Source organism: Triturus cristatus, chromosome 12 (assembly GCF_964204655.1).
Source record: "Triturus cristatus chromosome 12, aTriCri1.1, whole genome shotgun sequence".
NCBI lineage: Eukaryota > Metazoa > Chordata > Amphibia > Caudata > Salamandridae > Triturus > Triturus cristatus.
Window position 1 is genome coordinate 121,454,804 of NC_140595.1, and position 144,179 is coordinate 121,598,982.

At 46.6% G+C, this 144,179-nt stretch overlaps 1 protein-coding gene across 2 annotated transcripts; it reads left to right on the top strand.

Annotated features, from left to right (window-relative positions):
* Nucleotides 1-4,520: 4,520 nt before the first annotated feature.
* AQP10 (aquaporin 10) lies at nt 4,521-111,008 on the top strand. 2 transcript variants are annotated; one of them, XM_085637816.1, is made up of 8 exons: nt 4,620-4,755; nt 43,936-44,323; nt 44,577-44,702; nt 68,350-68,476; nt 68,917-69,054; nt 82,758-82,876; nt 106,467-106,684; nt 106,886-111,008. In XM_085637816.1, the coding sequence occupies exons 4-8, from the start codon at nt 68,416-68,418 to the stop codon at nt 107,157-107,159; spliced, it is 810 nt and encodes a 269-aa protein (XP_085493942.1). In that variant the 5' UTR covers nt 4,620-4,755; nt 43,936-44,323; nt 44,577-44,702; nt 68,350-68,415; the 3' UTR covers nt 107,160-111,008. The 2 variants fall into 2 exon arrangements, with proteins under 2 accessions (XP_085493941.1, XP_085493942.1); XM_085637815.1 differs by lacking the exons at nt 43,936-44,323; nt 44,577-44,702 and having other exon boundaries at nt 4,521-4,755; nt 106,886-111,007.
* The last annotated feature ends 33,171 nt before the right edge of the window (nt 111,009-144,179 follow it).

Genomic DNA, 144,179 nt, shown 5'->3' on the forward strand with positions numbered 1-144,179 from the left:
CCCCTCTGCTGAGCTAACTCTGGAACATCAAGACCAAAGTGGGTATTCCAAGGTATCGAACAGCTTGTTACATTAAGTCTGACTTGATTCTCAGGTTGAAATTAATGTAACAGGTTGGCACATGCAATCTTAGCAAAGTTGCCACTTTGTTGCCTTCAGTCCCCTGTGCCCAAACTGGTTGCACACATTATCCGTAGCCGAGACAGCTTTCTGCACTCCTGAGAAGACATGCTAATGACTTCCATGAAAGGATACAATAGGGGCCTGCTCTCGAAGGAGGTGTCACCTCTCTCCTGCAGGAATCCACATGGGAGTTGGCCCATAAGGCGAGATTCAAAGTAGAACTTGTGAGAGTGGCTGCTCCATTGTTCAGGCAGAACGGCTGGCACTTGGGACCGGAGACGGGAAACCAGTTGCCAGACCAGGTTTTTAGGGCCATGTTGCCCCTTTGGTAGCCACACCTCTGGGTTGGGCTTGGGAGCTCCACACCCATGGAGAGGGCTAATATCATATTGGAAATAGGCAGAATTGTGCATCCTGGGATGCCCAGATGCCACACTTTGCAGGAAGCGGTCATCAGGTGAGAGGGAACCTGGTAGCCCATTAGCTACCAACCGCATCCTGCCCTGAGAGCATTTTCTGAGCATAGGTAAGGCACCCTTGGTACCTCGTAGTACTCAGATCTGGACTGGAAGAAGACCGAAGAAGGACGGCCTACTGCCCCGTGAAACCAGTAAAGAGAGGCTGCACCGGTGTGGACTGCACCTGCTGAACCATTGGTTAGCAAAGGAGAGGGACTGTGCCTACTGTGTTCTGCTGGAGTAGAAGTTGTCCCTAGAACCCATTAAAAACCAAAAGACTCCAAGGGTCAGTGAGTTGACCTCCTCTTCACAGCACAGGGACACAACAGCTGAGAGCCTGCCGGGGCAAGTTGGTAGCCCAAATCCTCCATGCAGCACCAGTGGCCGGGACCCAACGCACAAAGTTGCACCCATGTTCCCTAACACCAAGAGTGCAGTCAGAGTGCAACTGGGACCCCCTGTGTACAAGTTATCGACCCAGGAAGGATTGGCCTGTGATTGCAATACTGGGTGACTGGTAGTGCAGTAGTAACTGGACCTCCCCCCACGCCGAGACAACTTTGAGGGATGTCACCCCTGTGACCAGGACTGCCCTTAACCCCTTTGTAGACAAAGAAATAGTCGCAGCAAGATCCCCGTCGATCACACCACCTCCACAACATCCTTGGAGCATTTTCAGAATCCTTCATCCCTTGCATCAGGACCACTTTCACAGGACAGCCCTACAAAGACTAAAAGTGCCGGAAACTGACTGACGACTGTTTCACCTGCTGAGGTAACTTTTTCTGAGAACCTTGCTGACCCCATGACTGGCTCCCTACTGGAGTTTGTTGCCTAAGGTGACTCTAGGTGACCACATTCCAACTAGCCCGAAATTTTGGGTGAAAAAGTTTCGAAGTGTCAAATTTGTTGAATTTGTCAATGCTTGTCTTTGGTTAAGTGAAATAATCTTATTTACTATACCTTGTAAATTCTATATCTCTGGAAACCTCCGGTGGATCTTTTTCATTGTGGTGTCTAAAAATACAGTTTTTTTTAAACTGGTATCCAACTTCTTTGGTGTCTTGTCGATTTCGTCTTCAATTGTTTTGGTGCCGTTTAGATGCTTTACACTTGTTCCTTTGTGTAAGCCTTGCTGCTCCGAGCAACATCTACCCAGGGTGGAGCGGAAGGTTTGACAAACGAAACCTAAGGGTCCAACAGGGGTTGCTTAATCACACCATATAATATATCCGATTTCCTCACAGTTTAGGTTTGTAGTTTTTTATCAATCGTCTCATATGTATTAATGCAGCTGCATAACTTTAGTACTTAGTTGGGAAGCCCTGAGCCTCCCTAAGCAATTGTCAGTTTTAGAAACCTCAAAGTCCTCCTTAAACTGCTGATCGCTAAGGGTGAGGATATTTTTTAATTAGTGTTTGGGTAAAGGGTTTGAGTTAGAGGTAATTTTGACTTGTGTTAGGTTTAGAGGTCTGGATAGTTTGGGCGTTGAAGTGTATTCTGGGTAGGGGTGGGCGAAATTTGCGAAAGTGACTTTCGCAAATTATCGCGAAAATGTTAAAAATCTCCGCAAACACGCGGAAATATCGCGAAGATGCGGAAGTTTTTTTCCCGCCCGTTCGCGGTATTTTCTTCGTGGTCGCGGCTCGCCAACTTAACCATGCGGTTGCTCGCGGGCGCCGCCATCTTGTTTTCACTCTTCTCGCGGTGCATGATCGCGAGAAGAAAGACGTGATCACGCGACCAATGACATTACTGCGGGCGCGAACTGTCAAGAGACAGCGCAAATGGCTACCAACAATCCAACATCTCGTGGAGAACGCGACCGGATCGGGAAAACTTGTCGGCGAACGCGGGGATTCAGGTAAGGCGATCGCGCGCGCGAGAGAATGTATTATTTTACAGCGCGAGCAAGAAACAAATTATCCCTAAGCTGCGGAATGCGGAAGTTTTGACATTTTCGCGCTCTCGGCGGAACGCGAAAATGTCAAATTATCGCAATTTCCACGAGCGGAACGGAATTTTCGCCCAGGCCTAATTCTGGGTTAGGCTTTCACAGAGACTTTAAAAAGTGGCTGGTGTTGCCTGTCGGGCTACCTGTTGTCCGTGATTCTCTTTCTTTGAATATTCTCTATATTGTCCCTTCAACTTCGTCATTGGTGCTTCATAACCGATTCTTCATTAAGATATTTCTTCAGTCTCCTATCCATCCATTGTGTGTTATATATTTATAATACTTTATATTTCCAGCAGTGTTTGATTTGTGGCTGTGGTTTCGGGTAGTGGACACCAGCACTCATATGTTGGGGCTGAGACTTATTTTTCACCATCCAGATTTTATCTAGAGCAAGAGGGACACAAGCAGCAACGTGAGAAAAACATGAGCAAGAAAACAGCAACAGAGGCACAAAGGGGTGATGAAGAACTACAAAAGTAATATAAAGAGACATGAAGTGTAGGGTGATTGACTCAAACCCAGAAAAGTCCCAAAGGAAAATGTGGGTTGCTGCACTCATTTGTGTATTGATGTATTAAGCATTGATTTAAAGGTGTAGGGCTGAAGGCAGCTACAATTTCCTGGTTCATTTTCAAGATGTTACAGGTTTTGGCTGTGCTGTAAATATCGTAGGTAGTGAACTGTGAAAGCATAAGAAACTGTTGGAAGACATGACAAGTGAAATGCTAGAGACAGTCGGGACATCAGAAGCGGAGGCAGTATGTCAGGGGGACAATGAGACGTCATCACAAACTGAGCAGATTGGGGACAAAGCTTCGTGCTTCATGAATCGCATGAGTAGTTGTGTTTGGAGGATGACCAGGTAATATGGGTTCAGGAGCTCAGAATGCTGAACTTGTGGACACTGTAAACAAAAGGTAGACTTTGTTTCAATCCATAGTTGTTACGTATGGAGATTATGTATTAGGAAAGATGTGCTATCAGTTCCAAGTCCAGTTCAGCTTTGCCAAGCTAATCGTTTCCAGTATCAGTTGCACCTTGAGAGATGGCCCTGCTATCTCTGCTTGTCAGGCCACGTCCCTTCCTTCCTCCACCCTGCATTTCCGTTGACTCTCCCAGCTTCCCTCGTACCTGCCCATCCTCGAAGATCACCCCCCGTCCAGCTTCTTTATATTATTCTTTTTTTTTAGATCCCATCCCTTCCGCCATGAGAATGACCCTGTCTGTCCCTTGTGTAAATAAACAATTTCTACATTGATTTACCATAACAAAGGCTCTATATTATCTGCTATGATTACATCACCAAGCGGTACAGACGTAGTTATTAGCAGCATCGTTGTACTATACTCCTCCCTGGTCTCTTTTGCAACCCATCATTTTGTTTTTTAACAATTTAGATCATTTAACTATCCCAGGTCCCGCCAAAAGCAGCGGTATTTGTTGTCACTTTTTCCCGCCATGGAAAGGGTATTTTGGTAGACTATCGTATATCCGCCGCAGAGAAAACCGCTCGCTCGAGGCCTTCGCCAGGGCCACCAGTGGACCCTCCCTGCTCGGGCCAGACCGACCGGGCCACAGCCAGTCCGACGGGACCACGCGCGCCTCCCCGCTCGGGACAGTCAGACGGGGGCACGCGCGCCTCCCCGCTCGGGACAGTCAGACGGGGGCACGCGCGCCTCCCCGACAGTCCGACGGGGCCACGCGCGCCTCCCCGACAGTCCGACGGGTCCACGCGCGGCTCTCCTCTCAAGCCAGTCCGACGGGGCCACGCGCGCCTCCCCGTTCGGGACAGTCAGACGGGGGCACGCGCGCCTCCCCGACAGTCCGACGGGGCCACGCGCGCCTCCCCGTTCGGGACAGTCCAACGGGGCCACGCGCGCATCATCTCTCGGGGACGGGGCCACGCGCGGCCTACCGTGCCCTTGTGCAGCATTACGCGCAAAGCTGCTTGGCGGCGACTCGGCCGGTTATTAATAAACATCTTTACAGTGGAGGCCGGGCCTGTTATCGGCACTCCGCCTCTGGCATCGATTGCGGGTTATAAAGGCACCCCCTCTGCCCTCGGTTCGATTCCTTCCAAGGGTCGCCCTCCTTCCTGTCTAGCCTTCACCTGGCGTCATGGCGCGCGCCTTAGGCAGGATCAGGGCCCTGCTGCGCATAGAGCACCCCCTGGCCCGGGAGTGCATGGCCGAGTTCCTGGGGGTCTTCGTCCTGATTGTAAGTAAAGGAGGAGAGGTGAGAACTGTGCACGAGGGGTGCTTTCTAAGCCGGGAAACGTACCTCCGCGTGATAAAGTGCTTGCTAAGAGGTCGCGTTATAGGCTCTAATCCCAGCACAGACTTTAATATTTGGGATGCAGATGAAATCGAGTTGGGTATTATTTACACGTGTAGTTTAGTATCAACAAACAATTCACTTTGTATTGTGTGTTGTGTAAATGGTCCATATTGTCGTTTTGCTTGAGGAGCACTTTGACGTCCCAGGACTAGAATCTCACGAGTGAGGTGCATTGACAGAGCTGTGCCCAGTGTTCATGGACTTGATCGGCATCATGCCATTATCTCTCGATCTTTACTTCCTGTGATATTACCTAACAGGTAGAGACCTCAGGAGTGTTTACAGCGCATGTAGGTTTTTAGATGTTTTACATTTTAGACTTTTACGTCGCTAGTAGACACATATATGTGGCTATGTAAATGTATTTTTGCACAGGTATACATATATATGTGTGAATATATATATATTATAAATATAAATATATATATATATATATACACACACATACACATTTAAAAACAACCACAGATATAATGATAAGGAAAGGAAAGATGACTTTATACATATTTGAAAAGTTATATATTTGAATTAATGTATTTACAAATCATTTGGAAATTGATTTAGTGTATATTTAAAATAATGTTTTCATTCAAGTTAAAGTAAGTTATTCCTAAAATAATGTATAACGTAAAAACATGTCATGTTAAATAATAATGATAATATTACAGTATTTAATATATGGTATATCTTTTTTACAAATGTAAATATTAACTTAAAAAATGAAAGTATGGTTTTAATGGTGGCGATGGGATTTTAGGGAATAGGGGTGGTTAGGATTTTTTATTGTTCAGTAATAGGTAGTTTTTAGTAATGGTTACACATTTTTAGAGTTGGTGGATGAGTAGTTTTTAGAGGCAGTAAGGTGGTTTTATGGTTTAGGAGGAGTGTTGTGCAGGGGTAGAGAGGAGTGTGTAGGGCTCAGGGGCGGTGACTGTATAGAGGTAGATAGACTTTTTAGAGTTCAGGGCTGGGTAGTGTTTAGGGTTAGTAAGGACATCTGAAGTAGCAGGGATGGGTAATATAATGTTAATTTATAATATTACAATTTGTAAAAATTACTTAGTAATGTACCCTAAAAACATTATAATTGAATATATTTAAAATTTGTTTTTGAATTTTTACATATAATATACATTTACATATAGATTAGACTTATATAAATATGTATATATCATTTATATACAACAAACTTTCGCCCAACAATGGAAAGGACCACACAGGTGAGTAGATCTGCCTTCTTTAATGATAGCGGTTGCGGCATGGGTACAACTGGACCCTCACATTCAAATTAAAAGTCAATCCCGACGCGTTTCATGATATCTCAGCACTTCATCATGGGCAAAGGCTTTCTCGCTGCTAAACAACCATGGCAGTTTAAAGGCACCATTATATAATTACAGTCCCCGCCCTTATGGGCGTGGCCACACCGTGGCCTTATGGTAGTTGTGGTACCTTCCATCCTACTTCTGTGAGTCACCGCGTTGTAGCCGAGTTTTCAAACAATATTACCACAGTGGGTTATGTGTCACAGTCCCACCACAAACCACACCTTGCTCACGCCATCACAGCCCATGCCGCAACCGCTATCATTAAAGAAGGCAGATCTACTCACCTGTGTGGGCCTTTCCATTGTTGGGCGATCATTTATATACATGTAAACATATACAAAATGTAATTTAAATTATGAGAAGTTAAAAATAATACTTACTTACCAACCTACGATATGAACACACTCCTGATTAAAAATCATGCGTTGTAAAGGTATTTCTGATGTAATGTCTGCAATGCAACAACTCCTTATGTAACAACCGGTATCTTGCTGCAGAGTAATAAGACATTTATTTTTACCTAATTTAATGAGTTTCAATGATGGTTAATTTATAAATGTTCTTCATTTGCTGGTTAATCTACCATCAGCTGAACAATCTGATGATTTCAGCAAAAAATTAATCTATATAAAGTGTGCTGCATACAGTATGAAACACAGAGTATGACACTTTGTAAAAGTGAGCTGGTCATCTTTCAGCTCTAGCTTGATGTTCCTAAGTGCTAAAGAGGTGAGAATATTGCCTAATAACTGTTACTACACCCACTTGGACTGGGAAAGGTGTTTGTATTCCAGGGGAGTCAATCTAATATTCCCTTGAATGTAATTCCGTTTGGGATGAAACAATGAGTAATAAAATGAAAAAAATGTAAAAGAACTTTTTTGTAAAATAAGAAAAAGCAACATCTATCAAAAACAAAAAAACACAATGAGTCCTTGTCCAGAAAATGTTTTGCAAAATTGTGCTACATTAAGGACACTGCTCAACGCAGCAGTTATTTAAGGAAGGCACGTCAAAGAATCAGAAATATCCTCCAATCCCTCCTAATGTCCACATGTTCGATTCTTAGACGGCCACTCAGTGAGATAGGTAAATGGGAAATAAGAAATGTACAATCCTGTTCCTCAAGACTGTTTCATGCTGGAAAAGCGTGCTTGCAGATGTGCTCTATTGTGAAAGTATAGTAAACCCAACACTAAAAGCAAGTTTTCAAACATAACTGGAATGCATAGGACAATAGAAGAGCACTTTACATTACAAGAAGTTTTTACACATAGACGGGTTCTGCTTTTATTGATTGCAACAATGTATATGCTTTACACAAATTATTTTACTCTTAGAAAGCCACTTAATAAAAATGTCCCAGCTCCTGCATATCTGCATAAGACACAATTCATGTTAAATAGGAATATACTAGAGGTATATTTCTTTAGAAACCTATGTAGATTGTTTTAGGTTGAAACCAGCTTGCTAGCTATATCTTGGGGACATTCAGATAGCTTCCTTGGGAATGCATTCCTCCCGTTGCTTACCATTGGCTTTGTAGTTTGTTACTTACATTTCCTGGCTTTCCATTTGCTGGCTTTGTTTTTAGGTGTCCAAGGTGAGTTTGTCCCTCCCAAGGAGCAAAGTCTTTTTACACCAACACCCCTTGTATTCTTCCACAGTGCTCCTTACTGTAAACAGGCCTGTAAATCTTATTCTTATCTTGTCACATTTGCTGTGCATTCAAAGACAGAGGTCAACTGTCAGGCTGTTTCAGCTGAGGGAGCTTGCTGTTTACTTTTCTTTCTCTGACTTAAAAGTGAGAAGATCGGAGGTAACTGGGAAATCGAGTGTGCTCTCCTTTCTTTGGGGCCCAGGAAGAAAGACGTGGGGCTCTGGTACAGGAAAATGTTGGAAGCAGAGGAAGTGCAGTCCCCTCCACTAAATCGGGTTTGGAATTCTACGAGGCTGGAGGCTGACTCAGTTACTCTATATGATCACTCTCTTAAAATACTTTATAAATATGTTAGGACTGTGTCCCTTAAAAAGAATCACTTTTTCACTATAAACAGGTTATACTACACACCAAAAAAACTAGCGAAGTTCGTAAACCCATCCCCTTTCTGCCCAAGATGTGGGCTCATAGAAGCGGATGATATCCATATTTTCTATGATTGTTCGGCAATTGGCCCCTTCTGGGGTAGAGTGGAGAGGGCTATTGAGAGCATTTTTAAAATAAAGCTATGTTTGAACTTAGCTAGAGTCATGTTTGGTCTGGATGCAGAACTCATTGTTGAATTGAGGGAGACACAAGTCGCATTATTTTTTTGTTTTATTTTGATTGCTCGAAGAGAAATATGTAAGATCTGGAAGGATTCCAGCGCTCCACTATATGAAAACTGGCTCCGAGCTACACTTAGAATTGCACTATTAGAATCACTTTTAACTCACAATGTAAATAGCACTGTGTGGAAACCCTTTATTGAATGGGGAATAGCAATGAGGCTGTAATAACGCAAGGTCCAATGATTAACACCATGCCTTGGTATAAAAAGGCAGGCCAGGCTGGCCCCAGGCGAAAGCAAGAACTCTGGCCCGGGGCGCCCAGGATAAGATTGGGCCATAGGAGATAATTTGCATTCATTAGTGGTGAGATGAGGATAAAAAAAAAAGAAAAGGGAGAAGATTTATGTGATAATCTTGCTGAATACTGGGGATAAGAAAATTATTTATTCTGGCACACAACAATATTTAAATGAACTGTGCAAGAATTTAAGAATATATCAGAATTAGGAACACACACATGAAGCACATTTTTTGTTAATTCTGAAGTGTGTTGAAAACAAATACTTTAATATGATCAAAGCAACACAATACACTAGGTGATGGCATTTCCAAACATTATCGTTTGTGTCCTGCATAGTTTTATCAGTAAAACTGTATGTCTATGCAAATGTAAAGGTCATTTCAATTGAAAATGTTTTGTCTGTAATGGCAGTGTGCTACCACATCATGCATACTCCACTCTATGCCACTCCACTTTACTCTGCATCACTCCACATCACTGCACTTCACTCTGCGCCACTCCATTTTACACAACTCCACGTTACTGCACCCTGACCCACTTCATTCTAAGCCTCTCTACTTTACTCTGTACCACTCTACTCTATACCAATGCACTCTATACCACTCTCCTCTACACAACTGCTCTCTTCACACCCCAGTCTAGGGCACTCCAATCTTCTCTGCACAACTCCACTCTACGCCACTCTGCAACGCTGCAGCCTGCATCACTCCACTCTGTGGCAATACACTCTATAATAATAAGAAATATTTCCCGTGGATTGACTCACCAACTCTGATCAGCATTCAATCATCTGTCACACAAGCTTCTTCTCTAAATTATATACTGTCGATAACCCCACATATAATTATAAAAATACATACATTTATAGAAAAATCACACAATTTTTATTCAATTTACATTAATATCGGCCAATAGTTCAAAAGGTTATTTAAAAAAACAGAAAAACACTTCATAATTCATAAAAATGTTTCATATAGTAAATTCATTAAAAACACCAAGAGACAACAAGTGACATACTAAAAATCATCAAAAATATTGTTAATTCGATAGAATCTATATTGTAGTCATGTCACATGGAATATCCTTAGACTCAATAGTTCCTCGAATTTAACACCCCAGAAGCGTCGACGCGTTTTGGTGTGCAAACAGCTTTAGCACCACCTTCATCATGACTTTATAATGATTGTCTCTTTGTAGAAAGTAGCACAAAAATCATGTGTGCCTTGAAATTGGGGTTGGGAACGGAGCTTAATATCTGTTTGCTTATTATTATTAGCTCTTGTTGATAGAAATTGAATTATCTGAATCAATGGGTCATAGCCGCCATGATACCATGCGTAATGGAACGGGCCAAACTGGACAACACGAGGACCTATTTTTTCATGAGGACCATGCTGTATTTCTCCTTAAACACGATATATTTTTTCAAGAATCGTTTCTCAGTGATTGCTAAATGTTCTCAGGCTTTTTAAAATCTTTATATAATATTCATGCAGCAGAAGAAGAAGGTCTTCCATTTGGAGTCAGGTATAAGTCCTTCGCCCTAGGGCCCTATACTCTGCACCACTACACTCTATGCCACTGCACTCTACACCACTTTACTCTACGCCAGTCCACTCTGTGCCACTCTACTCTACGCCACTGCACCCTACCCTGCACCGCTACACTGTATGCTACTTCCCTCTACTCTGAAACAATCTACTCTATGCCACAGAACTCCACACCACTGCATTTTGCGCCACTACACTCTATGCCACTACCCTCTATACCAGTCAGCTCTACTCCAATGCACTCTACACACCTGCACTCTATGTCACAGCACTATGCCGCTGCATGCTACTCTGCACCACTGTACTCTACGCCACTATATGCCAATGCACTCAACAACAGTCTATTCTGCATGTTGGACCTGTCAGCCTTAGGACGGTCTCCCCCTACATTGTCCTTTCTGCCTCCCACTTGACCTCACATTTTTGTTGGACTTAGGATTCTGGGCACCTTACCACTGCTAAACAGTGCTAAGGTGCAGGTGCTCTCCCCTAAAAACATGGTGACACTGGCATACCTGCCACATGCCCCTGCTACCACAGTGAGACCTGCCCCGCCATAAACTAACATTGGGAACCCCTCTTATGGGATAACTTCTGACTGAAACCTAATAGGTATGTCATGTTTCGTATAGTTAGAATCATGGCGGGGAACCCTTTCTAATGATATATGGGGTTTGGGCACTACTACTTTAGAAAATCCACTTTTAGAAAGTGGACATTTTCCTGCCTGCTCTTAGTTTGTGCACTGCAGACTCCCCCTCCCTTCTGCATGCTGATAGCCTTCCTGAGTGGTGATTCACACCTTTACACATGAATAGGCGGGGCCCGGATGCCCCACAATAGGCTTAACAACCCTGCCTTTGTCACTGTAGACAGCCATGAGCCAGGTCAGGGAAGGCAGAGAACACCCCAGAAACCCCTAGAACTTTCCAGAAGCTTTTACCCCCTTCTAGTGACTGGGCGCCAGGGTATAATAGGGAGGGTCCTGGCCACACATCTCTGTTACACTACTGGACCATGAGGAAACTCTGCTGGAGTGAACACTGCTACACAAGGAGGATGGCCACTATCTACTGAGGCTGACTGCTCCCAGGAACTGCTGCCCCAAGCTAGCTGAGTTGCCCTGCCTGCCTGCTGACCTTGCTCTGTCAGAGGAGAGCTAAAGACATCTCCAGAGTGTCTCCACAAAGAAGATTGACTGATATCCTGGATACTAGGGGATCACAAAAGTCACAAGGACTGCAAGGACTGTCCCCCTGCCTGGTGGGGGATTCCTGAGGGCAACAAAGTTTTATTCCCCTCACTAACGGCCTCCACAGCGCTGGGTGTGTGAAGCTAATTTTTATCCTCCCCCTGCAATCACCGCTGCCACCCGGGGCTTGAATGCGCTGTGTAGCGCTGTGCAAGAACTGAAGCGCTGTGTGCCGGTGAAGTCACCGCCGCCGCCCAAGGCTTGAATGCGCTGTGTAGCGCTGTGCAAGAACTGAAGTGCTGTGTGCCCGTGAAGTCAGCACCACCGCCCGGGACGTGAACGTGCTGTGACATGCTGTGCCAGAGGAGCGCTGTGGCAGAAAAGCACTGTTTGCCCAAGGATCACCGCTGCAGGCCCGGGCACCCAACCGCGTCACTAACAAAGGAACTGGTTGCCCAAAAATCACTTCCCCCGGCCCGGGAGCCTCAAGCAGCACCTTGAGGAATTCCCAGCGACGTCAGGAGAGTGCCGCGCTGAGATTGGTGCTAGCGGGAGGCATTGCCTAGCAACTAGGACTTTGCCAAAGGCGCGCCCCCGTCGACATGCGAACCGCCCAGCGAGACGGCGCGTTACAGCGAGGAGAAGAGCTGCGCCTGACTCTGAAAGAGCCCTCCTGCTCCCCCGTGCAGCCGCGTCGAGGTTCGAGTGCCCCGAGGAACAGAGGAGCTCCACGCTGATGCCTGCCTCGCTCCCCAATGCCAGGTAAGGCTTAGCAGTGGGCGCTAAGTCACTGTGGGAGTCCTCATACCGGACGGGTAGTCATTCTGAAGAGCGGGCTGCCGGGGACTACACTGTAGTACTGGCGGGCCGGGGACCATTGTGGGGGCGCTTATCTGCCAGCAGGACTTCCTTCCTCTTCCCCGGCGTCGATCAAGGCCCGAACCCCCTTATAGAGGCATTGCAGTATTTGAAAGTGCACTAACTCTGTCAAGGGGTTAAGGGCCACATTCCTTCTCCACATTCCTCCACCAGGGGGTCCTGCCCTCAGTTAAAAGATTCCTTGACTGGTAACACGCAGCGGAGCGCGTGGTGGGCACAGAAAAGCAGAGGCACCGTCGCCCTACCTCTGCACTCACGGAGCCCCATAAAGTCCCTGCGCACGTTGTTTTTTATTTTTATATATACAGACCTAAGACTGAACTGGGGATTTTTATGAACAATGTTCCAAAAAGACTCTCAGAGCCTGAAGAGACAACTACTTATGTATGGATGCATGTTGTTCTGAGCTTACCTAAGACCTGGATTTATCTTATTAATGATCTTGCCTAAAACATAGATAAAGATATTTTTATAACCAACTGGTGTAGTGTCTATTTGTGGGGTTTCACTGAGTTGTGGTGGGTGAGTGTTACACAAATACTTTACACATTGCCTCTTGAGTTAAACCTACCTGCTCTGCGCCAAGCTACCAGGAGGGTGGTCTAGGGCAGTGGTTCCCAAACTGGGGTCCGGGGACCCCTGGGGGTCCCTGAAGCCTCCTCAGGGGGTCCGCGACTACTTTGAAAATTGAATAATAATAACAGATCAATAAAGTGTAGATATATAAAGAGGCTAAATGTACAATTGAACATTTTAAAACTTACTGTAAATGTGAAGGAATTTGAAACTGGAGGCTAAAAATTAAATTGCTATCCTCAAATTGATTTGTGGGAACATTGCAAGTGCATCAAACTGAATATAGTATGGATGATGAGTGGCCTCAATTGAATTTAGAAAAGCTCCAACAATTCTATTAAAATTACATTTTGATTTCTATTTTAATTATATGTTTTCTAATTAAATAAAATGTGTTATTTGTGTATTTGTTTGAATGCTTTTTTTGTATTTTTGTGTATTGTTTTGTGGTTCAAATCATAAACATTGCTTAGGCCGGGGTCCCTGACTTCCAGTAATGACTCGTGGGGGATCCCCGGATTCGAATAATGATTCAGTTGGGGTCCCCGGGTTCCAGTAATGATTAAGTGGGGGTCCCCAGAAGTCAAAAGTTTGGGAACCACTGGTCTAGGGTATTTTGAGACTCACTCTGTCGGAACCGGTGGTCCCTACTTGGTCAAGGGTACATACCCCTGCCAACTAGAGACCCCGTTTCTTAACACTGCAACACCACTGAATTCTATACTGCTGCTCTCTTCACCACTGCACTCTTTGACACTCTACTCTGCAACACTGTACTCTATGCTACTAAACTCTATGCCACGCTACTCTGAACTACTGCTTTCTATGCCAGTACACTCTATGCCACTCTACTCTGCATCACTCCACTCTACACTACTGTAATCTGTGCCACTACATTCTACAATGCTGCATTGTATGCCACTGAATTCTATGCTACTGCACTCTAAACCACTGAACTCTACACCATTATACTGTGCAACACTCTTTTCCAGTGCACTCTTCACCAGTCCACTCTACTCTACACCACATCTCTGTACCCCACTCTATGAGATTCCACTTGATGCCACTACGATGCACAATACTCTTTGCCACTCCACTCTAGAACCCTCAGCTGCACTCTTCGTCATTCCACTCTATGACACTCCAAGCCACTAACTTTTAGCAATGCTGAACAGCAGCCACATTGGTTGTAGGGCATGGCTAAAACACATTAGCAAAGCCAATAGCTTTTGCATAGGCGAGGCCTATTGGCTTTGCCAATGCTTGTCTAGTGTTGATGTGGTATGTATACAACTTGGTTACAATATTAGAATAGCTAAAAAATCTCATCAAATATGCCACATAACTTACCTTTAAGCGGATAATATACCACACAATTTGCCTCTCCTTTGCTGCATAGTTTGCCTTTATTTCGCCTCATAAGTTAATCAGTGCTGCTGCATAATTTAGTCGATGCAGCACCTGGATACCCTGTTGGGTGATTAGCTGCTCTTTATAAATCCACTGATGGACTGATTGATTGACATCATTTGGGTATTCATTGCCCTTAGTTTCAGTGGCTCTAGGCCTAGCGCCATAATAACAGGAGGTGATGTAGGGTGTAGTGGCAGGTTCTTGGTCAATGTTCTGACCTAGGTAAAATTATTGCCAAAATTGAGGTGCATTGAGAGAGCAGTTCATGAAAAAGATCAGTGTAAGGTGCTGCAAATCTATCTAGATGTGCATTGCTAGATATGTGTGGTGCAGATACTGCCGTTGGTCTGGGTAGTCTTGTGTCTGCACTGGCAGAGCGCTGTCTGGTTTCAGTTAGTGCATTATCAATGGTGGATCTGGCCTGGCTTGGACCAAAGATTGAATGTCTTCGTTGGGGGGCATGAAGGTGCATGAGTGAGACATGAGGATGAAAGGGGGAAGCCAGCACAGGGATTCAGAAGATCTATGTTTTTAAACACTCGGAAAATCAGTGTTAGATATGGGATTTCTGGTTGGCTAAGGCTTGCGCCAAAGCCAGGCAGAGACCACCACTCTAAGTCAGGGCTGGGGAGTTACACGCCAAAGATAACCCCTGCTCACCCCCTTGGTAGCTTGGCACGAGCAGTCAGGCTTCTCCCGGAGGCAATGTGTAAAGCGTTTGCGCGCGCACACAGCAACAACACCCTAGGCCCACCACAAAAGAAACTCCACACAAGGTTATATATAAAAAATAGCCTTTGTATTATAATAAACACATTAGATGATCATCGCATAATTTACACTGTGCCAACTGGCACTGGGCAGAATTTTACAGGGGACCATTTACACAAGACAGGGCCACATGGGCCACTGTCAGAATTAGCTAGAGGTATAAAACACAGGGTGCGCAAAACATACTGCACACGGTACATTTCCTAACACCCAACGCATTAAACAACTTCCTATGCAGAAATCATATCTAGAGGTATAAAACACAGGGTGCGCAAAACATACTACACACGGTACATTTCCTAACACCCAACGCATTAAAAAACCTCCTATGCAGAAATCATATCTAGAGGTATAAAACACAGGGTGCGCAAAACATACTACACACGGTAAATTTCCTAACACCCAACGCATTAAACAACCTCCTATGCAGGAATCCTATCTAGAGGTATAAAACACAGGGTGCACAAAACATACTACACACGGTACATTTCCTAACACCGAACGCATTAACCCCTTCAGTGCCCATGACGAGCTGGACTCGTCATGGGCTGCGGTGGCGCTGTGCCCATGACGAGTCCAGCTCGTCATGAACTCCGCCCGCTAATAAAAAGCGCGGCACTGGGCGGGGAAAGGGGCGGGCATGCAAGGGGTTAAACAACCTCCTATGCACCCAAAGCATTAGCATATAAATCACATTAGGGTCCAGGTTGCGGCAGAACCTAAACGTAGCAGCTGCCCACTACTTGCTGGGCAGCTGGGGACAAGAAAAGGGCCTAAACACTGCAGCTGGAACTAAGTGCTGCGCAGCTGTGGAAGGCCAAAGTAGGGGTGAAGGAGTGCGTCCCACTCCTGAGCAAGTCCCTAGGAAGGAAGACCTAAATGGTGCAGCTGCCCACTACTTGCTGGGCAGCTGTGAAGTCCAACTGTGGCAGGGGCTCTCACTAGCCCCCCAGAACAAACTGCGCCAATCATTGGTGCCCTCTAGGCTCTAGAACAATCATGATGTCCCCTAATGAACTGTGGGGGTGAAGGACGAAGGGGGCCCTGGCACAACGATGACCTCTGGGCCCTGTTGGGGGCTCTTTAAAATAAATAGCCAGCATATAGAAGCACAAGCCCTTCTGACGCCCGGGGCCCCCACTGGGGCCCTTAAAACCAATAGCCCCTCTGGGAGCGCACGGGAGCTTTACACAAATCATGCCCCCAATGTTGGAGCCTCACGGGCTCTGAAAACAAACATGTCCCCTTCGGTGGAGCCCCTCGGGGCTCTAGAACAGCAATGCCACGTTGGCCCAGAAATGAGGTGCTCGTCGTTGGAGCGGCCCACTGCACACACGGGAACGCTCTGACTCTGCGCCTCGGACGGACGCCTTAACTACCTGCTCCCTCGAGGAGGGGGAGCGACCGGCCCATGTCCCCTGCCCAGCCCTAACTCACCGGGCTCCGGCGCAGGGGATTCCTCGGGTCGGGCGGCCGCCACGCTTCACCCGGTCCCCCGTCTCGGGACGGGACTTAAGGCATGGAGCCCTCGCGGCTCCTGCACAGGCTCCTTTTCCAGGGCTCCCTCCAGCGAATGGGAGCCCCGCAACATTCGCGCTCCTTCCTTCTTCGCCGACCCAGCCGCAGGCCCCGCCCCTGTCACAGACAACCTTGCCTGACTTCCGGGCGGCCGCGGCTGGGCGGCAGCGGACGTGATATCGGGCAGAAAATGAGGGGTAGGCTCCCTCGGCATTGGGCCACATAGCAGGGTGGGCTCCTGCGATTGAAAATACCAAAAATAAAAGTAGGGCGGCCATGTGGGGTGGGCGCCCGCTAATCCATTGAAAGGATACGCCACGACGCAGGGTGGGCACCTGCATATAATTAAAGTGAACGCAGCGGGGTGGGCACCCACGATGAAACCAGGGACAGCGTGGGAATCCCTACCTCGGGATTCCCTCGAGGAACGATCGCAGCCTGGCGCTGCAGGGAACAAGGCACAGAAGCTACCTCTCAAATCAAAGGGGGCCAATTAAGTTAAAGCGCTCCAAGGCGCTAGAAAGAATGCAAAGGTCCTGGGGCAAAGAAAATAAATCCAAAAAGGTCCCAGAAGTCCATCAGGCATCCAGGGGCTGGGCAGGGCCCAGGGAGGCAAGCCTTCCCCTGGGCCCCAGCAGCAGCACGCCCCTCGCAGATTCGAGTCCAAGAACAAGAACATTTTCATGGGGTCACAGTCCCTCTTTTATACACAAAATCCTTTGTCTCCAAAGGTGCAGGGAAGGGGCGAACCAGATGCAACTGGTTCCTGAGCACTTTGTTTTGCTCAGCCCCTCTCCCTATTCACAGGACAGGCCAGGGACATCAGACGCACCACAGGGGGTGGAGCCAGCATTGTGGCGGGAAAGCCCAGCCCTATTCAGGTCCCAGGTGTACTCCTCCCTGCCATCAACATGCAGATCTCTCCATTCACCACCGGGGCAGACCCATCCTGACTCCTGGAGCCAGGCACACCAGCCAATCACAAGCCAGACAGTCACTTCACATTTATTACACAGACATGCCAGCTGCTAGAAGTGGCACTTCTACACTAGACACAGTAACGCCGCACACATCATCGTGCAGCATTCAATCTCACGAGTTCGCACATACCAAACTCAACCCTGCACTCCTCTCACATCAGGACTTAAAACGGTCACTCAGATCCCCCATGCATTCCTATGAGAGGGCTGGTCAGTCTCACTAAAACATACACAGAGCGCACGCACTTTCCACTGGGACACAGTGTAAAAGCGCCTAGAGGCCTAAAACCACTAATACAACATAGGAAAAGGCTAGGGTAAATGCAAAAAGTTTTTAGGGGTGAACTTGCCAGAAGGGACAAGTCCAACAATCAGTTAAATTTTGAGCCTCCTTTTGGAAGACTTCTGTAGCTTTACTAACGTTGGTTGCAATCTATACCATGATTTTGCTGCAAAATCACTTACACACAGTTCAAGCTCCTCACACATACAAATCACTACACAACACAGGTCCAGCCTACTTGAACGACCTCATGCAGTTCCACCAACCCTCTAGGCACCTATGCTCAGCCAGATTCCCACTAGTACACGTGCCGTGCACACACAAAAGTAGATCAGGAGGTCCTGCTTTCTCAAACATTGCTCCTAAAGCATGGAATGACCTCCTACATCACATCAGAGCCTCCCCATCACTTCTTTGGTTCCACAAGAAGCTGAAGATCGTTTTCTCCAGTAAAGCCCCTTGAGGCAATCCACAAAGACCTGCATAGTTCCAGGATACGGTCATGGGTGGGGCGCTATAGAAATCAACATAAGATGACACATTTGTAGGAGAGTAGGATCTGCACTTATGTTGCCCCCACTTTTTTTCTGATGTATACACTGGTTTCTGGCTATAGTCTGGCTGGGTCCCTGCTAATCAGGGCCCCAGTCTCACTGATCTCTCTAAACAACTTGGTGTGCATTTTAGATGCACTAGTGATTGGATACTGTGGTACCTTATGAGCCCCTAGTATATGGTACCTTAGGTACCTAGGGCATTGGTACTTCACAGGCCTACCAGGGGCTGCAGCATGTATTATGCCACCCCTGGGAAGTATTCTCAATCTGACACCACAGGCCTGCTACTGCAGCCTGTGTGAGGTAGTGTTAGCACTCCTCGCTGAGGTATAGGTTCCTATTTCTCACCATACCCACACATATAAACCTATCAGCCACCCCTATTGCAGGCCCTATCAATCCTGAGGGCAGGGTGCTTGGTTTACTATGTGAGGGGGTGCTTCTGCATGAGCAGGACCCCTCTGCAGCTGGCAGAGTCTATTCTCCGCTGCTGTTTGTGGATGTGGTTAAACCATATACTCTTAAGTGCATTATAACCTCGCGGTAAATGCTAACTTTGGAATGACTGCATCAACATTTCGTGTTTGGTGTCAAACAACTTGGAATCATACCCCCACACCAGTAACTGGTGTGGGCGTATGATCCCACCCTTCTAGAGGGGATGACATGTACCCACTGTACTAAACGGTAGAAATCTCCTAGAGCCCTGGCATCAAAAAATGGATGCAACCAGCACAGACACTGGGCTGCCCTCCTGCTGCTGACCGAAACTCACAGTGGAGGAAGCCCAACAAAAGGTATCCTGTCACAGGGAGGTGTCACCACCTCCCAGTCAGGATTTAGTGTATTGGAGCTGGATGGGTGCACTCTTAGAGTGCGTTGAAGTCCTGCACTGGGGGAGCAGTAGGCTCCTCTGTGCATATGCCAGCTCAAACCGGTTCAGGGGCTACCTGCCCCTGCTCTGGCACGAAACTGGACAAAGGGAAGTGGATGTAACCACCCACTTCCCTGACCCTCCTCGAGGAGTGCTCATAGAGCTAGTCCCTCCCCTATCTTCACTATAAGATAGCAAGCATTGCCAATGCAATTCAGATTACCCTGGACGACGCTCTACAAAGAAGAATTCTGGCCCTTCGACATTCCACTATCTCTTGAAGACTGAAGAATCTCCCTTGGAGTCAAGGAGTGACTCCCCTGCTTGGCAGGCACCTATAACCTCAATCAACGGTTGCAAACTTCACCGCTCCTGCCGGAGTCCGAAGTCGCTGCGGCCCCAGAAGTGGATTTCCTGACCTCTCGACGGCCATTTCGAGTACCCAGCGAAGCTGTGGCATCTGGACCCCACGAGTGACGAGGAACAGCAATACCTGGGAACCGTGCACTGATTTCGAGTGCAAACCCTAAACAACGTTCTACGAACTTGTGCTGTAGACCATTTGTGGCCCAAGTCCCTAGCAGGTCTTGTTCCAAAAATCAGCGGCCTATCCCGTCCCGAGTGACCGTGGGCTCCTGTGAAACTTTTCCTGTGAAGGCATCTTTGCGGTTTCTTCCCTGTTGGCTAGTGACTCTCCCGAAGACTTTCTAACCAAGTTCAAGGGCTCTCCTGGTTGCTCCGGGCCTGCCCTCACTTACCCTTGCTGGGTAAGTCCATCAGACCTTGCTGGTCTGCATCACCGACTATCTTCAGTTCACACGAGACTTGCAGTTGCCAAGGCTTGTTGGCTCCAATCCGGTTGCCGACACCGTCATCAGCTGCAGACGTCGTGGGACACTCCGAATCCAGCTGCTGGTCATCGCCGATCCCTCCTGGACCTCGTGAGCGAAGAGACAAATCACCATCGACAACCTGAAACGACGCGACATCTGTGGTCATCCATCCTGCTGGCCACCGGTCACTGGCAAGTGACTTTGAACACTGTCCCCTCAATTTTCAGGTCCTCTTCATCTTCAATCCACCTTCGGATTCCAGCGGACACCTCTTCAGTCGTCTCAAGCAGCAAGTCTTCATTGGTCTCCATTGAAAACAGCATCGCGACCTGACACCTAAAGACACCTATGCACCCGGCTTCCCTGGGTGAGGTAACTTGGAACTCCGTGCCCAAGTGTGTGTTGGCCCTCGAAATACTTACCCTGTAAGTGGCTTGTTTGTTGACTTCTTCGAAGTGCCCTAAAACTTTAAAATACAAACCGCGACTTGCTCCATTGTAACCTATAGGAATCCCGCGGCTGTGTTTAGACACTGCACGCGTCTCCCATGGGCTTGTTACTTACCTGCTAACACTGCAGTAGTGAAGCCTCAGTGATTCCCAAGGCCCTAGGCTTTGTCATTTTGCATGTCGACTTTGTTAAACCATTTTCTTAGTATATGGTCTGGTACGCCCCTAGGGCTCCAGCCATATTTGTGCTTAATTTATTGAGAACTGTTGACATTTGAATGTGTATCTGGGTTCTAATCTCATAAAGAGATTAGTAGAGTGTATCTAGAAATAAATACATATATATTTGATATATATACCTGTGTGGTTTCCTTTTCATTTGGTAATTCATGAGATTATAAGGTAAAACAAGCTGCTTTACAGTCCTCAGAGACTTAGCCTGAAGGCTGCTCTCCACAGCTACCACTAGGATAGCTTTCTTTAAAAGGTGGTCTTAAACCTATCTACCATAAGAGTCGAATTGGACTGGTGCAAGGTGGCCACTATAACTAGTGACCAGCATATGCCAGGCCAACTTCTCACATTGGTGGGCAGCGTGTGGGATTCCAGCTTGCCATTGTTTTACCAGAAAATCTCTATTTGAATTACTAACTGAAAACCACTAAAGGTTCTCAAGGTACATATAAAGTCAAGCAAGTATCAATAAGTTCTACTGAACTTAGAGCGGTTTGCGAAGGGATAAGCACACCCTTGCTACAGCTCAAGCTAGGTTCAGTAGGCCTCAACTAGTGTAGGTAGTACAACACTGCACAACACTAGTATGTCTCACCAAGGTGGAGCCAGTGGGTCCACCCCATCTCAGTACAAATACATAGCCTACACTGACCTGAAGGCCTTATGCTTTGAAAGACAACTGAGGGTGGGCAGGAGTCCCTCCTCACAACACCTGATAGATCTGTTAGTAGCAGATGATCTGAAACTGGCTCTAGGAGCTAGTGGGTCTGCATCAGGGAGTGGGTCAACCATAGTCTCTGGGTCTGATGATGAAAATCAAGATGAACTGGAGTCTGTGATTGAAGGGCCAGACTCAGAAGGGTCTGAACGGAACAGAGGAATTCTCCTTAAGTGAGCTGTCAAAGTGGGAGAAATGCCTAGGTCCCCCTCAAGGGACTCTGACCATTCATACCACTCTGGAAGAGAATCTGTTCCACAGAGGAACTCACACTATACCAGAAGGTTCAAGATGCTCCAGTATGAGGAAGCTAGGCTTGCCCTCAGAACCAAGCAATTGGCCTTAGATAGGGAAGCCTTTGAGCTCCAAAGAGCTTCTAAGAAGGAGGGGTTAGATACCCCTGGTGGCAGCAACAGTGTCCCTAGAGGCAGAGATTACATTCCAGACCATAGGAACCTGTCCAAGGTTGTTCCTCCCTACCAGAGTGGGGATGATATCCACAAATGGATAACTGCTATGGAGAGGGCCTGTAGAGTTCAACAGGTCCCCCAGACACAGTGGGCAGCAATTTTGTGGCTCTCATTTTCAGATAAAGGTAGAGACAAGCTCCTCACTGTTAGAGAAGAGGATGCTAATGATTATGAAGCCCTGAATAGTGCTTTGATAGATGGGTTTGGCTTAACCACTGAACAGTACAGGTTGAAGTTCAGAGACACCCAGAAAGCACATACTCAGGATTGGACTGACTTTGTTGATTGTGCAACCAAGGCTCTAGAAGGTTGGCTGGTTGGTAGTAGAGTAACTGACTTTAAAGGATTGTATAATCTTATAATGAGAGAACAGATCCTTAATAATTGCCAGAACCAGTTGTTGCATCAGTACCTGGTGGACTCTGATCTGAACTCTCCCCAAGAATTGGGAAAGAAGGCAGACAAATGGGTCAGAACCAGGTTGAGGCAGAAAAACCAGAACCAAGGTGGTGACACTAAGAAGCAAGATCCTAAAGGCTCAGATAAAGGTGGGGATAAATCTAAAGACCAGAAGTCTTCACAAGGGCCCCACAAATCTGCATCTGGTGGGGAGTCACAATCTGCAAAGGGAAAAGGCCAAAAGAAGCCCTGGTGCAAATTCTGTAAACAGAAAGGGCACTGGACTTCTGATTGTACCAAGTCCAAAGACCAAACCACCACCACTCCAGCCCCTAAGGCAACTGTTCCCCCTAGTGCAGTCATTGGTGGAGGTAATACTCAGAATAAGGGTGTAGTAGGGTTGACTCTGGGTTCTGATGTGGACTCTGGCCTAGTCAGAGTACCAACACAGGCATTGCTAGTTTGTGAGGGAAACCTTGATATGTCCTTCCTAGTGAGCCCCAGTAATCTGGGCAAGTACAAACAGCAGCCTATCATAAATGGCAAACAGGCTTTGGCATTCAGGGACACAGGTGCTAGTGTCACCATGGTGGCAGAGGATCTAGTGGACCCTGCACAGATCATCCTGGGTGAAATGTACCAGGTAACCAATGCAAGCAACACCAGGACCACCCATAGCCTGGCAGTTGTGAATTTCTCCTGGGGAGGGGTAACTGGCCTCAAAAAGGTAGTAGTCAGTGCAGACCTCCCTGTCGAATGTTTGTTGGGCAATATCTGGAGACTTCAGCCTGGTCTGAAGTAGAATTATGGACTCATGCTGAGATGTTGGGCATACCTGCAGAGGTATTTGCTGTGACCAGGTCACAAGCCAAACTGCATAAAGCTGAACCAGCTCTGGATCCTGAAACTATGGACCAGATGCTACCCAAGAGGAGGAGCAGTAGGGTTAAGGCTGGGCCTTCCCCTCTGTCTCAGATCTCAGATTTCCCTCCTGAGGGAGGAGAAGCAGATCCCGAAGAAGGAACTGCCCCAGAGGAACTTGAGCCTGGTCAGGTTGAGTTCTTGGGGGCAGGGGGACCTTCCAGGGAAGATCTGAGCAAAGAGCAACAGTGCTGCCCCACTCTTGAACCCCTCAGACAGCAGGCTGCTGCTGAGGCTGCTGGGAGTGCTAGTGGGTCCCATAAGGTTTATTGGGATGAGGGGCTCCTATATTCTGAGGCTAGAGATCCTACCCCTGGAGCCACCAGGAGGTTGGTAATTCCTCAGAAGTTTAGGGGGTTCCTCTTGACCCTAGCACATGACATCCCATTAGCAGGACACTTGGGCCAAAACAAGACCTGGGACAGGCTTGTACCACATTTTCATTGGCCACACATGTCTGAGGACACCAAGGAGTTTTGTCGCTCCTGTGTCACTTGCCAAGCCAGTGGCAAGACAGGTGGCACAACAAAGGCCCCCCTGATACCACTACCTGTGGTGGGGGTTCCCTTTGAAAGGGTAGGGATTGACATTGTTGGTCCCCTTGACCCACCAACTGCAGCTGGGCACAGATTTATACTGGTGGTAGTGGATCATGCCACCAGGTATCCAGAAGCTATACCCCTAAGGACTACCACAGTTCCTGTGGTAGCAAGAGCCCTCATTGGAGTTTTCTCCAGAGTGGGTTTCCCTAAGGAGGTCATCTCTGACAGAGGTTCTAACTTTATGTCAGGATATCTAACTGCAATGTGGAAGGAGTGTGGTGTCAACTACAAATTTACTACTCCCTATCACCCACAATGCAATGGGTTAGTTGAGAGATTCAACAAAACCCTAAAGGGAATGATTAAAGGCCTCCCAGAAAAGCTTAGGCGAAAATGGGACCTTTTACTTCCCTGCCTTCTGTTTGCATACAGGGAGGTTCCACAGAAGAGGGTTGGCTACAGCCCTTTTGAACTTCTGTTTGGGCACCCTGTTAGAGGACCATTATGTCTGGTGAAGGAGGGATGGTAGTTACCTCTCAAACCCCCCAACCAGGATGTGATGGACTATGTACTTGGTCTCCGCTCCAGGATGGCAGAGTATATGAAGAAGGCCACTAAAAACCTTGAGGCAAGCCAAGAATTACAAAAAGCTTGGCATGACCAAAAGGCTGCCCTGACTGTTTACCAGCCAGGCCAGAGAGTGTGGGTGTTGGAGCCTGTGGCCCCAGCAGCTCTCCAGGACAAATGGAGTGGCCCCCATACAATTGTTGAGAAAAAGGGAGAGGTCACCTACTTGGTAGATCTTGGCACTCCCAGGAGCCCCCTTAGGGTGCTCCATGTCAACAGACTTAAGGCATATATGGACAGGGCTGACATGAGCTTGCTCATGGCAACTGATGAGGACCAGGAGGAGGAGAGTGACCCTCTCCCTGACCTGCTCTCACAGAACCCTGATGATGGATCAGTTGATGGTGTTGCTTTGGCAAGGAGCCTCACTGAACATCAACAAACTGAATGTAGACAAGTGCTACATCAGTTTAGACATATGTTTAGCCTGACCCCAAGTCAGACTTCCTGGTGCACCCATGAGGTGGACACTGGAGACAGTCTGCCTGTAAAGAGTAAAATCTACAGGCAACCTGACCATGTCAGGGATTGTATCAGGACTGAAGTCCAGAAAATGTTGGAGCTAGGTGTTATTGAGCCCTCAGATAGCCCTTGGGCTAGCCCAGTAGTCCTTGTGCCAAAACCTCACACCCAGGGTGGTAAGAAAGAGATGAGGTTTTGTGTTGACTACAGAGGCCTCAATGCAGTCACCAGGACTGATGCCTACCCAATACCAAGGGCAGATGAACTAATAGACACTTTGGCCTCAGCCAAGTATCTCAGTACATTTGACCTTACAGCTGGCTATTGGCAAATCCAAGTTAGCTGATGATGCCAAGGCTAAAACAGCATTTTCGACCCCTGGTGGGCACTATCACTTTGTGGTAATGCCCTTTGGTTTGAAGAATGCACCTGCCACATTTCAGAGGTTGGTGAATAAAGTTCTGACTGGTATGGAAACCTATTGCTCAGCTTATCTTGATGATATTGCTGTCTTTAGTTCCACCTGGCAGGATCAGCTGGTCCACCTCAGGAATGTTCTGGAGGCCCTGCAGAAAGCAGGCCTCACTATCAAGGCCACTAAGTGCCAGATAGGGCAGAGTCAGGTTGTGTACCTGGGCCACCTTGTAGGTGGAGGCCAGGTTCACCCATTGCAGAGCAAGATCCAGACCATAATGGAATGGGTAGCTCCAACCACCCAGACACAGGTGAGAGCCTTCTTGGGCCTGACTGGGTATTACAGGAGGTTTGTTAAGGGATATGGATCTATAGTGACCCCCTTAAATGATCTGACCTCCAAGAAAATGCCAAAACAGGTTCAGTGGACAGCTAGCTGTCAAAAGGCATTTGATGACCTCAAGCAGGCAATGTGCACTGCCCCCATCTTACAGAGTCCAGATTACAAAGAGAAGTTCATTGTCCAAACAGATGCTTCAGAGCTGGTTGTGGGAGCTGTACTGTCTCAACTTAATGATGAAGGTCAAGACCAGCCAGTAGCTTTCATAAGCAGAAGGCTGACCCCTAGAGAGAAACGTTGGTCAGCTATTGAGAGGGAGGCCATTGCTGTGGTGTGGGCCCTGAAGAAGCTGAGGCCATACTTGTTTGGCACTCACTTCATAGTTCAGACTGACCATAAGCCCCTCCTATGGCTCAAACAGATGAAAGGTGAAAATCCTAAACTGCTCAGGTGGTCCATTTCCCTACAGGGGATGGACTATACAGTGGAACATAGACCTGGGACCCAACATGCCAATGCAGATGAACTCTCAAGGTATTTCCACTTAGAACATGAAGACTCAACTGGTCAAGGTTAGTTTAATGTCCCTGCGTTTGGGGGGGGGGGGTTGTGTAGGAGAGTAGGATCTGCACTTATGTTGCCCCCACTTTTTTCTGATGTATACAGTGGTTTCTGGCTATAGTCTGGCTGGGTCCCTGCTAATCAGGGCCCCAGTCTCACTGATCTCTCTAAACAACTTGGTGTGCATATTAGATGCACTAGTGATTGGATACTGTGGTACCTTATGAGCCCCTAGTATATGGTACCTTAGGTACCTAGGGCATTGGTAATTCACAGGCTACCAGGGGCTGCAGCATGTATTATGCCACCCCTGGGAAGCATTCTCAATCTGACACCACAGGCCTGCTACTACAGCCTGTGTGAGGTAGTGTTAGCACTCCTCGCTGAGGTATAGGTTCCTATATCTCACCATACACACACATATAAACCTATCAGCCACCCCTATTGCAGGCCCTATCAATCCTGAGGGCAGGGTGCTTGGTTTACTATGTGAGGGGGAGCTTCTGCATGAGCAGGACTCCTCTGCAGCTGGCAGAGTCTATTCTCTGCTGCTGTTTGTGGATGCGGTTAAACCATATACTCTTAAATGCTAACTTTGGAATGACTGCATCAAAACATGTCGTGTTTGGTGTTAAACAACTTGGAATCATAACCCCACACCAGTAACTGGTGTGTGAGTATGATTCCACCCTTCTAGAGGGGATGACATGTACCCACTGTACTAAACGGTAGAAATCTCCTAGAGCCCTGGCATCACAAAACGGATGCCACCAGCACAGACACTGGGCTGCCCTCCTGCTGCTGACCGAAACTCGCAGTGGAGGAAGCCCAACAAAAGGTATCCTGTCACAGGGAGGTGTCACCACCTCCCAGACAGGATTTAGTGTATTGGAGCTGGGTGGATGCACTCTTAGAGTGCTTTGAAGTCCTGCACTGGGGGAGCAGTAGGCTCCTCTGTGCATATGCCAGCTCAAACCGGTTCAGGGGCTACCTGCCCCTGCTCTGGCACGAAACTGGACAAAGGGAAGTGGGTGTAACCACCCACTACCCTGACCCTCCTAGAGGAGTGGTAATAGAGCTAGTCCCTCCCCTATCTTCACTATAAGATAGCAAGCATTGCCAATGCAATTCAGATTACCCTGGACGATGCTCTACAAAGAAGAAACCTGGCCCTTCGACGTTCCACTATCTCTGGAAGACTGAAGAATCTCCCTTGGAGTCAAGGAGTGACTCCCCTGCTTGGCAGGCACCTATAACCTCAATCAACGGTTGCAAACTTCACCGCTCCCGCCAGAGTCCGAAGTCCCTGCGGCCCCAGAAGTGGATTTCCTGACCTCTCGACGGCCATTTTGAGTCCCCAGCGAAGCTGTGGCATCTGGACCCCACGAGTGACGAGGAACAGCAATACCTGGGAACCGTGCACTGATTTCGAGTGCAAACCCTAAACAACGTTCTACGAACTTGTGCTTTGGACCATTTGTGGCCCGAGTCCCTAGCAGGTCTTGTTCCAAAAATCAGCGGCCTACCCCATCCCGTGAAACTTTTCCTGTGAAGGCGTCTTCGCGGTTACTTGCCCGTTGGCTAGTGACTCTCCCGAAGACTTTCTAACCGACTTCAAGGGCTCTCCTGGTTGCTCCGGGCCAGCCCTCACTTACCCTCGCTGGGTAAGTCCATTAGACCTTGCTGGTCTGCATCACCGACTATCTTCAGTTCACATGAGACTTGCAGTTGCCAAGGCTTGTTGGCTCCAATCCAGTTGGCGACACCGTCATCAGCTGCAGACGTCGTGGGACACTCCGAATCCAGCTGCTGGTCATCGTTGATCCCTCCTGGACCTCGTGAGCGAAGAGACAAATCACCATCGACGACCTGAAACGACGCAACATCTGTGGTCATCCATCCTGCTGGCCACCGGTCACTGGCAAGTGACTTTGAACACTGTCCCCTCAATTTTCAGGTCCTCTTCATCTTCAATCCACCTTCGGATTCCAACAGACACCTCTTCAGTCGTCTCAAGCAGCAAGTCTTCATTGGTCTCCATTGAAAACAGCACCGCGACCCGACACCAAAAGACACCTATGCAACCGGCTTCCCTGGGTGAGGTAACTCGTGCACTCCGGTGCCCAAGTGTGTGTTGGCCCTCAAAATACTTACCCTGTAAGTGGCTTACTTGTTGACTTCTTTGACGTGCCCTAAAACTTTAAAATACAAACCGCGACTTGCTCCATTGTAACCTATAGGAAACCCGCGGCTGTGTTTAGACACTGCACGCGTCTCCCGTGGGCTTGTTACTGACCTGCTAACACTGCAGTAGTGAAGCCCCAGCGATTCCCAAGGCTCTAGGCTTTGTTATTTTGCAAGTTGACTTTGTTAAACCATTTTCTTAGTATATGGTCTGGTACGCCCCTGGGGCGCCAGCCATATGTGTGCTTAATATATTGAGAACTGTTGACATTTGAATGTGTATGTGGGTTCTAATCTCATAAATAGATCAGTAGAGTGTATCTAGAAATAAATACATATATATTTGATATATATACCTGTGTGGTGTCCTTTTCATTTGGTAATTCAAGAGATTATAAGGTAAAACAAGCTGCTTTACATTCCTCAGAGACTTAGCCTGAAGGCTTCTCTCCACAGCTACCACTAGGATAGCTTTCTTTAAAAGGTTGCCTTAAACCTATCTACCATAAGAATAAAATTGGACCGGTGCAAGGTGGCCACTATAACTAGTGACTAGCATATGCCAGGCCAACTTCTCACAACATTTGACACAAATTGGCTGTCAGGCTGCTGCCTCTGAACGTTTCCAAGCTGCCACAACATTGGGCGATAGCTCTGGGCACAGGGCATTGTTCAATGTCGTACTCTGTCACCAGTATCTGCTGGGCACATCCATGTCTGGCTTTTAAAAGTGGAACCATGGAATGACTCCAGGACACCAAAGAATGCTCTGTGCCCAGCATCAACGGGCAAAAGGTTGTCTTCTTTAGGGTTTTGGGTCTTAATGTCCCTTCAAGCAAAGTTTTTCCCGAGAATATTAAAGAGGGGCAAAGGTTCCACCTGGGACACACATTTACTCCACTGCCCGGGTTTAATATGCCTTATAGAAGTTGAAGAGTAACTGCAATATTGAAAGTTTGGTTGGTGTTCATCTACTTTGCAGGGAATTCCAGTCCCTGGGAGCAATTGTGATCAGATATAATATTACATATACAGGTATAATTAAATAATATGAGTGCCTTAATTGGTTCCCAGGTGTAATTTAACGCTGTTATCATGTTATGTTCTCAAAAACTCCAGGTTGCAATTTGTGAAGCCAGTTTTCATTTGGATTACTAGCAGTTTAAAAATAAAAGGACTTTGGAGTTAGTGCTCTTTGCTGAACTCAAAGATTTCCTTGATCTGATCTGTCAATTAATACTTGGACCCAAATAAGATCTTCGCAAAACACACTCGGCCATAAACTGATTTATAAATGACTGGAAATTGATTTTTTTATTGAAGTTTTATGGAATCTTATCAGACCTTCTGTAAACTGGAATATCCACAGCGAGTCTCTGGCAATCCACGTTTACTTCCTGCCACTATGGAGAACATTACTTAAAGGGCAATTCACAAATTTCCTTGCTGAATTAATCTTCAGCAATTCCTATGCTCAAAAAGGTTTACTGCGAGTATCAAAAAGATTTTGCTCTGAGCATATCTCACCGCTGGCTTAGAGCAACATCTTTGTGAATCGTCTCGAAATGTTTTTTCTCAGAGAAAATCCTTCTAATTAGAACATGTTTACCTAAAAAAAAAAATATATATATATATATATATAACTGCTCACAATTGCGGCTGCTACGGTGGCAGCCGCCATTTAATTTTCTTTGCCCAACGATATTCTACAGAATTCCAAAAGAAAACAAGAAGCGGCACACTGGGAGATTTTCCACAAATTTTATTGTGCACTACAAACAAGACTACACGTTTCAGCGTTTAGCCTTTTTCGAGTACCACACTTCTGCAAAATTCCCATAGAAATAAGTTCCAAGCTCATAGAAAGTGAAAAAACATTAAAATCCATGGTCATTGCAATTTCGTATCGTGCTGCGCAATCATGCCACATAGTAATTTTATGATACTCAATTTCGGCATTGGTCCTCATATGGTGACAAATCATGAATTTATTGCATCACCTAATATTTCATTGCAACCTTATTTCTTTAGGATACTGTTGAGAGGCAGAGGCCAGGGGCACGGACTCTGAAAATTGAAGGCAGGTAGGAGGGTGCAGAGGCAACAATTTGACCACACTGGGCAGGCAGGAAGGGCAGTGGCAGTACAACAGACTATGGAGGGCAGTGGAAAGGGGGGCAGGGGCAACAAACCATCAATACAGGACTGGCAAGAGAGGCTGTGGCAATATAATTGACCATTGTGGGCAGAAGGAAGAGGCAGTGGTAGTACAACCATACATGCCAACAGACCCGATTCAGCCAGGAAACGTCCAATGTTTTTAAGCTCAAATGGGCTTTATTTGATCTGTCCCCTGTCTACAATCTCCTCTTTTTCAATGTAACTCAAAGGGGAAAATCGATACCCCAGTTTTTTTCAAAATCTCCCTCTTACCAAGTTCAAAATGTTCGCAAGTATGGTATATTGGTTCATGGAAGACAGGAGGAATTGGGGTAGGGAAATGGACTCGGATAACAGAGGACAGGAGGGACATGGAGGGGTGCACCAAACTGACCCTACAGGGCAGGCATCCGGGTTTGCAGCAGCACAATACACCACACAGGGCATACGAGACGGGAGTGCAGCACAACAATCCATAGAAAGCAATAGGGAGGGGACAGGACCATGCACATGGACAACAGAGAACAGAGGAGAAAGAAGCAATGGTAGCTAGCTGACCATAATGGACAGACAGGAGAGAAAGCTGCAGCATAACAGACCATAAAGGGCAGGAGGGACGGATCAGGGGCATTACAATTGAACAGACAAGCCAGGAGGGAGGGAATAGGGGTCTGCACATGGAACAAGAGGGCTGGGGGCAAGGGGCAGGGCAGGAGCAGCAAGATGACCATGGAGGTCAGGCAGGATGGGCACTAGAAACAAGACACACCATGGAGAGCAACAGTGAGACTATGATGGCATACACACAGACCATGGAGGGAAGGTGGAAGGAGGTCAGGGGCAGCTAGCTGACCACACAGGGAAGGTGGGAGGGGCCATGGCAGCACAGAAGACCATGCATGGCAAGCGGGAGTGTTAGTGGCAGCACAATGGCTATGATGGGCAAGAAGGAGGGTGCAGGGGCATGCACAAAGGACCATGGAGGATAGAAGGGAGGGTCAGGACCTGGGCACAGACAAGAGAGTTCAGGGGAAGGGGCCTCACAACAGACTGCGTGGGGCAGGCAGGAGGAGCAGTTGCAGCACAACAGACCAGGGAGGGCAGAAGGGTGTGGCAGTAAAATGGACCATGGAGGACAGGAGGAAGGGGATAGAGGCATGGCATGTGGACAGGCAGGGTGGAGGTGGCAGGGACAGGGTACAGTCATCTGACAATGCTAGGCAGGTGGGAGGGGAGTGGCAGCTCAACAGAACACTCAGAGTAGATAGGAGTAGCAGGTCCATGGAACATGGTGGGCAAAAAGGATGGAGCAGGGGCATGCACAAAGACATCGGAGGGCAGGGGGAAGGAGAATAGGGGCAGTAAGCTAAGCACAGAGGCTAAGCAGGAGGTCAATGATGGGGCATAGAATTGGGCAATGAAGGGCAGGAGGAGTGGACTGGTACATCATGCTAAATGGAGGGCAGTGGCAGCACATCAGACCATGCATGGCAGGAGGGAGGAGGCTAGTCCATGGATTCAGACAACAGAGGATAGGGAGGAGGTGGATGGGGCAGCAAGCTAACTGTTCAGAGAAGGTGGGTATTAGGAACTTTATTGTTATTAAAATGTGTGTCTGTGCGAACTACTTAAAATATGAACAAGTATGCAGCATAATCTCACTTTTATTTAGGAAGAAGAGGACGTTTGTGACTGTGACTCCGGGCTCACTTGGCAGAAACACCCCCTGACCCTCCACCCCCCATCGCAAAATGTAATGCCCGTGAAAAGGGTAGCTGAACGCAGTGTTATATAGAACATAGTCCTGAGAGCACGATTGAAAATGAAAACTAGATATAGTGTATGGTATAAACTATGCACCAATAAGTGTGATATAAGATGAACCGGGGCATGAAATATAATATGCAATACATTGTGCGCAATGACAGATTCATTGGAGAGCGCGAGATAGCACAGGCACTAGCGCGTGCTATGCGATATGCGCCTTGGAGTGTAATATGCACAGGGCAGTGTTGTGTAACCTAACTAGTCTCTAAAGTTGTAATATAAAATATGTGCTGGGGAGTGTAACGTTACATATGCACTGTGACAAAGATATGGATCCCAGATTGTAATATGTATGGCATAGCGCTGCACGTTATAACATAGGCATCGAGGAAGGCACGTTAGATGGGGCAATATAACCCGTGCGAAGGCAAGTGTGGCATGACATATTCACGGGGTGGTGTTACAGTGCACATGGGCTAGAGAGTGTCATAGCATATGCACTAGCTGGTGGAATACAACACAGAGGTGTGTGGCACTCGGCGGGCACTGGTGGGTTAAACACAGCATTGGGCTCAGCCAGGAGCGCGCTGTGACTCTCTAGTGAGGTTTGTCTCCTTTCCAGAGAGTAAAATAAAAAGTATTGCACATCCGGCGGTGGATGTGTGTTTTATTAACCGTGAGGGGGGTTTCTTGCATAGTTTTGGTTGAATTTTTGTCAAATCCCCTTTGAATGTCTTGGTGTGCGTGTGTATTAAATGTGCCCGTCAATAGCTACCCATGTTTGTATAAATAAATGACAAGGGTGTCTACTTGGAGAGTACCCACCGGCGGGGGCGCCGGGATTAGGCACGGTAGGGCGTCAGACACGTCAGAGCTTCACTAGCGGTGTAAATACATTCCACGTGGATTCATTATATGCATAGTCGCCTTTTAATGAATTTCACGCCAATCGTCATGGTGATAGGTACATGCGGTTTGTCCAGCATGTCCTAGGTGTTTCTATAAATATATATTTATATATATTGAAGAAGTTTATTCTGTTAAGTTCCAAAACTTAACAGAATAAACTTCTTCAATTGAGAAGTTGCTGGGGACTGGAAATTTAATTACACAGTCCAAAAAGCACCAGAGTTCACTTACCTGTATCTTTTGATGATTATTCACCTTAAACAAAAGCTACAGAACGACGAACGATTTGACATATACGTATCAATTGTATTCTATAATTCTTGAATCTTTGGAAATACCATTCAGGGGTCAACTGTTAAATTTATGATAGTCCTGAAGATGGACTCATGGACTAATGCATAGAGACTGAAATATCGACATTCACACTCTCTTCTGGAAAATAATGTACAATGAGAAGAAGTGTTTACAATAGTGACATTGAAGGATTATACAATTGTATTTATTTTCCTCTTATTACATTGTTTGTATAACTGTGTAGTACCCTTGATAAATTTAAAAAGATAAAACCTTTTTCTATATATACCCGTGTTTTGAATATTTATTGTTTTGTGATTGGTTCATTGGTTCTTATGTCCTCACAAGGAACAAAAATATTTCTTAGTTCAGTTCAGTTCAGTTCATAAGGCTTTATTCGGAGCTTAACACAAAGTCCATAAAAGCACATACATTACATTTTAAAAAACATCATTTAAATTCAAACAAAAAAGATAGACCCTAAAAAAACATTCCTTTATGCAACATGGTCAAACAAGCAATTAAAATACAGTTGAATGACAATTAAAAAATAATACTAGGCCTTGCCTTAATGGCTTGGAGAAGAAATGTAGCAGTAAAAAAGCAGACATCGGGTGAGGGGTTAAATAACAATTTCATGGTGTCTTTAACTGTCCTAACTCCATATTTCTTAATAACTGGTTTTAAAAAGGCTATACGAAAGTTGCCATAGAGTGAGCAGAACAATAGAAGGTGCAAAGTGCTTTGTACAGTAGTATAATCACAAGGGCAAGGGCCAATCGGGTGCTTTTTGATACTTGGGAACGCCACTAAATGGTGAACGATCCCAAAACGTAATCTGGTCAGAACGAACCGATGGGAAGGTCTAGTTACAAAGCTCAAATACGGTTGATAACCTATTGAATCGCAACAACTTCCGTAGAGCATACAAGTAGTAAGGTTACTACTGGCCCTCTCACGTCGCTCAGACTTTTGGGTCATAAAAACAGATTTCATCTCGCTTTTGGTCAAACTAGAGGCGGCATGACTATCCTCAGATAGGTTAAGACCATAAATCTCCATAAAACTACTCGTGACAAAATTAACCCATGGAATCTTTAGATGGTTATCAGTCGTAAAACAATCCTTAATAATATCTCTGTTTAAGGAGGTCTCTTCCTTTATCCAAATTGCACGCCACAACAGAAGTGGTCTAAGGGCAGCAGAATCTGAGAGATGTTGGATTCCGAACTCCCTGTGCACCAAATCCGTGGAAGCTGAAATGGGTAAACATAATAATCTTTTTAGGAAGAGATTTTCCTCCACCTGTAGACTCCCAGTCGAAACGTGCCCCCAAACACCTGCTCCATAAAGGGCAATTGAAAGACACCTCATCTGGTAGATTTTCAACATATCTCTAAGCCGCTTATCCCCAATTTTGGAAGCGAACGTAAACACCCCGTGGGCACATTTCGCCATTCTAGCCCTAACATGGGTGATTTCACTGGACCAACTACCTGTCTTGGAAAAGGTTATACCTAGGTAGTTAAAAGTGTCAACCGTTTGGACCTTATGCCCTTCGATAAAGTAAGAATGCGGTTTTTTGCGGCTCTTCCCACATTCCATAACGAAGGTTTTTGATTTGTTAATCATCAGCTTCCTTTCCTTAATGAACAGAGAAAACCTGTCCATAAGGCGTTGTAGGCCGATGGGGGTCCTAGAAAGAAGAACGGCATCGTCCGCATAAAGTAAAACTGGAGCATGAAAATCAAGAATTTTTGGTGCGTCTGCCACAACAGTCTTTAAAACAGAGTCAACCTCATTAATAAAAAGTGTAAAAAGTAGGGGGCGAGCACACACCCCTGTCTGATACCACGCCTAATGAGAAACTTTGGGGTGCGCTCCCCTCCAGGGCCGTATCGAACACTTTAGCTAAGGTTAGCATATAACCTAGCCAGAAAATAAACAATGCCCTCCGGTGCCCCCATTTCAAGTAATTTCTCCCATAGGATCTTGTGGTTTACCATATCGAAGGCACTGCTTAGATCTGCAAAGCAGAGAAAAAGGGAGCCTTTCTTGGCCTTCGTATATTTCCCTATGAGTAGTTCTAGGTTGAGGCACTGTTCTACTGTCCCTCGTCCCTTCCTAAAACCGTATTGGGAATTTGCCAGAATGTTGTTCGATTCGGCCCATTCTTCTAATCTGACAAGAAGCACCCGGCTCATAATTTTCACGGAGGAATCTAGGAGGGAGATCGGACGGTAATTCTTAGCATCCCTTCTCTCCCCCTTCTTATAAATAGGAATAATAATAGATTCCTCCCAGGTATGCGGGACACCATAACAGACAGCTGCATTAAATACTTTGGTTAATAGCGGGCCCCATATTTCAGGTTCTTTTTTGTAGACGTCTATGGGCACCCCATCAGGTCCCTGGGCCTTCCCTCCTTTACTAGTAGAGATACAATCCTGAACTTCAGATAAGGATATATCTAAGGAAATGATTGGCCAAATACCTCCCCCTGCCTCCAAAGGTGTAGCTGAATCAAAAATCAGGAAAAAGTGAGAGACCCAACTCTCCGCGCTAACGTTTGCCGTCAATACAGGTATCTCCTCGTTCTTTAAGAAGGGACAATTGACTGTCGCCCAAAATAGAGAGGAATCTGATGTTTCAGCAGCCTGATCAAGCTTGTCCCATGCCTCTTGTCGTAGTTCAACCTTTCTGTTGGTAACTGCAGCCTGGTAGGTGGCTCTAAGCTCCCTGATCAGGATTTTGTCCCTTGGTTTGGCTGCCAGAGCCTCTTTTAGGCCCTTGAGGGCGATGGTGCTAGCATGATCAAACCACCCCCTTTGCCGGCATGACTTACCCTTAAGAGGCTTGGTAAGTTTAGCTTCAATACTAAGATTAATTTTAATAAACTTGTGCATGATTGCATCAGTTAAATCTCTGCTCTCTATAATAAAAACAATTTCGTTAACACAATTGGTAATAATGGAGTTGGACAGGATATCCGCCTTATTCCCCTTCCACCTGATTCTGGTTCCATTGGGTCGATGTGGTTGGATATTAGCTACTATATTAGGTTTAGGGCCGTATTTTGCCTTCCAGAGGACGGCCTCCATAGTCAGGCAGTTGTGATCACTAATTAGATTATCAACTACCAGGGGGACTGTACACCATGGGTTGAGGCTAGAAGAAATACAAATGAAGTCAATAACAGTGTTAGCATTTCGGCCCGTAAAAGTAGGGACGATTTCGCCAATAGCGCCTTTCTTATTACCCAACATCTCCATGTCATAGGTCATCAGAATTTTATTTAATGATTCACCATAGGGATTATGGGGAAAATGAGGGACGCCCTCCCCCCTACAGTTTACAAAACCACAGACCCTATTTGCAGAAAATGGACAAACAGAAGTATTAAAATCCCCTAGCCAGATAAAATCAAAGACAATATCATTTCCAGTGACAATGTTTGCCAGAGCAGACTCTAAGGCGAACACTACCTGTTGCCTAGTATTATCAAATACATTATTATAAAAATTGATTAAAAGGATATTTCTATCCGGCTCCTGACAAAGCCATAGGATCTGGGAATGGGCCCCAATCAAAACATATTTCTTTACAATAAGTGGTACTTCCACTGAGATCAATGTCAAGAGTCCCCCCTTGGCTCTTCCCGAGTTGGAAGCCACGGCCAGCAAATGGTAAGAAACAAAACCATTATAATTGATGGGGTCCACACTCCAGGTTTCCTGAAAACATATAATGTTAAAAAGATTGATAAAATCAAACCAACCTAAACAAGCGTCCTTATGTAAGAGTCCCGCAACATTCCAGCAGGCAATTGAGCACGGGCCACAGTTGGCTGGAGGGGTGAGCTTATTTAGTACTGACCAATCCCTATCATCGGAGACCTGACTTTCGGACTCACAATCCACTGGGGAATCAATAGGACTACCACAAATACCTATAATACTAATAGGGTCGACAGGATCAGGAACCCCAGGGACCAGACTACGCCTCCCCTTCCCCAGGGAAGCGTCCTCGAATCCAGTATCAGCTAAAAGGGGAACCAGTCAGTCGTTACAATCAAGCCCGCTCAGGGGCTCGAATCTATTGAACATAGGGATAGTGGGGCCGGCACAGAAGTTCCGGTCGCTTTGCCTCCACCGGTGACACTCGGCATCAGATTGAGTAACATGATCTCTATAAAAATAACCAAGAGGGCGTAGAGAGATACCTTGGTCACTTGTAGGGAGAGATGCGGCTTTAATCAAAACAGTGGAGGTAAGTTGTGGGTTCCGGAAATTAATGACAATACAGTCTCCATCACAAGTCTTACGGGATTTGCCAACCCAATTGGTTCTTCTAGTGCTTAAGATATCCCTTGATAGGGCTACAGGGAAGCCACACCGTCGATGAAGCCAGTCCACAGTCTTATTCTTTAATGACGAGTGAGATTCGCCAAAGCCATAATTACTACCGGACTCTCTAACTGGGGGAACGTTTGTCAAAACTGCCACGAAAGGTGAACATGTCGGTGGCAAATCCGGTTGAGGGCTACTAAGACTGTTAGCGTTTACATTGGGGCCCAACTGCTTTCCTATTACTAGATCAAAGGGTGGATTAATGGGACCCGGCCGCTGAGGGGGAGTATTGGGGACAGCGGATGGGACTTCACAAACATTCCCAGTACAAAAATTAGAATTTCTGCTACCTGCCGTTAAAGGAATTGAGTTAGTAGTAATAGGGATTACCTCTGCCGGTCCTTGTTCATTAACATTAGTTTTTGCTTCAGTACCAGCCTTAATAAGTGAGTCCAATAAACCTCCCAATCTGCCTACTTCATCTGTAAGTATAGCGAGTTTAGTCAAAAGGGGTTTAACCAATAAATCAAGCTTGACATCTATGGCGTTAATCATGAAGTCAAGTTGCTCATTATCTAAAGTGATCTTAGTACCATCCAATGATGCTGATTGATCTCGTTGAATATTGGATATTATGGGGTCAGCTCTCTTAGTGGGGCGGTTCCCTCCTCGTTTAGGCTGTGTAATTTTACTATAGTTCCTGCATGAACGTAATAATCTTTGTGGCCTTGGGGCCGTCAAGCAAGGAGTAGGTGAGACAGCTTGGCCAGAATCCGCATCATTAGAAGGGCCAGGGGTATCACTAGCCACGCTTGTGATATCCTTTGGAACACCCAGTATCGAACAATCTATAGGATCTGGAGAAATAATAACGTCTTGGTTGGTACTAGACTGAAGGACCAGTTGGTTGAGCGGGGGGGGGGGCTCGTGCATTGTGGCCCTGAGCGTCCTAGAGACTTCCTACGTTCATGGTTGATTTTGTCAACCATCTTGACCAAATAATTATCCAGAGTGGTGGACACAGCAGCAGGTTTAGTTTTAAACATTGTGACTGGGCCTGGCCTATAACAAATCCTCACAGCAAACTGATTCCGCAGAAAGCGGGAAAATATTGACTTACTCTGAGTGTAGCTGCCTATCCCAATTAATAAATCACATAGTACTGCCAAGCACCTTATTGACCGATCCTAAAAACAGTACTGTCTGATCGGGTCCAACAGCTAACTAAGCGAAAGATTAACTTACAATAGACCAGTATGCGGCCCCCTCCTTCCCCCTCCTGTCCCGGACTGTCTCAGACTGTCCGCCCTTTGTCCGGGCTTCGTCCGGCGCGCGTACCGCGTAGCGGTTATCAGTGAGACTTTAATAAGATGAGTGGGCGGGGAAGCACAGGTGTTGCGCCGCAGGGGCTGGTGGGTGACTGAGTCCCGTAAGGCTTTCCTTTCCTTTCCCCTCTCTACTCGCTCCTCACTGGCAGTGATAAGGGCCCCTCCTGGGGCGACAAGCTGCAGGCAAAAGACAGCGTCCTTGGGTGAAGCAACGAAGCGGGACACGCGGCAGCGGGTTCCGCGAGCTGTTATATGCAGTAGATGGGAGGGGATGCACAGGTGTTGCGCCGCAAGGGCTGGTGGGTGACTGAGTCCCGTAAGGCTTTCCTTTCCTTTCCCCTCTCTACTCGCTCCTCACTGGCGGTGATAAGGGCCCCTCCTGGGGCGACAAGCTGCAGGCAAAAGACAGCGTCCTTGGGTGAAGCAACGAAGCGGGACCCGCGGCAGCGGGTTCCGCGAGCTGTTATATGCAGTAGATGGGCGGGGAAGCACAGGTGTTGCGCCGCAGGGGGTGGTGGGTGACTGAGTCCCGTAAGGCTTTCCTTTCCTTTCCCCTCTCTACTCGCTCCTCACTGGCGGTGATAAGGGCCCCTCCTGGGGCGACAAGCTGCAGGCAAAAGACAGCGTCCTTGGGTGAAGCAACGAAGCGGGAAATACATTTGAATAATATCTCTCTGGCGAGTTTATCAATAATTCTTGCAGTTAAAAATATATATCAAAAGCAATAGAATAGAGTATTTCGAATAAATCCCTTGAAGGCGCCTTTTACCCGTTCATGCATGTAACCCAGCTGCATGAAGGCCACAGTTGCATACACCATTGTGCGCTGTCAGATGATCACACACCTATATGTCACACAGGTCTTGTCTCTCACAGTCACATCTCAGATGTGATGCTGACCCTCTGAATCATGGACACCCCAGTTGTACGTAATAACAAGCCACACCCTAATGACACCCTAATGACACAGAGGTAGACACCTGAGGGCACATGTCACTAAGCACAACCTGTTATTTGATACACAGGAGTGGGATTACAGAGTCTTTCTAAATGCCCTTGAGGAGCCATGACTGGCCAGGTCTACATGAAACAGTGTTTGGCCCTGGACAGTAGTCAGGTGGCTAAGCAAGTGTGACATACTTGATATACATACCCCTGAGGACCCAAAATTGGAGTCCCCTGCTGCATGGGTTTGTTTGGAATACCCCAGCCACATGTGGCGAGTCAGACCAGCAATTGGAACACATCTCAAGGGCATACACAGATCACATGTCAGATCTCAAGCATTGGGTAAACAATTGACCCATCCATGAAACACACCCCAGAGTCACGGGAACAGATGCCGTCCTGTAGATGAAGCATAGCTGACTGCAGGGACACAGTGCCCTAGTGACACAAGCAACAGACTGTTGGGGCCACACCTGTGGAATAGATGAAGAGGGAGCATCACACAATTGAGGGACCTGAGTATTGGACTACAAGACCTACGTAATGTGGAAGTGTGACCAGGCCAAAAGACTGCAATTGGCATGTCAGACATAGTACACAGATTAGGCATGGACTTACCCCCTTCCTGCTGCTGTCTGGCCTTCAGCTGCCTATTCAGGTCTGGGAAGACCACTGCCAGTATCCGGAGCATATGGGGGGTCAGGGTCCGGTGTCCGCCCCTCCTGCACGGAGGTGACAGCTTCACCTGGACTCTAGCTATCCTCCGGGTCCAGCCCCAAAGGTCCTGCCACCTCTTCTGGCAGTTGCGGATCCGGCGCTTGTAGAGCCCCACTGAACGAACAGCCCAGGCGATGGTCAGCCATATCTCCTGCTTCTGGTGGGCATCAACCTGTGAGGATGACAAAGTGAAAAGTACATTAACACACATGCCCCAGATTTGTGCAGCACACTTTTGTATATACATGTCATCATTACAAAGGGAAATGAGTTACACAGGTAGTGCAACCATGGGGAAGGAAAAATCACCTGCATGTCTGACATGTTAACAATGCCTGGATAGTTTAAGCTTGCACTAATGCACTTTAGCAGCAGGACACCTGTTCATTACATGTACCTACACACTTTGGGTCATGAAAGTAGTCAGTGAGAATGCTTGTCACTGCTGAACACACTGCTAGTCCTGCTAGTCAAACAACATGCATAATTAGGCAGTGGACTGCACACACACCTGCTCCCCTGGTTTCCCATATAGCTTGCTGTACTGTGGAAAGAGCCTGTCCAGCAGGGCCTGGTTCTCCTCAGTGAAGGCTGGGGCCCTCTCCAGAGTACGTGCCATAGCAGGAGCCAGAGGATGCAGAGACAGAAGCAGTGGTAGCAGGGATGTGGTCCAGTAGCATGTAGTGCAGGCAAGTGAGCTCCCTGGGGGCCAGCCAGCCTTATATTTGTGCTGCAGAGGCAGAATCTGTGCCATGTGTCTAAAGTGATAGGTCCAACACGGTTGCATTCTATGAATCTGGCCAACCCATTTAAATGTAAGACTCGTTCACGCCTTCCGCATCGTTCAAATCTTCACCTTCATGAAACACTTGAAATTGCAACATTGTTGTAGGCATCCAACTGAATTTCCAGTGCACAACTCATACAAGTTTTGAATCCGCATCCGTCTCCATGACAGTCCGGAGCCAATGGGTGCGCCCGGCTCGTTCAACTGACTGTACAACGCGTATTTTGGAAATACACATCACCCGTCTCCATACGATTCAATGGCCAAGGCGTACGCCTGTCTCGGACCATGCCTGCCCGACTCGTATGCATGATAGTCAACCGCGTCGGACCTCATTGCATTCAATGACAAAGCGTATGCACGGCTCGGTCCTGAACCGTGTAAGGCGTACGCATTGTCACCCGCGTCGGACCTCATTGCATTCAATGACAAAGCGTACGCACGGCTCGGTCATGAACCGTGCAATGCGTACGCATTGTCACCAGTGTCGGACCTCATTGGTGTGACTATTCTACGGATGCAACACACATTTACTGGCCAGGGACACCTGTGCACACCTCCCACACTACAGCATTGGCCACACAGTGTCCCATGGCATGTAAGGCTGCATTCCCTGGGTGTTTGGGGGGGCACATATGGTTTGTTGGGTGGCATTTTTGTGCAGCCACTCCCAGGCTGTGCACGTGTACATGGGGGCAGAATCATTTGTGTGTTGTGCTCATTGCCACTGCGATGTGCAATTGTACAGTAATGGGCATGAGTCACGGACACAGTTTCATGTTGGATATGTTTGGGGCATGTCACATACACCCTGATTCCAGGGAATGATGGCATGTACGTCACAGTGAGACCTGTAGCCACAATACTGATGTGCATCCACAGTCTGTGTGCATGTTGTGTCTCAGATGTGTCTGATCAAATGTGCCCAATGGGTGCCAGTCTCCACATCCATGTGGTATATGCATCAACCTTGATGGTGTGTGTGTGTCTAAGAGACGTACATGTAGGGCCAGCAGTAACAAAAGTGGCCACTACCTGTGGGACTTACGCTTGCCTTGTGGTGTGTACGTGATACGCTATGTCCATGCCAGTGTCGATGTGGCAATACAGGGACCCTGGGTTTCTGCATGGCAAAGATCTGTGTTGCCTGGGAGACATCAGGCCTCACTAGTCACTGTGGTGTGTGTTTGGAACGTTGCAGCAGTACATAGGTTGGGTGACACAGCCAGATGATTGGCCATTGCACTACATGGGACTCATGTGGACATGTGGAATTGATATGTGAGGTGGTGGTCATGTAGGTGACATATGTGTCCATGCACAACAGCACACACCACAGTACATTGTGTAATGTCATGATCTAACATGTGCGATTGAGCCTGGTCATGGCCACATGGGTGGATGAACGGACAATCTTCCTTCGTGCATCTCTGTACTGCAGGGCACCAGCTGTCCATCAACCGTTCCCAGACCTTGCAACCATGCAGGAACGCGACTGCATCAGACCGTATCGCTTCACCAGGCCACTGATTGAGGAGCTGGCGGAGCAGTTGGCGCCACATCTGCTACCTGGCCAGACATACCCTACAGCACTGACCCCAGAGGTGAAGGTGATGGCAGCCCTGCACTTCTTTTCTACCGGTACCCTCCAGTACACTGTGGCTACTGCTGGTGGTATGTCGCAAACGATGTTTAGTCGGGTGCTACGCGATGTCTTAGGGGTATGTTGCATTTCCTAGACGTTTACATCAAGTTCCCTAGCCCAGCTGAACTCCCTGAGATAAAGGATGCCTTTTATACACTGGGGAGGATGCCGAACGTCATTGAATCTATTGATGGGACACGTGTAGCCCTGATACCACCACAGACACAGGAGCAGGCACACCGGAACAGGAAGCACTACCACTCCATCAATGCTCTGGTGGTATGTCTTGCTGACATGTCAATCACACATGTGTGTGCACGGTTCCTTGGTTCAGCGCACAATGCCTACATTATGAGGAGTAGTCGCATTGCAACGCTGATGTCACAGATGCCAGCTCAGCATGCCTGGCTTGTCAGTGTGTACTGACTGTTTCTCATTGTGTGTGTTTGTCAATGTTGTATTCCGCACTCCTACAAAACTCAGCTACTTGTTCATTTTTGTGTGTGTAGGTGACTCCGGATACCCCAACATGCCGTGGTTGCTGACACCCTTCAGGAACCCTGTGACACCAGCCGAGCTGCGCTACAATGAGGCACATGGTCGGAGCAGAAGGGTGATTGAGCGGACATTTGGCCTACTTAAAAGCATCTTTCGCTGCCTGGACAAGACCGGAGGGGTTCTCCCGTATGAGCCTGCAAAGGTGTGCAAAATAATCCTTGTATGCTGCATGCTACACAACATGGCAGTGCGGAAGGAGGTGCCTCTCATCCAGGATGACGATGACGATGACCAACCGCCGGCACCTGTGGAGGATCCCGGGCTGGGCCAAGATGCCAGTGATGATGAGGATGAGGGTGACGTCCGCTCACAGCTCATCAACAACTTCTTCAGCTGAATGTGAGTTTCAAGTGTTGTTATGTGAATGTATGGAGGTAGTCTGGAATGTGTTGTGGCAGCTCTGTTGCCGTCTGAGTGTGCCACTTGACTGCGTGCAGTGATGTGTCCATTCAGGTGGTGTGTACTCCACAATAGGGTAGTACTGCTAACTTGTTTTTGTGTAGGTTTCTTGCGACATGTTTTGTGCATGTGTATTGCATTTCTCTCCTGTTCTGCTGTGCTTTTGACTGTGTCTTGTGTCTGTCCTTCTCAGGGTACTTTGCCTGTTGTTTGGTCAACACTGACCCCCAACACCCAGAAGCCAACACCAGTGTCGAAGTTGTCAATTCCCATCAACTGCTGTACCACACATCCCTGGACTTCAATTCTCCAACACTTTGTGAGCGTGTGTCCACTGTTACGTAGTATTACCGTGCAACTATTGTGGAATAAACGTGTTGCTGATGTGTAATGAACCTGTGCTACGCTTTGTTATGTGCGTTGTCTGTCTTCCCACATCTGAGTGACATCTGCTTACCTCACCTGTGAACTTGATACCACTGACTGGGGTTGGTGTTGTGTCTGTGCATGCCAATGTGTTTCAGGTCAACATCATTGTGTGGGATGAGTAACATGGCCATGGTGAGTATTGTGGTGCCATAGTGGTGTGTCTCCCTCACATGTGTCACATCACCATGACTCACCTTACGTTGGTCACATTGTTGCAGTATTTGGCATGCACTGTGTTGTGTAGCAGATCGACATCTCCCTGAACATGACAAGTTGGAATCACAACAGAGGCAAGTATTGTGTACTGGTGAGTTTATTTTCAAACATGTGTGAGGGAAGTGCACAGGATGGCGGGTGCTGTACATTGTTTTTGGAATCCAAAGTTCACATTAGAGTTGGAAGTGCTGGTAGATGAAATGTCCAGAGTAAAGTCCACAGTCATCTGCTACATTGGCCCAACATGAACCCCCCATGTCATGTGGGCGAGTTGTGTGCGATTGGACAAGGTGAACGGGTTGCGCACAAAGAACATTGTCCAGAACAGGTTTAGAATCCCTGGAGGATGTGCTGAGACATCTGCCTCTCACATGTCCTTCTTCGGACGACCCCTCTTCTTCCGGGGGGGGGGGGATCCTCTGGTGCAGGCCTCTGCGGTGCAGTGGACTCTCCGCCAGAGTCCTCCTCCCTCCCTGTGGCACTGGCAGATGGTGTTGCGACAGATGTTGTGACCACACTGGGAGGTGTGGACAGGTTGGTGTTGATCTGGCGGAGGCATTGGAGTATGTCCCGATGCACCGCAGTAAGGGCATCCCACTTGGCCTCCATGCGGGCATGGTGGGCGACATGCTCGTGTTGCATGTCCTTAGGGATCCCCACTACCTGGCCAAATCCTCCGGTGCTATCCTGGTACGCATCTACGATGCGTGCCAGGTGGGGGTCATCATGCAGTCCAGACCCCTCTGCAAGACGCGCCCTCTGCCTCCCACCCCTCCCAGCACCCCTATCCACACTGGCAGGACCAGCAGCGGGACGCACAGGTGACACTGGGACCCCTTGGGTGGTGTTGCTGGTGGTGTTTGCTGTAGCTTCCTGGGGGTCCTGTGTCCCTGTGCTGTGGGTGCTCATTGGCCTTGGTCTGTCCGTGTTGGCGGGGGCTGCCCTGTCGGTGTCCAGATGCTGGAGGCGTGGGTACAGGCGGTGCAGATGGTGGTGCTGCATGATGGCTCACACCGGAGGGGCCAGGTTGGTCGTCGTCATCCGAAGAGGACAGAGAGAGAGTCAGACCAGAGAGCTCAGTGTCCGCCAGAGTCTGGGCCGGGGAATCCTCATCATTTGGTGCTGGGTGCCCAGCACCACCTGTGATTGGAAGAGACACACAATGTGAGTTATGTTTCTACATGCATTGATGGTTCACAAACATGACATTTTCTACTTTTCGAACAGATGCCTGCCTGTACACTGCTTTTTCCCAGCTTGTCATGGACAGAGTTTGATATTGTTGTTGGCCATTTCCCTGCATGACCTTGTGCTCCCCACAACAGAGCCCAGTGTCAGACATCTTGCCAGTCCCTTCCCACTCCCTGTGAGGCGAGTATGGTTCAGTGTGAGCTTGCTGGGCCATGTGGGTGGGTGTAGATTGTCTGTGACTGTGACTCCCATCATACTCTTGGCTACACCCCCCTTCCCAGCATGCACATACATCCTTCCTCTTGACTCTGCTTCCCTATGAGGGGGTGTGACAGCAATGGCAAGATGTCTGACTGTGCAGTCCTGGTGTTTGTGGTTGGCCATTTTCCAGCATGGCCTTGTGCTCCCCACAACAGAGCCCAGTGTCAGACATCTTGACAGCCTCTTCCCACTCCCTGTGAGGCAAGTATGGTTCAGTGTGAGCTTGCTGGGCCATGTGGGGGGGTGTAGATTGTCTGTGACTGCAACTCCCATCATACTCTGGGCTACACCCCCCTTCCCAGCATGCACATATTTCCTTCCTCTTGCTTCCCTGTGAGGGGGTGTGACAGCAATGGCAAGATGGCTGACTGTGAAATCCTGGTGTTTGTTTGGCTACAAGTCCAAAGAGAGCCCCTGTGCTTAACACAGCATCACCCAGTATGGGGTATCTTTTGCTGATATTTCAATGAGGTGTGTGTCAATGCATTCTACCCGGTGAGTTGTGTGGGGTTTATGTTGAGGGGGGGGTGTCTCCACATGCTGGTAAGTATGGTCAGGGCTGTCAGTCCTCCTTCCCATCATGAAATGTGCTTCCATTGCAGGGCGTGCAAGTTGTCTTTCAGGATGTCAGTCAGTGGTGTCCTGCTTCTGATTTGCACACAACCCCTAGCAGGGCCTTGTGCTCCTCACAGCAGGACCCAGTGTCAGCCATCTTGTCAGTCATTTCCCACTCCCTGTGATGTGGGCATGTTTCAGTGAGGTCTTGATGGGCCAATCAGGAGGGGAGCATTCTCTGTGACTACAGGCCCCATCATCCTTTTGCATACACTCACTTCGCCTGCATCCCCACAATTCCTTCCTGTCAGTCAGCTGCACTGTGAGGTAGTGTGTTTATGGTGGCAAACTGTCTGGCAGTGTCTATTTAGCTTTGTGCCACTGGCTTGCTCTATTTGTTTGTAGGTTGGTGCATGTCATGACACAGTTCCAAGTCACTATGAGATGGCAGGTATTGTGTTTGTCTGACTAGCATACACATCTTGGGATGATTATCTATTGGTTACTGTAGCTTTGCTTGCGGTGCATGGTTTCACTGTCCCCTTGCCACACAATCTTGGGTATGTTGTTTGTGTACTCACCAGGCCCTGGTATGTCTGTTAGCCCATGGACGCTCTCTGGTGGTAGGATGTCCCACACCTTCTCCTCCCAGGTCCTGAAGTAGACTGGTTTGGCAGGAGGGCCACCGCCGGTGCACTGGCTCAGGGCATGATCTTTTCCGATGAGTTTCTTGACCCTCCTGCGCGCGTCATGCCACCTGTTCTGGATATCGTCCTTTGTGCGCCTTGCTGGTGCTTGAGCGTTCACCTTGTCAACAATCCTCGCCCAAATCTTGGTTTTCTGTGACATGGGGGTCCTTTGGACCAATGTACCAAACAAATGTGGCTCTACCCTGACGATCCCGTCTACCAGCACTTCTAACTCACTATCTGTGAACTTTGGATTCTTCTTTGGGGGCATGGTGATGGGTGGTGGTGGTGAGGGATGTGTGTGTGAGGGTGCAAGTGAGGGTGGGTTGGTGTTGGTTTTGCTGGCTGTATGTGTGTGTGCTTTTGGATGAGGTGCTGATAGTGTGTGGGTTGTGAGTGTGCCTGTGGTTGCTGTGTAATGGTGTTTGCTGCTGGCTGTGTCTCCTGTTTGCAAGGGATGATGGTAGTGATTGTAGTCCTTTATATAGTTGGAGTTGTGGGTGTGTCTTTGTCCCATGTTTTTTTATTTGGTATTTATTGGCTTTGTCATTGCTTGTTTGGTCCTTTTTTTGTCTTTTTTCCTTTGGGTTTTGTAGGCATGTAGGAGACGTTCATGTGATGGAAACGGACGCTGCTGTTGTCTCGTGCGGCCTTCTCTGCCTCATTCGCGCTGCCTATCTTCTGTGTTTGATACACGTCGGTCGCGAAGGTCTCTATTGCTTGTGTGCCCAGTTTTCTGTGTGTGTCGGTCGTGCGGATCGGACATCGCGGGTATGGGTCGATCGGGTTCATTCCGGGTTCGTGCCGGTCGGTGAAATTCGCGTCGGTTTTCCGGCCGGATCACTATTTTCCCTACGGCTCGGTCGTACGGCTTGTACTCCGTACGTGTCGGTTGTAATTCACTCGCGTTGCATCGTACTGCACGGTTCATACGGCACTGGTCCGTGTCGGTCGGTATTCGGTCCGAGTCCGTGCTGGTCTGTTCGTTTTGCGGCAGGTATCGGAATCGGCCCCAGAGTGATAACCAGCAGTTTCAGCATTTTCTTAATTACAAATAATCTTTATGAATTTTACAGGAAAGTTCAAACCAAAAGAGCTATCACAGTAGCAGGTAAGAGTGGGAAGGAGCTTGACTATATCAGGACAAACATTCTACATTGTGCATCAAGTATATTTTAGTGAAGGAAAGCGCCAGGAAGCAGGTATCTATCAAAGGTTGCAGGAGCCAGGAAGCGATTTGTCCATAAAAGCTGTTACACAGTATGTTTTGCAAAATACAAATTCCACTCCTAGAAAAGGTTTAAGAGAAGATAAAAACAAGTGAAAAGGAGTGAGATAAGAAAGGAGTGAGTGTGAAGGGTATATGGTAGTAAGGTTGGCGTAGGAACAGGTCGCTAAAGCTATTGTAGGCAAGTACAGGATTATAATAGTGTAAGATTGTAGACTTTATAGGGTCTACCAGCTTGCTTATTAATATTTTGGCGAGGCATAGTCCCAAAATGTTTTCCTTTTTAGGTCTCGCCTGAGCCAGCGCATGCGCTGCTATGCGATACATTTAGTAAGTGGGCTTTTAAAAGTGCTACCATATGTTTTTGCTAGCTTAGCGCTTGCAGATACGCGCACAGTCGCCAGCTTTCAGCGCCCGATCAGGCACCAACTGGCTTTCCTCTCGCTTGCTCTCTCAACGCTCCTCCACCCCTCACCCGCCGTGTCTCGCGTTCATTGGAAACATATTTGCAAACGCACTGCTATCACTTTCGCTGCAGCGGGCGCTCACGCACGCACCACTTTCGAAGCCGGGCTTGTCTTGTTATAGTTAGGTAATGCCTATTCCATTGTCACTCCAAATTCTATTTCATTGCCACATCCTCACGCACACACGCACCACTGGCGTGCTTGTTTTCTTTTACTTACGCAGCCGCGTCACTTTCAGGCCGCGTGGTCGCTTGCTGGATTGTGATTGCTCAGTACCTCTCCTCCATTTTAAATTCCAGCTCGTGCTAGTACCTCAGTCAGCACGTCTCATGCCGACACCTGGGCGAGACAGCGTTGGTCTGAAGCGGTGACTCCTAAAGCGCGGTCTCGGGGTGCTGCGAGTGTCAAATTCCTGCACCGAGCCTCCCAGGCAGCATGCCTCTGACTGAGAGCTCCACTTGCTGCGCGCGTGGAGAGCAGCAAAACATCGTGCACCACTTTCCGTTCTGGATACAGTAACATTTTGTAAGGGGCGAGCAACAACATGATAACTTAATGTTTCGATGTGTACTTCCTCGGCGCCTGGGCACTGTTAAAAAAACGGGCAGACCTCACTATTATTATCTGTAAGTAAGGCACACTGTGGCCTCGCTTGTCTTATATATCCCGTGCCTCTGTTCGACACATTCCACGTCATTTGCTTGTCAGAACCATCCGGAGTGAAGCATCATTCGTCAAGTGAACTGCGCTGAGATGCAGCCAGGCGCAAAAATGTAAATATGAGAGGAAACACTCAATGGAACAACTGTATTCAGCGTAACTTCTGAAACCCAGATGTTTCTCGCCGCACACGGAGTTTCTCACTAACAAAGCGCTGGGTTTATAGTGCGGCGTGCACTGAATCATTTATGGTGTGTCACTTTAAGAGGAAGTAATCAACAGCCCAGACACACTGAAACAAGCGTGTTGTAAAAACCTGCCACAGTTAAGGGTTACAACAGGGCAGTGGCCTTAGCATTCAGACTGGTTATTGGCGCATGTTGGGATCAAGATTTATATTCATTTATTTTCTGACAAATGGTGGTCAAATTGCATTGGTATGCTTAAAAATAATATGTTTCTTTCCCTCTATAACCTTACATCTTCTTTAATTGGGTGTTCTAAACTTGGGTTGCGCACTCTGACACAACTGCAAGTGATATTCTTACTGCACTTTCTTTTCTTCATCTATTACATGTTCTCACAGCTTTGGGACGTGCATTTCAAACTTTTTTCCATGAACTTTGCTGCTTATTTCTCCTCTATGTTGGTTTGTGCTGCCACTTAAAGACGGTTACAGGAAAAGCTATTTTTGTGCTTTCCTTTTTTTTGTTTTTGTCTCAAGAAACTGCTTTGTTTTTTTTTTAAAGAATGCAAGCCATTTTCTTCCCGTGGTTTTAGAGCAGAGATGTTTATATAGGCTCTGACTGCCCCATGAACAGTTTGCCTTTTGACTGAATCAAAATGTTGGACACATGCCTTTGGATGTAATAACACACTCTGTGCTAATTTTGTACTAGCCAATTTAGCCCGGGATGGTATACATTTGAGTTTTTGTTTAGTAATTTCGAAGGCTGAGTAAAATGTATTTTCAGTCTCTAATTTTAAGACACAAGAAATGGCACTGGGGGGCCAGGGGAGGTGAGGAAGGATTCTTTCTGTGACGCATCTTAAAAGAGGTCACACATCTAATTAGAACCAAGCGAAAGTAACAAGTATCTGAATTGCTGGGTTGAAAGTGCATTGAAAATCAAAGTGTGGGATTTGGTCATCTTTTATTTTAGATTGTGGAATTTCATATATTTCTAATGTAAGGCACACATAATCTAAAACTGATTTCCCATGGCTACAGGTTAGTAATTTATTCATCCTACGATGCTATCCTACCACCAACATTGTCTGTGCTGGTCCAGTCCCTCCCAATATAAGCACAGCACCATCTCAACAGCGCTGGGATGCCTATGGGTAGCCATGCACTTTATAAATGCTACTTAATTCATTCAACATCAGCACAGCACCACCTCCTCATCAGTGCACCACCAAATCAGCATTAGCGCAACGCCATGTCTGCAGCATCACCTCTGCACCAGTGCATCAACTTTTCACTAACGCAGCACCAACTCAGCATCACTGGGCACCACTCAACACTACCTCAGTATCATTCAGCATCACCTCTGCACCAGTGCATCAACTTTTCACTAACGCAGCACCAACTCAGCATCACTGGGCACCACTCAACACTACCTGAGCACCACCACATTATCACTTGGCATCATCTCCGCACCAACACACCACCACTCAACACTACCTCAGTATCATTCAGCATCACCTCTGCACCAGCACACCACTACTTCAGCATCACTCCGCACCACCTCAGCCTGCCCTCGGAATCTGGCATCTGTTGATTCTCTCCTAGTGTCCATCTGCTGCTCGTGTTGTAATTTAGGTACTATTTCCCAACCTCCACCCTCCCAATGTTTATATTTCCCCCGCCCCCCACATAACAAAAATTAGTTAAAACAGGCATTAGAAACGGCAGGAAGACGTTGGCAGCATTGGAAAGAAGAAGAAAAAATGACATTTTTTATGTTCAATCTTTTTTTAATAGGGTCATTTAGTCGTACATAATGTCTTCTGTGTTATATCTACTGTAACAAAAATACTTATAACACTTTTTTATTGCAACTTTATAACATGCTGCACAGCAGCCACACTGCTCTACAACAAATCTGTGGCTAAACACTTATGAGGACCTAAACACGAGACCTATTGGCTATGCCAATGCTTGTTTAAAATATGTTGTCAAATTACAAATGCATATTTTGTGCATATTTTTAAGCTAAAGTTAGTCTTTAGAACAAATTTAGAGCAATGATAAAATTGCTCTAAGACTGTATGGCAAAATTATGTTATTGTAAAAGATGCTTTTGTAAAGTCATTATTATAAAATATGTGTAAAACACGCCAACTGGATTGGGACCTCGGCTTCCTACATGAAGCTTCTAGTTTCCTGTTTTCAAAAGTTTTTCCCCAAAAAAGGGCATGATTTAGAGTTGGGCGGATGCAGGACATTCCTCAAAAAATGCTTGATGTCGAATCTGCAGAATTCAGAATACATTGCCACTGTATAAATTACTGACGAGATATGCACAACTTTTTTTTGGAAGTGCCCCTCTCCAACAAATCTATAAGGCCTAAAGTATTATTTTCCTTCTTTAAAAGCAGGGCCACTGGAAATAGGCGATTCTGCTTCTGCAACATGTTTAGCTTAGTTATAGATTTGCCGCATTTGCCACATAATCCATCATCTGTTCAATGATCTGCCGATTTTAACAAAAACGACTTTTGTTTATAGCTCAAACCTTTCCATTGCTTATTACTATATTTGGGTATTAATCAAGTACTAATTAAGGTGCAACAAATAGCCAGAAAGTGTTAACAAGTGTAAACATGACAAAATAATGGCATAATTAGTCTTTCCTTGCCGCATATTTTACTCAAACATACAAGAAAGTTTGGTCCTCCACTGCCGCGTAATTCCCGTGACCCTGATTAGAAGGCACCCTGCTTTGAAGGACATGGCACTCTTCCATTGAGTCAAAGTGCTGCATAAAAAATATGCATATTTACTGTTTGAGATAAAAAACTAACCCGGGCTCCTCTAAAGTGAACAGCCTGGTTTCCAAAGAAGGCTTTGCTAACTTGAAGGCATTGCAGAAGGGCCAATTTCCTTTATAAGTGCTAGTGAAACTTAACATGCCATCGTTTATTCTAAGGACTCCATCTCGGTGTCTTCTTGGTTCTGATATCTATAATAGATATTCAGTTAGTCTTCCATGAATGTCACTCTGATCGCTTGCATGCATGGACATAACATAAAATAACACATATTTGTGAAGCGCATGTTCACCCAAGGGTATCTCGGCGCTGAATAAAAGATGTCTTTTGTTGCCCAACTCAATAGTGCTCATTTTATCGACCTCAGAAGGATGAAATGACCTGCTGGGATTTGAACCTGTGACCATGAGGGCAAACGCACGCCCCTACAGTGGGAACATTAGTCCACTAGGCCAACAGACCCAGCTACATGCTCATTTCATTTTCTGTTTGAGTGGCAACACAAGGGCATGGTTTTAGTTTTTGCAAGAATTAAACCTGGCCATATCTCTCCGGTAAGGACAATTTGCATTCCTACCTGTCCCCTTATCTTGATGGTTTGGTCCTTGTGAGCCAGACTGGACTGTTGTTACAAAGTTCCTCTGCGTTTTTATGACATGGCAGAGGTACTCCTGAGATACAAGAGAGCAGAACAAGGTTGAGCTAGCCCATAAGGAAAACTGTTGATTGCACCAAGGTCAGGTTATGCCTCCCATAGGCCAGTAGGGCTGGGGAAAAGCCAGTAACATATTTCAACGCTTCTCCGGGAGTAATACATGCTGTATAAAAGCAATTTATAAAAACCTATATCTCGCTACTTAATATAGCCAGGGCCACTTGAATTATGCGGCAGTGGGGACAAAATTATGTGGATGGGATTACAAAATCATGCTGGAAGAACAAGGCAAATTGTGCAGCATAACACCATGCAACCTGCATCAGCATTATATCATTATTTTGTCATTTGTAAATACTATCTGGGCAAAGTTGCAGCTCCTTAGCACTAGTCTAACACCCGAGTACAGCAATCAGCAACTCATAGGTGATATGTTAAACTTTGCGAATAATTTGCCACTGCACTGAACAATGTGTGGCGCTCTTTGTTTAGTAACTTTTTTATCTGGTTGGGCCACAAAACACATTTCTGTTTGGTAAAATCTGCAAATTATGCAGCAGAACATGGATCAGGTGGCAAATTCATGATTACACGTAAATCGCAGGCTCTACAGAATCGCATACATCCAGTGTCCCCAAATACAGGCCAGCATTCTCTGTCTCCTCTACTTTTTAGGGCTATTGTGGCTGATTTTAGATTATCCCAAGTGAAGCAACACCTGTCTGCTCTATTTACTCTTGTTCACCTTACCTGTTTGATTCGAAGTAGTGGTGTATTTGCATTCCCACTGTTCGTGAGATGTCTGTCCTTGTGACTGTTGTCTGCAGTGTGCTGTTTGTTCCAGTGGATGTGTGTATTCATTTACATGGGTTTCTATAGAGTGAACCACAAAGGTGGGTGCCTGTGTTGATTGTCAAGTTCCACCACATGGCTGTAGAATGTTATGCGGGTCTGTGTTCAGTGAGAGGGATTAGTTCTCACCATGAATGTCAATGTGTAATTCATTCCCAGGATGGTGTGCTATCTAACTTGGGGACTGTTTTGCAAAAATATGTACCTGCTCTCTGCTTGCAGATTATGAAAAAGGCTCATTTGTTAATGTACAAATTCACAGATATGTAGTTATGTATTTCTAGGGGGCCTGTATACTCTGAATGCAGCTTAATATACCGAATTACAGATGGGTAGTTGTAAATTACCAAATTCACCAAGGGTTTCTGAATGACATCAAATAGACAATAAGAGTGAAGCTCAATGTGAAACTTTACGTTATTCAAAGTTTAGACATCTATCATTTTATGTTGTATATGGCCGCCCAAAATCAACTAGCCTGACTTCAGACATGTAAGGTGTAATGAGGGAATCATATATTATATTTACAAAAAAGTTTGATTAAAAAGCCTGGCCAACCGCCCTTCACTCCCACCACTTCACATATACTCTCCCCCAAATTAAAAAATAAATAGCTGGCCTCCTGCCAAATACCCTGCCCCAAACATCTCCAAATATAAAAAAAAACCTATCCTCCTGCCACCCATTCACAACACCCTCTGCATATGCCATCTCCGACACACCCTCACCATCCAAACTGGACCAAATCAATACATGGCCTCCAGCAACCTATCCCCACTACCCTCTGCAAAACTCTTCTCTTCCCCCGCCCACCTGGAAAAATAATTATCTGGCCACTCCTGCCCCACAGCCATCTCCCTATGCATTCCCACCCCTGAGCTGCCTGGATCTTTGTCCTCTGCTCTCACTTTGAGCTGGCACCACACTGACAGCGAGCAGCTTGTCAATGCGTGGTTTTCTCTCCTCCATAAACACCTGCGGTCACTGGGAGAAGGCGGTTGGTGCAGAGACAGCGAAGCCCACGTTCTCCCATCTTGGAGACCAAGGAGAGGCGTAAAAAGCCAAGTGAGACCTCCAACCGCCACTCCACCATCGCACTTGGGTCTCCGGAGACCTGGGCAATTTTGTTTGATTCAGCCGTTCACTATAAAGGGTTGCAGTGGAAGCCATATCCTACATATATAATTATAGGTCGGTTAAAATGAATTAGGGGGTTATTTTTCACCGAGGGGTTCTGATTGCCATCAAATAGACAACCAGAGTGAACCTCGAACTGTCTGATTTCATTCAGGACTCTGAGGTGAAAAACGTCTCCCTACTTTTTGCATATCTGTAATTTTTAGTTATTCGTGGCCCCTATAATCATCTGCCCATCTTTCCAACTCCACTCCGGGACAGAGGAGTAATGGGGCAGCCATACATAACATGGCCTTCCCTCCCTAACTTAAATGTGCAAAATAAAACCACACCTGCCATCCTTACGCAGTCCCCACCGCGTTCCCATCTTTCCTTCCCCCTCCTGCAACTGTCCTTTCTGCTTTCCCTCAAAGCAGCCAAGCAGTGCTGCGCTGACAGCCTCTCACGGAGCCCTGTCAGCCTGAAGGCCTTCCCGACATAGCAACAGCAGGCAACAGGTTTTGTTATTAACTGTTGCTACATCATGGCAGTGAGTTATCAGATGTAGAGACTGAGATAAATAATGGAGGCTGTCTACCAGAGCCATACCTAACACATGTAGTCTCAGATCGGTGATTAGGTTCAGGAGCTGCAATATTTGTGTAGGCTTGTCCCCGGGCTCTGCAGGACTCCTGGCCGAGGCCCTTGAACCTTGAAGCACTGGGTAAGACCAGCCGCCCTCTCCGCCAAAGCACCATAGAACAGGGGAGGACCAGTGCTTCATCAACACGCGTTGAGGTCTGGTGGCTCTGCAATGGCTTGCTGCAGATGATCTTCCACATTTAAAACCATATGCTTGTCACCGTCTCTGCTCTCATAATAGAAGCCTTCTCATCTTTATTTAGTGCTAGGGGACTTCCTGAAATGTCATTTTAATCGGGGAAAATAGGGAACATGGTAAAATTGACATTGTATCTCTTAATTCTTCCCAGTTGTTCTCTTTAGCAGAATGACCCTGGCATTCAGACATACATGTGGAAAGTGTGCATCTGTTTAACCTCTTTTAGGTTCTTACAAATCCATCCTGCTGCATGATGGAAGGCCTTATTAGGTCTTGCATACGACAGTGCATGGCTTAGATAGACCTAGAGCCCATTATTTACCATTGGTTGGCTTCATAGTCACTCTCACTTGCTCGCTTGTCATTCGTTAGCATGTGTGGGCTTTCCTTCTCCCTCTTCTGTTTCCCCTCGAGCAGGGCTGAAGTATTTTATTCTACCACAGCTTTTTTTGGAGACTTTGTTGTGATCAAGCATTCCAGGAGACAGTATTTGCTTTCCAGTGGTCTCCCCTGTGGACTCTTCTCCCCTCAGCGTCATTCTCTATCACCTTTGTGCTTCTTATCCCACCGCACTCATGTTGCTCTTTCCCGCCCATGTGCTGCAGCCCTGCTTGCCTCAAGTTGCTTTAGTTTGTGCACTCATGTTGCACTTGCTTGCCTTTGTGCTGCTGTCCCATTCTCCTCCATAATACTATTCTTGCATTCATGTTGCTCTTTCTCGCCGTGCATCGCCTTTGTTCGTGCTTCTATGTCCCAACCCGCTGTCCCCCATGTTACTTTCGCACCTCCGTGTGCTTCTGTCCCCACCATGCCTTCCCTCTTGTTGCTCTCTCGAGCCCATGTGCTTCCCTGTCTCGTCCATGTTGCTCTTGTCCATCCTGCTATCTGTCGCCTGTATGCTTCTTTCCACCCATGGCCGTACTGGGAACCCAAAGCAGCCCTGGCAATTCTGTCAGACCGACCCCCATCGAGGGAAGGGGGTTTAGGGCTGCAAGCGTGAAGCGCTGCTGCTCAACAATACCGGCCTCCAGCACTGCTCCTTTTGTTACTGGGGGCTGATATTGCAGCATCGCTGAAAAAACGGCCCCCAGCCTCCTGGGAAAACGCCCGATGCCCTTACGGCCAGTCCGGCCCTGTTTGCACCTGCCCTCCAAGTAGCTTCAATCCCACAGCTTCTCCAGAGCCCTATAACATAATTTAAATAACACAACGCTGTAACATGACTATGTAATTTTGTAGCCACGTGCCTGCGTGCATCAGCACACAGGCGCCTACCAACAAATGACGCAGCAGGACGTGGCCTTTTAATTTTTCAGTCTTTCCTTCATGCTGTACACAGCATCAGCAAGAATGCTGCACAGAATACAAAGAAAGCCATTGACAGAGCCAGTAGATCTTCAACCTGTTGGCTTTGCCAATGCTTTTTAAATTTGTGGAAAGTGGATCAGAGGACGAGCATGTTAATAGACACAGACTTCTGGGCCCTTCGTTCTGGTTTCAAAACAATATTACAGGCATTGTAACTTATACCCAGGCCACTGGAATTATGTGGCAGGGGAGGATCAAATTATGAGGCAGGGTTGACTAAATTGTGCATCACGAAAAGGCAAATTATGCGACACATTTTGTGCTAGTATTACCTTGATATTTTGGCTATAATACATATATTACCCCATTCTGGGCAAAAGGTTCACCTCATTAGTACCACATTTACATCCAAATGCTGAAATAAACAACAGAAAAGTGACCAGTGAACCTCTGATCCTTTTGCGCTAGAAACAACTTGTTTTTGCTGAAATCTGCAGATTGTGCAGCAGATGATAGATTATGTGGCAAATCCATAATTATGTGGAACATGCCACAGCCCCGAAATCTTATCATTCAAGTGGCATTTTTTATAACCTGCACGTTAGGCACAAATCTATTGAACTACCATACATCCCTCTGAGCTGTTTCTTTGGGGTTGGGTCGTGTAGCCTTCTGGTGACACATTTGCTGTAGCATGTGCCCAACCCAGTGATCTATAATTTCGTGCCAGCATTATTCAATATATTTTGGGGCAGATTTACAAGAAACTGACACATCTGTAGAGATGCGTCAGTTTTCCTGCGCCAACCTGTTAAACCCTTGTGCCACCATGAATGCGCCGTATTTACAATATGGCGCAAGGATTGACAGATGGGTCAGAAATTCTGATGCATCTGTTGGCGCAAAAGTCACGCATTGCTGGAGTCGTGTCGCAAGCACGACACAAGTCCAGCAATGCATGTTGAGGACTATTCTCACTACACTGCATCACTCCTTGCGCCTGCTTCAAGCAGGCGTAAGGTTTTGACGCAGTGGCATCCTAGAAGTGGTGCCGTGAAATCTTGTATTTTTCACTGGGTCACTTTTACATGGCTTTCCTGCGTGGGAACGCCCACCCTGCATACATTATACCTAGGCTTTCCTGTTTTCAGTTTCTATTTTTGGGAAATTCTGGTGGTGTTTTTTCAGTGTTTTCCAGTGATTTCAATACCTCAAAAAAACAGTGCTTTTCAGTGGTTACTCATTTTCACGCCATTTAAAACACTGAAACAGTGTTTTACCGGGGTTTATGGAACGCTTTGCTTTTAATATTGCTTTTTCCATTTTTCTTCAGAAATTGTATACTGCTCTACATTTCAGAAGCTTAATACAGTCATGAAATTCTTTGCATTGTCCTTTGATTCTGCAGCTCAGATTTAACAAGCATTTGCAATGCAATAGGTCTCGCATTTTTGCGATTTTAAGCTATTGGCATTGTAAATGACAAAGCCTTTTATTTATGTTTTAAAAACGAAAACAAAAATAAAAGGCATTGTTATTTGCAATGTCAATACCTCAAACTTGCGTAAATGCGAGACCTATTGCATTGCAAATGCTTGTTTTAAATGAAAGCGTGAATTGGTCAATCTGCAAGTTGGAAATTACAGTCTGTGTTCCGGAGTCGCTACCGCTCTCCTTCTCAGAGAGTGTTGCATTGCACTGTATCATCGATATAGCGCCCTCACACGTATTGTGTGCGTGAAGCGCTGTTTGGCACTTCATTTGGTGTCTTTCAAAGGAATGGCTGACTGCGCATATATTGCATTTTCTGCGTTGTTTACGTGTGGGTACCATTGGCCTCCTGTGCCATAGGTGCCAATATCTAAAAATGGTGTCCCTCCCACAGCTCACATATAGCTCCAATACCTTCGGGTCGAGTTCCCGCTATATAATACTTCCGTGGCTGCTGAAGTGAATGGAGCGTGAGGTCTATTGCAACTGCGAGGTGTCTGAAATAAAAAGTGTACTTCAATTAAAGCCCTGTTCTGTACAGCACTTAGCAACGGCAGAAGTGTGGTATGACGTGCCACATAAAACAAGCTACAACTTGTATTGTTATTAAAGTGAATTGACACTTGGAAGAGAGGTTCACTTTACTCACACCCTCTGAAGAAGAGACAGTTCCGCTCATGAGCCCAGTGTGCGTAGGCGCTAGTCCCCCAGAAAGATCCCACCCCGGGAATGGATGTGCTGTTTGTATGAGACTTGACTGTGTTGTGCGTATAAGATCGGACTTTCTATACTTTGAAAACAGAGGAAGTAAACATGAAAGTCAGACCTGTATGGATGTAGAACCTTCCTTGAACACCGGTGACGTGCCTCTTGCACATGTTTTCAGCAGGCGCTGCCATCTGTGACCTCCGGCATAAAACCGGACAATGTTTTATTATCGAATCTCGCTTTTCTAAATCTACCATCCGTACGTGGTCGTGCAGTATACATGTCAATGAGTTATTATTATGGCTTGGCAGGGGCGTAACACAGGCCCCCGCGATGCGGGGGGCCCCAAGCTCCAGGGGGCCCCCTCCGCGCTGCACTCTGGCCAGAGAGCTCCTGATTGAGCCTGGAGGGGGCCCCTCTTCGTACCGTGCAGGGAGGCCCCCTCAATTTTCGTTCCACCAGTGTGGCTTGGGTCACATTAATATTTCTTCTGCCTCTCGGTCGGGCAATTACGTTCCCATTTCCTACAGCCCGCAGTTTCCCATTCACTTTCAAGATATTACCTCTGCCCATATTGACTTGGTGATTGAAGGCTGGTGTGGTCGCCTTTAAAGCATAAGAACTAGATTAGAAACTATCATGGCTCTCTATTGCTCTGAGGAACAGCACCTAGCCCTAACGGTGTATTCAATCATGTAAAGCCTCTAGTTGGCACAGGTTTTAATTGATTGAAATGGTGCTGTAATCGAGCATTGTTAATTAACACGGTGGAACCTTACAGTGCATGTGAGGCAACATGCTAGCACTTTACAAAGCACTACGCTTATGAGTAAATGCAACGGATTCTGAACCTTAAAAATCAGGTTTTTAAAATATTATCACTCATTTCACTCCTTAGGTCTAAAGCGCAAATATTATAAACCAAATTGGTTCCTTTAATATGGAGCTATTTAAATGCTGTTGATTGTATATAATTTGATCTACCCATTTTCTTACTTCTTAAAGCTTTATTACGATTATAAATAAAATAAAAATATTATTTTTAGCCAATGTCCAAATATCAGAAGAGGATGTTGCATTCTTCCGTCTTGCAGAGATGTTCCCTTCAGAGCTAAATATACGTTCAATTGTCATAACTAACGTTTTCCAGATTCCTAAAGTTATACATGACCAGGACTCTGCTAATGTTAGTCATTAAAACTGTAGCAGTCTCAGTATTAAGAACACAACATAACTCCCCCATTCTCCATTAAGGGCGAATAGTGCAAATGATAAATGCAGGCCCAAACCAGGCAGGGCAAAGAGTGCTCATTTTTTGAATTAATATCTTTGCTATTTTATGAATATATTTGACATGTATGGCTAAGAGGATCCTTGGATAATGAAATCACATCTCTGAACACGCTAACAGAGTCTAGAGACAGTTTTATACCGTGGGCAAGGCTGAGTCAGGAACTCTCACTGATCTCACAGGAATTAAGTGTTTTTTTTTTAAAGATGTGAGTTGGTTCACACCTCTGTGCCATAAAGAACCGCAACAGCAATAACCCTCCTAGTAGAGACAGCGGGACAACATTTATCAGCCAGACTGATGTACCGCAGTAATGCTGAACATTACAGGCGAGTAAGGAGGGGGCAGGAGGGACTGGAAAAATCAGTAGGGGCCTTAAAGTAGTTCAGGTGAAATGCTTAGACCGCAGTCAGAGACAAAGCAGTCCAATCCTCCATCACAATACAAGTTATTTTTAATGTGATTAATTTTGACAGAGTGATGTTGATTATTATAAATGAAAATGTCCCGAGCCCAAAATTCCTTTCTGCCTTTACAGGGAAGGCCTTCCACAGGAGCAGGCTAGAGCGCCTCTGGGGCTTCTCTGCGCACATTTTCTGAAGGGATGCAGCGAGTACAAGGAACACACTCGCCAGAGAGCCCTTCTCTCCTGCTCTGCTTTTCGTACTCAAGATTTATCAAGTTGAAAGTCCGACGGCGGAAGCCCGGAGCCGCTTTAGTTCTGTGTTTGGTGCGTGCTGAATGTTTCCCGAATCCGCCTACATTTAACTCACTCTGACAGGGTGAAATTGGATAACACAGCGAGTTAAACACTAACGTGCCGGATGTCCTGGCTGCCTAAGCATCTGGGCTCCAACCCCCGGGGACAGAAGTGGCAGTGACCCCGATGACTGAGTCTTTCAGGCGCCTGTTTCCTCTCCGCTATACATTCGGGATCTCAGAAACACAACCCTACAAAGTGAATTCGCTAAGAACTCCGTATTGTTCAATAAAATACAAATGCATTTAAAACACCAGCCTTGCATCTTAAAAGGCGGACCGAGTCTGAAAGGCTGAGTAAGGTGACGCTCCTTTTTTCCTGCCTGATGAAACTTGAGCATGCAGCCTCTTTCCCCGCCGCCCACTCCTTTATTAACAACAAAGCCTCGTTAAGTAAATGGTAGTTTGAAAGACCTGTGAACCACTCGGGTGGGGCCGCAGTAAGACAGACTGCTGGTGAATTCACGGGCAGCCGCTGGGGCATAGTAACAGGCTGGATGTTCGTAGTTGGGGCGGCAGGGGGGCAGAGGACTCACCAGCTCTGCTGCGGTCAAGGCAGATTCTCAGTGCGGCCCCTCCATTACGAACGCAGGCCCAGGATGGATTCTCACTGCAGCCGTGGTGTAGCTTTGGCTCCATCAAGTGGCCAAGTGGTGCAACAGCAATGAAAATCAGTGACACTCGGTTTAAACCGAGTGCGCTGATTTTCATCCGGTAGGGTACTGTCGTTTAGATTCGGTTTAAACCGAATTCCGGACAGCCTAATTATACCTGACGCAGGTATAATGTGACGGAGATGCGTCACATTGTAAATTGGCCGCATTGTTTATGCCGCCGCTGCATCACAAAAGTGGCACAACGGAGGCGCAAAAGTGATGCAAGGGGCTTGTAAATCTGCCCTTTTGTGTATTTCTCATAGATGTGTGCAAGCAAGGATAGATCTGAAGAGCTAGAACAGTGCCAGATACCATCCTTCCTCCACCACACGTTCTCATCCCACCATGTTTTTAGGTCGAGCCTAGCACAGTGCGCCTGCGCTGCTCTATGGGAGGCTTTTTGTGAGCGCTCAAAACTTCAACATACTTTTCTTTAAGTGCCAAACTCTACTTGAAAAGTGCGCTTGTTGTTTTGTGTGGGCTTGTTTCCTTTAGCGCGGCACCAAGCGTGCTTTTGCTTGTTTTGGCAGATTTAGGCACAAGAAGACCCGAGTTCCGATCCAGGCTCCAGTTGCCATCCTTTCCAGATTACTTTATTTAACTGGACATGAGTCCCCATAACTGCTGTCAGTCTAGCTGCGTATGTTTGACCTGAGGGCCCCATTAGGATGGCGGGCGGACTTCAGTCCGCCGCCACCCTAGCGGTGTTGGGACTGGCCGCCAACGGTGCTGCGGTCCCGCACCACCAATTAGGATGCGACCGCCACCCTGGCGGTCGCATTCCATATTGTTAACATTGCTGCGGGTGCTGCTGTGAGCAGCACCCGCTGCAATGCCAAAAATACATGTTGTGCATTGCCATGCAGAACGTGGTGCCTGCCACCTTGTGCATGGCAATGAGGGGGGTGCCACAGGTACCCCCCAAGTGCAGCACCCACAACCCAGAGGCCCGCAACGGGCCCCCACAGCAATTCCCGCCAGCCTTTCCATGGCGGTGAAGCCGTCATGGAAAGGCCTTCACATCACACCATCCTAATATAGATGACGGTGCCTGCTAGGCACCGCCACCATATTAGGGGCCAATTCCGCCCGGGCAGCAATCGGAACAATTGCCGACCGGCGGAAAAGCGGCAGACGCACTTTGCGTCCGCAGCCAAACCCCGCCATTTTAATATGGCGGGGAGTTTTACTCGTTACGATATCATGGCGGTCGGCAGTGGCGAACGTCACAACATCCTAATGAGCCCCTTAGTCTGGTGGACGGTGCATAGAGCAACTAACGAGATGAGTGTTCGAAAGTTTATTTATTTGCGCATGTATATTTCTCGTTTGGAGGGAGTCGCTGCGGCTGTTTCGGCTGCAAAACATCTCCATGATGGAGTTAATTGCAGTTACACAACACAGATACTGACTGGCATCACATTGGTGTGTATGTGTCTGAAAGCAACGTAGGAGGTGGTCCAGAGAGGAGGCGGGTGACTTTCATTTTGTTTCAACAGAACTGCTTTCCTCTGGACCGCTCAAGTTTTCTAGGAACCTGCCTAACTAACTCACGAAGGCCAGGTTTTCATTTTGCGTTCCAGCTTTGTAATCATGTTGGTGCCATTGTGAAATAAGGACTACAAATCCCATATTACAAAGTAAAAACCTGGACTAGATAAGCACTTGTGTATGGACCTAGTCCATTGTAGTGCTCATGCATTCAGGTCAGAGGTCAGATGTTGGAAAGCACGTACACAACCAGCAGTAGATGCCACTTAAACGTGTGTGTAAGAGCGAAAACGACATCGGGTGTGCAGGTGGTCTTAAAATATCAATCCTCAAAATGCAAACCTCGTTTTGTCGGCTCCACCCCAACTAGCCTGGTTCTTCTGACGCCTAAATTTGACTGTTTTGCATCTGCTCCTCCCACCTTCTCTTGGCAGACAGTAATGTTACCTAATGTTACCTGTGTTTTAGAAAATTACCGCCTTCAAATTGAATGAAGTGATACGCAATATTGTTTTCCCAAAATGAGTCGCGTTTCCAGAGAACATGGGAAGTAATAGCAAAATTTACTATTGGAGCACTTGGAGACAGACTGTTGACATATACATGTTTTTACGAAATATTTACAACAACCGGGCACAATTTACATTGCATAATGTACCTTTCTGGGATCAAACGGAGCCCTAAATCTGTCCAAAACGATTCTAGGTAAGATTTAATTATAGACGATGTAGAGGTTCTGTTCTTACGTCTGCAACAACGTGAGCCCAGGATATAAAAGGACAGTGGTTTCTGTGAGTGATACATGTATTTAAAGAGTAAACTGAAAAATCATATTTGTTGTTAATGGGATCTTGTTTATTGGGGCAGTGAGCTCAATTCTCAAACCGTTCCACTGGGGCGGAATATTAGACACCCACAGCCTCTCTGGTTTACACCCGCCATTTCCACCGTATTCACAAGGTTCTCACTGGGGCAGAGCAGGACATGCAGGGAGCATTATAATAACTTTTTCACATGCTGCACAGCAGCCACAATGCTCTACATCAGAGCTTAAAGACATTGACAAAGCCACTAGCTGTGGCCACTTATAAGCTCCCAAAGGCGAGACCTATTGGCTATGCCAATGCTTGTTTTAGCTGCTGCCACCTTGGTGATTGCTATGAATTCTCTGACTCACCTCCCCATCTTACAAACTAAAGTAAATAACACAACATCACAATGCTGACTGGGGGACGCTGGCTGTGCACAAATACTGGCAGTGGGGCACTGACGCAAGAACATTAATGCTGACAGGGGGACGCTGGCTGTGCGCAAACACTGTCCATGGGACACTGACGCACGAACCTTAATGCTGACAGGGTGAAGCTGGCAGTGCACAAACATTGTCCATGGGGCACTGACGGAAGAACATTAATGCTGACAGGGTGAAGCTGGCCGTGCACAAACACTGTCCGTGGGGCACTGACGCAAGAACATTAATGCTGACAGGGTGATGTTGGCAGTACACAAACACTGGCCGTGGGGCACTGACGATAGAACATTAATGCTGACAGGGGCACGATGGCAGTGCACAAACACTGGCTGTAGGGCACTGACGCAAGAACATTAATGCTGACAGGTGGACTCTGGCAACGCACAAACACTGACAGTGGGGCACTGACTCAAAAACATTAATGCTGCCTGGGGTAAGCTGGAGGTGCACAAACACTGACGCAAGGACATTCATGCTGACAGGGGGATGCTGGCAGTGTACAAACACTGTCAGTAAGCTACTGACGCAAGAACATTAATGCTGACAGGGCGACGCTGGCAGTGCACAAACACTGGCCGTGTGGCACTGACGCAAGGACATTCATGCTGACAGGGGGATGCTGGCAGTGTACAAACACTAGCAGTAGGCCACTGACGCAAGAACATTAATGCTGACAGGGCAACGCTGGCAGTGCACAAACACTGGCCGTGTGGCACTGACGCAAGGACATTAATGCTGACAGGGGGACGCTGGCAGTGTACAAACACTGGCAGTAGGCCATTGACGCAAGAACATTAATGCTGACAGGGCGACGCTGGCAGTGCACAAACACTGGCCGTGTGGCACTGACGCAAGGACATTAATCGATAACAGGGGGATGCTGGCAGTGCACAAACGCTGGCAGTGGGGCACTGACGCAAAAACATTAATGCTGACAGGGGGACGCTAGCAGTACACAACCACTGGCAGTGGGGCACTGACCCAAGAACGTAAATGCTGACTGGGGGACGCTGGCTGTGCACAAATACTGGCAGTGGGGCACTGACGCAAGAACATTAATGCTGACAGGGGGACGCTGGCTGTGCGCAAACACTGTTCATGGGACACTGACGCACGAACATTAATGCTGACAGGGTGAAGCTGGCAGTGCACAAACATTGTCCATGGGGCACTGAAGCAAGAACATTAATGCTGACAGGGTGATGTTGACAGTACACAAACACTGGCCGTGGGGCACTGACGATAGAACATTAATGCTGACAGGGGGACGCTGGCAGTGCACAAACACTGGCTGTAGGGCACTGACGCAAGAACATTAATGCTGACAGGTGGACTCTGGCAGCGCACAAACACTGACAGTGGGGCACTGACTCAAGAACATTAATGCTGCCAGGGGTAAGCTGGAAGTGCACAAACACTGGCCGTGGGCCACTGACGCAAGGACATTCATGCTGACAGGGGGATGCTGGCAGTGTACAAACACTAGCAGTAGGCCACTGACGCAAGAACATTAATGCTGACAGGGCGACGCTGGCAGTGCACAAACACTGGCCGTGTGGCACTGACGCAAGGACATTAATGCTGACAGGGGGAAGCTGGCAGTGCACAAACACTGGCAGTAGGCCATTGACGCAAGAACATTAATGCTGACAGGGCGACGCTGGCAGTGCGCAAACACTGGCCGTGTGGCACTGACGCAAGGACATTAATGCTGACAGGGGGACGCTGGCAGTGTACAAACACTGGCAGTAGGCCATTGACGCAAGAACATTAATGCTGACAGGGCGACGCTGGCAGCGGACAAACACTGGCCGTGTGGCACTGACGCGAGGACATTAATGCTGACAGGGGGACGCTGGCAGGGCACAAACATTGGCCGTGGGGCACTGACGCAAGGACATTAATCGATAACAGGGGGATGCTGGCAGTGCACAAACACTGGCCGTGGGGCACTGACGCAAGGACATTAATCACTGACAGGGGGACGCTGGCAGTGCACAAACACTGGCCGTGGGGCACTGACGCAAGGACATTAATCACTGACAGGGGGACGCTGGCAGTGCACAAACACTGGCCGTGGGGCATTGACGCAAGGACATTAATCACTGACAGGGGGACGCTGGCAGTGCACAAACACTGGCAGTAGGCCACTGACGCAAGAACATTAATCACTGACAGAGGGGCACTATCCTGTAAATGATGACAATGAATACCCCTATCCCCCCCCCCAAATTTGGGTATTGACACAGACTACCGACAGGAACATGGGGATGGGAGCAGGGAGACACTGACACAGGGGCATAGCAGTGACACTGAGATACTAATGTCAAAATGCCTGTAGCTGGAACAGTAACATCTGGACACAGGAACAAACACAGTATACCAAAACACACACACACATACTGTCACAGGCTTATCAACACTGTCACTGGGAAACAGACGCAAGAAAATGGCATTCACACAGGGACACAAACAGGGATGCTGGGAGCCTCACACCGGGCCACTGGCACAGATGCACGTGCACTGAAGCTGAAACACTGGTGCAAGGACACTAAGCAGGTGCATGCTAGCACTAGGCCCCAGACACTAGGACAATGATATGGAGATACCAACACTGAGTCTACACTGTCGCAGAGACACAGGCACAGTGGCACTGTTATGTTATGGTAGAAAAATAATGAGTTGTTCATTGAAATTGTGCCCCCTATCATCAGCTTGATACCACTGAGCTTCAGACCAATCACTCCCTAAAAACCAAAAGATATTTCCAAAGCCTTGTTGTATGCTTAGGAGGATAAGTGAATGTATTTTGTTTTCATGAATACATGGCTCTTTTTTCGATTCTCCCGACAGCTGATAACCATTGGCGCCACTGCGCAGGCTGTGACCAGCTTCCACACAAAAGGAGGCTATTTCACCATGTACCTGGGCGGCGCGCTGGCTGTCACCATGGCCATCTACGTCTCGGGTGGTGTCTCAGGTACAGTGCGGCAAATGGAGACCGCTTTACATGATGGGGTCTTCTCAGGAAGGGGTTTGCTCTCAGTAGGTTCCTTTTTCTGCTACTGCAAAAACAATGATGTTGGATATTTTTAGAGCAGCATGTCTTCTTCCTGTCACTTGGATCATCTATGTATGGATCTCCCTCACATGAGCTTTTAGAGTGTACTCTTGCCACTGATTCCTCTTTCTACACTGCTGTCCTCCCAGGAGTCATGATGCCTGCAGAATGTTCAAAAACAGAGCCTCTGCTTTTAAAACTGATCATTGGGCGCATTGGACCAACATGGGTACACCGCGCCCACAGTGGGCCTTTTAGGTGGCTTAAAGTGGGATAGACTTAGGTGGTGTGGAAATGTGGCATCAGAAAGATGTGAGAGGCAGGGCTACTGACTGATCTCTTCTGTTGTTCTTCTCCAGGAGGGCACCTGAATCCTGCCTTCTCGCTCGGCATGTGCCTTCTAGGACGCTTCCAGTGGAGGAAACTACCGCTCTTCGTGGTCATACAGATTGTTGGATCATTTGCCGCTGCTGGAACTGCCTATGCTCTTTACTATGGTGTGGTAACCCTGACCCCCCTTTTGCTGCCACTCTTTATCCTATATCTCCTCCTTTCTGCTGTCTCCTCCTTTGTTTTTTTCTCTTGCTGCCTCCTTTACTCCATTTGTCCTCCCATCACTTATTCCAAGTGTTCCTGCTCCCACTGGTTTGTAGGTACGTACAGTGGGATTTACGGGATGTCAACCTAGGTACAAAGCAAGGGAGTGTGGTACAAAACAAATGGGGCAGGAGCTAGTCCATGCTAGGTGACCATAACAAGAGAGGCGGAGTGCTTGTCGATAGAGGATTATAGCTGGTTTGTAAGTAGAGAGGGGTGGACAGTGTAGAAATATTAGGTTGTAGAAAGATATATGTTGGGAAGGGTCTCAATTTTTTCAGTGCTTGTGGAAGATGAGGAAGGAGGGGCAGCGACTGTCTAATTTTGACTGAGATCTTGTTTCAGAGCCTGGGAGGAGCCGGAGAAAGTTTTCTAATTCCTGAACTCTTGATTTCTAGCATTGCAATAAGTCCAGTAGTAAGGCGTCTTGTATAGAGTACATTGTAAATTATACAACACTTCTTGAAGGTATAGGAGGCGGAAAGAAAAAGCCTATGGAGTTCCCTGAGAGCCTCTGAAGACTAAAGATGAGGAGGTTGGTCACTTGGTGGAGAATGCATTTTAGAGTTTTGTGGCGGGATTCCGGCATACGTGTTGGCAGGACATTGCTTCCATGAAGATGCAAGAGGACCAGACCTTCAATGGTAGTTCTTCAGACTGTATCAGGAAAAGAATAGCTTTACTTTCCAAATAATTGACAGTCAGTGCCATGCAGTTTTCGTCTTTGCAATGATATGGGTCTTGTATCTGAGGCGTGTGTGAAAGTTGAAGCGGTGCAGAGACAGAATATTGAGTAAAAATATTAAGTTGCACAAATATCGAGTCATTAATATCGATAGTCAGAAATATCGACAGCAAGAATATCGTGGTCAAGAATATCGAATTAAGGTAATACCGATTTAAAAAATATCAAAGAGTTTACTATCGTTCGCAAAAATATAGTTGTTAAAAATATCGTTTTTTATTATTATGTATTTTAGTATATTTTTTTGTATGTGATGTATGTTTTTTGTTTAAGAATTGTTTATATTTTTAATATATGTGTTACATTTTTAGTAGTTATTCATTTTTTAAATTTGAATTTTGCGCTTTTAGTGCCGTAGCGGGTTGTGGGTTTATAGGGGAATAAGGTGGGAAGTAATTTAAGGCCTGATTAAGATGGCGGAAGGCCCGCCACCGACAGCCTGTCGGTGGCGGGCCCTCCTCCATTGCACTGCGCTTTTCCACCCGCCATATTATGATGGCGGGGGAAGCGTTGATGAAGCGTGGCAGTCGGAAAGACCGATTGCCATGGTTCTCACAGGCGGTCCATTTCCGACCGCCTGTCGGATCACTCACATTGCCCAGCATTGCGGCAACACCTGCCAGGCACCGCCATTGGGATTATGATATTCCTTTCCGCCAGTCGTTTCGAGGTGGTCAATCTGCCGCAAAACGGCTGGCGGAAACAGATTTGGGGGCCCCGGCCGTCCTCCGCACACGCCCACTGTGACGCCGTCCGACGCCTGCAAGGGGTTAAAGGGGTAAAGGGTGGGTATTGAATACATTTTAATTATTGGTTGTTTTAATTGTGTTTTATTATGTTATAGTTTAATTTAGGTGTGTGTTGTAGATATTATAGAGTTGAAGTGTGTAGTCAATTAATGTCTATTCGTTTTTTTCTTAATATTTTTTTAATTCATTATTAATCATGTTAATTATGCAAATAAATGTAAGTTTTGTTATTGGTGTGGTGTTATAGGGTACAAAATAAAATTAATACATTTATGTTTTAAATAATTTTTTTGTTTATAAATATTTTCCAGTTTAAAAGAATTATTTTTTTGTAAATGTATTTATTATTTTATTTTATGTATTATTTGTAGATTTTGTTATATATAATTAGTATTAAAATATGTGTTCATTTTATATGTTTAATATTATTTTTTTCATGTTGTTTATTATTATTTTTGAATTATTCTTTGTAATATTTACATTTTTTTCCAAGTGTTTAAGTGTGAATAGTAATTTTATTTTCTCTGCTATCCAACACTTTCCTTACTGTTGCATTCACTGGAGTGGGAATATAAGTTTTTACCACTCTGCTATCCATCACTTTCTCTACTGTTGCACACACTGGAGTTGGAATAGTGATTTTTACCCCTCCGCTATCCAGCACTTTCCCTACTATTGCATTAACTGGAGTGGGAATAATTTTGTTACCCCTCCGTTATCCAACACTTTCCCGACTGTTGCACTGTTTGGAGTGGGAATAGTAATTTTTACCCCTCCGCTATCCAACACTTTCCCTATTGTTGCACTCACTGAAGTTGGAATAGTAAACGTAATTATTTTGCTATCCAACACTTTTGCTACTATTGCACTGATTGTATGGGGCAATTTAGGTTAAATATTTTTTCATAGTTTAATGTTTTAATTTATTCTTGAATTTTTTCATATTTTAAATTATTTATATATATATTATTTTTATATAATTTGAAAGTTTTAAAATAAGTTAAAGCTAATAGTTTATTAATTATTTTAAAGTAAATATATATATCTTTTTTTGTATTGAGAAAGGCAGTCGCCGAAACGCATCTTGTGTGTGTTCTGTGCCAATAAATTTCTGTACAGAAGTCTCCGGTGAGTGCTGTACTCTTTGTACGCTTGCAGCTGTGATATATATATATATATCGTCAACCGGCACCAAAGTTATTCCAAATAGAATGTTGCGGATTTCCTATGGAAACACGGTCCTAACTATAACTATCTACTGGCGACCGCCAGTAGATAATATATATATATATATATTATCTACTGGCGGTCGCCAGTAGATAGTTATAGTTAGGACCCTGTTTCCATAGGAAATCCGCAACATTCTATTTGGAATAACTTTGGCGCCGGTCGACGAATCCTCGCGAAATTTTCAAAATAGGTGGGGCGCTACGCTCCGCTCCTACCCTGAAAGTCTCGGGAGGATTCATCAAGCGGGGGCTGAGATAAAATGGGGGTCCCAAAACGCGTTTTTCCCATGCATTTTTCCATAGGACCTTTAGACACAGCTACAGCCCGAACGGCTGAACAGAGTTACTTGAAATTTGGCAGAGAGGTAGTCCTTAGGTCAAGGAAGTGCCTTTTGTAGGTCTGGTGTAAATCTGTTCAGTAGTTCCTGAGAAAATAGCATTTAAATCAATATATATATCTGAGCCAGCTTACGGTGCGCTTACCGTGCGCTTACGGTAAGCTTACCGTACGCGTACGGTGCCGTGCGCGAGCGCGAGCGCGATTCTGATTGGCTGTTAGATCTTAGTAAACATTCGAATCGTTCGAAACCAGGAAGCGGCGTCCGCCATTTTCTCTCTCGCACTCTGACGAGGAGAGGAAAAACAAAGGCCAAAAACATGTAAAGGGACTGTTTAGACAGCTCCTAACCACCTAGCTTTGATGTATGTGTCCCCAAAGTACCCCCAAGGCCAAAAAATCAGGTTTATTTTTTTACGAAAAATCGCCGATTACGCTTACCGTAAAATGCATATCTACATCATTCACAAATATAAAAGCTTACCTTTCACAACGAAGCGCATAATATGTCCTCCATGTGCGCACGGTGCGCGAAGCGCATCGTGCGTACATGGCCCATCCACGGCACTAACTGTGTAAAGTGGGCGCGCGGTGCGCAAAGCGCACCGCATGCTCACTGTGCGCGCACGGTGCGCGCACGGAATGAACTGCGTTAAGTGGGCGTGCACGCCACGAATGGCGTAAAGTAACTTAGCATTTAAAAAAACGTACAAATTCACTGAAAAAACCATAGGTTTCACACACGTTATAGTTAGGAATTAGCATTTAAAAAACCTTGCAAATTCAGTGAAAAAACCATAGGTTTCACACATGTTATAGTTAGCTGGACATTTTACTGATAAAAAACCAATGAAATTCCCCCGTTATAGTTAGTGCAGGCAACTATAACTCACGCGACCGCAATCCTCTGCTGATGACATATGTGTCTTTATGAAAAAAAAATATTTGTAATATATGTATAGCTAAAATTTAATGGAAGACGACATGGGCAAATAATTGTCTAAATACAGTATTAGCATCAGCAGAGGATTGCGGTCGCGTGAGTTATAGTTGCCTGCACTAACTATAACGGGGGAATTTCATTGGTTTTTTATCAGTAAAATGTCCAGCTAACTATAACATGTGTGAAACCTATGGTTTTTTCACTGAATATATATATATGTATAAATTATGTTTGTGTGTTTATTTTTTTCCAATTAAGTTTATTTGTAATATTTTGTTAAAAATGTATAATAAATGTAACTTATTTTGTTAAAATTAATATTAAAAATGTATATTTTTAGTATATATTATTTTATTTTAGGTATATATTAAAATCAATATTTTTTACATCTATATTTGTTACATCAATATTTTTGATTCAATATTTTTGTACTCACCTTTGTAGGTATGGAAGTCGATATTTTTGTAGTTTATATATATTTTTTCGATATTTTGAACATCGATATTTTTAACATCGATATTCTATCAGTGAACCACAAGCTACCTGCCACTAATTGTCAGTTGAAGGTCGGAAGTGATGTGGAGTACATTGTTAACCTTAGCATTTGCTTACACACACCTGTAAAGTTATGAGTAATTACTACAATGCCCAAGTCAATGTAGCTTGTGGTTGATAGACCCTGTGAGAAAATTTGGTGGAAAGTCATGTTCTCAGGTCGTTCTCCAAGGCATTCATTGTGTTTGAGATTAACTGCTTATACTCTAATGAAGTATCCTAGCCTACAAAATACAATATTGGTAAGCAGAGGTTACTATGCGATCTCTGCTGAAAAGGTATGTGAGACCCTTTTCAGCAAAAACGTAACAAAGGGCACAGACTAAGCAGCTGATGGTGCAAGGTTAGCACCAGACCAGACTTTGAGCTTAAGTGAACACCTACAAACCTCATAGAAGTATGTGTTCATTTAAAGGACTTTTTATCACTGTATACTGTTTCTTCAATTCCACTCTGGAAATGTATTCCACAGCTCGATCTCTCTTTTCCTCCAAATCCTAGCAGATTAAATTTGCCACAGACGCCTGGCTATGAGATCTGGAGCCTAATGGTTGTTTCTGGTTATGCCGTTGATGTGCCTAGGGTGCACTGTCGAAAGATCCTTCCATTCACCACAAAACGTTATTCTGGATCATTCGCTGGACAGGAAGTCGGTGGAGATTATGTTCGGCAGTACAAATATGTCATTACTGTTGATATCACATTTTAATATGACTCTGTGTGTGCATTGCACCTTTTTAATATATTTCTTCATTAAACTCTAAAAAAGTCATATTAGGGTAGATGTTGAGATATGCATTCCAAAGACAGTCTGAAGAGAAGGCAAAATAGTGTCCCTCCAGCATAGACTGTAGCAGTAGCTTTATGGTTGTCGCGCTCCTCTATCGACCAAGTGAAGGTTATTCAAGCCTGGATCCTACAAAAAGTTCTGACCATCAATTCTGCGCCCGTCGAGCCCACAAACCGAGTGTTCTTACCAAACAAACGAAAGAGCTACCAGGAAAACTTCATGATACAGATTATTGCTTTGTGTTTGTTGTAGCACAGAAGGTAGAGCTCTGGCACACAGCCGCTCCATAACTCGTGATAACAAATATGTGTACAGTGTTTAGTGTCTTTTGTCGGAGCCTTCCGCTAGCTGTGCTGAAGACCAATGCTGCCTAGTCTTAACATCAAACGTTCTTGTGAAGCACACATATAACCCCTTGGGGCACCTTGGCACTGAATAATGGGTGATTATTGATACCCAGCATTTTGGTACTCATTTTATCAACCTCAGAAGGATGAAAGGCAGACTGGACCTCTGGGATTTGAAACTTGTGGCCATGGGATCAACACAGGTTTCTGGAGCGAATGTGTTAGTCCACTGAGACAAATAGGGCCTGATTTAGATCTTGGTGGATGGGTTACTACGTGACATCAGTGACGTATATCCTGTATGCCGAAATATAAATCCCATAGGATATAATGGCCCGCAGCATTGTCTTGATTTCAGCTCATTCCTCTTTTTTCCATCACCCTACCCTTCCTGTCTCTTTATCGCTCTCTTGCATGCTCTTTTTCACCCCTTCTTTCTCCCTTTGTCAATCTTCTCCTATCTTTCTCTTCCACCTTCTTTTTCACTTTTCTTCTCTCTCTTTTGTTCTGGGTCAAAATCTGATGATAAAAAATAAGTTCAGGTACCAAAAAATGTATGCATGTGCTCACCACCTGCAACCTCCGGCTCAAATTAAGCACTGTACTCAAGAGTGTTAGGAGGCAGACTGCCACTCCCTTCAGGAGTTACGGCTGTAACAGGTTTAGTTACATGTCAGGTGACAGACCACAGTAAAATTTAGAACCAGAAGCCTTTTGGGATACCACCTATTTTCACCATTACTGAATACCAGCACCTGCAGTTCTTGCTTGGCATTACCTGATGTACCAGTGCCTGAACAGGCAGGATTAGATTGGATCACACTTTATTGAACAGATTAATTCTGAGAGTATGCCAGCTGGTGCTTCAAAAAAGTAATTGGTGCCATACCCAGTAGCTATCTTGGCAAACCATTATGATAAAGAGTGCTGGGTTAATTCCATTTAATTACTGCAGATAGCAGACAGTCACCTTTCCTCGCCTACGTAGAAGTTGCACCCCTATAATTTGAACCTTCCAGTAGACTTGGTGGAACTAAATCAGTACATGATTTTTAACAGGACATGGGCACAGAGGTTATTAGGTGACAAGAAAGTCTGCATTAGGCAGAAAGCTAGGTAAGGTTTGATCTGGTAGTCAATAAGGCTACTTGATGGGCCTTGGATCTGGGTGAGGAGTCACCTTCTACGTTTCTATTACAGTCTCTAAAATACAAGTCCTTTGCCTCAAGCAGTGCAAAGGTGTGGTTTAAGTGCTAAGGTGCAGAAATTAGAACAGGCATTGACAAAGCCAATAGGTCTCGTCTACACAAGAGTTATTGGCCTCGGCAATGTGGTTTTGCCATGTTGTACACCAGTGTGGCTGCTGTTCAGCATGGCTAAAAGTTAGTGGTGTGAAGTGTCCTAGAGTGGAGTGGGGGGAGTAGTGTGTCATAGACTGGATTTGTTGGAGTAGAGTGTTGTAGAATGGAGTAAGGGGAGTAGAATTCAGTGGTTCAGTGGCAGAGAGTTGTAGAGTGCAGTGGCGTAGAGTGCAGTGGCGTAAAGTGCAGTGGCGCAGAGTGGTGTGGCATAGAATGGAGTGGTGTGGAGTGCAGTGGAATAGGGTGGAGTAGGTTGGAATTGATTGAGGTAATGGGGGTGGATTGGAATGGATTGTTTTGAATGGGAGTGGGCCAGATTGGTTTGGACTGGAATGGGGCAGATTTTTGGGGATTGGAGTGGGGCAGATTGTTCTGGATTGGAGTGGGGCAGTTTGTTTTTGGACTGGAGTGGGGCAGATTGGAGCGGGCAGAGTGTTTTGGATTGGAGTTGGGCAGATTGTTTTGGATTGGAGTGGAGTAGAATGTTTTGGATTGGAGTGTGGCAGGCTGTTTAGGATTGGAGTGGGGCAGATTGGGGTTGGGCAGAGTGTTTTGGATTGGAGTTGGGCAGATTGTTTTGGATTGGAGTGGGGCAGATTGTTTTGGATTGGAGTGGGGCGGATTGTTTTGGATTGGAGTGGGGCGGATTGTTTTGGATAGGGATGGGGCACATATTGTTTTGGATTGGATTTGGCTGGGATGGATTGAATTGAATGGGGCGGATTGATGTAGGTTGGATTGGTGTGGACTGGAGTGGGGCAGATTGGATTTGTTGGGTTGAGAGGATTGGAATGTGGTGGATTGGATTGGATTGGGGTCAGTGGTTTGAATTGGAGTGGGGTGAAATGGATTGGGCTGGAAAGGATTGGATTGAGTGGAGAGGATTTATGTGGGGTAAGGTGGGATGCATTGTTGAGGACTAGGGAGTGGTACATTGGGTGGGGCAGATTGGATTGGGGTGGGTTAGGAGGATTGTAGGTTGATGGATTGTAGTTGATTGGGGTGAGTGGTATCAATTGAAGTGGGGTGGATTGGATTGCTTTGGGGTGGGTTGGATTGAGGAGGGTGGATTGGTGTGGGGTGGGGTAGGGTGGATTGGTGTGGATTGGAGTGGGCAGATTAGAGTTGGGTGAATTTGGGTGTACTGCACGATTATGTGTTAAAGCATCATTTCTGAAATTACACATAAGAAAGAAGCAATGTTGCTTTGCAATAAAATGATCCTCATCTTTTGAGAACAGCGCCCAGGAGCAAAAACAAAAGAAAAGATGAGTGCAAAGTGAGAAAAGAAGACTGGCAAAATAAAAGAAAGTTAACTGTAGAAAATAAATCTTTGCAATTTTTTTTGTCCTGCTAGGTATGTTTTAACCAGCCACACACCTTCTGTTTGCAGGGCACTAAAAGTTAAACAGAACAAAAGAGTGCCTCAGTCAGGTCCGGAGCAGCAGACGGGTACTGATTAAGCTGAATCAATCAGTGCTTGGTCCCTGCTCCACAGAGAGGAAGGGAAATGATGTGAGGCCTGCCTTAACAAAGTACGAGGCTATAAAGAAGAGTGCTATGTGAGCCAACAAATGGTAAGCAACAGGCGGGCTCCAAGCCATTTTTTGTAAACAACGTCTCGCAAGAGAGATGCTTGCGCTAGCACATGCTTTTGCCGGCTCAACCCTAAAAAAGGGCATCTGGGTTGCAATCCCAGTTCCTCCCACTTGACGAAATCATGTGATCCAAAGCAGATCACTTTATTATTTCATGTATGTATGTAACGCAAACTAGGTCCTTGAGAGCTTTCAGAGTGTTGTGCATTAATGGGTGTGGGTACGAAGTTTATATATGAATTTATTATGCCAACAAAGAAAGCCTCCACATGGATTGGTGGTTATGTAGTTCATTGGACTAGTGCACGGGTACTCATAGTACGGCCCGCGGGCCGTCAGCGGCCCGGCAAGCCTTCCTTGGCGGCCCGCGGACCTTGCAGACATAGTGCCTGTGCCCTGTGCTTGTCAGCAACACCGCCGGTTACAGCAGCGCGGAGCTGTGAGGCCGGGCGATTCTTTTAAAGGCCATTTACTTGTTAATGAGGCTTTGTTGTATTTCACCTCTTCTTAGCGCCCCTGCATCTCCCCTCTGATTGAGGGGAGATGCAGGGGCGCTAAGAAGAGGTGAAATACAACAAAGTCTCATTAACAAGTGAATGGTCTTTAAAAGACCTGTGAAGTACTTGGGTGCGGCGGCCGTGTGCGTTCCCTGGAAGCCGTCTCAGCGCAGGGTGAGGTGACAGAGGACAGCAGGGTGAGGTGATGGAGGGCAGCAGGGAGTGAGAGCAGGGGGTGAGGTGACAGCGGGAGGAAGACAGAGTGCGACAGAGGGAGGGAGAGGGAGGGAGAGAGAGGGAGAGGAGGAAGACAGGGAGAGGAGGAAGACAGGGAGAGAAGGAAGACAGGGAGAGGGGGGAAGACAGGGAGAGAGAGAGGGAGACAGAGGGAGGGGGAGGGAGGGAGGGAGATGGAGGGAGAACGGAGGAGAGAGGGAGGGAGACAGAGTGAGGGAGACAGAGGGAAAGAGAGAGCAATAGAGAGAGGGAGGGAGACGGAGGGAGGCAGACAGAGGGAGGGAGGGAGACGGAGGGAGGGAGACGGAGACAGAGGGAGGGAGACGGAGACAGAGGGAGGGATAGGGAGGGAGGGAGACAGAGGGAGAGAGGGAGAGGGAGGGAGACAGAGGGAGAGAGAGATAGAAAGATAGATAGATAGATAGATAGATAGATAGATAGATAGATAGATAGATAGAGAGGGCGGGAGACAGAGTGAGAGATAGATAGATAGATAGATAGATAGATAGATAGATAGATAGATAGATAGATAGATAGATAGATAGATAGATAGATAGATCGGGAGACAGAGTGATAGATAGATAGATAGATAGATAGATAGATAGATAGATAGATAGATAGATAGATAGATAGATAGATAGATAGATAGGGCGGGAGACAGAGTGAGAGATAGATAGATAGATAGATAGATAGATAGACAGACAGACAGACAGACAGACAGACAGACAGACAGATAGATAGATAGATAGATAGATAGATAGATAGATAGATAGATAGATAGATAGATAGATAGATAGATATGTGTGCATACCGGGTCTGGTGGCTCAGTGGATGAAGGCGTCCGCTGCAGTGGCCTGTGTTCAACCTCATGGTCATAGTTTTTTTTTTGCTCTAGCCCCGCCCCCTCCCCCACTGGCCCCGCCCCCACCGGTGCGGCCCTCAGCCAGAAACCACACTGTAAATTTGGCCCCCGAGAGAAAGTTTGTGAGTACCCATGGACTAGTGCATCCACTCCAGTGTCTGATCGTTTGATAAAGGTTTAATGTTTGTGGGGCCTACTCAGCCTTTCATCCTTGGAGGTTGAGAAAACGAGTGCCATTGAGTTGGGAAACAATAAACATCAAGTATAAGTCTGTAGCGCCAAGAGACCTCTGCTGGTGTGGGTGTGCGCTCTGCACATATGCCTACTGTGTTACATCAAGTGCTTGACTGATACAAACTTTGGAGCAAGAAAATTTGTCTCCCGGCACCTCGGTTCTCCTAACTGACTATAATGGAAAATGTATAGAGGCGATTCGGTTCTAGGGGTGGGTGCTGCGAATGGACATTAATTTACTAATGTACACTCCTGTACCTCTCCGCACAGCATCGCAAACCCAGCTTTCTTCTTGCAGGTCAGTGACACTGCCCACTATACCACCAGGGTTGACAGTGATGAAAAGTAGGCCCACCTTTAAACAAGTGCCCCCGGGGCACAGAGGAAGCTGCAACTGCCCCAGTGGTATGCACAACGAGGAGTCCAAAATGTGGGCAAAGGGCGTGTGTCCTTTTCAATTCCTATGTTAGTGTGCACCTTGGGGTCAGTCCTTTACCAATGAGGGGCAGGGCTATCATGAGCATAATTGGTGAATGCCCTGTGCATTTAATAGCAATCCCAGGTTCTTTGTTTGATCTAGTTGAGAGCCCCTTGAACCGGGCAGTGAGTTTGCTGCAGCGGCCTTTGCACAGTTTGTCATGTGGTCCACCATCTAATGCATATTTTGCAACGTTCAACCAAAAATGAAATGTGTTTAGCTCACACTCATAAAGCAAAAGAGTGCCACGTGTGGTGCAGTGGCAGACTCTGCACATATTTGCAGTTCTCTTTTCAGGTGCTGACTGCTGTATTCATGTGTTAAACTGGTACTTGTGATCTGAAAGTTTTGCAAAAATACGATAAATAAGTGCTGAAATGAGTAAACTACTCGAAACAATACTACATCAGAATGGAGCGTGTTATGCTGCATCATTTACTCAACCGTGCCGCATAATTTGATCCTCCTTTGCTGCATAATTTCAGTGGCTCTGAGATTCATGGGTGATAGAGCAGCTCTTTCTTCTTTTATGATTTAACCTCTTCTACAACCTCATGCATAGATTCCATGCTTAATTGTCTCCTGTCCTTCTTCATCAATGGAAGCCTCTTCTAACTCTTCTTCCTTGTCTTCATTTGCATTTCAAAGTTTGAAGCACCTGCCTCTTTCTCTGTCTGGGGTCTCCAGACTTACTTACCTTCTAGGAGTCCAGACCCGTCTTGAAGTCATCCCTCTGACCCAGGTAGTCCCCTCTACATCTTGGGAGTCCTTTTGTCGTTCTTGCCAATAGTTGCCCGGGGACTCTATGCCAGTCCTGCTTTTGTAGCATGCTGCACTGCATGATGGCCCAATGCGATTACTGGAAGATTGAAATTATAAGTCCCAGCATGCTTCATGCTAATGGCTGAAAAACTGAACTGACTCAGGAGAGGGAGCAAGCTGACCACTAGCCTTGCCTACTACAGGCCCCAGTATTATTCATTGTATTTCTGTTATTGCTTTACTTCTGTTTGTACTTTACCCTGTGCTTTATCATGGGTCTCTGCTTTACCTCTAGCATATGTGCCAACTTTTGGGGATCGAGAATAAGAAGATGTAGAGAAAATTGTGGGAGATTAATTTGCACTGATGTGGAGGATTTTCTTATTGGGAGGAAGCTGAAGTAGAGTGATTTTCATACAAAATGTGGGACACTCCATTCTGTCTCAGGAGTGCTGGCCTGTGTGCAGGGTCTATAGATCAGGCAGTGGGGACTGTTCTATGGCGGAATCAGGGGACACTTAGCGACATGTTTGATATCTTTGATAAGTTTGGGTAATGTTTGGTTAAGTCAGCTCTATGTCTAATATGCCACTGGATCTGTCTCAGCATTACATACCTTTCAAAACCCCACATCTATGATATAGCCACCAGTTCTCCTATAAACCAAACTGTCCCCAGACCTTCCCCCTCCCTACCAATTTTAAGATTCCAGATTCTCCATTCTCTGCCCCGCTCTGGAATCTGTAACTGCAGACTCCCACCTCCCCTCGCCCTCTGTACTCGCATTCTGAGCACTCTGGAGCCCTTTAACTGCAGACTCCCACCTCCCCTCTGCCTCTGTAGTCAGGCTTTCTGAGCACTATGGGGCCCTCTAACTGCAGACTCCCTCCTCCCCTCTGCCTCTGTACTCGCATTCTGAGCACTCTGGAGCCCTTTAACTGCAGACTCCCACCTCCCCTCGCCCTCTGTACTCGCATTCTGAGCACTCTGGAGCCCTTTAACTGCAGACTCCCACCTCCCCTCTGCCTCTGTACTCGCATTCTGAGCACTCTGGAGCCCTTTAACTGCAGACTCCCACCTCCCCTCTGCCTCTGTACTCGCATTCTGAGCACTCTGGAGCCCTTTAACTGCAGACTCCCACCTCCCCTCTGCCTCTGTACTCGCATTCTGAGCACTCTGGAGCCCTTTAACTGCAGACTCCCACCTCCCCTCTGCCTCTGTACTCGCATTCTGAGCACCCTTGAGCCCTCTAACTACAGACCCCCCCCCCTTTGCCTCTGTAGTCAGGCTTTCTGAGCACTATGGGGCCCCCTAACTGCAGACTCCCATCTCCCCTCTGCCTCTGTACTCGCATTCTTAGCACCCTTGAGCCCTCTAACTACAGACCACCCCCCCTTTGCCTCTGTAGTCAGGCTTTCTGAGCACTATGGGGCCCTCTAACTGCAGACTCCCATCTCCCCTCTGCCTCTCTACTCGTATTATTAGCTCTCTGGAGCCCTCTAACTGCAGGCTCCCCCCTCTGCCTCTGTAGTCTGGCATTCTGGAGCCCCCTACTGCAAACTCTCACCTCCCCTCTGTAGTCTGGCATTCTGAACACTGTGGAGCCGTCTAACCTCCCCTTTGCCACTGTATTCACACATTCCTAGCACTTCCTTGAGCCTTCCAGCTGCAGACTCCAACCTCCCCTCTGCCTCTGTACTCTCATTCTTAGCACTCTGGAGCCCTCCATCTGCAGACTCCAACCTCCCCTCTGCCTCTGTACTCTCATTCTTAGCACTCTGGAGCCCTCCATCTGCAGACTCCCACCTCCCGCTGCCTCTCTACTCGTATTCTTGTCACTCTGGAGCCCTCTCAAACTCTGACACTTTCTGTGCTGCAGACGCCATCCAACACTACTGCAAGGGGAACCTGACTGTCACTGGCCCCACGGAGACCGCCTCCATCTTCGCCACGTACCCTGCTGGCTACCTCACCATCTGGAATGGCTTCCTGGACCAGGTAAGTGATATATAACAGCGCTGGAGTCCTTATCTAGGAGTGAGTGTATGTATATGGCTCCTGACTCCCTCATGTAACCGCCTCTGAGCACTGAGCTCGGAGGAGAGAGCAGTCTTCGTCTACGGGGAGAGCACCATTGGAGGGGTAGACTCACTCAAATCAGCCGTTTTTAGGAATCTCTGAGTCACTGTGCTAGCACTTTGGTTGTCCTGCTGTGCTTTCGAAAGAGCACAAGAAAGTGGATGGATGTGAATCTTTATATTACATGAATTTAAGAAAAGCAAATACATTTATTACTGCTTCTCTACATATAATTGCACTTTTTTTCCCTGTTTTATCTTATTATTATTAAAACGTTTTCAGTACATTGTTATTGTATTATATTGTGAAACTGCTGTGTGTTATCTCTCTTTTTTCCTACTTCATAAACTTTATTTTTAAAACTTCAAATACATTCATTACCGCTGACGCCTGCGGAAAATAGTAAAAACAGGGTTCGAGACACCTTTTTTGTTGCGACTTGGTCCCTACAGATGCAACCTGAGAATCGTGCCATCTTAATGCCTCCTGTGGGCTCTTCGTCCGACCGCCATGATGACTGTCCTGCAGGGCAGTATGTGGATGTCTCTAAAGCCCCGCTCGGCCTCTTCAGCCCCACGTGACGCTCCCTGCAAGGACAGACGAGGTCTTCAGACTCCCTTCTTTCCCAGCTAGGGGCCGTCTGCAGACTGAGATTTTGCTATACATCTTGCAATCCCAGTGTGGGAAACTGTTATGAAAAAATGCTAATAGAACACAGATAAGGGGTGGGGGGTGGTAGACAGGACTGATTATCGCATTGTAGAGACGTTGGCATTACACCCGAATCAATACATTCCATAAATGTACTGGTCTTAGGGCATCACCACGGAGACGAGCTCATCTGAATATCAGTATTTACAGCAGTGATATCTGATGGGTTTTATCAGTGCTTAGTTGGCTCACTGCTGGCTCTAGCAGGCCTCGCTGGCGCTGCTCCGTCTCCACAGCTGTGAGTCCCTCCCTCATGGGGCACTGCTTTCGCTCTTCTTTTTTTTTTTTAACAACAGATTTTTATTTGTCATTTGCACAATATACACAGGGCTCTGTACCCCAGAGGCCAATGCAGCATTAAGTTACACAGTGATAAGACCGCAAAGGACATTTTCATTTTTAAGAAAAAAAAACAAAAAAAACAGAACAAACACATTCTTTGATCTGAAGTATAATCTCGGATCTCCACCCCCCCCCCCCAACTCCCCCCCTCAAGTTGCGGTCTTCCCACTGAGAACCGCTCACCCTCCCACGCCCCAGGCCCAATGAGAGGAATAAGAATGACGGCCTACTCGCTCTAGTAGAGGACCATCTCACTCGAAGCGCACCCACACCCCCAGTGCCCCCCCCCCCTCCCGATCGCAGACCGAACCACTCTTGCCCTGCCCTAATCTGCTTTCGCTCTTCTTGACCCGAAGATTCTCCCATGGGGCCCAGATCTTACTCCTGACCGGCTTCACTACTACAGGGAGTACTGCACTTACTTGCCCCGTAACCTGCATTACTCCCCCTAAGGTACTGCTCTTACCTGCAAACCTCTGACCCTTTCCTTTGGCTCATCTGACCTCTCCAGCATGGCGCACTCTGGGGGTGCTGACCGTACTAGCTATATCTGCCTCACTTCCCCTTGGGGCACTGGTTTTGCACCTCAAGTCTGATCCCACGCTTCCACAGGGCACTTTTACTACCTATATCTGCCCATGCGACACTACTTTTAATACCACAGGTCTGCCTCGGTATCTCCAGTAACAATGATCCTACGTCTCCCCGGCTTCCCTAGTATTCAATGGGACACTGCTCTCACTCCTCATAGACTGATCTCACACTCCAGTGAGCCACTGCTCTCACTCCTCCCAGGCAGACCTCACTATCCAATGGGCGCCTCTCTTATTCCTCCCTAGCTTTCTCACTAACCAGAACTTCTGCTACTCCTCCCAGCCTTGCCCCTTAATCCAGTGGTGCCCTGTTCCTTGTCGGCTCAGGCTGCTCTCATCATCCAATGAGCCACTGTTCCCGCTCCTCCCCAGCTTGTCTCTCTCTTCACTGGGCTCTGTTGTTATTCCTCCCACCACTGTCAATTTATCCAATGAGAAAAAGCTCTGTTCCCCCTCAGGCGTGTTTCAGTATTCAAAGGGTCCATTTTCTTACTTCTCCCCAGCTGATTTCACCATCCAAAGGTGCTCTTACTCCTCCTATTCTGTGCTCTCTATCCAGTGGTGCTGTGATTTTACTCCTTACAGAGTCTCACCATCTAGTACTGCGCTGATTTGACTCCTTCCAGGCGTGTCTCACTATCCACTGGGGTACTGCTTTTCCTCCTTCCAGGCTTGTCTCACTATCCACTGGGGTACTGATTTTACTCCTTCCAGGCGTGTCTCACTATCCACTGGGGTACTGCTTTTCCTCCTTCCAGGCTTGTCTCACTATCCACTGGGGTACTGATTTTACTCCTTCCAGGCGTGTCTCACTATCCACTGGGGTACTGCTTTTCCTCCTTCCAGGCTTGTCTCACTATCCACTGGGGTACTGCTTTTCCTCCTTTCAGGCTTGTCTCACTATCCACTGGGGTACTGCTTTTCCTCCTTTCAGGCTTGTCTCACTATCCACTGGGGTACTGCTTTTCCTCCTTCCAGGCTTGTCTCACTATCCACTGGGGTACTGCTTTTCCTCCTTTCAGGCTTGTCTCACTATCCACTGGGGTACTGCTTTTCCTCCTTACAGGCTTGTCTCACTATCCACTGGGGTACTGCTTTTCCTCCTTTCAGGCGTGTCTCACTATCCACTCGGGTACTGCTTTTCCTCCTTTCAGGCTTGTCTCACTATCCACTGGGTACTGCTTTTCCTCCTTTCAGGCTTGTCTCACTATCCACTGGGGTACTGCTTTTCCTCCTTTCAATCTTGTCTCACTATCCACTGGGGTACTGCTTTTCCTCCTTTCAGGCGTGTCTCACTAACCACTGGGGTACTGCTTTTCCTCCTTTCAGGCTTGTCTCACTATCCACTGGGGTACTGCTTTTCCTCCTTTCAGGCGTGTCTCACTATCCACTGGGGTACTGCTTTTCCTCCTTTCAGGCTTGTCTCACTATCCACTGGGTACTGCTTTTCCTCCTTTCAGGCTTGTCTCACTATCCACTGGGTACTGCTTTTCCTCCTTTCAGACTTGTCTCACTATCCACTGGGTACTGCTTTTCCTCCTTTCATGCGTGTCTCACTATCCACTGGGGTACTGCTTTTCCTCCTTTCAGGCTTGTCTCACTATCCACTGGGTACTGCTTTTCCTCCTTTCAGGCGTGTCTCACTATCCACTGGGGTACTGCTTTTCCTCCTTTCAGACTTGTCTCACTATCCACTGGGTACTGCTTTTCCTCCTTTCAGGCTTGTCTCACTATCCACTGGGTACTGCATTTCCTCCTTTCAGGCTTGTCTCACTATCCACTGGGGTACTGCTTTTCCTCCTTTCAATCTTGTCTCACTATCCACTGGGGTACTGCTTTTCCTCCTTTCAGGCTTGTCTCACTATCCACTGGGTACTGCTTTTCCTCCTTTCAGGCGTGTCTCACTATCCACTGGGGTACTGCTTTTCCTCCTTTCAGACTTGTCTCACTATCCACTGGGTGCTGCTTTTCCTCCTTCCAGGCTTGTCTCACTATCCACTGGGGTACTGCTTTTCCTCCTTTCAGGCTTGTCTCACTATCCACTGGGGTACTGCTTTTCCTCCTTTCAGGCTTGTCTCACTATCCACTGGGTACTGCTTTTCCTCCTTTCAGGCGTGTCTCACTATCCACTAGGGTACTGCTTTTCCTCCTTTCAGACTTGTCTCACTATCCACTGGGTACTGCTTTTCCTCCTTTCAGGCTTGTCTCACTATCCACTGGGTACTGCATTTCCTCCTTTCAGGCTTGTCTCACTATCCACTGGGGTACTGCTTTTCCTCCTTTCAATCTTGTCTCACTATCCACTGGGGTACTGCTTTTCCTCCTTTCAGGCTTGTCTCACTATCCACTGGGTACTGCTTTTCCTCCTTTCAGGCGTGTCTCACTATCCACTGGGGTACTGCTTTTCCTCCTTTCAGACTTGTCTCACTATCCACTGGGTGCTGCTTTTCCTCCTTCCAGGCTTGTCTCACTATCCACTGGGGTACTGCTTTTCCTCCTTTCAGGCTTGTCTCACTATCCACTGGGGTACTGCTTTTCCTCCTTACAGGCTTGTCTCACTATCCACTGGGGTACTGCTTTTCCTCCTTTCAGGCGTGTCTCACTATCCACTGGGGTACTGCTTTTCCTCCTTTCAGGCTTGTCTCACTATCCACTGGGTACTGCTTTTCCTCCTTTCAGTCTTGTCTCACTATCCACTGGGGTACTGCTTTTCCTCCTTTCAATCTTGTCTCACTAACCACTGGGGTACTGCTTTTCCTCCTTTCAGGCTTGTCTCACTATCCACTGGGGTACTGCTTTTCCTCCTTTCAGGCGTGTCTCACTATCCACTGGGGTACTGCTTTTCCTCCTTTCAGGCTTGTCTCACTATCCACTGGGTACTGCTTTTCCTCCTTTCAGGCTTGTCTCACTATCCACTGGGTACTGCTTTTCCTCCTTTCAGACTTGTCTCACTATCCACTGGGTACTGCTTTTCCTCCTTTCAGGCGTGTCTCACTATCCACTGGGGTACTGCTTTTCCTCCTTTCAGGCTTGTCTCACTATCCACTGGGTACTGCTTTTCCTCCTTTCAGGCGTGTCTCACTATCCACTGGGGTACTGCTTTTCCTCCTTTCAGACTTGTCTCACTATCCACTGGGTACTGCTTTTCCTCCTTTCAGGCTTGTCTCACTATCCACTGGGTACTGCATTTCCTCCTTTCAGGCTTGTCTCACTATCCACTGGGGTACTGCTTTTCCTCCTTTCAATCTTGTCTCACTATCCACTGGGGTACTGCTTTTCCTCCTTTCAGGCTTGTCTCACTATCCACTGGGTACTGCTTTTCCTCCTTTCAGGCGTGTCTCACTATCCACTGGGGTACTGCTTTTCCTCCTTTCAGACTTGTCTCACTATCCACTGGGTACTGCTTTTCCTCCTTTCAGGCTTGTCTCACTATCCACTGGGTACTGCATTTCCTCCTTTCAGGCTTGTCTCACTATCCACTGGGGTACTGCTTTTCCTCCTTTCAATCTTGTCTCACTATCCACTGGGGTACTGCTTTTCCTCCTTTCAGGCTTGTCTCACTATCCAGTGGTGGCACTTGTCTTCCTCCTTTCAGGCTTGTCTCACTATCCATTGGGACATTGCTCTTCCTCTTTTCCAGCTTGAATCTATTTATCGGGGCACTGATTTTACTCCTGTCAGGTTTGTCTCACTCTCCAGCGGGGCACAACTGATCTTACCCCTTTCACGCTTGTCTCACTATCCACTGGTGCACTGGTCTTACTCCTTTCTGGCTTTTATCACTATCCAGTGGGGGCACTGGTTGTACTTCTACATCAGATTGGTCGCACACTGCTACACCTACCAGTCGTGTTCCCCCAATGAAAATGGTCCCTGAAGGTCAGCGTCGGCGGATACACCTATGCTCAAGAGTGCGTGCAAGTATGCGTGGCGTGTGCCATCCCTGGACACGTGTTTCGAGGTAGTTGCCTCTCGTCAGCAGGGAGTAGGAAAATGAGAGTGGGGTTGCTGTGTAAGCTGCTAAAAACATAATCAGGTCTAGTACCTCTCTTAGCGCGCAGGTGCGTAACCATGAGTCCGTCGACTCCACCGGCTCAAGGGAGCCTGAATATAAAGTTACATCAGATTGGTCGCACACTGCTACACCTACCAGTCGTGTTCCCCCAATGAAAATGGTCCCTGAAGGTCAGCGTCGGCGGATACACCTATGCTCAAGAGTGCGTGCAAGTATGCGTGGCGTGTGCCATCCCTGGACACGTGTTTCGAGGTAGTTGCCTCTCGTCAGCAGGGAGTAGGAAAATGAGAGTGGGGTTGCTGTGTAAGCTGCTAAAAACATAATCAGGTCTAGTACCTCTCTTAGCGCGCAGGTGCGTAACCATGAGTCCGTCGACTCCACGACATCCACACTTTCCTACTCCCTGCTGACGAGAGGCAACTACCTCGAAACACGTGTCCAGGGATGGCTAACGCTACTCATACTTGCATGCATTACACGGGCATAGGCGTACTCGCCGACGCTGACCTCAGGGACCATTTTTCATTGGGGTAACACGCTTGGTAGGTGGAGCAGTGTGCGACCAATTAGACTTAACTTTATTTCAGGCTCCCTTGAGCCGTTGGAGCCGACGGGCTCATGGTTACGCACCTGCACGCTACGAGAGGTACTTGACCTGATAACGATTTTAGCAGCTTACACAGCAACCCTACACACTTTCCTACTCCCTGCTGACGAGAGGCAACTACCTCGAAACACGTGTCCAGGGATGGCTAACGCTACTCATACTTGCATGCATTACACGGGCATAGGCGTACTCGCCGACGCTGACCTCAGGGACCATTTTTCATTGGGGTAACACGCTTGGTAGGTGGAGCAGTGTGCGACCAATTAGACTTAACTTTATTTCAGGCTCCCTTGAGCCGTTGGAGCCGACGGGCTCATGGTTACGCACCTGCGCGCTACGAGAGGTACTTGACCTGATAACGATTTTAGCAGCTTACACAGCAACCCTACACACTTTCCTACTCCCTGCTGACGAGAGGCAACTACCTCGAAACACGTGTCCAGGGATGGCTAACGCTACTCATACTTGCATGCATTACACGGGCATAGGCGTACTCGCCGACGCTGACCTCAGGGACCATTTTTCATTGGGGTAACACGCTTGGTAGGTGGAGCAGTGTGCGACCAATTAGACTTAACTTTATTTCAGGCTCCCTTGAGCCGTTGGAGCCGACGGGCTCATGGTTACGCACCTGCGCGCTACGAGAGGTACTTGACCTGATAACGATTTTAGCAGCTTACACAGCAACCCTACACACTTTCCTACTCCCTGCTGACGAGAGGCAACTACCTCGAAACACGTGTCCAGGGATGGCTAACGCTACTCATACTTGCATGCATTACACGGGCATAGGCGTACTCGCCGACGCTGACCTCAGGGACCATTTTTCATTGGGGTAACACGCTTGGTAGGTGGAGCAGTGTGCGACCAATTAGACTTAACTTTATTTCAGGCTCCCTTGAGCCGTTGGAGCCGACGGGCTCATGGTTACGCACCTGCGCGCTACGAGAGGTACTTGACCTGATAACGATTTTAGCAGCTTACACAGCAACCCTACACACTTTCCTACTCCCTGCTGACGAGAGGCAACTACCTCGAAACACGTGTCCAGGGATGGCTAACGCTACTCATACTTGCATGCATTACACGGGCATAGGCGTACTCGCCGACGCTGACCTCAGGGACCATTTTTCATTGGGGAAACACGCTTGGTAGGTGGAGCAGTGTGCGACCAATTAGACTTAACTTTATTTCAGGCTCCCTTGAGCCGTTGGAGCCGACGGGCTCATGGTTACGCACCTGCGCGCTACGAGAGGTACTTGACCTGATAACGATTTTAGCAGCTTACACAGCAACCCTACACACTTTCCTACTCCCTGCTGACGAGAGGCAACTGCCTCGAAACACGTGTCCAGGGATGGCTAACGCTACTCATACTTGCATGCATTACACGGGCATAGGCGTACTCGCCGACGCTGACCTCAGGGACCATTTTTCATTGGGGTAACACGCTTGGTAGGTGGAGCAGTGTGCGACCAATTAGACTTAACTTTATTTCAGGCTCCCTTGAGCCGTTGGAGCCGACGGGCTCATGGTTACGCACCTGCGCGCTACGAGAGGTACTTGACCTGATAACGATTTTAGCAGCTTACACAGCAACCCTACACACTTTCCTACTCCCTGCTGACGAGAGGCAACTACCTCGAAACACGTGTCCAGGGATGGCTAACGCTACTCATACTTGCATGCATTACACGGGCATAGGCGTACTCGCCGACGCTGACCTCAGGGACCATTTTTCATTGGGGTAACACGCTTGGTAGGTGGAGCAGTGTGCGACCAATTAGACTTAACTTTATTTCAGGCTCCCTTGAGCCGTTGGAGCCGACGGGCTCATGGTTACGCACCTGCGCGCTACGAGAGGTACTTGACCTGATAACGATTTTAGCAGCTTACACAGCAACCCTACACACTTTCCTACTCCCTGCTGACGAGAGGCAACTACCTCGAAACACGTGTCCAGGGATGGCTAACGCTACTCATACTTGCATGCATTACACGGGCATAGGCGTACTCGCCGACGCTGACCTCAGGGACCATTTTTCATTGGGGAAACACGCTTGGTAGGTGGAGCAGTGTGCGACCAATTAGACTTAACTTTATTTCAGGCTCCCTTGAGCCGTTGGAGCCGACGGGCTCATGGTTACGCACCTGCGCGCTACGAGAGGTACTTGACCTGATAACGATTTTAGCAGCTTACACAGCAACCCTACACACTTTCCTACTCCCTGCTGACGAGAGGCAACTGCCTCGAAACACGTGTCCAGGGATGGCTAACGCTACTCATACTTGCATGCATTACACGGGCATAGGCGTACTCGCCGACGCTGACCTCAGGGACCATTTTTCATTGGGGTAACACGCTTGGTAGGTGGAGCAGTGTGCGACCAATTAGACTTAACTTTATTTCAGGCTCCCTTGAGCCGTTGGAGCCGACGGGCTCATGGTTACGCACCTGCGCGCTACGAGAGGTACTTGACCTGATAACGATTTTAGCAGCTTACACAGCAACCCTACACACTTTCCTACTCCCTGCTGACGAGAGGCAACTACCTCGAAACACGTGTCCAGGGATGGCTAACGCTACTCATACTTGCATGCATTACACGGGCATAGGCGTACTCGCCGACGCTGACCTCAGGGACCATTTTTCATTGGGGTAACACGCTTGGTAGGTGGAGCAGTGTGCGACCAATTAGACTTAACTTTATTTCAGGCTCCCTTGAGCCGTTGGAGCCGACGGGCTCATGGTTACGCACCTGCGCGCTACGAGAGGTACTTGACCTGATAACGATTTTAGCAGCTTACACAGCAACCCTACACACTTTCCTACTCCCTGCTGACGAGAGGCAACTACCTCGAAACACGTGTCCAGGGATGGCTAACGCTACTCATACTTGCATGCATTACACGGGCATAGGCGTACTCGCCGACGCTGACCTCAGGGACCATTTTTCATTGGGGTAACACGCTTGGTAGGTGGAGCAGTGTGCGACCAATTAGACTTAACTTTATTTCAGGCTCCCTTGAGCCGTTGGAGCCGACGGGCTCATGGTTACGCACCTGCGCGCTACGAGAGGTACTTGACCTGATAACGATTTTAGCAGCTTACACAGCAACCCTACACACTTTCCTACTCCCTGCTGACGAGAGGCAACTACCTCGAAACACGTGTCCAGGGATGGCTAACGCTACTCATACTTGCATGCATTACACGGGCATAGGCGTACTCGCCGACGCTGACCTCAGGGACCATTTTTCATTGGGGAAACACGCTTGGTAGGTGGAGCAGTGTGCGACCAATTAGACTTAACTTTATTTCAGGCTCCCTTGAGCCGTTGGAGCCGACGGGCTCATGGTTACGCACCTGCGCGCTACGAGAGGTACTTGACCTGATAACGATTTTAGCAGCTTACACAGCAACCCTACACACTTTCCTACTCCCTGCTGACGAGAGGCAACTGCCTCGAAACACGTGTCCAGGGATGGCTAACGCTACTCATACTTGCATGCATTACACGGGCATAGGCGTACTCGCCGACGCTGACCTCAGGGACCATTTTTCATTGGGGTAACACGCTTGGTAGGTGGAGCAGTGTGCGACCAATTAGACTTAACTTTATTTCAGGCTCCCTTGAGCCGTTGGAGCCGACGGGCTCATGGTTACGCACCTGCGCGCTACGAGAGGTACTTGACCTGATAACGATTTTAGCAGCTTACACAGCAACCCTACACACTTTCCTACTCCCTGCTGACGAGAGGCAACTACCTCGAAACACGTGTCCAGGGATGGCTAACGCTACTCATACTTGCATGCATTACACGGGCATAGGCGTACTCGCCGACGCTGACCTCAGGGACCATTTTTCATTGGGGTAACACGCTTGGTAGGTGGAGCAGTGTGCGACCAATTAGACTTAACTTTATTTCAGGCTCCCTTGAGCCGTTGGAGCCGACGGGCTCATGGTTACGCACCTGCGCGCTACGAGAGGTACTTGACCTGATAACGATTTTAGCAGCTTACACAGCAACCCTACACACTTTCCTACTCCCTGCTGACGAGAGGCAACTACCTCGAAACACGTGTCCAGGGATGGCTAACGCTACTCATACTTGCATGCATTACACGGGCATAGGCGTACTCGCCGACGCTGACCTCAGGGACCATTTTTCATTGGGGTAACACGCTTGGTAGGTGGAGCAGTGTGCGACCAATTAGACTTAACTTTATTTCAGGCTCCCTTGAGCCGTTGGAGCCGACGGGCTCATGGTTACGCACCTGCGCGCTACGAGAGGTACTTGACCTGATAACGATTTTAGCAGCTTACACAGCAACCCTACACACTTTCCTACTCCCTGCTGACGAGAGGCAACTACCTCGAAACACGTGTCCAGGGATGGCTAACGCTACTCATACTTGCATGCATTACACGGGCATAGGCGTACTCGCCGACGCTGACCTCAGGGACCATTTTTCATTGGGGTAACACGCTTGGTAGGTGGAGCAGTGTGCGACCAATTAGACTTAACTTTATTTCAGGCTCCCTTGAGCCGTTGGAGCCGACGGGCTCATGGTTACGCACCTGCGCGCTACGAGAGGTACTTGACCTGATAACGATTTTAGCAGCTTACACAGCAACCCTACACACTTTCCTACTCCCTGCTGACGAGAGGCAACTACCTCGAAACACGTGTCCAGGGATGGCTAACGCTACTCATACTTGCATGCATTACACGGGCATAGGCGTACTCGCCGACGCTGACCTCAGGGACCATTTTTCATTGGGGTAACACGCTTGGTAGGTGGAGCAGTGTGCGACCAATTAGACTTAACTGGTTGTACTTCTTCCAGGCTTGTCTCACTATCCACTGGTGCACTGCTCTTACTCCTTTGTGGCTTGTTTCCCTATCCTGTGGGGCACACCTCCTGCTGCTCCTAGGCTGTACTCACTGTTCAGCAGGGCACTGCTCTCCTTCCAGGCTTGTCTCACTATCTCATAAGGCACTGCACTTAAACTTCCCCAGCCACCTCACTTTCCCTAGCAACACTGCTGTGCTCCTCCTCAGCTTTGTCTCACTTCCCATCGGCCACCGCTCTGACCATCTATATCCGGTCATGATTCCTCAATTCGACACTGCCCTAGCTTTAGCCAGCTTACGTCCTACATGGGGCGGGGCTCATATTTTCCTGTAACGGCCTCATTCACTCATAGGCCGCTGCCTCGCTGTCTGTATCTTGCCGCATTCCCCTGCGGTGATCCCTACTACCCGTGAGTGTCCACATTCTTACATGAGACCCTGCCCACACTGCTACCTGGTGTAAAAGACGGGTTGTCCTTCGAAACTAAAAGCCTTGATTTGAAAAAGAAATAAGAACGTTTACCTCGATAACTCTTAGAAAAATAATGAAGTAAAAATAGGAGGCATGAAAGATCAACAATTCTTGGCAATACATGCATATAGAAAAATTGCAAATGTGGTCTGACATATTACAAATATGACTTTTAAAACATTACTTTTGTAAAAGACATGGTAAGTTTTTGTTAGATTTAGATAGATTGAAAATATGACAAATAAAATAATTTGTCAAATTATGACCACGGCTATTTGTGATGGCATAATTGAAATGGTGAGTCATCAATGTTCAAAATAGTTAATAAAAAATAAAAGGAGGAACCTCATATATCCTTGGTTTTGCAGTCCATCTGATGAGGATGAGTTAGTCAATTCTATGAAATTGTGATACTATCATCCCCTGAATGTTGTCAAATCAGCTCATAGGGCCTCTGTGTTTTTTTCGCCTATGTGTTTTAGTTTAAAATTTCATTTCCCTGCTATAAAATATTGGTGATTTGTACCCTTCAGAATGGATTAAGGACGTGCAGGCTGCAGATGTGTCAGAGTTCCCCCCACGACCTACCGTCCGCTGGGTGGGATGTTCCTGCAGAGGCGATAAGAACCACCACCCCGTTCCCCTCCTTGCCCTAGTCGAGGAGTAGCTCCGTCTAGGATAAGGGGGTACCCGGGGTGGAAGCCAGATAGATGCACGGTCTAGATGGCGCTGGACACACGCTGTGAGGGAAAGAATGGAACACCGTTAGCGTTCTGCTCGTTCCTTCTCCTTCCTCTGTCCTGTGTCGTGCGTATGAGGCCCTGGTTTACCTGGTGCGAGGGTACGCGAGCAGCTGGCCTCCGTAGTCTGTTCCAGTGCTCTTGGACAAAAAATGATATAACCAAAAACAGCGCTCCTGCGCAAATTATAAAGCGCCCAATCCAGCTGGGGCAACGGGTGAACCAAAATTACATAAACAAAACCAGCGCTCCTGCGCAAATTATAATGAGGGTAAGAACCCCCGTTCCACTGCACTCCGTCTGTGTGCCGTGGAAGCAAAGTTACGAGTAGAAACGGCAAGGACCGCCGTTCGTCTGTAGGCGAAGCGCCGTTTGTGAAAGTCAGTACCTGAACCGTCGTTGCCTGCTGCCGCGTCCTTCCGTCGGCTGGTACTCGTCTTCTCCGGAGTGGCGTCTCTCCTTCCAGGGCGATGACTTGAATTCAAAGCGGTCAGTTGCCGGAGTTCCCGGCTTTTGTGCGCGGTCAACCGGAAGTGAGTCTTTCGGCCTTCCGTTGTCGACCCGCAAGAGCTAGACCGCTGACCCTCCTTTTCGAGTAGCGGGTGGCGGAACCATGACAAGATGGGGTCTTTAAACCCCACCGTGTAGTTTCCTTTGGCGCAAAAGGGCCCCTCGGACACTGTTTGGAGCCTTAGATTAAATTACTTGACTACTTGATTTTGGAAGGACATTAAGCTACTCCCTGTACTGCTCATTCACTCGCTTTGAACTCTGGCTGCTTGTCAGAAGGCGGCATCATGGATGCGGCTCACTTCCTGGTTCTGACTCAGTGTTTCCTCCAATCACTGTTGATCCTGCGCCCAACCATGCTTTTAATTAATTGTTTATTAGCATTCCAGAACTAGAGGTTCTTTTTTCTTTTTCACGGACTCCTACCTGGGCACTACGCTTTATACCCATACGTGGCCTCATTCCTAAAGGAGGCGATGCCCATGTTACCTGGATATGGCCTCACTCTTACATGGGGCACTACACTTACTGCCCATACTTGGCCACATTCCAAATGGAGGAGCTGCCCTTGTTACCTGGATATGGTTCCGCTCTTACATGGGTCAATACAAGTACTACCTACACTTGGCCAAATTCCTAAAGGAGGCGCTGCCCTTGTTACCTGTATATGGCTCCAGTCTTACAGTGGGACCTCTGACCCTGCTCGCAGGCAGGTCGCCCCCCACGCCACCACACAGCCGCCAGCTGCCTCGTTGCTCCTGCCGCCACCATCTCCCACTCCCTCGTTCCCGCCGCTGCGTCCCTGCGGCCCCGCCCCCCTGAGACCCATTGGCCACCATGCTCCCGCCTCCCAGCTGCTCCTCCCTCCCTTTCTACCTCTTAAGGGGGCTGTGCAGTGGCGCAGGAACGACCTCTGACCCTGCTCGCAGGCAGGTCGCCCCACACGCCACCACACAACCGCCAGCTGCCTCGTTGCTCCTGCCGCCACCATCTCCCGTGTTCCTGCCGCTGTGTCCCTGCGGCCCCGCCCCCTGACACCCATTGGCCACCCCGCTCCCGCTCCCGCCTCCCAGCTGCTCCTCCCTCCCTTTCCACCTCTTATGGAGGCCGAAGGCGTGCCAAAGGCAAGCCCGTCTGCGCCCGTCCGTGCCTGAACCACGCCCAGCACCAGAACCCCTGGACCCTGCGAACTCCACACCACTCACTGGCCATCTTCTTCCACCGCAAGATCGCTGACATCCATGACAGCCTCAACACCATGACCCCCCCGACTACGCCAGAACCCACCTCCCCTGTGGACACCACCAGCGCCAACCGCCTGACCTCCTGGTCCAACGTCAATGACGACGAGACACGCAAGGTCATGAACTCCATCCACTCAGGATCTCCGTCAGACCTGTGCCCACACCATGTATTGAACAAAGCAGATGCTGCCATCGCACCCCAACTACGGAAGGTCATCAACATCTCCTTCGAAACAGCGACTTTCCCGGAAAGCTGGAAACACGCCGAAATCAGCGCCCTCCTCAAGAAGCCCAAGGCGGACCCCAAGGACCTCAAGAACTTCCAGCCCATCTCCCTGCTACCGTTCCCGGCAAAGGTCATCGAGAAAATCGTCAACATGCAACTGGCCCGCCACCTGGAAGACAACAACATCTTGGACCCGTCCCAGTCCGGGTTCAGACGAAACCACAGCACCGAGACAGCCCTCATCGCCGCCACAGACGACATCAGGCGCCAACTAGACAACGGCAAAACATCAGTCCTCATCCTCCTGGACCTGTCAGCCCCCTTCGACACAGTCTGCCATCGCACTCTAAAGACACGCCTCCTAGAAGCCGGAATCCAAGAGAAGGCTCTTGACTGGACCACGTCCTTCCTCTCCGGCAGAACCCAGAGCGTCTGCCTCCCGCCCTTCCGATCCGAGGCCACAGACATCATCTGCGGCGTCCCCCAGGGCTCATCCCTCAGCCCGACGCTGTTCAACATCTACATGGCCCCCCTCGCACAAGTGGCCCGCCAACACGACCTCAACATCATCTCCTACACCGACGACACCCAGCTCATCCTCTCCCTCACCAAAGGCCCGCACACCGCCAAAACCAACCTCCACGAGGGAATGAAGGCCGTCGCCGACTGGATGCAGAACAGCCGCCTGAAGCTAAACTCGGACAAGATGGAGGTACTCATCCTCGGACCCACCCCCTCGGCTTGGGACGACTCGTGATGGCCGGCCACACTGGGAGCAGCACCGACACCCACCGACCATGCACGCGACCTAGGATTCATCCTCGACTCCTCCCTCCCCTTGTCTAAACAGGTCAACGCCATCTCCTCCTCCTGCTACAATACCCTCCGCATGCTCCGAAGGATCTACAAGTGGATCCCGACTGAAACAAGAAGAACGGTGACACAGGCCATCGTCAGCAGCAGACTGGACTACGGCAACGCACTCTACGCAGGAATCCCAGCCAAACACCTACGACGACTACAACGCATCTAAAACGCCTCCGCCCGACTGATCGCCAACGTCCCCCGCCACAGCCACATCACCCCCCACCTGAGAAACCTGCATTGGCTCCCCGTCGACAAGAGGATCACCTTCAAGCTCCTCACCCACGCACACAAAGCACTCCACAACGCCAGACCAGCCTACCTGAACAGCAGACTCAACTTCTACACCCCGACCCGCCAGCTCAGCTCCGCCAGCCTCGCCCTCGCTGATGTCCCCCGCATCCAATGAACAACCTCCGGCGGCAGATCCTTCTCCTACCTCGCCGCCAAGACCTGGAACACCCTCCCTACCCACCTACGACAGACCCAAGACCTGCTTGCCTTCGGAAGACTCCTCAAGACCTGGCTCTTCGAGCAGTAGCAGCTCCCCCTCCCCTCAGGGGCTTGAGACCCTCACGGGTGAGTAGCGCGCTATAAAAGTACTCTGATTGATTGATTGATTGGGTACTACGCTTACTGTCCACACTTGGTCACATTCCTAAAGGAGGCACTGCCTTCGTTACTTGGTTATGGCACTGCTCTTGCACGGGGCACTACGCTTACTGCCCATACTTCGCCAAATTCCTAAAGGAGGAGCTGCCCTTGTTACCTGGATATGGCCTCACTCTTACACTGGTCACCACGCTTACTGCTCATACTTCGCCACATTCCTAAAAAGGCGCTGCCTTCGTTACCTGGATATGGCCTCACTCTTACAAGTGGCACTACGCTTACTGATTACCAAACGGAGAGGATATAAACAGAAGAGGACCTCCCAGGTCAAGAGAAGCGTCCTGTTCTATATTATCGCATGTTGCATGGCCTCTTCAAAGCAGCATCGCTGGTGGCAAATAGCTAAGGTTGGTTGTTTTATGAAAGTGTAGCTGGCCTGCTACCCATGCTGACAGTATACTTTATCACTGAGTCTGCTCCGTACTGTGGACAATTACCCCAGCGAGATCACAGTACTCAGAAGTCATCTGGTTATTACAAGGCAGTGCGATCAAACAGCTATTATTGTGTGGTATTAGGTTTAAAATTAATGTATTGCAACCTTCCTAACACAAGTTAAAAAAAAAACTCAAGAGCTATTTGTACCCTTCACACCAAGAAGTGCTGACATGTCTCTGCCCACAGTGTGAAGCTTAACACGTCTGGGACATCCATCAGGTGCAGCACACGTACGTCATCGCAGTCTTCTGGTTAATACATTTTTTCACAACGCAAGGAAAAGAATATTGTATAACCTGTCAGCACAGTGTGAAGGTTACTTTTTATCCTAAAGATAGTAGTACTCAGGTTTTTCAAAAAATCAAACCTTACTATTTGAATCATTGTAGTTAAAGACTCATGCAAAATGTTGAGACATTTTAAGTATACATCTAAGTCACATAGTACGCAGCTGGAACATCTTGATTTATGCTATCGGAAATAACAAAGAACCAAACTTGGAGAAATTATGTTATGAATAAAATCAACTTGCAGCAACGTGCAAGACTCCTCAAATTGTTGCCTGACTACCTGCTCAATCGTTTATACAAGACTCAGATAGCGGCTGTTGTGATGTAACTGGGTCGCGGGACTGTTTAAAAATTTGAAAGGAATGCGAGTTTTGTGCAATCCCCCCTTTGAATGTGCAAGTGCAGTTTGATCCCAGGGCCACGTGGGTCAAGGATAAAGGAGGGTTCAGCTTGGCGTGGTCAAGGAGAGACCCGCTGAAGTTGGACACCGCTGTAAGCAATCTATGTATCTGTGTCATTATTATTAATGGGCTTCAGAATAACTGGTACTTACGTACTTGCAAGTGCTGAGCCATTATTGGCTATGACACGACACTGACGCTGAGCGGACTGTTAACGTGATTCCATGTGTGCCGTAAGTGTGTCTGATTACCCTTACGGGGTACGCGGTGCTCGTGCTGCTCACAAAAGGCAGTTCAACCCCCACACTGTCCGCTCGCAGTGTTCAGGGCATACCCGACCTGTGTCTGCCACAGACCGTCACCTGTTGAAAACTGCTGTGCCCCCACCCCGCTGCACACCTGCCACTACTGACGACATCCTAGGAATCGGCCTGCGGCGTGAGCAGATGTCTGCCCTGTGGGTGCGCCCCCTGCTGGCCACCCTCCCTCAGTGCATGGAGCTGTTCCCTCTCCAATCCAGGCCCTTGTGTCTCCGGCACGCATCCTTGCTGCTGGCCTGCCTCTCTCTCTTGCCTCCTCACATGCCAGCGCCGGCCAGCAGTGCGGCGTCATCGCCCCCTGGGGCTTGCCTGAGTTGCCCACAGTGCATGCACCAGTAGAACACGAAAGAAACAAGCATTGGCATAGCCAATAGGTCTCGCTTTTAGGACCTTATAAGTGTTTAGCCATGCAACACTTGATGTTGTTGCACCAAGGTTATTGTGCTGGATAACTAAACACTTATAAGGTCCCAAAGGCGAGACCTATTGGCTATGCCAATGCTTGTTTGTCATGTAGCCGGCTCACAAAGACTATACCCAGGGAAGTGCAAAGTAGCAAACATGACAAAATCTGGAAGCCAGGAGACTCAGGACCTGCCAGCCTGGGCTTAAAGAACAACAAGGGAGTGATGAGAGGAAAAGGAAACTGTGTATCACAGATGAGGACGGGGTGGAATCCTCATTGCTCAGGTGAACAGACACAAGAACAAAAACCCTGCGAGTTCAAACATTGCCCCTAAAAAGGAATCTGCATTTTGGAATGACATCCCATGTGAATGCAGTAGCACTTAACAAAAGAATAGTCTAAGAAATAAAAAGCTAAAGATGGCATGGCATGAAGCGCAAAAAAAGTATTAGGCAATATACACAAGCGTCTTGTGGTACAACACATACCTAAGAAGGACCCAGTAGAAGTGAAAAAAAGCTGGTAACTGCAATTGCATCCAAAATATTGTTTGAAATTGATGGAACAGACACTTTCAGCCGCGCGGCAGTAAAAGTAACGCCGCGCGGCCATAAAAGCGAAAGTCATCGCGATCGCTCTGAAAGCGAAAGTCATCGCGATTGTGATGACGCGCTAAACCACAAGTTTTCAAAGTGCTGCTGAAGGCTAGCGGTTCAAGCGTGAACGCAAGCGCTAGGCGAGCCAGCAGCACTTTGAAAACTCACCTCCAAAATGTCTGTTCGAGCCAGCGCATGCGCTGGGCTCAGCAAGACCTAAAAAGGAGACAATAAATACGCAACAAAACAATGAAAAAAACAAAAACTAAAACACAACAGGAAAATCATCACTCACCAGTACTTGCCCAGTGCAGGGGTAAAAAACACCAACAATATAGTACTCCTTCAATCACACCTGTCCACCAGCTAACTTGACTGCTGCTAGCACGCAGTGAGCTCCCTCCATGCCTTCTAGACTCCGCAATCCTTGCAGGAAGTTCATTAACGTAGTTTTTGCACACTCTTGAGCCATGGCATACATGCTACCCGTTGAGCCATTCACTATTGAAGGTGCCCCGTTTGCTCAGACGCTGAGATAGAAGCAGTAGCGGCTCCTGGTGGGAGTGCTGCCGGACGGTGACGTGGGGCGGGGGAGGGGCAGGGTGGGGGGTAGTAAACACCGGAATACGGAAGAATGCAGGTAAGTAGACAAATCAATAAAACAAATTTCATTGAATTCGTTGAATTTCGTTGCGCGTGCTGCATCGCCAAATGCGATTCGTTTTATTGATTTAATTGTCTACTTACCTGCATTCATCCGTATTCCGGTGTTTACTACCCCCCACCCGGCTCCTCCCCCTCCCCACGTCACCGCCCGGCAACACTCCTACCAGGAGCCGCTACTGGATGGAAGGATTGGGTAGAAAGAGTGCTGCTGTTCTTTGAAGCTACCAATGTGGAGAATGGGCAGAAAAGACCCATGCTCCCACACGTAGGCTCCAAAGAAATTCACAGAATCTCCAAGACACTCCGGATATGTGCAGACATGCGTCTACCCAATGTTGCCGTCTAGAGAGAGTGACAGCTAACGGCAACAATAGACGACCTGATTGGTGAACTCAGTGGGGCCTGCTGGTTCTCCAAACCGGATTTGCACTCTGACTGTCACCAGCTTGTCCTTGCAGAGGAATCCTGCTACATCACGGCCTTCTCCACTCATATCATATATATCTGCGGCATTACAAGTGACTACATTTTGGAATCTCAAGCACCACTGAGGTATTCCAAAATGTCATACACGAACTCCTAGTCGACCTCCTGGGAGTCGTCAATGTCAGCGACGACATCCAAATACATGCCAAGACCATCCCAGAATGTAACATGAGGATAAAGAAAGTGCTTCAAAGGATTCAAGATTCTGGCCTCACCCTGCACCACAGTAAGTGTGAATTCTTAAATCAAAAACTAGATTTCTTTTGATATGTATTATCCTCTGAAGGAGTAGCTCCCAACCCCGACGAGGTGTGTGACAACAAAGATGCCTCTCCGTCCACTACAGTGACTGAACTAAGCAATTTTTTAGGTTTGGTCAACTACTGCAGTCGTTTCATCAAAGACCTGATGACGCTCACGCAACCACTCAGAGACCTCACAAAATCCACGGTCCCATGGTAATGGGTCCTCAACCAAGAACAGGCTTTTAAAGCTACAAAGGAAGCCTTGTCAACTGATACGACATTGACCTATTTTGATCCTCGGAAGGAGACAACAATAATGGTAGACACAGGCCCAAAAGGTCTCGGTGCTATGCTGATGGAATGACAAGCAGAAAAAGATTAGACACCAGTGGCTTTTGTGAGCTGATCTCCCACTATGATGGAAAAAAGATATTCTCAGATTGAGAAGGAGGCAATTGCCATGCACTGGGGGTGTCGTCATTTTTATCTATACGTGTATGCCAATCTGTTTACAGCCACGACTGATCACTCGCCCCTAATGTCGCTATTCAAGGGAAGAGCCTCACAACCGCCTTCACGGATTGAAAAATGGATGCTCCAACTTCAGAAGGATAACTGTAAGATAAAATATCACCCGCGATCCAACAGCCCTGCAGACTACCTGTTGCGGCACCCTCGTGCGAGGTGAATGAAACAGAAGAGTACGTGAGGTATGTGACTAATCGATCTCGTCCTATTCCTCTCTCTATGGAAATCCTCCATCAAGTCAAAAGTAGTGATGAATGCCTCCAAAAAGCACTGGATGCAGTAAAAACCTAATCGATGGGTTGCATTAAAAAAAATTGTGCCCAGCTTACTCCTGATGCCAGACGTGTCTTGGAAAGTCTGTATCATGTCCGCTAAGAGCTGAGCGCTGATCCAGATGGCTGCCTCTTGTGTGTTTTGCCTCTTGCTTAGTCATTCCCACCAGCCTCACTGACCGGGTAGTTTAGCTCATCCATGCTGGACATCAGGGTATGGTAAAGACCAAGAGTCAACTACGAACCAGGGTGTGGTTCCCCTTGCTGGATGAACAAGTTGAAGCAATTATAAGGTTGTGTGCCTGGTGTCAAGCATCAGGCAAAGACAACCCGCTGACTCCGGTGATTACAGAAATAGGACCCCAACAGCATCAGGTGAGTCTTATCCTTGATTTTGGGAGCCTCCCGGATGAAAGGCACACCATGGTTATGATTCATGGCTATTCAAAATACCCCGAGGTGAATAACCATCCACCGTTCCAAGACCAAGAGTTGGCAGCCTATCTGAAGACAATGGACATATCTCACGAACGAATCACACCCCATTGGCCTCAAGGCAACTCTATGGGTAGAGTAGTCGTAGACACTATCCCTCATCACCAGACATGGACACCTGCTCCTATTGATGACCGCCTAGTGCACGAGAAAAGACAGAAAGTCGATGATAGAACCAGCCAACGACGTCATGCGCAAACATCCGCTCGTAAGGTTGGAGATTTAGTACTCATTAGTCACCGAGTCTCAGGAAGCAAGTTCAGACTACCCTTTGAGTGTTTTCATTGGAACATTATCCCTGTGCATGGTACCAAAATTACTGCTTGTCGTGGGACCGAAGAGGTCACTCGAAATGTGTCAGCATTTAAGAGATTTCACCCCAGCACTGAGTGTTCCTGGGACCTTCATGGCAGTGATTCCCAGGTGGATGAGCATGACACGGTGTCAGAGTCCGGAAGTTTGGTTTCCCCTCTACCGGTGTCAGTAGATGACACTCCTGACCCAGCCTCCCCTGCTCAAGGCGGTGAGGTGAGTTGTGAAGCTAGTTCACCCGAACAACACAGTAATCGTGCCACTCACACTAGATATGCACTGAGAGGGAACCCAGCCCCTTCCAAGAGGCTGACGGATTACTGGGTGCCAGAAATAAGTATTTGGACCCAGGTAGCAGAAATTCTGACCATTAATGTAAGGACATGTGTGCATTTTGTTACTAAATGTCGTTTGGTTCAGTTAAGCCTGGTGTAATAGTGCATTAAATTCTGTAGATCATCCCATATCTTTATTTTTCAAGAAATTCATTTGTGTTGATACTAACTTCTGTCGTGTTTTTTTACTTAGTTCATTTTGGGGAGGAATGGTGTGTCGCTCCAGTGACGTAACTGGAGCGCGGGATTGTTTAAAGAGTCATAAGTAATGGGGGTTTAATCTCTCCTTTGAATGAGCAAGTGTAGTTTGACACCAGGCACCACGTGGGTCAAGGAAATAAAGGAGGACTCAGCTAGGCGTGGTCAAGGAGGGACCAGCTAAAGCTGGACACCACAGTAAGCAAACTAGGTCTCTGTGTCATTACTTACGGGCCTCAGAACAAGTGGTACTAATATACTTGCAAGTACCGAGTCCTCTTTGGCCAGACACAACAACCAGGGACCCGCTTGCCTCTAGCTCTTCTGCGTCATGCACCAGCTTTTGTTGCCCTTGACAAACTGCTTTCTTTGCCACCCAGTGTCTAAAAGAATTGTTTACAAATCCCTTTGTTCGCTGCATAAAACCATACATCAGTTTGGCCGTTCCTATCTCCAAGATCAAGTCAGTAGCTGTAATCCTGCTCACCTGCTGCGGTCTGCTGACACTAATTTATTGATCAGAGCAAAGTTCAGTCAAACACAGAGAGACAGTTTTAGGGCAGTGCAACTGGTGCAGCCGCACTGGGCGCTGACTTGAGGAGGGGGCACTGACCCCAGGGGGTGGGGGGGGGGGGCGCGCTGTGCTTAGCAATAACGTACGATTTCAAAACACCTTCTGCAGAGTTCATTGTGCATCCAGCTTTAGGGCAGCAATAAAAATGTCAAGATAACTCTTGTGATTAATGTTCCTGCTAGAGCGAGAGATTGGAGTTTTGTCTAGTGGCATAAAGTAGCACAGAGGATTAATATGCCAGCTGCAAAGAACATGTACCTTGCACATCACAAATCTGTATTTTGTACTTTTGGCCAATGGTAGTCAGGGAAGTTGAGGAGGAGGTCATGGGGGGGAAGGCAAAACTGATTGTCGTAACCGGCACCACCAGCCGGCCCTGGACACACGTGTTGGAGGAACATCCTTTCCAATCCAAGCTTCTCCTCTTTAGGACCATCTGCCTGCCTCCCTTCGATCCACCACAGATCTCCATTGATTTCGCATATATTTGAAGACCTGGTTCCATACCCTCTAACCATCTGAGATGAATGTGGCTCAGTATATTTGGCTGCTATTAGCACTAGGATACATTCTTTGGTTGCAGCTGCGCTTTACCTATGGTTAACATACCATAGCACAAGATAACAAATCATGTTCCACAAGTACAGTCTAGGAAACTTTGAACTATGGACTGCTTAATATGGGACCGACATGATGATTGGTACAACACAACTGCTTGCTGTAGTCTTTAACTAGAGTGATCTAGGTATTAACCATTGTTTCCTTTACCAAAATCTTGGGTACTACTATTTTTATGCTAAAATATACTTAAGAGATTGATACCAAGATAAAGGCTAACCCAGTAGGACACGGGTACCCCATCTGCTCGCACCATCTCTAATTGAGTGATAGAGAGGCAGGAGCATCAGACCAAGTCCTTCTTTCTTTACAAAATAATAGTATAAAGGCTGAATTTTTTTCTGCAGTTAAGTGACCCAGGATGGTCAAATGTAATAGTCCCTGGGAAAGAATGAGTTAAAGCTGTATCAACTTACATAGCAGGTCCTGTCGCTCTAATGCTTTTTGGTACTCATCACTATATTTCTCAACAGGTGATTGGAACAGCCATGCTTCTTATTGGCATCTTGGCAATTGTGGACTCCAAGAACAAACCTGTCCCAAAGGGTCTGGAACCACTGGTTGTAGGGTTACTGGTTCTCTCCATTGGCCTCTCGATGGGTTCCAACTGTGGCTATCCCATCAATCCTGCACGGGACCTTGGTCCACGACTCTTTACATTTGTGGCAGGCTGGGGTGCAGAAGTCTTCAGGTGAGTGAAAAAGGTCCACATCTTCCTCTTCCTATATTGCTTCTCTCGTCTACTCCTCTCATAAATGCCACAATCTCTGGTTCATACCACGCCGCTACTACAGCAAGTGTTTTGGATCATGTTCTCCTACAAAAATACATTTAAAGTATTTTGAAATTGTGCTAACTTCTGGACTAACAATAGATTTTGTGCTTGTTTCAGTGCCGGGAACCACTATTGGTGGATACCAGTCGTGGCACCATTATTTGGAGCAGTGATTGGGTCCATTGTGTATGAGGTCTTTGTGGAGTTCCACCATTTTGATAACCTCAATGAACAGCTGGCGTGCTCGGTCAACAAGGACATGGGGAAGGGGATGCCAGAGTTCGAGAACAAGAAACTGGAAGTGAAACCGATCTTTACCATTGACACCTACATGGAGGGCTGTACAGAGCATCCCAGAGACGCAGAAGGCTACTTAAGCCACAGGTTATGACATACGAAACCTTGAAGAACTCTACCAGGTGCTCTGTGGTATTCTGCCCTGAAAATGCCCGGAAGGAACCTGCAGAATTCCTGAGATCCACAGAAGAACACATGGACTTGTGATATCGCAACCTACATTTTCCTTCACTCCAACAAAACGGGGAGGTTTATATCATGATTTTTATAGTCCACCTACAGGGTAGATAACGGGCTATCGTGCGTACAAGTTCTCGTTATTTGTCATTAGGGTGCAGACACCATTTCAACAAAATAGAAAATGGGCATGACTCAAACCACTGATTATACAACATGTCCATCAGGAAGCCCCTTACTGTCTTCACAACTCGCGGTCATGCTTGAGTAGATGCAGCCATAGCAGGTTTACTCTTAGATTATGGTAATACTTTATTTCATGTCTCCATATTCTATATCTAGCCCTTAGTATGGCAGTTCCTCTAACTAGAGGTGCCTGCAAGTTCATCTCAGTTTCACAGCACCTTGGAGAACCACTAGAGTACCAAGTCAACATTAAGGTGTTCTGTGGGTGCATCCCCATTTCATCGACTACCATTACTTCGATCCTTGCTAAATTTCAGCTTTACTTTGGTGGTCCATTCCTTCAATTATAGACCGTACTTCGAGATCAGCATGGCTCTAGCGCCTAAATGCTTGGACTTGAGTTTTAATGTGAAATCTGCCCAGTCCGCCTCGCCTTTGCATTAGTAAGTCATAGCAACGTCCATAGGTGCTGTAATGCTCAGCCGAGTTGATGATGGTCGAAGTGACAATATGTATCCGCCGTGGAAAGCGAACAGATGTGTCTTTGGAATGGCTATTGTGTTTGTGAAAGAGTAGCTAAGACCCTCCAGGCCTGGCTGACACTGCACTCTGCTGGATTACACTTGCTTTAGGCCCATGTTGTAAAAGGCCATTCCTTCACAGTCTTGGTCGCCACCATATGGAATGCCCTGTCTTTGGACATCCTTCATTCGCTTTAGAAAATAGGTACAATTGTTGGTTTCACCCTATAGATGATGTGGTCTACAGTGGTCTGCTTCGCTCCAGTGTTGTGCGAAATTGTACATTGTTTGTAAAATGTCATGTAAATTTTGCAAAATATAGTGAAATTACAGTTTAGCGTGAAATGTGGTTTTTTGGTATCTTGTGCTATGTTTTTCCATGTGCCGGGATATCTCTCATAACAAAACCACATGTTATACTGACAGGAGACTGTTTCGAGCAGAAATATCTCTTATGGGTGCATTTTTTGCTAGAACAGTCTCCCGCAAGAAAAAAAGTAATTAAAATTGCTCAATGTGGGTTTCCTTGAAATTTTCACTACATAGTTTACATTTTGCCCAAGCTAAATTTGCACCAAAGCAGCGACGGCTTTTGGACCATGCGGCATAGCAGGCCACCAAGGCATGGCGGGCAGGAGCCATTTGCTCTGACAAGAAGGTAGCAGACAGCAGACAAATTAAGTGTGTTAGGTGAGGCAAGATCAGTCTGCAGAGATCCGTGTGAGCCCCACACTTTTCAGGGGCTAATAATGACGGCGATAAAGCTCTGGAGATTAATGTACTCTGGAGAGATCTGTGCATTGCAAAGGCACATTTTTCACTCATCATAAAGTAGCACAGTTTATCCTGCAAAGCATAATGTGTAACATGCACATCACCAATTTGTAAATGTAGACAGCTTAGTGGGTTCCTGCTTTTGTCACAGACATATTTTTGTCACTTGCATTTCCTACATTACAGTCCTTCTAACAACACACAGTAAGCTATTTTCCGGCATCTATGAGCTGTATGCAAACTGCAAAGGAAAGGTTTAGAACCATATTATTCTTTTTTAGGTTTTGCCTGCACAGCATTTGTGCTGTGCTAGGCAAATCTCTTGTATTTAATATATCTTAAAAGGGGGCGCTTATCAGTTCCCATGTTTATTCACTTTAGTGTGGAACTTTTTTTACTTCCCCTGGCTGCACGCATTTACGATAATTCCACTAAAGCTATTCACACTGTTTAAGCCTCATTCACTGTCAAGATAAGATCTCTTCCCACTGAAAAAGCAGGCAGCTTCTAACAGTATGTTGGAATGCTTGCTTTTTATTACTTCGTTTTGTAAGGCAGATGCTTTAGCCTTAGAACGTTAGTGGCATTTCGTATTCATGCCTCAGTAACTTTTTTTGCACTTTGTAGGCATTATCGGATTGATTTTTTCAACTTAATCCATTTGGTCATTATGATCAAATTCTAAATGTTGTAATAAACATTGCTCTCTAAAAATAAAGTTAATAAACAAGAGTTATGCTATATTTTACTACTAAGCAGGCAGTCACAAATGCTATCATCTTTCAGGCACCAGGGGCATGATTTGATTGGTGCAGCAGGTGCAGTGGCACCGGGCCCAAAAGTTGTCAAAACTGCTCTAAACACAACATATTGCTAAATTTGACTACTAAACAAGTATTCACAATTGCAGTTACCTGGCAGTTAAAAGGGACGTGATTTGAATAGTGCAGCAGGTGCAGTGGCACCGGGGCCAAAAGCTCTAGGGACCCCACTAGACCCAGTTATTGCTAACATTTAAAACTAAACAGGCAGTCACAAGTGCAGTTACCTTGCAGACAACAGGGTCATAACTTAAATGGTGCAGCAGGCGCAGTAGAACTGCGCCCAAAAGTTGTCAAAACTGCTCTAAACACAACATATTGCTATATTTGACTACTAAACAAGTATTCACAATTGCAGTTACCTCGCAGTTAAAAGGGACTTGATTTGAATAGTGCAGCAGGTGCAGTGGCACCGGGGCCAAAAGCTCTAGGGACCCCACTAGACCCAGATTATTGCTAAAATGTAAAACTAAACAGGCAGTCACAAGTGCAGTTACCTTGCAGACAACAGGGTCATGATTTCAATGGTGCAACAGGTGCAGTGCCACCAGGGCCAAAAGCTCTAGGACCCCCTCTAAGCATCAAATATTGCAATATTTTACTAATAAACAGGCAGTCACAAGTGCCGTTACCTTTACAGGCATTAGGGTCATGATTTGGATGATGCAGCAGGTGCAGTAGCACCGGGGCCAAAAGTTGTCATAACTTCTCTAAACAGCAAATATTGCTATATTTTACTACTAAACAAGCTGTCACAAATGCAGTTATCTTGCAGGCACTAGGGGCATGATTTGAATGATGCAGCAGGTGCAGTGGCACTGGGGCCAAAAGATGTCATTACTCCTATAAACACCAACTATTGCTATATTTTACTACTAAACAAGTAGTCACAAATGCTATCATCTTTCAGGCACCAGGGGCATGATTTGATTGGTGCAGCAGGTGCAGTGGCACCGGGCCCAAAAGTTGTCAGAATTACTTTAAACACATAATATTGCTATTTCATCAATTCATACTAATATTTTCCTCTTTCATTTTTCAAAATGTTATTACTTACCCACACTATACTACTAGTAACAGCACAATATATTGCCTTTTTGTACATATGCAAGTCATAACACTTTAACAGACTTTCTGTAATTTATATTGTACAACTACTCGGCAAGCTACAACTAATAACAAAAACAGCTTATTATTAATCACATAGGTGAAACCTAATGCATTTACCAATCCTTGTCTTTTGTTACTTAAGAATGCTAAAAAGGGGGTAATTGGGCAGTGATAAATTCTTATTAGTGCAGACAACCCCAACTACTGTTGTTAGATTTTAAATATGAAATTTGTGTTTTTTTGTAGACCAAGCACTGTTAACATATAATGTATACTAGAATGGATGCCATGTGATTCCTATGCCCTGAAGGTCTCATTGTTTTATATAATATTTCCTGTACATTGATTTACATACTTACATGATTCATTATCTCTGTGCAGTATGTAGGTGTGATGTAAAGCGCTCTGACACTCTGAGTCGTGCCATAGAAGGAATTAAATGTGAGAGTGTGGCTATAGGGTGATGAGGGGCATCTTTGGAAGGTGGTAGTGAGGGAATCCGTGCATGACGAGTTCATGGGCGACGTGCATCAACAAAGATTGCCATACCAGGCGCCACCAAAGCTAAAACAGGTCCAGCAACAAAGAATCCTCAAAGTGATTACGCAAGTCACAAAAAGGTACACACATAAGTCACTCCAACATGACATTATTTTTAATGTAATTTGCTGTGGTTAGCTGCAAGGTGCATTCAAAGGAGAATTGTGTAAGTTATTCCTATCAATCCACAAATATGTTTATTGCCCCAATAAAAAGGTTAAAGAAAAAACTTTAAAAACATAGAGAATGAGCATTTGCAATGCAATAGGTCTTGCATTTGTGAAAGTTAGAGCTATTAGAGCTGTAAATGACAATGTTTTTTTACAGCATCTCCGTTTCTTTGTAATGGGAGGGCATATGTTATGCGTGGTAAAATCTGGTAACATTCCAATCAAGTATTTTTATTGTCAGAATACTCCTTATAAACAAGCTGTTAAACAAACCATAAGGGTGCACAAGTCTTGAAAGCAGTTAAACGCACCTTAGAGGACGGACATCGGTCACATAGGGTTGCAGCTTAGGAAGTCTTTCAGAGGCTAGTAGCAGGAAGAACTGCTCAGCGAGGAAATAAGGGTCTGTAGCTTAGGGACTGTTAAGTGGATGGCGAAGATCGAGAACCAACAGAAAGAAACAAAACCGACAGGTTTAAGATTGGCTTATAATGAGAAGACACTGGCCAACAACTCAGATACCCTTAAAGTGTAAGCACTTGCAGGTCTGTAACCAAAAAAACCCACAAAGGACAGCATATGTAGCCCGACGAAGCAAGGAGCAGCAACCCAAAAGGGGTGTTAACATGAATGTGCATGGGGCAGCATCGCAGAAATGTTGTGTAAGAGGGTGTAAGGCAGCAACTCTGAAACTTGGGTAACAGGAGTCAGAGACTAGCTGTTGCGTGGAAGCGGATAAGAATTCAGGCTGGTGCTCAGCGGGAGTGCAGGCTCCACGTTCTATATTTGTGCTGATGCGAGCCATACAGAACCAAAGAAAGGTATGCGGCCGCTAATATTAAAGTTAAAGCACTGCATGGCATGCTGCCGTTTAAAAAAATAATAATGTTAGAAAAGTTTCGTTGGCCGAGCCGTGTATAAGAAAAAAAAGCGCGGCCGCCACGTTAAAGATGAAGTGCAGTGTGCTGCGCTGCAAAAATAAATTATAGAATGTTTTTATCCAGGCACTCTTACTAAGCAGGCACTAAGGGGGAAGTGTGCACCTGTCATGTCGTAATGCCAGCTACCATGAAAAAGTAACAAAAGATTGCTTTAAAATTGTAAATAAAACGTACTGAGTAAGGTCACATGTAGGAGGGGCAGTCCTCATGGGAGGTTACAACAGTAGAAAGGGAGGGACTACTAAGAAATTAACCAAAGGAAAAAAGCACTTCCAAAAGACAGTCAAAGGAGACAATTAAGAACATGGGCGGAAGATGGGCATAGCGTAAATCCCATATTCTGAATACATGTCTCGAAGCGACAGCGCAAGCGCTGCCTAGGCGAGACCTAAAAATCTGTATGCACTCCAGGGGATAAAAGATTACTTCACACTAATGAACCATCTTGGTGAGAATCCTGTTGCATTAAATGATGCGCATGTTGTGGACAAAGAGACCCGATTTCTTTGATATTGTAACATGCATACTTTCCAATACATGCATGAATGATGATACATGCAAAAAAAAAAGGAAAGCATAATTTAGTAAAGAATGCAACCAGTTGCTTTTTAAAACTCCTTTGTAAAGAGAGAGGCTTTATCATTTTTTCACATCAGTGTTTAAAAGCCGGGAGCCTCTTTTCTACAGGTTAGAATGATCCCTGGCTTAAGGATTCTTGGCAATGGCTGCAACCTGCATCAGTGGTTGCTACTTAGTTCAAGTGGGAAATCTATTGCTTTATATATGTTACTAACCAAATCTATCCTACGGCTGAGGGGGTTACTACATCATGGTTCAAATATCGCCCTAGCAAAATATTCAGTCTGCAATGTGGACTAGTTAAACATCTTCAAAGAAAGTAGGTGTTAAGTTCAGAATAGTAAATCTATAAACCCCTATATATATTTACCTTGGAGGTATGATGGTAATAGATATTGAAGATGCAGTATTTTTCTATTCACCATGTATTTTCGATATTTCACCACAATATAGAGCTATGCTACCGATCGCCTATTTCCTCATATAGGAATTTTGCTGGAAGAATGTCTCTTTGGGTGGGGTAGACACAACCTATCCTTAATATACAATACTTTTACAATTCATTCAATTGAAACATTGAAAAACGACCTGTACATTGGCACAGTAGGTCTTTGTACTTTAATTCCATGGGCTTGTGGTTACATCACAATTGTTAGATGTCCACAATGAAAAACATTCCATCGCACTGAAAAGAGGAAGGGTATAACAAGCATGCTGGCACTCAGTTTGAAACTAGGCGGTTGTTGGAAAGTGTGGGCTCAAAGCAACAAGCTTGTGTTAGTCTAACCCCTGATGCGTGGTACCTGACAGGGCTGAGCACAGAAGATGAACTGCACGAGCCTAAGTTTGGGATGTATGACGTTACAACGCGTGCTGTTACAACGCATGCTGTTACAACGAAACTGTTACAACGCAAGTGGATTTACAACGCATGCCATTACAACGCAAGTCTTTACATCGACTTGCGCTAGATGGCGTGCTAACATTAGAAAAGTGTAATTTACTATTCCAACTCCAGTCCACTTAACAGTAGGGAAGGTGTTGGGATAGTAAACTACACTATTTGTAATGTTAGCACGCCATCTAGCGCAAGTCGATGTAAAGACTTGCGTTGTAATGGCATGCGTTGTAAATCCACTTGCGTTGTAACAGTTTTGTTGTAATGGTAGTGCGTTGTAAAAGTTGTGTTGTAAAGGTTGTTCCCCCTAAGTCTGCCACCAGACTGTTGATACTTTATAACCTTGAGCCTTGCACATGTTGGGGCCCAGATCCTCTCTAGGGCCCAACCTGGAACACAAATGTTAAAGAAGCAGCACTAACCTAGCCTCAAATAACAAGTAGATGAATGTACATGGGGTACAAGTACCACAGGGCTGATACCTTCATAAATCTAGCGCTGTGGAAAGTGTCAGATTTTGAGAAGGGAAAAACACAAATGGCAAAATGGGAAGGTGGTTTGCATGTCAACATATCACAAGAAGAACTACTGACTGACAGCAATATTGCGTCTTAAATATAGATATCAAGACGTAGTTTTAAAAAAAAATATTTATCCCTAGCGTGACAATATTTTTGCTGACAATATTTAGAGCACAATATTTACTTCAGACAATATTCTGACAGTGATATTCTGATACGTCACTATTAAGGTGCATTGTGAGTTGTAATAGTCATTGAGACCTACAAGGCAGACATTACAACTTGTGATTGTCAAGGCAAAGGGAGGTTATTGTGTGATTCATAGGAAATTAATCATCAGTTTGCAACTACTCCCAGAGTTGCAAACCATTGAATTGTTACTAACGGCAATTATCAATCAGTAAACATTTGGAAAATGGAAGCTGTCAGTGAGGTAGGACTTCCACTGTGCAAGTGACTGCGGCAAGCCTCAGGGGAGCAGGCAGCGTACTCTCCCTAATGTGGCTTAGCAGTGTTTGCTTTTTTAGGACAGTGTGATCTCTGCCTCTCAGTATCAGCACACTACCAACGCGCCTGCAGAGATTGATGTCTGCTGTCCTTTACTGGCATATCACCCTTCTTTTCAGCTTCATTACAAGGATTCCCAGATGGGATCTTTCCTCATGACTATTAATGAGGGAGAATTTATGGGATTCCTTGTAAACTGTGTCTTTGCGCTGTACCAAGTACATCTGGCATGTCTCAAAGAATTTGCGTGGGCGCATCACGCAGCACTATAATGTGACTGGGGCCACAGGCACATCTGGACTCCACTCCTTCAGGACAACGCTTTCTGAAATTTTGTTGGAGTAATGTGTTTGACCTAGATGCCCAACAGGGCTCTAAAGATCTGATTGGCTGACAGCCATCAGACAAATAAGGCTCCGTCCGGTCTGTCACGCAGTAAAATGTGAAGTCTCAGTTCAAATAAAGGTATCTTAGTTCTGCACCTCCCGCTTTAATTTCAGTAATTTAAATTGACACTAAGACAGGATCGGTAAGGATCAGGAGTACAGTTCATCAGCATTCTCCATGTCTCAAGGCACAGGTGGGGGGGTTAGGCCATCAAAGTTTGCGTCTGACCAGGAAGCACTAACGAGCATAATCCACTGAGCTCTGCCTACGTTTACTCTAGTTTTAGATGTTTATGTATGGCCAACTCCATGTAAACATCCAACCACCATCCTATAGCTTCATACGAAAGGTTTGAAGAGAAGAAACTCAGCAGCAAATGTTTACAACCTAGAGGCTGTCATACATCCTCCAAATCTCCCCTCCTGACCCCGATTAGCAGCACTCATTGTACTTGGCTTTGAGTGTGAAGCTGGACCTCCCATGTGGCTGCACACCTGCTCAGGTCCTGATTTCTGTAGCCCCCCAAACATAGTCACCAAAAATCTCATCAAGACAAGATGTCGTATTGACCCCCTGTTCCTCCAGAACTAACTCCAAATTAACAATACTCTATGAGAACTTGTTGCACTTAAAAAGTGTCAGAACAGGCAATAAACTCCATCCGTCCTGCCAAGTAATCTCTGGGAAGGGGACTTTATACTATAAACTTTTACAGGAGTACTGAGCTTTCATCTTAGCATGCTCGAGGGGCACAAGCGTCTTATAGGATCACCACCCGGTCTGGCAGTGCACGTCCTCTCCTGGCTTCAACCAGCTTCTTTAGTTCTTCCTATTTCAGATCCCTCCAGTCCTCCTTTTCTAAGCAGCTTCTCCTACTTGCAAGGGTACCTTCACTTCCCCTCATAAGGAGCCAGTCAGTTCCTTCCCTCAAGTTGGCCTGGAACAAGTTTTCCTGTGAGATTGTAGAACTGTCCAGGTTCTGGGACCAAACCTTGCTAAGGGAAGTTGGCAGTCAGTGACCAGAACCCCAGGCCACAAAATAATGTATTGGTTATTTACTAGTGTGGGACCTCAGTTCCAGGTTCATGAGAAATCTTGGAATACTGACTGATGGTTTCTGCCCCTCATACCAATGTTGCAGACTGAGTTCGTGTATTCCATAGGATCAGCTCTGGGACCGGTTTCAGGTATTTCCTGCTTTTTGCAGATTCCTCTGAGATTGGTTCAACCAAAGTCTTTGCCTCACAAAGTCAGCAGGAACTTGGGTTGAGTTAGAAGCTCCTTGCCAGGGAAGACCCAAAACAAAGGGCAAAAGATGGAGGCTTCTCCATTTAACTACCTTCAAACATGTAGGGAGGCACCACTTACCTGGAACAATGAAAGAGGATAGTGCTTGAGGTTTTTACTACACTTTAAATGGGCCTTCCGTCTCCTACCTTCTACACTCTGATCCACTACAAAGAGCCTCAGGACGCTTTGACGAAGGTCTGCAATTAACATTACGGCATGCTCTCTCCAGTTTCCATCTTAATTACCGCCCTAGCGCAGGAAATCAAAATGGAATCCTAAATATGTAGCAAACCAACTCCATTCACACTCAACTGCACCTACATAATTTACACATAGACACGTCATCCATGTCCCACATGTAGGAAACTAAGGATCTGGTTGCAAGAGATTGGCAGGCCAATTAAAAAAAAAACAGGCAACGCTCCGGCAGGGACCAAAATAAAAAGGTCAGTCCTGCTACTATAATCTGTTACTTCCACCACTACTCTACTGCCATTTCCACAAAGTCCAATGAGCTTACAGCAGTCGCGCTCAGACAAAAAGGGCACACGTAGTGTGGCTCTGCAGAGTAGAGAACCCTGCTCTAGATAGCATTTGTGTTGCGGTGGGCATGATTGTCTTGGATAGGAAGACCTACCAAAATACAGAAGACAGAAACCCAAAATAATAAACTCAAGGCAGGAGTGCACGCACTCCAGAGCAATGGCGGTGTGTTTTTCCGCCCCAGCAATCCCCCTAGACCCTCAACAGTATTCCCTTTCAAAGGCCCTGTGTTCTCATAGGTCATGGAGAAGCCAGCTTGGTTAGGGCCCTGTAAATTCAATTACCTAGGTCCTTACTTAGACCCTGGCAGATTATCCTCCAGATGTCCAAGGTGGTCAAGATCAGGACCTCCACCCAAGCTAAGGACTGTGCGCACTATTTAGAGCGCCACGCATGCGTGGTGGAGTCTCTGTGCTGCAAATGGAGCTGCTCCAACTCTGTGTCCCTTTAGAGCACGGAAGGTTTGCCATACTGTGATTGGGGTTATCAGCTATGATTAATAATCTTAATAATATTTAGGTCAATTTACCTTCCAAACAATCAAGCAACAAATGTGGCATGAGAAAACTGTGAATTAGGAATGTACTACACCTCTAGTTCAGGCATTCCAAATGTATATGGAGGTAGCGTTGGCAAAATACTTTGGACCTGGCAGGTTTCATTCAGAAACATTAAAACATAACTGCTATACAGTTTCTAATTCGTTTAGCATTAACCCTTTTGGTTATCATAAATGCACATATAAAACAAGGCTGACATTTCTGATGGGACCCAGGGGTAGGTCGTTTTTTAATGCTAAACCACCATTGTCTCCAGCCTGGTAATATGGAGCTGATTCCCTGTTCTACATACTTCCAAATTCTTTTTCTTTCTATTTGGTATGTAATTAAACAAATTACATGTGTAACGATTGGACTGTATTTGAAGACAGAGCAATATTTATTGTAGTTAAATGGACAATACAGTAAACCTCAGCCAGGAGTCATCCTAAGCATTATTACAAGAAAAGTCTGCAATGCTGACATATGTGTTATCTTGATGCTCAATGATGAAGCAGCATACACATTGTTCTGGTGTCTTATTAGCTTTTCCTTCTCACTATCAGAGAGTGAAAGTCAGAAGAACCACTGAATTCCATCTACAACAGGTGACTCAATCCTTTCAAAGACTTGACTCTAAAATGGGTACACTAACCACTCTACTACAGAGTTCTATAACACTGTGTGGCAGTTTCTGTTGTATTGTGCTGTAGAATGTATATAATGCTTGCTTACCCTGTGTGGGACAGTGAAGCGCTGGATGACATGAGCAGCAGGCTATGCCATGCAGGATGATCAGGCAGGGTTATTTTCCAAAGGCATGTAAAATTGATTCAGTTCTGCCCCTTCTTAAGATACTTAACCTGCATCCCTCGGACCCTAGTTACCATCGGCCTATATCTTGCCTCCCTTTTCGTGCTAAGATCATGGAGAAGGCGCTTAACAAAAAATCAGTAAACATCCTGGAGACTAACCATATATTGGACCACTCACAGTTTGGCTTCAGAGCCAAACACAGTACGTAGTCAGCTTTAATAGCTCCTTCGCAACATTTGAGAATTTCTCTGGACTTAGGATCCAATGCAGCCTTGATCCTGTTGGATCTTTCGGCTGCATTTGATACAGTCCACCATACAATGCTGATTCACCGGTTCTATTCTTTAGGAATTCGGGGTTCAGCCCTGGCCGTCTTAAAATCATTTGTGTCAGAAAGAACGCACTTTGTAGCATTGGACAAATTCTCTTTCAGTACTTTTTCGCTACAATGTGGGGTCCCGCAGGGCTCATTTTGAGCCCTACGCTTTTAATCGATATATTACTCTCTTGGTTAAGTTTATCAAAAAATGTGGACTCTCTGTCATCAGCTATGCGGACGACACACAGATTGTGGTGTCGGTGGCAAGCAACCCAGAAGCTACTGCTAGTAGATTCCACATCTGCGTGCTGGGGATTACTAATTGAGTGTCTGGCAACTGCTTAAAATAAAATTCTGGCAAAACCGAGGTGCCCTTTTTGGGCAACAATACCTAATTTTGATCATCTACTTGGTGGACACAGGAACTGGAGCACTACTAAAACCAGTTACTAAGCTAGAAACTTGGGTATTATCTTAGATGACAAATTGTCATTTGACAAACACATCAATGCACTGACATCCTCATTGTTCTTTCTTCTTAAAGTTTTGAGGAAACGTATTTCATTTATTCCCCAAGATATGCACTCCTGCATAATGCCACTTCGCACCTGATACTTGGGATTCACAAGTATCATTCTGGCTCCCCAGCCCCGGCTCAGCGCCATTGGCTGCCTATTTGTAAGTGTATTGATTTTAAAGGTCTATATATCGTACTTAAAGCTCTGAATGGCCTAGGCCCAGAATATTTGAAACACAAATGTATCCGATACCGTCCTTCTAGAACTTTGTGGTTTGCCTCAGACTTTCATGTGAGAGTTCACAAGATAAAGAGAGCTCTTTGGGGAGGCAGGATTTTCACTTACTGTACAGCAAAAGATGGAAATCTCTTCTTATTTGTCTGAAGAATTATCCAGATCTTCGCTCTTTTAGGAAAGCCCTGAAAACATGGTTTTTCAAGCAATAAATTTCTTTTTTACCTCTTTTTAGCCCATACTTTCCATCTTTTCTTATCCGACAGTTGGCAGTGCCTAGACGGCCCCCGGGCAGCGGTGCACTATATAAAGACAAATTTCATTCATCCGAAGCTGAAACAATGGATATTCATCATAATACTTTAGCCGTGACACAAGGCGCAGTCATAACAAGAGCAATTAACTCCCATGGAACCACCTAGATAAATAGCATTCCAAGAGACATAACTACATTCCACACCTCCCAAAGACAGAGGAGAAACAAAGGACTTGAGGGTTATCACATCCATGCAACATGGAGGCAACCTGGAAATGAGTCAAAATCTTGTTCATCTTCAGTGCCCTGTATGTACACAGGAATGAGTGGCATGCGGGTTATCATACGCACAGAAGATGGAGGCAACCTGAAGAGGATCCACCATTGTATGAAGAGACGAGGACCATGATTTATCCTCTGAAGACACAATTCATCCTGGACACCAGCCTTACTTCTCTCTTCCTCTCCCTCTTTCTCACTCACACATACACACTAGCACACATTCAGTACATGAATTCCAGCACACGGACCACACACACTTTAGGGTAGGCAAGGAAATGAGTTATGCTAACTGCAGATCCTACACTGTAGGCAGCAGCTTGCATCATCAATACAGGTGCAAGTAAAAAGGCCTGCACCCCTGAATCTATAGCCTGGAATGAGGCTACAGTAGCCACTCCCAAGTGTGGATGAGGATTAAATAATGGTGCACTCACTGAACAATAGAACTGAAGCACAACTTTTGAGTTAAAAGCAAAATAAACAACACATCATAAGGACTCAGATTGTCAGGTCCATAAGAGGAAAAATACAAGCAGCTGGACAAAATTAACAGAATATGGTGGAATGGATTTAATAAGTTTAAGGTCTTATGACCTATGTGGTGGAGGAGGGAAAAGTAAACAGCAAGGAATGGGGCTGTCTATTATACAGGTATCCCATGTTGGTTGGCTTATTCAATACATGTTAAAGTTCATAAGTAAACTAGATTACACTTATCTAATCAGTGATTTCTAAACAAAAAAAGAGACTGTGGAAAGTTGGCAGACTTAAAACATCAATAGGGCTACTGTTTATGCTGGTTGCAGGCGACAGTTTTCAATCTATTGGGTCCAATCTTTCCATATAACAAAGATAACTGTGCAAATGCCATTTGCCCAGTTATCTGGTAACAGGGTGCTTTGAAAGATAAAGGTTTTCTTATACAGATAAAAAAAAATTGATTGGAACCACTGCTGGCCTGCATCTGTACCTACGCAGCCATAAACCCATTACACCAGGTGATCGTTTGGGAAAACACTTTGGAATTTATGATCCTTATGAAACACGTCTCTATGCTTTTCAAGCAGTTATCTCTCTCATACTGAAGAATTACAAAAGCTCTGATGAACAAAGGTCCTGTTTCTCAAAGAGAGCCAAGAATACTGGGATTGCTTGCCAAGTGATATCCTGGGTGGGGATAACTAGCATGGTTGGAGCCTGGAGGTGGATAGAGTGTCGGCTCCACTATATGTTGCACTGTATTATATTAGGTCAAACGCTTTAGCCATCATTAAGATTGCGGAATAATATTAACAAAAGTAGAGTCAAAGTGATTGCGTTAAATGCAAAGCAGTACTCCAGAAAATGACACTACTGACGTATAGCATTGTAGTATATATTCAAAGAAAAAGAAAAAACAAAATAATAGAAATGCCCTTATGAAAACCTAAATAACCAAAAACACACTTGCAAGAAAAACAAATTTATAAAAACACAGTTTCGGGGAATATCATAGAAAAAGTCGCAAAGAAAGGAACTCAATGAAAAGTTATTAACTAATATTAGTTTAATGAAAATAAACTTAAAATAAAAAAAAAATTGAAAAGGAAAATATTTAAATGTGGACACATAATGAATTCCAGATGAGGGTTCATAGTGTTAAAATTAAAGCTGAAAAAAAAGTTTACGTATAAAGCAGGAAAATGAATAAGATGGCTTGGAAAGGGTCCACCACAACAAGAGGGGCACACAAGGAGCGTGGGGGTAGAATAATGTAATAATATAAATGGGTGGAGGACAACCAGTGTAGGTGGTGTGAAGGGGAAGAGAAGGAGGGATGACAAAAGTGGGGCCAGAAAAAAACATCTTATAGGGTGATCCCCTCAGAGCAGTTTAAAAATCGCAACGTTTCCCATCAAAAAGATGTGGGAAAGAGAGGGTGTGAACTTGGAAGCAAATGTTGTAGAAAAACCACAGTAATAAGATGTACAACTTTTAAGAAGCATGTAAGTGCAATTTTGAAAAAATACTGTTCTTGAATTGTCTTCTAGCAAATGGTATAATGCATCTTTCCTGTTTCTCTGCCTCTGCTGCTCAGCCAGTGTGGATGTGCTGTGTGGAATGTTGATGTGCATGGTGATGTCTGGAATGTGAGTATGCCTGTGATGTGGAGTGTCAGTTGGAGTATGGGCTGAGCAGCAGGGAGGTGCTCCTGGTGGGGCTAGGTACAAATCTACTACAAGACCATCTTAAGAACTAAGAACAATAAACCTGCATCCTTAATCTACATCTCGGCTACTGAATTTATGCATTATAACACTTATCTTTGAAATCACAAATACATTTTGAAAAATGGTGCAATAAACCAATAAAACGAATGCTAAAAGTTCTGCCATAAGCCCTCTATAATTATAATTTAGTATGAAGGGATCAGTCATGGAAAACTGGAGTGAAATTGATCCAGCAGACGTGGCAATCAGCAGAAGGAAAACACAAGTCAAAGATGTAACACCGGCATCCGAAAAAAAAATATATCACTTCTCATTTTTGGTGTGCTTTACTGCATAGTGTGAATTTGCTGCTCTCATATTTACAATTTACACCTGGATTATATGTTACTCTGAAAAGATATACCATCATTCTTTCAGCTATCTAAACATTCTCTTAAATCTAATAGCTAATCCAGTCAATAAACAGTTCCCTGCCCCTTGGCATTCATTCGCTCTTGGAACTGTCATCCTTCATTTAAAAAGCCTGTTTCTCTTGCATGTGCATGCAGCGTACCACGGGGGTAGCCTGCCCCGGACGGCACAAGTTTTGGGGGCGTGGCGCGGCGGTCTCCCCACTCTCTTACCTGAACCCGTCGCGGGGCCAGTAACGCAGGACTCGCCAGCACCCCCCCCCCCCCCTCCACTCCCACATGTGGCCGCGATAGGGCGGCAAACGCAGGGGCTGCCACGGGCAGAAAAAGGTCTAGCTACACCACCGGTAGCTGTCACACACCTTGAGATGATTGCAAAGCAGCATGTTGCACTGTCAGTGAATTAGATTGCAGTCAGAAAGGTCCCCTCTGATTCATGCACTTCAGTAATTCTTGTACCCAGTGCTGCATTGGACAGTCGCTGTCATATTTCGGCATGCACAGTTGCACACTCGTGTAGCTCCCATCTTTTGATAGTGTCATCCAGATAACATCAAGCTTCCCATGGAGGAAAACTAAGGAGAGACTGCGTACCGCTGCTACAAGAAATATGGTGCCTCCGAAATTAAATTATATTACAGACTTTGTAATCAGCCTTAGTCAAGGGGTCAGCGGACCCATGTGACTTCTGACCCTTATTTCCTGTCAATCATTTCTCCTGGGTTTCACTGAACACTTGGATCATCTGTACATCTTACCAACTGGTTTCTTGTCAGAGAATCATTAGGGTCTCCAACTTCGCAAGCATGTGCCAGCGTTTTTAAACTAGCAATATAAGTGCCAGTGCTGCAGATCGGCGCATATAAATTTTCCCTGCTTCCACGGACAGAGTAAACGTACAGTCACACGCACATACACACATCATACGCTAGGGCCCATCACACTAAAATTCATACTATTACTCTATCCACACTGAATATAGGAGAACCAATCTGCATCTACAATGAGGTCAATGCAACCAGAAAATCATTGTCCTGAGTCATGATTTTAAACATAGGAAATACATTTGGAAACTCAATAAATGACAAGAAATGAACACCCAACACCGTAATTCAATCAAATGCTTATTTATCTAAATTAGTTCAAATAAAGGTCAATCATTAGCGAAATCATTATTCTCATAGTTACCTATTCTAGCTTAAAGGTCAGGACAGGTCTCTCAATAAAGTCTCTCGAGCTGCCGTCCTCAGTATGGGAAACGTCCAAACGCGATGATCACCAGGAAAGAATGAATGAACGAACGAACATAGACCCTCTCTAGTCTAATATATTTATAGGGTATGTTGCAAATAAAAGTAACAAACAAATATTAGATATCCATTGAGCCACTGAACAGAGCAAGCAGGAAAGGAAGTCTCTCGGTTACATTTAGGAAACCTCCGCTCAAGAAAAATCACAAAAATAAAAAGACGGAAGAAGGAACTCGAGTTTGCAAATGTATCTTTCGTAAATGTTCTTCCTTGATATCTTAGCAGAGTCACCGCAATTGTTCATTGTGACTTTATCCTTGTCCAAGGGCAGCTGGAAACGTTCCCAGAACTGCTGTCCTCACGGAAGATTTTCTAACCAGGCAAAGGCTGCGGTCAGGTGACTCTCGACCATATTCAGCAAGGCCTCCCATCAAAATTCAATCACTCGAGTGCAGGCTGTAAAAGGCAGCCATCTTGTTTTAGGCCAAAACAGACCATCTTAATTAAAAGAAACACAAAACAACGTTACCACAGCATAATGATTAAACAGTGTTAATCCCCACTAATACCCATATGTGTATGTAATTATCTAGCCTTCTGCAACACAATGAAGCATTAGTACACGTTATTTTAAAAGCATAAACATGAAACAAATAGCACTTTTGCAACACTCATTTAGTAAAACCGCACATTATTATTAAGCAACATATATGCATCCCACGTGTAATCGTTTCTTCTCATTAGTAATGTTGGTTAGTTCAAACTTTAACAAAACAAACTATTTATTAGTGCGTTATCAAATTAGTATTTTAAATCATAACATATAGACAAAACTGGAGCTTAAAACACGATAAATTTTCAACAGAAAACTCTGCTCCAGCAATCCCCCCTTTGGTGATATCCTATCTGTCAAGTACCCCACAACGCTCACCTGTAGCTTGCGGAGTTTTCTCGCAGAGACGACATGAGCTCTCGCCCCCGTACCCACCTCACCCCAGCAGGGAACTGACACCAACGGGGATAGAGATGGATAGGGGAAGGCAGCCAAAGGAAAAGGAAAAGAATGAAGGAAGGGATCTCCCGGGATTCTGACCGCCTGGCGTCTGCCTGATGAAGAAAACAAGGGACCAATTAGAGCAGGGACTAATTAGAGCAGGGACGCGCAACCCCCTAACCAAGTTACCTCTTAGGCGCCTGCGGCTTGGATAATTACCTGGTGAACGGCCGCTCGAGGAAGGAAGAACCACAACGATAAGCGCTTCTGCGCGCCCTGCTTCCACAGTAAAGACGGAGTAGCAACAGCTAGTGTCTTGATGCCAAAGTATAGATTACAACACAGCGCTCCTGCGCGGGTAAAAAGAAAAACAAGCGCTCCTGCGCGATGCAAAGGAAAATAAGCGCTCCAGCGCGGCGTAAAGTAAAAACAAAAGCGCTCCAGCGCGCTGTTTGCCAACAGTCTAAATGCGCATCAGCGCGATTCTGTATTGGCCCCTAGAAGAGTTCCAGAGCGGTGATTGCGGTGACCCTCTGAAGAGTGTTGGCGGTAGATTATAGAAACTGCAAGCGTCCCTGCATGGAGCCTGCAGAGGTCCTGAAGGCGCCCCAGCGTGAGTAGGACAGAAGTTGTAGGCGCTGAAGACCTAACGCCCAATGAGACGCTCAGCCGAGCGTAAGCACAATGTCCTGAAGCACACCAACCTTGAAACAAGATCCGTGACGACGTAGCTATCTGGAACCTGGAACGGTGGCAGCGTTAATTCGAAGCGCTGACCGGTGGGAAACCGCCGTAGTTTATGCGGCGTCCCCCGGAAGCGCTTGGTGACGCAGCAGTGGTTCCGGTCGGGACACTAGACCGCTAACCGCTAGCTGCGTGCCCTGCACCGCTATCCTATCCCGCATGCGCCAGAGAGGTAACGTGTAGCGCAAGCCGGAACCTAACCCACTACCCGCTCCCGCATGCGCCGAGGAGGCAACGCGCAGTACGAGCCGGGAACCATGACAGTACCCCCTCCCAAGACAGGACTCCCCACCCCCCAACACGAAAGTCAGAGAGGGGTGGTAGGGCGAGGGCTAAGAGGATGGCCAACGTGGAAAGCACGCACCAGAAGGGGGGCATGACGGACGTGAGACAGGGGCTCCCAAGATCGCTCCTCCGGACCATACCCTTTCCAGTCCACTAGATAGTACAGCTTCCCCCGGGTACGACGGGAACCCAGAATCGCCCTAACCTCATATTCAAGGTGATCATCCCTAAGCACTGGGGAAGGAGGAGAGGAGCGAGTGCACTCGGGGTGAACTGCACGTAACAAGGACACATGGAAGACTGGATGTATCCGCATGTGTGAAGGCAATGTGAGCTTCATGGCAACCGGGTTCACCACCTTCTCAATAACGTAAGGCCCCACAAAGCGGGGCAGGAGCTTCTTGGGACCATGCACATTGAGGTTACGGATGGAGAGCCACACCCTGTCCCCTTTCTTGTACTCCGGTTCCTCTGTCCTCCGGTTGTCGGACTGCTGTTTGTATGTTTCCTTGGATTTGGCCAGCTCGAACCGGGCCTGTTGCCAGAGATCGCACAGTTTGGCGTGATAATTTCGGACGGTGGGCAGAGGACTATGCAGAGGTTCCTCCCAAGCGGTGGTATGAGGATGTCGACCCTGAAGACAAAAGAAGGGGGACATGCCGATGGCGGAATGCCTGCTGTTGTTCTAGGCGTACTCCACCAACCAAAGCGCCTCTGCCCAATCGCGGTCTACCTCCAGCAGCAAGCAACGCAGATATTGTTCCATGGTGTGGTTGGTCCTTTCTGCCTGGCCATCGGTTTGGGGATGATAAGCGGATGACAAACGGATATCCATGTCCAGGACCCTGCACACTTCGCCCCAAAAACGGGACACGAACTGAGACCCTCGGTCCGTTATGACTACCGACGGAATGCCATGTAGTCGCACAATATTGTGTAGAAACACCAAAGCCAATTTGGCGGCTGAAGGGACTCCTTTCAGTGGTACGAAATGGGCCATTTTTGAGAGATGATCCACGACAGTAAGAACCGTGGTATAGCCTGCTGCTGTGACTGGTAGTTCCACCACGAAATCCATGGAGATGGTATGCCATGGGTACGGAGGCACAGGGATGGGATGCAGTAGTCCGGTGACAGGTGACGATGTGTTCTTTCCTTGGGCGCACAACGCGCTATGTAGGCCTTAGTGTCTTCTTCAAGGGTTGGCCACCAGAAGTGCCGTTGCAACAGCTCCATGGTTTTGTGGCACCCGGGGTGGTTGGACAGAACATGATCGTGACACATGTGGAGGGCCTGCTGTTGGTGAGGTACCAACGGCAAGTAGTGTTTGTCGTCCTTGTACCAAAACCCGTTCCTCGTGACTATGTCCTCTTTACCTTCCAGTAGGGGGGTGGCATCGTTCCGAGCGATGTCCGTTTGTACTTGGGTAAGGAAGTCGAAAGACAGAAGTGCCCCCTGGAAATGATGGTCCGGGATAATCGCCACGGGTTCTGGGGCGGATGGGATGCAGTTCGTCTCTTCCTGACGGGATAAGGCATCAGCCTTGGCGTTTTCTTTGCCGGGTCGATATGTGATGTTGAACTCATATTCGTTGAAAAACAGGGTCCATCGTAACTGTCTGGATGTGAGGGCCCGGGCTGAACGAAGGAACTGCAAATTTCGATGGTCCGTGTAGATGAGCACCGGGTGTTTGGCGTCCTTGAGATAATGACGCCATTTGCTGAACGCTGCTTTTATGGCCAGGAGTTCTCTGTCGGACAGAGTGTAATTGCGCTCGGCCGGTTGTAGTTTCCTGGAATAGAACGCCACTGGATGCAGGAGGCCTGTTTCCGTGTCTCTTTGTGACAAAACACCCCCCAGTGCGTCCTGCGAGGCGTCGGCTTCTACGATGAACGGCCGTTCAGAGTCCGAGTGTCGTAGGACAGGTGCAGTGGTGAATCGTCTCTTTAGTTCCTGAAAGGCGCGTTCTGCGTCAGAGTCCCAATGAAAGAGGACTCCTTTGCGTAACAACCGGGTGATGGGTGTCACAATCCTAGAAAAACCGATGATGAAGCGGCAATAATAGTTTGAAAACCCCAAGAATCTCTGGACGCCTTTCACGGTGGCGGGAGAAGGCCATCGCAGTATTGCTTCCACCTTCTTGTTATCCATTTGGATTCCAGTAGGGGTGATGACGTGCCCGAGGAATTCGACTGTTGTGGTGTGGAACACGCTCTTCTCCAACTTCACATATAGACGATGACGCTCTAGTTGTTGTAATATGGTACGGACATGCTGAATGTGCTCGGTGAAGGTGTCTGAGTAGATCAAAATGTCGTCTATATACACAATACAGAAGACGTCTATGTAGTTCCGGAGAACCTCATCTATGAAATACTGGAACGCAGCGGGGGCGTTGCAAAGCCCGAAGGGCATAACCTGGTATTCGAAGAGGCCGAACCTTGTTCGAAAGGCCGTCTTCCACTCGTCACCCCTTCGGACTCGAACAAGGTGGTACGCCCCCCGCAGGTCTAGCTTGGTGAAGACGGATGCCCTTTTTACCTGGTCCAGAAGAGTGGATATTAGCGGAAGAGGATACCTGTTCTTTATCGTAATGGCGTTCATCGCCCTGAAGTCTATACAAGTCCTCAGGTCTCCTTCCTTCTTGGCCACAAAAAACAGAGGGGAGGATACCGGAGACCGGGAATGGCGTATAAATCCATTACGTAAGTATTCGTCCAAATAGGAGCGCAGGTGCTCCGTTTCTTTTTCCGTGAGGGAGTAGATCCGGCTACACGGCAGCGTGGAACCCGGCTGGAGATCAATCCTGCAGTCGAATGAACGGTGCGGCGGTAGGGTATTAGCCCCTTTTTCATCGAACACTGCGGCCAAATCGCTATATTCGTCGGGAACGGCGTCTCGAAGAACCGCACCCACGCCTACCAAGGGAAGCGAGCACCCTTGGATGGTGTTACCCTCGATGGAAGCGGTCTGATGGTAGCAAGTCTTGGTGCAATACTCCGAGTCCAGGTCTATGGTTCTAGATGACCAATCGATCCGTGGGTTGTGCTTCACTAGCCAAGGAAGGCCCAAAATGACCTTGAACTGTGGTGCGTCGATAACGTCAAAACCGACGTTTTCCGTGTGGGTGTTCGTGAAGGACATCCGTAGTTCTTCTGTTTGATACCTGATGAGGCCGGAGGTGAGATCCGTGCCATCCACTGCTTTCACGATTTCTGGTTTTCCCTTAGGTATATTGGTAATGCCTAGTGTCTTCGAGTACTGGGTGTCTATAAAATTACCGGTGGCTCCGGAATCCAGAAGAGCCGTCACCTGCCATACCTGGCCCGCTTGGGCTCGTAACACCACCTCCACGCCTACATGGCGATTATCACCGAAACAGGCAGGGATCGCTGTCTTGCAGGACGATGAACCCAGTAGCCGGACCCCTTTGTCTACTGGGTTTCTTCGTTTCCCGGCCCTGTTCCCTTGGATACGGGCAGCGCAAAGGGCCTCCTGCCCCTTGATCGCGTGGGCTTGACCGGGCATTCTCTCACGAAATGGCCGTTCTTACCACAGTACAAACAGAGGTTTTGTTTCCTTCGCTTCTCTCTTTCTTCATTGGAGAGAGGACCCCGGATTCCACCTATTTGCATGGGTTCTGGTGTGTCGTTTGTCGGAACTGGGTCCTCCTTGGTTCTTTCTCTACAAGGTAGGAACCGGCTATCGCCTCCTCTGTTCTTATCGGTTTTCCGCTCCTGTACCCTGAAGTTTAATTTCACCACGAGGTCGATGAACTGTCCAATGTCTTCTGGTGGATCAGGTATTTGTGAGATCAGGTCTTTGAGCTCATCCCGTAACCCCCTATAAAAAATGGATACTTTCTTGGATTCCGGCCAATGAGCCTCGATGACCAGCCTGCTGAACGTGGTGATGTAATGAAGCAAGTCGTTAGGTCCTTGCTTCAAGTTGAGTAGCTCATTATCGGCGCCCTGCACGAACGTGTGTCGGGCAAACATGCGCCGCATCGTCTCTTTGAATACATATAGGTTGTACAACATGGGATCATCGTTCTCCACCAAGGCTATGGACCACTGAGCGGCGTCTCCACCCATGTAGGACAGGATGAAGGCGATATTGGACGCGTCGTCTGGAAAGGCGGAAGCCTTGGCCATGAAGTGTAGCTGGCACTGATGCAGGAAAATGCTGTATTTCGTACTGTCCCCATAAAAGCGTTCAGGTGGAGCTAGTTGCACGGGATGTGGCGTCGTAACCTGAATGGCATGGTCCTGAGGGGAAGCAGAAGAAGGGCCCCTAGAAGAGTACCAGAGCGGTGATTGCGGTGACCCTCTGAAGAGTGTTGGCGGTAGATTATAGAAACTGCAAGCGTCCCTGCATGGAGCCTGCAGAGGTCCTGAAGGCGCCCCAGCGTGAGTAGGACAGAAGTTGTAGGCGCTGAAGACCTAACGCCCAATGAGACGCTCAGCCGAGCGTAAGCACAATGTCCTGAAGCACACCAACCTTGAAACAAGATCCGTGACGACGTAGCTATCTGGAACCTGGAACGGTGGCAGCGTTAATTCGAAGCGCTGACCGGTAGGAAAACCGCCGTAGTTTATGCGGCGTCCCCCGGAAGCGCTTGGTGACGCAGCAGTGGTTCCGGTCGGGACACTAGACCGCTAACCGCTAGCTGCGTGCCCTGCACCGCTATCCTATCCCGCATGCGCCAGAGAGGTAACGTGTAGCGCAAGCCGGAACCTAACCCACTACCCGCTCCCGCATGCGCCGAGGAGGCAACGCGCAGTACGAGCCGGGAACCATGACACTATCACCACAAAAACCAACCCCAAAAAAAAATTTAGTCCTAATTTTTAGGAGAAATCGAAAATGTCTTTTTCAACACAACATTAAACACCAGACTCCCTCACATCATCCCTCTTTGTCTCCAAGTAAACACTCTCCCTCAATTCTTCTAATTCTATTTCTTGCTGATCTCTCCTTGATCTCTTTTGTTTCCTGTCAGTTTTTCCTCTAATTATTCTCTTTTTCCCTCCCCTGTTTTTACAATACAAACACCCCAATCTTAGAATCAGTAAAGCAACAATTACACAAGTCAAAGGAAATAATATTTTACCAATAAAGGTACTACCTATCTTAGCAATAAAACTCTTAACAGCAACTATCTTATTAGCTATTTTAGTCCAGACACTTTCAGCTTCCAGTGGTACTAATTCCTCATGCAAATCAGTAATATTTTTGATATAGACTTTTAGGTCTTTACTTTCGTCAAGAATGTAAGTGCAACAATGTTGAACTTTCAGCATTCCGCAGACTCCACCCTCCTTGGCCAATAGAATATCAAGGGCAAGTCGATTTTGCATAGACATGGCACGTACGGCAATCATTTCCATATTCACCAAAAGAAACCCTCCAGCGGTACTTGTCGATAAGCGATCCACCACTGTTGACAGTTTCCGAATTCCATATGCATTTAAAGAAATTCCCACTGCTGGAATTAAAGCACCAAAAATGTCACCTACGATTTCTGACCAAGTTTCTCTCTTAAAACGTGTTAGTAAACTAATGTGTTCTACATCTTCTATTCTATCTATATGAAAAATCTTTGGAAAAACCAGGCCCACATAACACGTGCCATACCAATGGTCAGGCAACTTGTAATAAGCCTTGTTCCCACAAACATAATACACTCCTGGGAAAACTGGATCTTCTCCACCTTTAAAACCCCATCCTGTTGCAATGAAGTATGTATCATGACACTCACTAGTCCCAACAAAATATGTATCGTATTGAGACTTCTTTCTGGTAATGCATAGTTTACCCTTCTGTGGTGCATCTAAAGCTAAAGTTGGACAAACCCCATTCTTCAACTCCTTTCCCATTTCAATGTCCCAAATGGTCTCACTCACTTTATATTTCCCTGCCTTCTCATGCATGTTCATTCTCCTTTCCTCTACCATGTTTAAGAAAGCTTTCTCCTCTTCTTTCAAACTGCAAGTTAAATTGTTTTTAAAAATATAATCTACTGTTAATTCTTCCTTCTCAATAAAAATCTCACCAAAAATGTTAGCTTCTTTAGCTGGATTCAGCTTTTGGTTCATAGGCAATTGCCCAAAAATACTATCTTTGTTAGACATCTCATAATCTATTTTCCCTAACAAATAAAAAACACTACTCAACACACTACAGGAAATTCCATACGTAGCTGGTAAATGGTGATAAGTAACACCTTCTGAAACGGATGCAGGTAATTGCATGCAGACGTAGCAATCCCTAACTTCCATTGTCTTTACGTATTCGTACAATAACTTTGAAAAAACATTGCTAGAAAAATCATTAATTGACCTATCTTTATGTATGTAAATGTTACTAATTCTAGTTGGAACTACTTTTTGTGAACTTTTCTCTACATTAGTCTTATTCTCAGTATGTATTCCAAAAGTATCTATTGTAACTCTAAAAGTAACTAGTAAAGCTAGTATGCCCCATAATAGCATTAATAATCCAGTACAGCAGCAGCACATTCTACACCATCTTTTCAAAAAGGCACATCTACTTTGATTATTCTCTGTGTTAGCCATTTTACTACTTTGGCAGTGTCTTTTGACTTAGCCTCTTCTACTCTACTACTGAGATTTAGAACACTAGATTATTCCAAACAGCTAATTTCAGATTTTCTCTTTTCACTTCTCCAAGTGACTCTTTTAACACTCAATTTGGATTTTCGTCACTTTTCACTTCTTCTTCAGCAACATCAAATTGTATCAGATCATCAACAACATCCTGTGCATCCGACTCCTCTCCAATGTCAGTCAAGATTACTTTCAGGATTCCAACAGTTTTCTCCTCAACCACTTCACGTATGGTCCCCTCTGGATTTCCTTGACTTTCTGCCTCTTCACCTTCAGACAGTGCCACATACGTCCATTCCGGTGACCTATACTTCTGGTTAGGTTTTCTGATTCTCTTGATTTCCTCTGGTTCTTTTGTGACTCTTTGTTTTTCACCTTTTGCTTGATTCTGACTCGACACCTGTTCAGCTTTCGATGAATTTACTCGTGTCAGTCTGTATCTCAGCCTTTTTATCCTGTTAGGCCAAAGATCTCCTCTTACAACCCTCTTTGGTCTCACTTCTTTATTATTTCTCTCTACAATCCAAGTTCTCTTTCTCAGAACTCGACCCTCTGATTCCTCATTATCACTCTCATCCGATTCTGTCTCATTTGCCTCTTGTTCTTCAGCAGTTTTCTTTTGCTCCACAGTTTTTACCACCACTGATTGAGACTTCCCTAATTCTGTCCCTCCTCGGGTCTCCGACACGCAATCTTCTTGCTGTCTACTTGTCCCTTCACCTAGCTCATCAGGAATGTTCCCTACACCTCCTCGGGGGTCTTCCGCAATCTGTCCCTCTCTATCTTCTTCTGACCCTACTTCTTCAGGTATAATCTCAAGTGGATTTTCAACCTCCTCATCTGATTCAGGAGTAGTCTCTGTGGAATTGCTCCTTTCTCTTCTGTTTTCTACACTGCTTGTTGGAACTTCAGGCACTCTTTCAGAATCTGATCTTTCCCCTGAAACTCTCAAAGTTTCTCTTGAAGCTTCTCTTGGAAAGAAAGAATCACCTGACTCTCTTTCTCCTTCAGCTCTTTCAGGATTTTTTCTTCTTCTCACTGGCTCAGTCTCTTCATCATCACTCGAATCTGACTCTTCAAAATACTCTTTACCAGTTCCCTCTTGTGGATTTGGAACTCTCAGAGTATAACTCGCATGCACCCAGTTTTTCACACCGGCACACTTCACTGCAGTTGTCGTAGTCAGAATGACTTGTCTTGGCCTTCCCCACCTTGGAACCAAGCAATTTCTTCTTCTGTGTACCTTAATCCTCACCCAGTCCCCTGGACTCAGATCATGGGCTTGTTTCTTCTCAAGTGTGGTAGCGTCTCCTCCAACCTGGTGAAACACAGAATGAACTGCGTCAGCCAGGCCTTTACAGTAATCCAAAATCATGTCATCAGTTATTGTCATCAACTTGTTGACAGGCACAAAAGCATGTCTCATCGCACGTCCCATTAAGATTTCGTGCGGACTCAAACCTGTGGTTCTATCTGGAGTAGACCTAATGGTCATCAGCACTAGAGGCAAGACATCAGGCCATTTCATTCCAGTGGCTAAACACATCTTACCAATTCGGTTTTTTATTGTGCCGTTCATCTGCTCTACGACTCCGGAAGCCTCTGGTCTGTATGCACAATGTAGCTTCTGCTGTATGCTCAATGCTTCACAAATTAAACCCATGAGCTCATTGTAGAAGTGTCCACCTCTGTCTGACTTAATTGTCACTGGGAACCCGTACCTAGGAATCAACTCCCTCAACAGTAACTTTGCAACTGTTATTCCATCATTTCTCCTAGTCGGATAGGCCTCCACCCATCTTGAAAACAAACAGACTACCACTAGAACATACCTCAATTTGTTCACTTGGGGCATTTCAATGAAATCTATTTGCATTCTGGTAAAAGGACCTCCTTCTCTGCCTATTGTTCCTAGACTCACCACTGTCTTTTTCCCAGTATTGAACTGTTGACAAATCAAACATCTCTGACAGATGCTTTCTGCAATCAACCTGAACTTTGCATTGTACCAGGTCTGCTTGAATGACCTAATCATTGCGTCCCTTCCCAAATGTCCCTGGCCATGATACATTCTTGCCATTGTCGACAGCATAGAGTTTAGCATGACTGGTCTACCATCTCTATAGATCCAAACATGATCTGTCTCTCTTGGGGCACAACCTGCCTTGATCCAATCTCTCATTTCTTCATCTCCTGCCTCATCCTGCAACTGTTTCACTTCATCCCACGTTTCTAGGACATTAGTAAACATCACAGAACAAAAAGACATTTCCTTTTCTCGTGCCCTATTAATCGATTGATTTGTTTTCGCACAATACTGCGCTATGTCATTGGCAAATCTATTACCAAGAGTAACAAAATCATCTCCTTGTCCATGAGCAGCACACTTCACAACTGCTAGTTCTTTAGGCAGCTGTATCGCCTCAAGTAATTTTCCAATCACTTCAGCATTCTTTATTGGAGTCCCACTCGACGTCAAGAAACCTCTCTGTAGCCAAAGCTGGCCAAAGTCATGAACGACTCCAAATCCGTACTGACTATCAGTCATTACAGTCACTCTCAGATTCTTCCCAATCTTGCAAGCCTTTGTCAATGCCACCAATTCAGCCACTTGAGCAGATCTTACTCCTTTCAAAGGCGAAGCTTCCATAACTTCTGAAACCTTGCACACTGCATATACTGCACTCAGCACACCATCATCAATCCTCAGACATGATCCATCCACAAACAACACATGATCACTCTCAGGCAATGGTAAATCTCTTATGTCTGGTCTTGGTTTTGTGCAGTAATCAAGCACACCCAAACAATCATGATCAACATCATCTCCCACATTCACATTTTCAGCATCTGGTAGAAGTGTCGCTGGATTCACATTCACACATCTCTCAAGAGTCACATTTGATGCTCCCAGAATGATTTTCTCATATTTAGTCAATCGACTATGTGACATGTACTGAGTCCTGCTTCTTGTCAAAAGAATAGCCACATCATGAGGTACGAATACCCTTACAGGATATCCCATTATTATACCCTCACTCTGTTCCAAGCTTCTGCATGTAGCAGCTACTGCTTTCAGACAACCTGGCAAACCCACAGCTACGGGGTCAAGTGTCGATGAGAAGTACGCAATCGGCCTTCTCAGTTGTCCATGTTTCTGAATCAACACTGAAAGTGCACATCCATTTCTCTCACTGCAGTACAACTCAAACTCTTTCTCATAGTCTGGCATTCCCAAAGCAGGGGCTTCACACATTCTGCTCTTCAACTCTTCAAATGCTGCCATTTGTTCTCCATCCAATTCCAATGGGTCTCTCACTTCACTTTTTGTCAGCTTAATCAGTGGCTTTGCTATCAGCGAGAAATTACTTATCCACTGACGACAATAACCCACCATCCCCAGAAACATCCTCACTTCTCTCTGGGTCATTGGTGCTCTCATTCCTCTGATAATTTTGATCCTGTCATCAGTCACCTTTCTCAGACCCTTTTCAATATTGTGTCCAAGATAATGCACCTCTTTCTTGCAAAATTGCAATTTGGCTGGAGATACCTTTAACCCTCTGTGAGAAGTTGGCCTGGTATATGATGTTCACTAGTTAAAGTGACCACCTTGTACCATGCCAAGCAACCCTTATGGTGTGGTTGTAAGTCAACCTTTTCGGACCAGCTGCCCTAGTGGTACCGTAGGCTAAGCAGTCTTTGAGGCTAAACTCGTGAAGCGTGTTAAGCAGGCTGTTTTACCAAATGTAACCCCCCTTTATACCAATGAAAGGACACCACACAGATATATATTGAAAATATATATGTCTTTATTTCTCAAAGTATCCCCTAGACTCTTTATGAGCACAGGAGCACAAATCGTTAAACAAGAATACGTTAGAATACACAGAAGTTGCACTTTATATGGATAGGCCCTGGTGGCCGCTCGAACCATATACTAAAATAGTGGTATAAGTACCACGAACAGAAAAGGGAAAAGGCCTAGGGCCTCTAGAATCGCTGGGCCTACAAGGAGCCAACTTTAGTTAGTGACCAGGAGGTCCACGAGTGGCGTGTGCAGAGCAAATAGTCACACGCGGGCTCCCATAGGTTTTCAATGGGTGCGTAAAATTTACAAAGTTACTGCAAAAAGGATCTTCCGGATGGACTATGAACTCAAGATTGGAAACACAGACACTAGAGATGATACTCTACACTTGGGCACCGGAGTGCCAGCTTTACCTCACCCACAGGAAGCGGGTGCATAGGTCTCGAAGTGCGTCGGGTTTCTTCTATCTGTTCAGTGGAGCCTGAAGACAAAGATGCTGCAGGCGGTCGGTCCGGAAGGGATGCGGTGGATCCAAGGATGGATCGGAGTTGTAGAAGACCTGTAAGCAGAGGGGACAGTGTTCACAGTCACTAGCCAGTGACCAGCGTGGCACCAGGTGGGTACCAGGCGATGTCGGGTGCAAACAGGAAGAAAGGTGTAGCTTGTCTCTGCAGCCAGGTGGTCCCTGAAGGTCGACGACGTCCAGGAGTTGGTTCACGAGCTGTCCCACGCAGGCTCTCGCTGTCGGCGGTGTCGGCGACTTGATCGAAGCAAACAAGCCTTGGCAAAAGCAATTGGTGTGGAAAACGAAATAAGCTGATGGTTCTGACCAGCAAGGTCAGAGGGATTGCTCCTTTGGAGGGGAGCAATGGCCAGTCTGGAGCAACCAGACCAGCGGTGTAGTTCTTGAAGTTCGTCGCCAAGATGGCCACTAGCCAGTGGGCCAGCAACCGGTTAGGCGCGTTGAGTGGCAAAATGCAGAAGGGCCCCACGCAGATCGTGGAGATGCTGGAGGGCTCACCTTTGGTGCAGATGCTGCTCGAGTGTTGGGCTTCTCAGATCCCAAAGCACAACTTGGAGGGAGCCTCGGTTGTTGCGCTTGCAGCTTGTCGTGGTCTTTTCAAGATGGCTGGCTCCACGTGTCTCGGTGCTTCCACGGGTCTCTCTTGTTCAGGGACTGTGGATCGGGCGGTGAGAGGTCTGGAGGTCCAGGTCTTGTCAGTCTCTGGGCTCGGGCTTCGGCGGGAGGCGGCGGCAAAGCAGACGTTGATTCGCTGGATGGTGCTTGCGTTAGCAAGGTGGTCACTCCCTGACCACAGGGGAGATTGGCTTCAGTCCTCTGTGCGGCAGAGCGTCGAAGTTCCCGTCTTCTTCTTGTAGTTAAGTTGATTCCAGGATGTCTAAAGTCTTAGGACACAGCTCCTACCTTTATTCAGATTCTAGGGGCCGGACTACCTGCTAGGTCCCTCCGTAAGGGTGGGACCAGGAAGGGGGGTGGTTACACCCCCAATCCTTTGTCCAGCTCGCCCCAGGTCCAGGGCTGGTGTGCTCCAGGACCGGTTTGAACTGGCATATGCACCGAGGCTCCTTGTGAGCCTCAGGCATGTCTGGTTTCTTTCAAGCCCTACCTGACCAATACACAAAATCCTGTCTGGGGTGGTGCACGCACCTCCCCTGGCAGGAAACCCTTTGTCCACACCTCCCAAGCTGGAAGGACTCCCAGCAGCAGGAGGGCAGACTTGTGTCTGTGGTGGCAGCATCCATTTTGTGGAGCTGAGGCTATGTCTGATTTTACCCGGGTTTCAGGTACTGTACATGTCGTGTCCCTCTAGAAGGGTGGAATGCTAACCCCGTCGCCAGAATTGGCGAGGGGTTAGTATTCCAATTCGTATGACACCTTACTCGACATGTTTTGATAAAGCCAAACCAAAGATAGCATTTAACCGCGAGGTTCATAATGCACTTAAGAGTATATGGTATGACGATATCTGGAAACAGTAGAAGGAAGTGGTTCCGACCACTGCAGACAGGCTCAGCTCATGCCAGAGCACCATCTCACATGGAACCAAGCACTCTGCCTTCAGGATTGTTAAGGCCTGCCATAGGAGTGACTTATAGGTTAACATGTGTCCCATTTAAGGTTAGGTATAGGTATACTACACCTAAGTAAGAGGTGGTTACACCAACTTACCCCAGCTGAGTGATCAGCCAGTTGTGTCAAATTTGTTAGGCCAGGCCAGGGGTGGCACAATACATGCTTCAGCCCCTGGTAGGCCTTAGATACACCAATGCCCTGGGTACCTAGTGTACACTGGTACAGGGGCTCACAGGGTGATCCAACCAATTGGGTATGTACCTAGGGTACATGGAGTCCATTTTAAAGAGAGAACAGCTAGGCTGAGACCCTGAATGGCAGGATCTCAGGCCAACTAAGTCGAAAAACCAGCTAGATACTAGGCAAAAATTTGGGGGTAACCATAGTCAGATATTCACCTTCCTACACAATCCCCCCCCCCCCCAAACGAAGGGAGATAAGGCTGACCTTGCCCAGGTAAGCCTATATCGCCTAAGTGGCCATATAAGGAAGAACCAGCACTGGCATGGTTTCCCCCTGTCTCATGGTCCACTAAGCAATCCCTCACCCTATGGGTATCAGAGGGTCTCCACCATAGGGAGTTTCTACCTTTGGTGTGTCTTGGCAAAGTAAAAGGCTGGTGTTGAGATGGAGTACTGAAGTGAGTGTCCTCAAAGTGAGGCCTCAGCTTCCTCCAATCATCTTCCACCATGGATGCCTTTCTTTCCTTAGCTGAGTTGCACTGTGCTCTCAGGGTCAGCCTCTGGCTACCTAAAGCTGGAGGCTGGGTCCCTTTTGTTGGCTTACTGGAGGGACAGGTCAGGTCTGGGGCCCTAAGGTCCCATGTTTGCCTGTGCCCAACAGAATCCCTCTGGGGGAGGTCCCTAACTACCTGTAAAGGAGATCCCTCAGGAATGTTTTTACCCATCACCTGGCTAGGACTACTAGCCAGGCAATCCTCATTCTTTTGATGGGGGGGTTCTTGTGGACAGGGGCCCTCTTGGGGTCCACTGGCCTCCCTGACCTCTGCAGCCCTGGGCTGACTGAGGCAGGGTAGAGAGAGGCAGGCTACCTGCACCAGACTGGGTCCCACCTTGGAAAGATCCACTGACATCAGAGGCTCTGCCAGGCCAGGCCTGGCTACCTCTGGGGCAGTTCCTTCACAAGGGGTGGGGTCAGATCCCTGAGGAGGCTGACCTTTTCCTAATGTCTGGGGAGAGGGAGACTTTTCTTCCTCCCCACTACTCTCTGTTTGTGTGGAGTGATCCATTGTTTCAGGCTTCACTACACCTATGTCAGTCTGAGTATAGGCTGAGACCATTACAGCCTTGCCAACCTTTTCAGGGGGGCACTCAGTTTGTGTTTGAGCTGTGACTGTCACAGCTCTGCCAGTCTCTACAGGGAAGTCTGTCTGTGCCTGGGCTGTGGCTACCACTGCCCTTCCAACCTTTTCAGGGAGGAAATCTATTTGGACAGGGGTTGTGATTGGCACAACCCCACTACCCTTTTTTGAAAGGCCTACCATTTTAGAATGGGTGTCTTGTTCAACTCCAGCCCAAGCTGAGAGTTCTAAGTCATTCCCCAGTAAGCAGTCTACAGGCAAGGTAGGGGACACTGCCACCCTTTTAGGGCCAGTGACCCCTCCCCAGCTGAGACACACCTCTGCCATGGGATGACTGTTCTGTTTGCCATCAATGTTAGTTACCTGGTAGGAGCAACCAGGCAAAAGCTGCTCAGAGGGAACTAGCCAATGGGCCACCATAGTGATGCTAGCTCCAGTGTCTCTGTAGGCCTCAGCTTTTGTACCATTGATGTAGGGCTCCTGTCTGTACCTACCTAAAGTGTTGGGACAGGCAGTGAAGTTGGCAAACCCCATGCCACCATCACAGACAAGAGTAGTTGCTGTAGGGGAATTGGCTAAGCCAGGGTCCCCCTGTGTTCCCCAAGTAAACCCACCCAAATTTCTGGGGGCACTCCCACCACCGGGGGGATTACTGCTGACAGTAATAGGTGGTGTGACAGGAGTAATTGGAGGAACAGTCTTGTTCTTAGCCTTTGGGCAACTGCTGTCAGTTTTCCAATGCCCAGGAATTTTACATTCATGGCAGTAAGGCTTTTTACCTGTGGTAGAGGAGGGAGCTTGGGACCCACCACCCTGTGTGGAGTTTTGGGGCCCTGAGGAAGATTTCTCTTTTGCTTTATCCCCACCCTTCTCTTGAGGTTTGGTGGTATCTTTCTTTTGGTCTTTGATGATGCAAGTACTTCGCCTTGCTTCGGAGCAGCGTACCCACCAGCCTCAGCTGAAAAGCTCAGTGTTACTTATTAAATTTCAAACGATTTCATATCAATATACATTCCATTTCCCAATTGAAATTATCGATAAAATGGTCCAGGTCCCGGGTAGGAACCTATCTAAATCTCTTTTACAAAAAGAAATATTCTGGATCAGAAGGTTGAATACACAGGATCCCCACGGGATCAATGAAAAAGTAGATTTATCATGTTTTTTGTAACACGATGCTTGGGCAAGCTACTGGAGACATACAGACGCCCATATTATGAATGTCCTTACATTGTTCAAGTTTTTTATCTTTCATAGGTAAAGAGGTACCTTGAGGTTTTTCTTTTCTTTACTAACCACTTTGCACATTTTTTTCATATTCACGGACCTTCGTTTCTTCACGGTAATTATGTCTAGCATCGAGGTAATACCCTTTTCATTAGTGTCAGTGGAACAAATTCCCATTTCAACATGGCGGTGTGTATTTGCAGTAGAACTTCATAGTCCTATTTCGTGGTCGATTAAAATGTGTCCGTATAAGGTAGACGCCGAGAAGTTGGTAGAATACGGCTTCGAGGAGCACGGTTAGCTGTTTACCTGTTGGTCTTAAGAAGACGAGATCGTTTCTCAGTGAAGGTGAGGATTAGCGATGTTCAGTGCAGTGCAGATACGTATTAGTGGGAGAAATGCGCAGGTGAAGAAGTTATGTCTCGTTAGTAAGCATTATTTTCATGTTTTATTTACAGTTGATCCGGTGAAGGAGTGTTCACGAGGATTACTATTATTTATGCAGGTCGGTTGAACTGAGGGACGGTTGTCCGTTTATATTTTTCAAAGCCATAAAGAAGTTGTGTTTAGTTACGGAAGTTGTTTTCCCCTTTTTTTCAGCTAGGGAGAGAACCAGAATATCAGGTATTCGGTTTTGTTTGTAGTGCACGATTTTTTAACGCACAGGGTGGCTGGTTTTACTGTGGATCATTTCTATCACAAACCTCTTTTCTTTGATATGAGGGCATTTTTCTATGTGGAAAAACTTAAGTATAGTTCTTAAATTGTCTGTATATGTAGGACTTCTGTACGTCAACGTTATTACGATTGTAATTTTTTTATTATTTGCAGAAAAGCCCCTGACGAAGGGCCGCCAAAGGCCCGAAATGCATTGGGCGAATCAAATCACATGGAAATTCTGATATTTGTATATTATGCAAACGTTATTGTGAATTGTATATTTTGATTAAATCAATTACTGTGTAAAATCATTAGAACGATGTGAATTATGATTTAACTATATTGATATGAAATCGTTTGAAATTTAATAAGTAACACTGAGCTTTTCAGCTGAGGCTGGTGGGTACGCTGCTCCGAAGCAAGGCGAAGTACTTGCATCATCAAATACTAAATCTCAGGGTCTGTTCTGACAGACAGCCCAAATTTCGGAAGCACCCCTTACCTTTATAATTTCCCAAAAAACTTTAAATAGATTCTTAAAGAATAGAGTGCCTTTCTTTCCATTACAATTATTGAAGTACCTTCTGTCATTTTAGAAAGAGCACCTGCCCCAAAATGTCTTTTGATACAATCAGCAGTTTAACTGACAATCGTGCCAATGTTCTGGCATTTACAAACGAACAAGCCACAGAAATCTACTCTTTAATTCAAGAAGTAAAAACGTTCGACGTACAGGGGAACACATTGCAGCAACAACTAAAACAACTAGAATTTCTCACAAAACGCCAGTTAAACCAACGTCTTCATGCCTCCACGCTTGTGCAATACCATCGTGCTAAAAGAATACCCAGAGGTCTAAGATTATCCATCAAGCCCATGCTTTTCAGGTTCCATTTAAAGAAAGACTTTATGGATCGATGGTATGCTGTATTAAACAAGTGTTCATTGGATTTAATACTACTACTAGTTGAAGAATTGGCAGTTATCATCCAAGAAATCACGGAAGAGATAAAAACAATACAAACAGACATAGAAGCGAGAATGGACTCAGAAGACTGGCACAAAGTCTTGGAAGATATGAACAAGAAACTAGAGATTTATTCCAAAGAAATACAAGAGGGGAAATTGAGAAAGTACAAGAGGGACACTTTGGGTTATAAACTTAACGAGGTTTATACATGGGCGGAAGTGTATGCCCAAAGGAGAGTATATTTCAAGAAAAATCCGAACGTTTCCTCAGAAGAGAGTCTGGCAACAGATACTGACACCAATATTAATAGACCACCACCAAATGTAGACAAGTCCCGTGAAACAACACGGGTAGAAACAAATGACAGTCAAGCTTCTACATCAAGTTCTTTTTTAGCCCAGGTCACGGACAGCAATTTACCCCCAGGAAAAACACCAGGAAAACCAGGAGAAGCAAAAGAAAGGTCAAAACCAACATTGAGGAGCCAGAAAACAACCTAATTGTCAATATCTCTTCCAAACAATTTTCGAATAATCAAATCAGGACACTGAACAAAGGACTAGGATTCGTCCCTACATATCATACCAACCAATTGGAAAATGAGATTACGCTATTCAAGTTCATGCGAGTCTTAAGACTGAAATACTTTTTTTCAACATTTGTAACGGTAGAGGGTCCCCCTCCCGAAAAGGAACTGGAAGAGTTTAGAAGAAAATCAACGTTCCAAGCACCCATATCTCACAAAATTCTGGACGTGTTTGAAAATTTGGTGAAGAAAGATTTATTGAAGATGAATACAAAAAAACAAATCAGGACTAATCTCACTAAATCAGATCAATCGGTTCTCAAAAATCTTGCCAACGATAACACCATAAACATCAAAAAGGCGGACAAAGGAGGGGCCATTGTTATCATGGACCAAATATTCTACCATCAAAAAGTCATGGAACACATATCAGACTCAAGCACCTATCTCCTTTTAGATGGAGATCCCATCAACCAACTTACAGTCACACTCAACACCATCTTAACCAAAGCTAAAGAGATGGGATGGATCACCGACAATACAAAATCATTTTTAACTCAAGAGAATCCAAGTACACCTGGATTATACATGCTGCCAAAAATTCATAAAGATCTATTTAATCCTCCATTTAGACCCATAGTCACCGGGTGTGGGACCATTTTTGAACCAATTGGCAAATACATCGATTGTTTTTTACAACCTTTTGTTCAGCAGTGGAATTCCTATGTCAAAGATACGACCCAATTTTTACAAAAACTACAAAGGATTCAGATCACTCAAGAAAGCCTATTATGTACTTTGGACGTGAAATCGTTATACACTTCCATCCCTCATTCTGGGGGAATGGAAGCTGTAGAATGGGCGCTATTGAAACAAACCACCTTGAAAGCAGACAAAATTTTTGTACTCGAAATGTTGCATTTCTGTTTGCATCATAGTTATTTTGAGTGGAACGATCTATACTACTTACAACTCAAAGGCACATCTATGGGTTTTGCGGGGGCGCCCGCATACGCGAATACCTATATGGCCCATTTTGAAGACCTGCACATT

What these genes read in the sequence shown, in the direction of transcription:
- AQP10 (XM_085637815.1), top strand. Translation starts at nt 4,657, where the DNA reads ATGGCGCGCGCCTTAGGCAGGATCAGGGCCCTGCTGCGCATAGAGCAC. An exon ending in TGCCTATGCTCTTTACTATG is followed by an intron (nt 69,055 to 82,757) that starts GTGTGGTAACCC and finishes TCTGTGCTGCAG; the next exon opens with ACGCCATCCAACACTACTGC. An exon ending in GGAATGGCTTCCTGGACCAG is followed by an intron (nt 82,877 to 106,466) that starts GTAAGTGATATA and finishes ATTTCTCAACAG; the next exon opens with GTGATTGGAACAGCCATGCT.